General features: G+C 43.7%; 4 protein-coding genes across 7 annotated transcripts; 3 read left to right on the forward strand and 1 right to left on the reverse strand.

Annotated features, from left to right (window-relative positions):
• Window positions 1–7,509: 7,509 nt before the first annotated feature.
• Window positions 7,510–65,195, forward strand: LOC124041777 (solute carrier family 22 member 23-like). Of its 2 annotated transcripts, none has more exons than XM_046359778.1 (10): window positions 7,510–8,514; window positions 26,378–26,481; window positions 26,691–26,845; window positions 45,062–45,230; window positions 47,397–47,524; window positions 54,927–55,029; window positions 55,991–56,229; window positions 57,332–57,364; window positions 59,241–59,364; window positions 59,944–60,481. In XM_046359778.1, exons 1-10 carry the CDS (start codon window positions 8,068–8,070, stop codon window positions 59,990–59,992), a joined length of 1,551 nt encoding a protein of 516 aa, XP_046215734.1. In that variant the 5' UTR covers window positions 7,510–8,067; the 3' UTR covers window positions 59,993–60,481. The 2 variants fall into 2 exon arrangements, with proteins under 2 accessions (XP_046215734.1, XP_046215732.1); XM_046359776.1 differs by lacking the exon at window positions 59,944–60,481 and adding an exon at window positions 60,514–65,195 and having other exon boundaries at window positions 7,516–8,514.
• A 936-nt stretch (window positions 65,196–66,131) lies between these two features.
• LOC124041778 (tubulin beta-2A chain-like) lies at window positions 66,132–72,246 on the forward strand. The gene is made up of 4 exons (XM_046359779.1): window positions 66,132–66,332; window positions 66,784–66,892; window positions 68,437–68,547; window positions 70,793–72,246. Exons 1-4 carry the CDS (start codon window positions 66,276–66,278, stop codon window positions 71,884–71,886), a joined length of 1,371 nt encoding a protein of 456 aa, XP_046215735.1. The 5' UTR covers window positions 66,132–66,275; the 3' UTR covers window positions 71,887–72,246.
• A 3,903-nt stretch (window positions 72,247–76,149) lies between these two features.
• Window positions 76,150–84,687, reverse strand: LOC124041779 (desmoglein-2-like). Its single transcript, XM_046359780.1, has 14 exons — window positions 84,510–84,687; window positions 83,467–83,592; window positions 82,562–82,717; window positions 82,320–82,461; window positions 81,893–82,056; window positions 81,615–81,749; window positions 81,214–81,399; window positions 80,531–80,844; window positions 80,247–80,389; window positions 79,843–80,064; window positions 79,382–79,615; window positions 78,897–79,024; window positions 78,381–78,728; window positions 76,150–78,245 (listed from the first exon to the last, which is right to left on the reverse strand). The coding sequence occupies exons 1-14, from the start codon at window positions 84,555–84,557 to the stop codon at window positions 77,034–77,036; spliced, it is 3,558 nt and encodes a 1,185-aa protein (XP_046215736.1). The 5' UTR covers window positions 84,558–84,687; the 3' UTR covers window positions 76,150–77,033.
• A 34,445-nt stretch (window positions 84,688–119,132) lies between these two features.
• LOC124041780 (desmocollin-2-like) lies at window positions 119,133–136,028 on the forward strand. 3 transcript variants are annotated; one of them, XM_046359782.1, is made up of 17 exons: window positions 119,133–119,235; window positions 120,083–120,176; window positions 126,097–126,187; window positions 126,388–126,587; window positions 126,715–126,819; window positions 127,532–127,687; window positions 127,840–127,984; window positions 128,184–128,338; window positions 128,465–128,599; window positions 128,755–128,940; window positions 129,170–129,417; window positions 129,737–129,879; window positions 131,304–131,528; window positions 131,854–132,075; window positions 132,304–132,419; window positions 132,523–132,870; window positions 133,200–136,028. In XM_046359782.1, the coding sequence occupies exons 2-17, from the start codon at window positions 120,171–120,173 to the stop codon at window positions 133,413–133,415; spliced, it is 2,697 nt and encodes an 898-aa protein (XP_046215738.1). In that variant the 5' UTR covers window positions 119,133–119,235; window positions 120,083–120,170; the 3' UTR covers window positions 133,416–136,028. The 3 variants fall into 3 exon arrangements, with proteins under 3 accessions (XP_046215738.1, XP_046215739.1, XP_046215737.1); XM_046359783.1 differs by lacking the exon at window positions 119,133–119,235 and adding an exon at window positions 119,661–119,769; XM_046359781.1 differs by lacking the exons at window positions 119,133–119,235; window positions 120,083–120,176 and adding an exon at window positions 120,190–120,463.
• The last annotated feature ends 8,151 nt before the right edge of the window (window positions 136,029–144,179 follow it).

The raw sequence follows: 144,179 nt of genomic DNA on the forward strand, positions 1-144,179 counted from the left end.
TAAGGGTGGGGCGTGACAGTACCCCCCCCCCCCCAAAAGGTGCGAACCTATATGGGAGGGTCTGGGTGGGCATCTAACCTCTGTGGCGGCTCTGGTTCTGGACGCCGCCCCCCTTCTTTACCCTGAGTCCGCACTTGTAGCACTAATCCGTGGATCATCGTTGGAGGCTCTGGACTGTGGATCTTTGCCGTAGGCCTCGGGCTGGGGACCCTCGCTGCGTGGATCATCGCCGAATGTTCTGGACTGGGGACCTTCGCTGGAAACCCCGGACTGGGGACCGTCGCTGGAGACCCTGGACTGTGGCCCGTCGTTGGAGGCCCCGGACTGTGGCCCGTCGTTGGAGGTCCCGGACTGTGGGCCGTCGTTGGAGGCCCAGGACTGTGGCCCGTCGTTGGAGGCCCCGGACTGGGTACTGTCGCCGGACGCTCTGGACTGGGTACTGTCGCCGGACGCTCTGGACTGGGTACTGTCGCCGGACTCTCTGGACTGGGTACTGTCGCCGGACGCTCTGGACTGGGTACTGTCGCCGGACGCTCTGGACTGGGTACTGTCGCCGGACGCTCTGGACTGGGTACTGTCGCCGGACGCTCTGGACTGGGTACTGTCGCCGGACGCTCTGGACTGGGTACTGGTCAGAATTGAAGGAATGAGGCACTAAATACAGGAAAATTCTTGAGAGAAACCTGTCTTTCAGAGATTTGAGACTGGGACGGAGGTTCACTTTCCAGCAGGACAATGACCCTAAGCATACTGCTAAAGCAACACTTGAGTGGTTTAAGGGGAAAGATTTAAATGTCTTGGAATGACCTAGTCAAAGCCCAGACCTCAATTCAATTGAGAATATGTGGTATGACTTAAATATTGCTGTACACCAGCAGAACCCATTCAACTTGAAGGAGCTGGAGCAGTTTTTCCTGGAAGAATGGGCAAAAATCCCAATAGCTAGATGTGCCAAGCTTATAGAGACATACACCAAGAGACTTGCAGCTGTAATTGCTGCAAAAGGTGCCTCTACAAAGTATTGACTTTGGGGGGTTGAATAGTTATGCACACTCAAGTTTTTTGGGGGTCTTATTTCTTGTTTGTTTCACAACAAAAAATGTTTTACATGTTCAAACGGGTAGGCATGTTGTGTAAATCAAATGATACACCCCCCACAAAAAAAACAAACATTTTAATTCCAGGTTGTAAGGCAACAAAATAGGAAAAATGCCAAGGGGGGTGAATACTTTCGTAAGCCACTGTACAGTCTGCAGAGTCTTGCCTGGCACAGCTACAGTATCAAGGTGTAGCTGTGCCAGGCACTGCTAGTATACCTCAGCAGACAGCTAGGATGGGAAATCCAGTTTAACCAAAATGTCACATAAACACCTCAACTCACACTCTATGACCTAAAGGCAGACAGGGTGGAATTAAATAATTACTCATTCGTTTGAAAGGTGATTTTCTTGCAGCTTCTTCTGTGGGAAAACTATGAGTCTGGTATGAACTGTTTATCCTCTAGCAACGGACAGTTTTGGATAATTTTAGTGCTCCCCAAAGTCCACACAAGGATAGTGAAACAAGGACAATTCTCCCTCGTGGGGACATTTCCCACATTCCCATGAGGGGTTAGGTTTAGGGTTACAATTAGGGTAAGGGGTTAGTGGTTAGGTTTAGGGTTAGGGTTTGGGTTAAGGTTTGGGTTAAGGTTATGGTTTTGGTTTGGGCTAGGGCTAGGTTTAGGGTTAGTGGTTAGGGAAAACAGGATTTTGAATGGAAATGTATTTTAGGTCCCCACGAGGATATAAGATCCTTAACATGTGTGTGTGTGCGCGCGTGTCTGTGTGCGAGCAAGAGAGTGTTCTACACTGCAAAGTTACAATTGACAGCACTGTTTAAGCCTGAGGCAAACCACCAGTGCTTTCCAGCCAAGCATTTATCACCAGCCTAGTGAGTGTTAACAGTTTCCGACACACACATCTACGCACACGCACACAAACACACGCAGGTCAACCGATGCGCATACGGGTTGGCTTCCCGCCACACCTGAGATTGTTGCCATGGTGACAAAGAAGCAGGTTTGAACAATAACAAACAGTAGGGTGAGACAGGGCTTGTTTGAGTGGTAAGGCGAAAGCAACCGACTGTGGACGAAAGTCGAGGAGTGAAGTCGGGGGAGGTGCATCTGCGACAGCCGAAGTCGGACATTGTTGTGGATTTCCAACAGCAAAGCTTAGATCATCATGGCAGTGTCAACATAGATTGTATTCTTTCTAAATGTCAAAATAAATGTTTCTATACCCCCATATCACATACTCACAAACTGAAAACATAATGTGTCAAAACATGTATTGGTTAGACTGGTCTCAGATAGCACTTTTCATTTGCTATCCCTTGTAGCTTTAGAATCGCCCAAAGTTTGGTTCCTGTTTCAGTCACGTATTTGGCCACATTCACGTGGGTCAAACAAAAAACATTAGTTGACAAATTGTGCCTTGCATGATGCAGTTGGTGAGAAGCAACTGCAGCGACTTGAAGGCGACTTCATCAAAAACTGCATGACCTTTGATTAGTTCATGCAGTCGACATGTCAGGCAAGTCGTACAATTTTTATAACCATAATTTATTTTTTAAAATTGTATTTTATTAACAACAAATCAATACATAAAGCACATGAGGGAACACAAGCATACATAGATTACAAACAATGGACAATCGAGCTAGGGGGTACAATATCACATTACAATTACACAAGGACCTTAAGGGACATGCATATACTTACAATTCTAACAGCTTTTTTGTTAGTAGAGCATTTAACCGTCTTAAAATACAGTTCAATTTCTTTTTGAAGGATGCGAAAATGTGGTTTTCTGTTTGTAAATTTACATTTGTGTATATGAAATTTGGCCAAAATAATAATGAAATTAATTACATAAAAATGATTCCGCTTATTTCTATTGTATGTAAAGAATCCAAACAGTACATCTCTCCACAATAGTGTAAAATCTTCATAAATGTGTTCAATTTTATAACCATAATGCAACACGCTTTGAAAGGCGGTTGACAAAAGCGACCCATTCGAACGTGCCCACAGATAGTGTTGTGGTGTGAGGGCAGGTCAGGTTTTATTGGCAGACACTCAACAAAGTGGGCAAAAACAGTTTGAATCAATATTGTTTCCATGATGATGTTGAATGAACGTAGAAAACGAATTGGATTTCCAAGAGTCATCTATGTAAGGGAATTTTGTATTTTTTGACAACTCAACCAAATGTAAATCGAAACTAGACTTTGAACTGACGTCTGTACCCAGTGGGTTGTAAACAGGCTACATTGACAGGACTAGGTTTTGTGGGAAAGGTTTGTGAGCATATTAGTGATATTGCACAATTATAAAAAGTTTCCCTGAAACATTACTGTTAACTCTGCTCAACTAGGATGGGAATAATTGTATTTGTGTAAATCAAATCAAATATTATGTGTCACATGCTTCGTAAACAACAGGTGTAGACCAACAATGCAGAGAGAAAGATAAATGTATTTTTTATAAATAGAAATTGTGACACAAGGAATAAATACACAGTAAATAACGAATAACAATAACGAGAAACTGTAACATGTATACAGGGACTACCAGTATCGAGTCGATGTGCAGGGGTACGAGGTAATTGAGGTTGCTATGTACATACAGGTAGGGGCAAAGTTACTAGGCAACAGGATAGATAATACACAGTAGCAGCAGCGTTTCTGTGGTGTGTAAGTGTGTCTGAGTGAGTGGGTGTGTGTGCATAGAGGCAGTGCAGAAGAGTTAGTGCAAATAATTGTTTGTGTGTGTTGGGGTGTTAGTGTAAGTATGTCCAGTGTGTGTATGCATAGAGTCAGTGCAAACGAGTCCAATAAAGGGTCAATGCAGGTAGTCCAGGTAGCCATTTGCTTCGCTATTTAGCAGTCGTATGGCTTGGGGGTAGAAGCTGTTCATGGTCCAGTTGGTTCGAGACTTGGTGCAGACACAATAAAGGTAGATAAATAAATAATAATAAATCCCGCTCAGCCCAGTCAAAACTGTTCGCTGCTCTGGCCCCCCAATGGTGGAACAAACTCCCTCACGACGCCAGGACAGCGGAGTCAATCACCACCTTCCGGAGACACCTGAAACCCCACCTCTTTAAGGAATATCTAGGATAGGATAAACAATCCTTCTCACCCCCCCCCCCCTTTAAGATTTAGATGCACTATTGTAAAGTGACTGTTCTACTGGATGTCATAAGGTGAATGCACCAATTTGTAAGTCGCTCTGGATAAGAGCGTCTGCTAAATGACTTAAATGTAAATGTAATGTAATGGTAGCCTAGCGGTTAGATCGTTGGGCCAGTAACCGAAAGGGTGCGGGTTCAAATACCCAAGTTAATTAGTCAAAAGGTGAAAAATCTGTTGATGTGCCCTTGAGCAAGGCAATTTGCTATAGGGGTGCTGTACTACTATGGCTGACCCTGTAAAACAATGCATATGACAATACATGTATTTTTTTACACGATATCTTTTCATAACAACTATGCCCTAAGCCACATTGAGCGTAAGAATAGTACCTTGAACAGTCAAATGCTACATTGACAGTTACATTTGTAGATATATGTCTTTGATCTTTGCTAAGAGCTGTATAATTCCCACATCAAGGTTGACAAGAGTTGTTATTCAGGTTTAGCAGTGCAGGTCAGCAGTGTGTCAGTTAAGACAATGGTAACAAACTGGAACTGCTTCATGGTCTGTTAAGACTACAGTAGGTCTGTATTCTACAGTAGCGGAGAGTTGCATCTTTGGTTGGGGCTGACTGTTACCAAATGGAGCCTATGCTAGTGGTGCTTATTGAAATGTCAAACAAGGAAGTAAGTAACTGAGTTATGTGTCATTTGACTAATTTCCATTTACTATCTACATTCAAAATAAATACCTTGTAATTTCTGTACTGTAAAATAAAGTGGTACCAAAATAATACTTGAAAAACATCACATTTTGGGGACAGTTCCATTACCAACAAAACCTCTACCGACAATCCAAGGCCTATGTCAAGGCCTACGTCCTTTAGAATGACTGTTCACACTTTTTTGTGAAAACTAAAAATGGCAATGCTGTAGTGACACACTGTAACCAGCAGAGGGTGGCATTGCCACTAAATAGAAATAAAAGAGGAAGGGGTGAAAGGGGTGAAACGTTAAATCAAATATATACCAGTCAAAAGTTTGGACACACCTACACATTCAAAGGTTTTTCTTTATTTTTACTATTTTCTACATTGTAGAATAATAGTGTATACATCAAAACTATGAAATAACATATATAGAATCATGTAGTAACCAAAAAAGGGGGTTAAACAAATTCAAATAGATTTGATATTCTTCAAAGTAGCCACCCATTGCCTTGATGACAGCTTTGCACACTCTTGGCTGGTTTTCATTCACTCTGCAGTCCAACTCATCCCAAATACCTTGTTTTTTCCCACCCCTTTTTTGTGGTATCCAATTGGTAGTAGTTAAAGTCTCGTCTCATCGCTGCAACTACGGACTCGGGAGAGGCGAAGGTCGAGAGCAATGCATCCTCCGAAACACAACCCAACCAAGCCGGAAGCCAGCCACACCAATGTGTTGGAGGAAACACAAACGATCTGATCTGGCGATCTGGTCAGCATGCACTGCGCCCGGCCCGACACAGGAGTAGCTAGTGCACGATGAGACAAGGATACCGCTGCCGGACAAACCCTCCCCAACCCGGACAATTCTGGGCCAATTGTGTGCCGCCCCATGGGCCTCCCGGTCACGGCCGGCTACCAGAATCTCTGGTGGCACAGCTAGCACTGCGATGCAGTGTCTTAGACACCCGGGAGGCCATACGGGAGGCCATCCCAAACTATCTCAATTGGGTGGAGGTTGGATGATTTTGGAGGCCAGGCCATCTGGTGCAGCACTCCATCACTCTCCTTCTTGGTTATATAGTCCTTACACAGCCTGAAGGTGTGTTGGGTCATTGGCCTGTTGAAAAACAAATGATAGTCCCACTAAGCCCAAACCAGATGGGATGGCGTATCGCTGCAGAATGCTGTTGTAGCCAAGCTGGTTAAGCGTGCCATGAATTCTTAATAAATCACAGTGTCACCAGCAAAACACCCCCACACCATCACACCTCCTCCTCCATGCTTCACTGTGTGAACCACACATGCGGAGATCACTCATCTACTCTGCATCTCACAAAGACACAGTGGTTGGAACCAAAAATCTTACATTTGGACTCATCAGACCAAAGGACAGATTTCCACTGGTCTAATGTCCATTGCTTGTGTTTCTTGGCCCAAGCAAGTAACTTGTACTTTTTGGTGTCCTTTAGTAGTGGTTTCTTTGTAGCAATTCGACCATGAAGGCCTGAATTTCCGGATTGACTGACCTTCATGTCTTAAAGTAATAATGTACTGTTTTCTGTGCTTATTTGAGCTGTTCTTGCCTTGTCTTTTACCAAATAGGGTTATCTTCTTTATACCATGCCTACCTTGTCACAACACAACTGATTGGCTCAAACACATTAAGACGGAAAGAAATTCCACAAATTAATTTTTAACAAGGCACACCTGTTAGTTGAAATGCATTACAGGTGACTACCTCATGAAGCTGGTTGAGAAAATGCCAAGAGTGTGCAAAGCTGTTATTTCATCATTTTGATGTCTTCGCTATTATTCTACAATGTAGAAAATAGTAAAAAATAAAGAAAAACCCTGGATTGAGTAGGTGTGTCCAAACTTTTGACTGGTACTGTACTTCATAATGATTTTATTGTGTTGATTTCAATTAAGTAATTTCCTCATAGTTTACATTATTTTATCTGACCACACAAGACAGTGTAGCTGAGAGTTACAGTTAATCATTACTTAAATAATAATGTGTTAAGATCATAAAATAATGTGGTTGACTGACTGTATTGCACAGGTGATATTAATCACTCTCTCTGTATATCTGTGGTAATAATAAAATACCCCCTGTGTGTGTGTGTGTGTGTGTGTGTGTGTGTGTGTGTGTGTGTGTGTGTGTGTGTGTGTGTGTGTGTGTGTGTGTGTGTGTGTGTGTGTGTGTGTGTGTGTGTGTGAGAGAGTAGGTCTCCACCCCTACATTTTTCTTCTCAACTCTCAATTGCATTCCCTCTTCTCCTTTCCCTCCACTATGACAGTCCTATTGTCACAGAACAATAGAGGGCAGGCGTATGGCCTACTAAACGTCTCCTACACACATTACAATGGGGACGTTCAACAAAAAGAGCTGTTAAAAAAAGCGACGTTCTTCGCAAACGACCCACCACTAGTATATTATTATGCACCTTGTAGGTGTATGCGACGGACAAGGGTGGAGGGTTGCTCAAAGTCCTGCCTATCTTATTCTGCAAACAGAATCCGTAGTACTCCACCGCTGTGTAAATGATTAAAAAAACATAAACTTTCGATATAGCGGATGACTTGACAGGAAAGAGGGAATAGGCTTGTGTTTACAAGAAGTCAGAGCTCAATGAGTGTATTGTACTCCGTAATTACATCTGCAACCTTGTACATGTGACTATTTAACTCTAAACGCTATAGGCTACTCTAAAGGACTATATTCGGGCAGGTGTGTTACCTGTACGTGCAACCGTGTAAGGGACAAGGTTGTATTCCCTTCCTTGGTTTACTACTTCTTCCGGCACAGCTCACACAGATAGGTTGATCAAATTCTATGCAAATTAGATGTATCCAGCAGATGGGAAATATTGGTGATTAAAAACTTCACTCGCCGCATGTTGTCGCGCTTGTCTGTTCTAATGTAGGACATTTGCCAGCCTGCATTTAAACCTGCTTGCTGTCAGCCAAATAAGCGCTTTTCCTTCAGTGACAATAGTGCGGGGAGTCCACCTAAACAGGATCACAGGGAGTGAGCAGCTTCCTGGTCATAAAGAAGTGCGTCTTGCTTCAATTTCAGTGATTGCCTACGCACCGCAGTCACCACCAGAGCGGGGTTATTGACGCAGTGTGGAGTCTCCCGGCAGCATTGCCAACTCGGCTACACTACAGACGCATCCATGAGCGAAACCGCGATGGCCGTGGTACAGCTCGATACCGAGGACCATCAATCGGAGAACGGCTTTGTGTCCCCCGAAACCGAGTCGCCGGGATTGCTCACACGCATTGACAGTTGTGTCTTGCCTTTTCTTGGGGGATTTGGGAAATACCAGAGACAGCTAATCGTGCTGACATGGATTCCGGCGTTATTTATTGGATTCAGCCAGTACTCTGATGAATTCCTTCTTGCCCAACCGAACAACACATGTGTTCCGCCTATGGCAAACACGACCAATTTGAGTAGAAGTCCTTTATTTCATGGGGCAAATAATAGTTTTCCGCGAACAGCGGCGTACGTTTATACCAATGGCACCCACAATGATACGACTAGGCATCTGCAACATTGTATGTGCAAAGAGTGGACGTTTGAGCTGCATACCGGACTCATTCAGAATGTGGTTACCAAGGTAAGTTTCGTGGCCTGACATTGAGCAATTAGGACTGCATTTCCATAGTTTATATTATGTCATATACATTTCTCCCTCTTTTCAGACGAGGTGCATTGGGTCAATTGATTTATAATAGGCTATTAGCATATTGTGGCGGCTTACCCACAGCCATGAGTAAAGGCTGTTACCAGAGGGCTTTTATCGTTTTCACATAGGTTAATAGTCGTACAATAAAACAATTCCATGTATTGTGGTCTCATAATATAATGTTTTGTTTACAGACCAGCACCTGGTTTACCCGTCACACCTTCATATGAGTCAAAACATATGGCTGGTTCATGCATTGCAGCCTCCAATATCCTACTGGCGCAACAAGCCCAGGAATGGATCATAAAATGAGCTGCTGCACTGAGCACATTAATAACCTGTTCGTGGGGCTAAGAATAATAATGGTCAATAACTGGCAGTATGTTGGCAGTTCTGTGATCTTAATTTTAACATGCCAACAGTATTCTTAATCGAGGGATGGCATGACATTACTCTTCCGAGCAGCTGACGAGGTGTGAGCTAGAGGGGAGCGATCTCTGACCACGGCGGAATGTGCCGGTGGCCATAAAGACCCAGACCAAAGTGATACTCGAGTTTTGATTTAGACCAAAGGGCATGTACTGTCATGCTCATTTAGTGCTCCTCCGCGCGCGCCTCCCGAGAATAATGACTTCCCTGTTTTGCTATCGCCACCTGCCATATATTTAACTTAACACGCCAACACTAGTCTGCCTTTCATTCTGAATTTATATCTGAAAAGTATACACGACTACTGTATCAAGGACTGTAGTCATCAGGTAATGGGATTTTTGCCCCGTTTCCATTGCATTTTTAGTTGTTGATAGTTCAAATTAGGGCTGGGAGATATGGCCCAAATATTATCTCATGGTATTTTAAAAAACATTGAACGGTATGACGGTATTTTTCATTTTTGAATAATGAAAGGTCTACATTTGCTTTGAGTCGTTAGTGATCCTAGGGTGGCAACAAATACATTCGAAGTGATTTCAATTAGTCTTTCTCCAGTCTCATTATTTTATGGTGTTCAATTCAACTTCAACAAAACAAATGTACGCACTTTTATAATTTCTGAAGTTCCTGCACCCAATTGTCATACTTGAGTAAAGATAAGCTATAGAAAATGACTCACGTGAAAGTGAGTCACCTAGTAAAATACTACTTGAGTCAGAGTCTAAAATTATTTTGTTTAAAATATACTTAAATATCAAAAGTAAATGTCATTTATACAATGTACTTAAGTGTCAAAAGTGAAACTATAAATAATTTCAAATTCCTTATTTAGCAAACCAGATGTCATTATTTTATTTTACATACTGATAGCCAGGGGCACATTACACCACTCAGACATAATTTACAAACAAAGCGTTTGTGTTTAGTGAGTCCTCCAGATCAGAGGCAGTAGATGTCAAGAGAACATCCCTGGTCTAGGGTGTGAATTTAGCCATTTTCCTGTGCTGCTAAGCATTCCAAATTTAATGAGTACTTTTAGGTACCAGGGAAAAAGTAAAAAGTACAATCTCACACTTATTTTTAACCAAATGTTGCAATTGCGACTTGCCTTGCGAATTATAGAAACAACTGATGGAATCGTGGAAATATAATGACTATTCTATAGTTAGAATATAATAGTGAACACTTTTGAATACAGTTTTAGATGACAACTAATTAAAATGCCAGGGAGGAGTTATTGTGACAGGGTAGGAACTAAAGTTTTAAAGTGTTTCCTAGGGGACTCAGGAAGCTTTCGCTGCATTGCATGTTTTCTCTTAGCTTCATGGAGCTAACGTTTTCTTGCTTTGCATATTCCTCTTTGATTTAGAAGATACTTTTGCACAAACAGCATGCTGATTTAGGTCTACACTATCGCTGGTATTATCAGGCTGTATTAGCTAGCTACGTTTGCTCTTACTCATTACATGTATTAGCTAGCTATTAGCATATCACAAGATTTAGGGCAACTTGCTAAGAAAAGACAAACTAGCTGTTTGCTGATGTAAGAAACAAACTAATACTGTCATTATAGAATGCTAGTGGATTTATATTAAGAAGCAAAGTGAAAACAACATTGTTATCAACATTGTTGCATGTGCTGCATTGACCATGCAGACTGAACGAACGCAAGTCTCGTGGTTGAGGAACATCAAATGCGCTCCTTGAATGACAGGGGGCGTGGCTAGGTCTGTGTGGAAAGTGGTGCTAAGGGAGATGACTCAAGTAGCGAAGTAAGCTATAAAAAATGACATTACACATGGCGTATCACATTTAACAAACCAAACATTCTAATACCGGTGGAGAAGTTAAAGTAAAAACCCAAACCGGGCCCTGCATCAATAACAGTATGTCAGAAAATATGGTATACTGCTTAGTTCAGTTGCTGTTGTAGTTCAATTCCTCTTCCTCTGGTGTTTATCGATCCGCACAGGCCTAGATCTAGGCCTCCAGCACTGAAACTCTCATCCATGCCTCGAACTTCCTGTTTAGCCTATTGCAACACTCTCCTCACTGGTATCCCCAAGTCAACAAACAGGTCACTGACCATCTCGAATCCCACCGTACCTTCTCCGCTATGCAATCTGGTTTCCGAGCCGGTCACGGGTGTACCTCAGCCACACTCAAGGTACTAAACGATATCATAACCGCCATCGATAAAAGACAGTACTGTGCAGCCGTCTTCATCGACCTTGCCAAGGCTTTCGACTCTTGTCAATCGCCATATTCTTATCGGCAGACTCAGTAGCCTCGGTTTTTCTGATGACTGCCTTGCCTGGTTCACCAACTACTTTGCAGACAGAGTTCAGTGTGTCAAATCGGAGGGCATGCTGTCCGGTCCTCTGGCAGTCTCTATGGGGGTGCCACAGGGTCCAATTCTCGGGCCAACTCTTCTCTGTATATATCAACGATGTTGCTCTTGCTGCGGGCGATTCCCTGATCCACCTCTACGCAGATGACACCATTCTATATACTTCTGGCCCATCCTTGGACACTGTGCTATCTAACCTCCAAACGAGCTTCAATGCCATACAACACTCCTTCCGTGGCCTCCAACTGCTCTTAAACGCTAGTAAAACCAAATGCATGCTTTTCAACCGATCGCTGCCTGCACCCTCACGCCTGACTTGTTAATTGTTTACTCCATGTGTAACTCTGTGTTGTCTGTTCACACTGCTAAGCTTTATCTTGGCCAGGTCGCAGTTGCAAATGAGAACTTGTTCTCAACTAGCCTACCTGGTTAAATAAAGGTGAAATAAAAAACAACTTCAACTGAAATCTGCTGCCAGAATCCTCACCCGCATCAGGCCAACCGAACACATCACACCAATCCTAATCAATCTACACTGGCTCCCTGTGCAATCCCGTATTAACTTTAAGACACTCCTCACCTACAAAGCTGTACAAGCTGGCACCCACCTCCTCCCAGTCTATGCCTCCCACTACCACTGCTCCTCCTCTGCTGGTCTCCTTGCCACCCCCCTCTCCAACATGGGTGCTCGGCCTTTCAGCTGCAAGGCACCCAGGTCCTGGGAATGCACTCCCCCACACACACACAACATGCAGAGAGACAGTCATCTCATTCAACATCCTCCTAAGAACACACCTCTTCAAGGATGTCGATAACATTAAGCCCATAGCAGGGGTAGGCAACCCTGTTCATGAAGTGCCGTAGACTGCGTGAATTTGTTCCAACTAGTCACCACACCTGACCAACTGAGCTAAGGGTTGCCTACCCCTGGCCTATAGTTTAGGATTGATTCTGCCACCCCCCCTTCTGTGTCTTCTCTGTATACCTATGTGTACCCTTACCCTAGACCCGGTCTGTAACTTATTCCCAACCCCCTAAACCCTTACCCTCTAGTCTAAACTGTATCCTCTACCCAACCCCTCTTTTTATCGATCCTGTTTTGTCTGGTCCATTAATTTAAAATTGCACTTTGATGCACTTGATTTGATGATCTTATGTACCAACTGCACTTGATTTGATGTAGCCCTACCTTTTAATATAAGATGTTATTGAGTGCCCTGGAAGGTGTCCACCAAATAAAATGTATTTATTTATTATATACTAGGCTTAGATATACTTAAAAAAAAATAGTGACACAAAACAGGATTTTGCACTTTCAAAATAGACTTCACAAGGCCTATTTCACAAAAGGGTGTCTTTCTGTGAGAAGATATTGAGAAATCATTTGGCATTCTTCTCATGGACCCCTAGCGGTATAAAAGTACATCCATAGCAGAGATGCCATTTCTGGAGGGCTGCACATCAGCAACAAAACTACGACTAGGCCAATGTTGTACACCCCAAAATTGTTTGCTGGGCTTTGTCATTACACTTTGTCCCAGTGAGTCCTTTCTAATGTGTAGTAAGTTCTACATAGATAAACTAAACATCCTCTAGACTGAGTTAATGATTTTATATTTTTATCAAAAAGGTTGAAAACTGAACTTTAAGGTCACGTATTACTACATTCTAAATGCTATGTCCTGTGTCCCTGTCATTTGTGTTTTTATGTGAGTCAAAGGTGTGTTTACACCTGTCGAAAGAACTAAAAAAAAAAAGTAGCCTAGTATCTCCATCTCCGTGGGGCAGGGAAGGAAGGGGCAGTAGAGTTTGTTAGGTTTCTGTTGAAGGTACACATTCGTAATCAAACACTGTACTTCAAATACACCAGTTTACCCACAGATGCGTCATCCAGTCCAGTGTTTCTCAACTCAAGTCCATAAGTACACATTTTTGTTGTTGCCCCGGGGACAAACGGTCCTAATTCAACTCATTACATGCTTAATGATTAGTTCACATGTTGAATCAGGTGTGCTTGTTGATGCTTACAAAAAAAATATATACTGTTGGTACTTGAGGACTGGAGTTGGGAAACACTGTAGTCTGGTCTATATTGACCTAGACCTGACATTTTGCCACTCAAAGGCGTAAGAGGACCAGCTTGATAAAGAGGCTGGTTTTGAAGCCTCAGTACTATACGGTCACTGTTGTACATGACTGTTTAGTCATGGTAATAAGACTTCTCCAAGCTCTGCTGCTGCTGGTAATTAGTAGCTTACCAAACTTACCTTGTACTTGCACTCTATTGTTCCTCTAATCACTCTGACATCAATGCAATTGTATTTGAAAATCTAATTCAAACACTTAATGAGAGCCCATGAACTCATGTTGTGCAACATTTCTATAGGCTATGCAATTGCGGGAGGAAACAGAGTTGATGGCTACTATTAAAAAGAGGATCCCATCAGCTTTCTATAGGCTTACTATATTTCTCAACTTTCCTAATACTAAGCACATTGCTTATATTTACAACAAGAGAATAGCCAACCTGGCTGGCATGAGAATGAACCATGGGGAAAAGCGTCCTGCATTTGCTATTTAAGTGCATAGATGACATGTATTTTTTCCCCTGCCCATTTCAATACAGGTGCATGATAATGCTCCATTCTACATCTAAACAAATGTCACACATATATATTATTTAGTCTATGTAAAGACCAGATTAAATCAAGAATAGTCTGATCGGTGCCAACATTAGCCTTTCACTTGTGAGTTCTATATTATCACTTGAATGATACCCTGCATAAGAAACAATGCGTTTTTATTGTTATTTTTTAAAATCCGAGTCGCACACCTCATGTTGCCTAGCCCATAGGCCTGTGTTTTAATAAGGTTTGTATAACTAAAGTGTCAAAATGAATTCTTAAAATTAAGCATAATAATCTGCTTTACAAGGGGTGTAGACTCTAACTGACATATATAAGCGTGAGTTTCAAGTTTGAGGGAGATAATTTTCGCCATAAATGCACCTTTTATAATAAAATCGGTACACTTATAATTTCATTTCCGGTCGCTTTTGATAATGGAGTTTTCAACTAATGGAACATTTGAACTTAAAGCCTACCAACATGTGCGCATTGCTGCGTTATTTTAGTGTAAGAGCTGTTTGAAAAGACAGCCTGGTTTGGTGGGATGGAGTTTTGGCCTGCATGTCGACGTCATCAGAAGGTAAATTAGTTAATAGACTATTTAAGAAACCACCTGCCAATAAATAACAGCTAGTTTTCAGTTTTCCGCTCACCACTCAGAGTTCTTGTTTGGGAAATTGCTCTTTGCAAACATTTTTTTGAAAAAATCACAGTAAGTTACTTAATTTGTTGCCCATAAATAATTTGATAGAGATACAAATGTCTGCATTGGACTTTTGACATTTTTATTTATTTAAACAATATCTAACAATGTTGCATCATTCCACCTCCTCTCTTGGACTAAGAAGTATAGCTACTGATATTTGTGTTGGTGTTCCTGTTGACACTGGCACCAGGGCAAGGCAGTTCTTGACACGGCCGAGCAGTTGGTGACAAAAACTAGGTGTCCTTTTTCCCAAGCAAGCATTCCACAAACCAACAAGGTCGTCCCCAGAAGGAATTGATTCTCGGGCTAATGGACGAATCCAATCCCACTTAAAGGACCTCCATTATAAGCCCACTCCCTTTCCCTAGACTCCTGGTCTGACATGCGATAACCAGGAAGTGACACACACGATGACAAAAAGTGATGACACTGCAGTCCTTGGTGTGTTTTAGATTACGTAGGAATAACGGCACATGGTTCCGTCTGAAAATTCTGTGTCTCCGTATCCTTCAGGAGTGGATCAGAGTGCCGACACCATGTCGTTTTCCTGTCACAATGTACCGGAACACACCGAAAATGTCTCATCTCAGACTTTAACTCTTTCTAAAAGAAATCAAAGGAATCACTTTGGCAAAGTCTCTTGGAGTAGGCCTTGGCATAGCAATACAGTAAGAGGATATCTCCTTGAATTAGTTATAGTACAACATAGTAATAATGCATTGAGAGTTTGGCTATATAGTCTTTTAAATATTAATAGTAGAGCAACAGAATGGATTTCCACGGTAACATCTCCTTGAATAGTCATGGCATAGTAACTGTGCAACTCTCCCCCCCCCATAGCTTTGTTCAGAGAAGGATTTGATAACGCTAGGCTCAGAGGAGGAGCGGATAGGGGCTGATAGGGGATCCAGACTGGCTGGTGTGGATGTGGAGGCCCATCCTAATTGAGACCTTGGGCTCCTCGGGGACTCTGTTAATTGTACTGAGCTGAATAAAATAAAATGAGCCTGGATCATTACAGCGAGACAGAGGGTCTCCCACTCTCCCTGCTTAATCTCATACCGCTCATATATTCTACCTTACATTTAGATGGCAGCAGCATCACACAGCCAGTTTTATGGCTCTACTCCGATCATCACATTCTATCTAGACCAGTGGTCGCCCACCGGTCAATCACGATAGACTGGTCGATCTTCAAGACATTCCAAGTTGATCACCAGACATGCGCTCCGTCTACCGGGAGGGTCTGGGAGATCTGTGCATCTCCTGCACTGGTCAATTGGATAACTCAAATCACAGGTTCCTACAGAGCTTCCACGTCCGTGGCCACAGCAAAGTTTTTGATGGGCTACTAGCCTACGGAAGATTTAATACATTTTAAAATCATGACCAGAGAGAGACTGTCAAAGTATACAGCAAAGAGCTGCTGTTTTTTGTGTTCATGTTTACATGTTTTTATTCAGCACTGTATACACTGTTTTCATTCAACACTCTTACAAAACATAAAAGCTGCAATAAATAAGTAGCCAAGTGTATCGATAGCCCTCTGTTTTTATTATTATTTATTATCACCTCGTGAAGTGTGTTTTTAATATTGATCTAGCTAGCTAATGATAGCTAGCCAGCATACTAGCCATGCATTCAGTAGCTAGCTAGCTAGCTTACCTAACAGATATGCTAATAAAAATATGCTCTTACTCAGAGCTGCATCAATTTCTTTAAAGTAAGGGCAGTACTGGGGGTTTGAGCAATTTGTTGTTGTTGTTGTTGTTGTTCACAGTACTTCACTGCGTCGCCAAATGTTGACTTGACGGCTGGACATTCCTCACACACCTGCTTAAATATTTATTCCCAAACTTTTTATGGTTGTGAATCATTTCCTCAAAATGGCGCTGGAAGCGCAGCTCCCCCAACACAGATTTGAGGCATAATGTCTCCTCTCTTGCGCAGTGCCTGGTTTTCTTCGACTTGGGTGCCATATTTTAAATTGCCGCTGTGGTTTCCACGTGTGTTGTTGTGGTAGGCGGAAGTAGTGTGTGACAAGTAAGATCTGGGAACAGACCAAACATATTATCAAACTCCCTCAGTGATATTTTTTTATTTGGGGGGGAGAAGCCTTATCCCATGCGGATCGTTCATTAAAATCACTGATGTGCAATAGTAAAACACACATTACCCACATCCTTTAATATTAAATCCGACCGACTAGGGTTCAAGACAACTGGGAACGCTTGGGGGAAAAAAAACTGGATCCAACTTCCAAGTCAAACTATTTCTAGAGCTCTGACTTTCTAACATGAAGATCACTGACCTCATGATTTGACTTCACATTTTTTGGGGGGTGGGGGAGAGTTCCTAGTTATCTTGAAAGCACCATGACCATCAGAAGCAGTTAACATCAGTCCAGTAAAATACAATTAAAGGTAGTTATTTCAATTCATCCTCTGCAGTTCCTTGCAAATGCTACACTAACTGATTTATTTTATCAAAGCATGAGCATTTAAATATAATATGGTCTGAGAATAACAAGTTGGGCAGGCCAGGCATATAGCCAATATACTGTGATGATGAATTAAGCCTACTGCCCAAACTACATTTCTACAGAACTGTTGTATTACGTTCATGTTTTTTAAGTCATGTAAAATATAAAAATCTGAGGGTTAGACCTCAGCTTGCTTTTTGACTGTGAAAGTGATCTTGACTTAGAAAATGTTGGTGGCCACTGATCTAGACTATACTGACTAAAAACCCCAGTGTGGTCAAGGAATGTTGTGGTTGTCCATATTAATTGCAGACTTAGTGGTTGGAGAAGACAGCACTTCTTAAAATGTAGAAGTATCTAGGTGGGACTGTTGTATAGTAATTTCTCTAGCATAAGCCACCTGTGGGCGAGTGATTTGCTGATGTAAACAGAGTGCCCCATGTTGACTGTGGGGTTATGGTATAGATAGGCATTAGGCACAGACACGTAATTTTGTTTGATCAGTGGCAATTTGAATGCACAGATACTGTGATGAGATCCTGAGGCCCATTGAGCATGTTTGTGATGCTCTGTATGTCAGCCTGTTCCATTTCCCGCCAATATTTGAGGCAATTGGTGATCACACCAGATACTGACTGGGTTTCTGATCCACGCCCCTACCTTTAAAAAAAAGAAGAAAAAAAAGAAGGTATTTGTGACCAACAGAGGCATAATAATAATAATATATGCCATTTAGCAGACACTTTTATCCAAAGCGACTTACAGTCATGTGTGCATACATTCTACGTGTATTCCAAGTCGTGAAATCCATTGATTATGGCCCAATGAATTTAAGTTGACTGATTTCCTTATATGAACTGTAACTCAGTAAAGTCTTTGAAATTGTTGTTTCGTTTTTATATTTCTGTAGGGTAACAGCATGCAGTAATTCCTCAAATTTAAATAAGAAATGTTAGAATATACAGCTCCCCAAGCTTGCACCCCTATTCTCTCATACACGTTATGTGTATATGTCCAAGCAGATATCTTCTTTGTTTTTTACAAAAGTCTTTATTCTTTACCTGTAGAAAAAGATTAACTGTATGTTATGACACCTCACTTTCATACAAGTACGGCGAGATAAGGTTTGCACCCAATTCCACTTTAGTGACAGAGTAGCAGGACTGGATAATGGCCCCCACAATGCCCTGTGAGTGAATACAAGAACCCTTAGCCTTTGAGAATCTCTATCTTCCATATACTGGCCTGCCCTGTCTTATCCACAGACCCAGGATCAGGGTGGAACAGCAGGAGACCGACACATCTGTTTTGGATAGCCACAAACACACACGTCAGGTGGGAGGATAAGAGGCCTGCCTGTGGCACTGAAAGATAAAGCTTTGTACAGGCGTATGTATGTGTGTGCTGGCGGGAGTTCGATTCTGATAAGAGGTGTGTTTTTGAGCAGAGAGGCAGTAAACATGCAACTAAATATGTGACCCGGCACAGCCTTTGGCCCTGGTCACAGTGGTTTTAGGATAAATTGATGTCATGCAAGGATCAGAGGGAAGTAGCTAATCACGCCCTTTCTCTCAAGCCCTCTCTCTGTAGGATGACAAACAGTAAGATTTATATATTTTTTTAAACATTGAATTATATGGTTCTTCAGTTCTGGTAATATAGCTGGTTAGACTGGAGCACTTTGTGTAAGAGACAGAGAGAAGGAGCTATGAGAGTCAGGCAGTACAGTAATCGTTCACTGCATGCCGACAGACTACAAGGACAAAAGCCTCTCGTTTCATCCACTATCCGCCCAATAATATTGTCTAGTCTCTCTCTCTACACAGTACATGGTGACTCATACTCAGTACGCTATTACCTTAGTGTACACACACCCAAACTGAAGAATGTCTTCTGAACCTTGATGTGTTTGACTATGTCTTGTGTATACACTTTCAGGATATGGTAAGAATGTCTCGAGTGTCGTCATGCTTCCTGCAGAACTTGAAGACAAGTGTTTTTTTTGTAGTTTGATCTGATCAAGTCTCTCTCTCTCTCAGAAAGTGGTCTGACGGACACTGGTACCATTTTTCACTGTGCGCTCTGTCATGGAAACACACACACACACAGCAGGCCTTCATAAGGAGATTGTGGTGTGGTAGAAGACTGTTGTCCCTTTGCTGTCACTGAGCGTGCCACTGTTCTCCAAGGCTAAAACCATTCATTTCAGTAGAGGAATAATGGTACTTTTCTTCAGACTGTTAATTTTATTTGTGCCCCCCCGGTATTTCCATGAACGTTAACAGTAGAGACTTGACCTGAGGTTGGTTTTTGAATGGATGTCACCGTTGTCTGCTCAGCATGTAAATTGTATGTCCCAGACAGTCCCGTTGAACATTTCTGTAATTTGTTTAACCTTTGTAACTTGAGAATTGATTCTGGTATGATATTTATCTGGGATATGATATCAAAATCTTCACATAGCTCTAGAATATGGCATTTCTAACCTAGGGGATTTCAATGAGTTGCATATTAATTATCAAAATGATCTCACTGATGGTACAGTTGTGGATTATATTTTTGGATATTTGTTCTATGACAGATGTATCGGTAATGGAAGGTCTTTGACGTCTCTGTCACTCACACCTCCACCTACTCTCCTATATTCCCTGATCCCAGAGATGAAATAATCCTTCTAAACGTATACTGTTAATTAGGAAAGAACTGATAACCAAGGTGAGTCTGTTGCATAGTTAACTAGCATCAGTCTTTCTACTCCACTCTCCCTCTCTTCACAGTCCCTGTCAGGCATATAATTTCTTGCTATTTTTCCCTTAATATAGTTCCTTATTCTCTTTCTCATTCTTTCTCTTTCCAATCCTCATTCACTGTCAAGCATTTGATTACCTCCCCCACCTACCTCTTTCTACTCCCTACCGCTCTTTAGTTAGACATGTAACTGTACATGTAGCTGTAGTTGGTGCATAGCGTCCTTGTCAGGGCCAGTCCGAATCACTGATGCAGAGTGACCATTGGGGTTAAACGAATCAGAATCACTGATGCAGGGTGACTGCTGGGGTTAAACGACAGACACAGCAGCGGGGTTTATACAGGGAGGCTCCTGTCCCCCTCTGTCTCCTCCCAGAACTGGGGCTGTCACTCGGGGCCAGTGTTCAGGCCCTGATGCCCTCCACTGCTGCCACACACAGACCCAGAGCACAAATAGGCCTTTTGTCCTTCCACTTGCCTGTCAAACTAATGGATTAGTAAGGCATTGCCTTCTAACACAGAGCCTTCAATTCAGTGTGAGTGAATGAGTGCACGAAAGGAAGCATGGTTAGGCTTTTTAGCATGGTTAACATTTTAAGATTAGCTTTAAGACATACTGTTCCTCTAACTAAGATATGGTCAGGCTTCTTGCCCGGTCATCTCTTTCTTTGCTGATTTAATGGTTAAGGTTACTTTCAACCTTGCAGTCATCAATTGCTTTGAACCGCATTCATCGGTCATGCTTAGTCAGTCACCTCGACCGCGTGGTCTGATTGGTCCCCCATTCTGCACAGTCATGAGTTCTCCATATCCCATGGTCTTCTTCACAGTCCCAGCGCTGAAGCGCAAACACACACACCACACTTTCAACACGCTAGTTTGACACAGACCAAGACAGAGCAGACTTCCTTGGCTTTTTTTTAAGATGGTATTGCGCAACATTGAGTAACTTGTTCTTGGTCTTGATCCATAGTGACATAGATACTGAAGGTATGAATGACATGGCATACATGTGTCTCATGATCACTGCATGGTGGCAATGAGTAATCCTCCAGAAGTTTCCACTCTGAACACAACAGGTCACTATGCCAGAGGTTATAAGAGGTTATAAACCCTGATCGCCTAAAGACATTGAGTTTCAAAGGAGAAGTGCAAACCCAGTCCCCACTTCATATCCATTGTTATATTCCTTCCTCATATTTGTATGCACAGAGGGGGCTCAGACCAGAGTACCAGGAACCTAGTAACCATCCCCAATAGACTGCTTCTCAGTTCATTCACAGCCGCATTGGACTCAAATTGTCGGTTGATAGAGGAGTGGATAAGTCAAACAGATTTGGGGTGAAATTATCATCAGTTTTCTCAAGTGAGTTTATTCATCTACTTTATGTACTGTACACATACAGTACTTGTACAGGAGCTATGACTCCGTATACGATTAGTTGTACATGTCTAATAAATCTCCTTAATGTTGTGTGAGATTTGTTCTGTTCATATATGTATGCACCTACTATATCTATAAATAAATCAAATGCAAATCATCTAGAGTGGCAGAATATGCTTTGCATTCTGGGAATCCCACTGTTGCTGGGGTAGTGGACTACAGTATTCAGCCGGAGGGAGAGTACACAGACAGAGTGTATATGTAATTCTAGCCTACGCACAGAGTGAGATCTAGGCGCTGGAAGAGGAAATGCTGCATTATAGGCTATAGTACATTTACATGGCTGAACCATTTTTAATGTAGGCTTTAAAACAACGTTTCTGTGTTTTGCTGAGTCTCTCTGGTAAAGGCGGTGCTGGCAAAGTGGGAGTTTGGTTAGGGGAAACTGGATTGGGGAACGGGTTTTGTTGCCCGTTTCAAAGCCCTATAGCAAGGTAGCTAATGCGTTTGGTCCCCATACTGTCTTGCAAATAATGTATGTGCTTCTTTTTAGTTATTGGATGTATTGAGTAACACACACAGAAAATCCTCCTTCTAGTAATAGTCGGGGCTTGTTTATTATTTTGAGGTGCAATGCCTGCTAGAGGGGGGGGGGGGATGGGCTGTCCACTGCTCTTACACCATAACTGAAGAGTGCATACTTGACTGCAAACTCTGGACACTTCTCCTAACATGGTGTTGTGCTAGTGTGTCAATGCGAAAAATTACAATTATACTTTTACTTTGACTTCCTCCACTTCCACCATTATCAACACTAGTACTAACAATCCAATGCTGTCTGTGTCTGTGTGTGTTTGTGGCAATAAATGAGTGACTTGAGTGTCTCCTGCTGCATCATTGTCCCTGTGATCGGGGACCCGGGGCGATTGTCTCTAGTTTAAACCTGCACCTTTCTGAGTTCACCGACCAACAGGTGGCACACTTTTTTTTTTTTTTTCAATGGTCATTCGAGACGGATTAGAGACTATTAACCCTGCCTTCCTTGCTGAGGCTCAAAGGCAACACCACCACTTCAGGTGACTGCCACTCCAGGAGCTGAACCAAGTGACACCTCTGCTTCTCATCAGTGCTGATTACTCGCACCTCATCACCCCAGTCCAGCTTGTTTGATCATGTATTGCAGGCAGTCCTGTAGCTGTTAAGACTACAAAGTTGGGCTGGTTGGTCTAGGGACTCACGGTTCTGCCTTCGCGTGTTTGCTCACCGGCATCCTGATTCGAGACGGCTTAGAGACAATTAACCTGGAGAAATGACTAGTAGGGGCTAGTCACCGTCCTCTCAGCTCCCCAGCCAACTCTTGGCCTTGGATCAGGGCGGTCCTGACCAGAGTTATGCAAGCCCACACCGGTGAGAAGAGGATGGCGGGAATGACTGTGGCCTGCTCAGGAGGCTTACCTACCCGGAGAGATCTTTTGACGTGCTCATTGAAGCTTTCGACTGGCCCAATCCTTAGTCACAGGCCTCAGGCGTCCAAGATCTCCTGGAGACGCTGGAGATGGAGAAGCTTACTCTTACCACCCGGATGCAGCCGCTGTGGCTTCCACGTACCCACCTCAGCAGCTAGTACAGCCCCTGAGCCAGCAGCTGCACCAGCAGAGATGACCAGGACAAGCCCTGAGCCAGTAGCTGTATCTAGGTACTACCGCCTACACGTACCCACCTCCGCATCCAGTGTTACCCACCTGACTAGCCTCGGTCCTGGCCAAGGTTGCCACAGTACCTGCCACGGATCGGCGCCTTCTTGCACCTAGAACAACTGTCGCTCCCTGATTTCAACAAAGATGACAGGAGTTTGCTCTCTTCAAGATGGCCCTCAAACCTGTTGCTCCCTGATGAGGACACATTGGTCAAGTTTCACCACTTTCTCGACTACCTCAAGCTGCCTGATCCCCGTCTCATGGCCATCTCACTCCATGACCCAGTGCCATACACCGCTGCCATGGCAGACCTTGAGCAGCAATGGGGCCAGCTACATTACCTTGCCCTGGAGATCTGTCATCATGAAGTTGCAAGACATCCGGCCAGGGGACACAAGGCTACTGTCAGTTTCTTTTCTCATCAAGACCTTAGTGAGCATGCCCTGTTCACTTTGGCCCAGGGGTAATCGAGTCCTGTGGCTCCAAAGTTGTCTTCTGGGGAAGCTCTGCATACAGGGCCAACGTCAGTCACATGCATACATACATTCCTGCCTTCCTGCCTGCCTGCAAGCACTTGTACCTAACACAATGGCTGAAGATGGAAGCAGAGTGCCAGAGCATCCAGTGCCATTAAACAATGGAACACCCCGGTGCTGCTATACTATGGGGCTTCAAAGACACCTGCACAGGAACTACCACTTACACAGCCCACAGCAGAGGCCAACGCGTATTGTCCCTGTGCAAAAGCAAGGACAACCACCTCATCAGGTGTTAGAGATTCATCTCAATGACTGTCGAACAAAGCCTCAAGTGGCTGAAGGACAAGAGCCACTGTTGACGGTGCAGCCAAGCTTACTGTGAGTCTCCTGAAGTTACACAGAGCCTATCTGTGGTGGATAGCACCTCGTTGTACTCCATTAAGTGCACATGTAGAAGTATAGGTCCAAATATCCCGACACCTCTTCATAGCCAGCGGTTGTTCAGATGGATCAGGCAACACCACCACCTCAGGCGACTGCCACTTCAGGATCTGAACCAAGTGACACCTCTGCTTCTCATCAGTGATGATTACTCGCACCTCATCACCCCAGTCCAGTTTGTTCGATCATGTTTTGCAGGCTGTCATGTAGCTGTTAAGACGAAGCTGAGCTTGTGGGTCCAGGGACCCACGGATCTGCTGCATCCACCAGACGAGATTCCCCACAGCAAATGCAGCACCCCCTGCTGTGCTCACAGGGCAGCTATCCAGGCAATGGACACCAGCCTGCAATCACCCTGATCACACAGGGCGGCGCAGCGCTTCTAGAGACAATCAAATTGTATTTGTCACATGATCTGAATACAACTGGTGTAGACCTAACTGTGAAATGCTTACTTATAATCCCTTAACCAACAGCTGTGACTGAGCCTGGGCTCAGAACCCAGTGTCTCTGGTGGCAGAACTGGTTAGGCAGTTTTCGTGTTATCCAGAGCGTTGGTGACTGTAACTGTGCTGCTGGCAACAATTTAATTACGCTTTTTTTGCCGACGTTTACTAACTGGCCATATTAAAAGGGTGTTGAGCGCTTGTAAATGATTTCTGCACTGTGGACACTCAAACGCGAGTGCTCCGAATTCAGAGTAAATAGCCAGAGCGAATTTATGAAAGCACACGATTGTCAAATGAGAAAGCAGAACAACTATACCATTTAGCTAAGCTAAGAATGATGGGAATAATCAAATCAATAAACGTTGGGTAGGTAGTGAGCCTATAGTTAATATACTGCCAAGTATGATGTTTAAGTAGCCAACTAACATTGGGTAGCTAGCTACAACATACCAGTACATACTGCTATAGTGAGACGCTATGTGGTTCGTAAGGACAGTGGAGCTAACAAATTGTCAGCCAATATAACATATAAGGTAACTTATTTGAAAAGTCATTAGTTTATTACATTGCTCAACATTTTCATAACATTTGTCATAATTAGTTAAAGCAATGAATTTGTATCCGCTCTCATTGTACTTCGACTGCATATTTTCCGCCATTTTCTTAAAATCTGTAAACAATGTGAACCATGTCCATTTCATGAAGAATTGAATTATGGTTCTAAACTACAGAATTAGTGTCCTTTGCGTGTGTGCTTCTTATTCTGGTGAATTTAGTACGACATCCGGAAACTTGTCATACTAACTAATATCCATACTATGACCAATAAACATACTATATACTCAATCACGTCACAGATAGTGCTGTAAGTATGAGTATTTGAGCAAAGCTTATGACTTGGGTGACTGGTGTCTTTGACAATTATTTGGGGGGGGCCTTCCTCTTACACCATCTAGTATAGAGGTCCTGGATGGTAGGAAACTTGGCCCCAGTGATGTTCTGGACCGTACGCACTCTGAAAAGTCGTTAGCATTGTCATGCCCTCTTCACGACTGTCTTGGTGTGTTTGGACCATTTTGACGTTTGTTGGTGATGTGGACACCAAGGAACTTGAAGCTCTCAAACCCGCTCCACTACAGTCCTGTCTGTGGACTACAGGAAATAGAGGGTCGAACACACTTCTTTTGTCCTTTTTGCCTTCTGGTAGACAGTCATTGTAAAAAATAAGAATTTGTTCTTAACTGACTTGCCTAGTTAAATAAATAGTCAGGGATTGTTTATTTTGTGTTTTAAGGCCTGCTGGAGGGAGTATGGGCTGCTCTAAGAACATGCTAGGACATTTCTCCCAACTGTTGAACCAGCCTACCTGATCCCAGGCCAATGGGTGGGTTAGGCAGGGACAATTACAAAAACATAGTTCCACCCTAACAGGTCTTAGTTCTTCCAAGAGCGATGTGGATACCTTCATTCAAGTGGAGTACACTTTAGCAGAAGATTGCATACTGTACTGCAAACTCTGGACACTTCTCCTAACATGGGTGGGGTGCTAGTGCATCAATGAAAAACAATATTAAAAAAAAATAGCTTCCACCATTATCAACAATAGTACTAACAATTCAATGCTGTGTTTGTGGCAATAAATGAGTGACTTGAGTATGTCTCCTGCTGCGTCATTTTCCCTGTGACCGGGGACCCGAGGCGATTTGTCTGTAGTTTAAACCAGCACTTTTCTGAGTTCACCAACTACCAGGTGGTGCTTTTTTTCCACCTTGGCTGAGAATTAATTCCAGTCTGAATATGAAATGAGTGATGTTCACGTGTTCTTTCTCCCTACGCCGTATTATGGCTGCCCTCTCTCTGTGTGTGTGTGTGTGTGTGTGTGTGTGTGTGTGTGTGTGTTTCAGATGGGTCCGGATAAAGCAGAAACAACACATCTGTTGTTTACATTGGATGGCCAATAGTAACCTAACCTTCATATGTTCTTAATCTTCCTTTACAGTGGAGTCTGGTGTGTGACTCGGCATGGAAGGTCCACATCGCTAAGTTCTCTCTGCTTGTGGGCTCCATATTCGGATACCTGGTCTTTGGGGTCCTGGCAGACTGGTGAGTTTTATTTTCTAACTACCGGTACTACATAATAAAGTTACTATATTTGAATAGACATTCAGTTCAGGAGTGTTCAGTGTGTTTCTTGCTAATGCACTGAAACGATAAAATACCTTAAGGGGCCGACTCGAAGTCTTTAGCTTGTATTGTTTTAAATATGGGACATCCCCCCCCCCCTTGTCTCTCTCCTCTCCCTCCATCCTCAGGTTTGGTCGCCACCCGGTCCTGATCATCTCGGTCCTGTTCATGCTGGTGTTCGGTCTGACCGTGGCCTTCTCGGTCAACGTTCCCATGTTCAGCACCTTGCGCTTCTTCGAGGGCTTCTGCCTGGCAGGCATAATACTCTCCCTCTACATCCTCAGTAAGTCTTCAGTAAGTCCTGCAGGCCTAGTACGCTGTGCTTTTCTCCATGCCTTTGCTATGCTGTACAGTCAATTGATTTATCTGTTTTGTGAGAATTTCAATTAGTGTTGTGGTAATGGATGTGCTGCAGTGTGGGCAGTTGTTGGTTTCCATAGCCTTGTCTTTGTGGAGTGTGTTATATTAGACATACCCCCATGTCTTGAGTTGGCGTTGGGATTCTATATATCAACAGATGGTGTTATGACTATGAGTAGGGCCATATTACCTGACTAGGGGCTACATCCCAAATGGCACCCTATTCTCTAGGGCTCTTGTTAAAAGTGGTGTACTATGTACAGTAGGGCATAGAGTGCCATTTGGGACCCAGATTAGGGGAAACCCTAGTGACGAGGTGTAAATATGGTGTGAGGGGTGTGTTCTTTCCAACAGCTGCTGTTCGTTCTAGTTGCCTGTAAACTGTTAGGACAGGCCCCTGTATCACTGGAGAGGACTGCAAGCGTTTCAGAAGGAGCTGTGGAAACCTATCACCCCACAGAGAGAGAGACGCTGCCTTTCCTATGTGGGTTATGTAGATGCTGTTGCAGCAGCTTCCATAGGACCTAGCTATCGATCTGTGTTGTCACTCATCCCCATTTCCACCAGGCCTCTGCGTTGATAGCGATGACTGCAAGTATAAGTACCTGTGTGGAAACCTAAGTTGTGTCTAAAATGGCACCCTATTCTCTATATAGTACCCTACTTTGAACCAGGGCTCTGTGTCAGTAGTAGCACACTATATAGGGAACAGAGTACCACTTCAGACGCAGCCCTAGCCTTTCCAATGTGGGTCATGTTTGTGGAGGGTCAGCAGAGGGTCAGAGGCTGTTGAATATGTACTAAACACAGAGGGAGGCAAAGCAGCAATAAGGTACCTGCAGCCTGTCTGGTCTATTACACCGAACACTGTCAGAGCTGTGTCAAGCTCACCCTTTTGATGGGGTCAGTTACACTAAGTTTGTTTTGATCTGGGTTATAGTTCTAGGAAAGACGACATCATATTACTGGTAGACTGAGTGGAAAGTTATCTAAATGTTTTTAATATTTTTTTTAAAGGTCATCCCAGCTTGACTTTGCTTGTGTTCCTGTGGCGCCAAATACCCTTGATCAAAGTGCCTTTCAGTGTAAATGTAGCCTCGGATAGCATACAGCTTCTATTTTAAAGGGTGTGACTTCCTTCTGAGGAGGTATCAACTGGCAGAGAATTGCTGACTTTCCACTTTTTGGAAGTCCCTCCGAAGCACTCCCAACAAGTGCAGAACAGCTTTGAAATGAGTGCAGTTTTTCTAAATCAAGCTCACTTCCTTGGTTTGTCCTCTCATTACTGTTAACCAATAGACTGAGTGACAGATACTGAGATGGAAATAGAGGAGGTGGCAAGGTGATAACCTGTCCGCTCCACTGGCCTTGCACACTGCAGTGCTTCACTGGGACTGTGTACTGTACACTCCATAACAGTCAGAGAGATGAATCCTTGTGACCTTTTCTCTCCACAGTAAAGGTTTGATGAGTGATAATCTGCCCTAGAAAGCCGTTCCAGTCGGTCCTGGCGCTCATTTACGCTGAAATGCATTTACCCAGCTAGCGAGGAGAGGGTGGGGTGGAGGAGGAGGAGATGATAACGTCCTGATAACTAGTCTTGTGGTTGAGGTGCGGGGGGTGGAACAGAAGGGGGGCAGAGCCAGGGGGTGTAATGTTATTCGTCTGCTGTTTGAAGAGAGTCAGACCAAAATGCAGCGTGTAGGTTATTCATGACTTTTAATGAAGAAAATAGCGGTACATGAAATAACTGAAAATACGAAAACAACAAACGAGTGAAACTAATACAGCCTATCTGGTGACTAACCCAGAGACAGGTACAATCACCCACGAAATACAACGCGCACTCAGGCTGCCTAAATATGGTTCCCAATCCGAGACAACTAGAATCAGCTGACTCCAATTAGGAATCGCCTCAGGCAGCCAAGCCTAACTAGACACACCCCTAATAATACACACCCAATTAATACAAACCCCAATACGAAATACAACATATAAACCCATGTCACACCCTGGCCTACCCAAACAATAAACAAAACACAAGATACAATGACCAAGGCGTGACAGAACCCCCTCCCTAAGGTGCGGACTCCGGGACGCACCTCAAGAGCATAGGGAGGGTCCGGGTGGGCGTCTGTCCATGGTGGCGGTTCTGGCTCGGGACGTGGACCCCACTCCATCAATGTCCTAGTTCCTCCCCTTCGCGTCCTAGGATAATCCACCTTCTCCGCCGACCATGGCCTAATAGTCCTCACCCTGATCCCCACAACTGAGGGGCAGCTCGGGACAGAGGGGCAGCTCGGGACAGAGGGGCAGCTCGGGACAGAGGGGCAGCTCGGGACAGAGGGGCAGCTCGGGACAGAGGGGCAGCTCGGGACAGAGGGGCAGCTCGGGACAGAGGGGCAGCTCGGGACAGAGGGGCAGCTCGGGACAGAGGGGCAGCTCGGGACAGAGGGGCAGCTCGGGACAGAGGGGCAGCTCGGGACAGAGGGGCAGCTCGGGACAGAGGGGCAGCTCGGGACAGAGGGGCAGCTCGGGACAGAGGGGCAGCTCGGGACAGAGGGGCAGCTCGGGACAGAGGGGCAGCTCGGGACAGAGGGGCAGCTCGGGACTGAGGGGCAGCTCGGGCAGGTAGTAGGCTCCGGTAAATCCTGGCTGGCTGGTGGACCTGGATGACTCGGGTTGTCTGGCCGATCTAGAAGATCCTGGCAGACTGGCACTTCTGGCGGATCCTGGCAGACTGGTGACGCTGGGCCGACTGGCAGCGCTGGGCAGACAGGATACTCCGGCAGCGCAGGAGAGGAGAAAGGCTCTGGCTGATCTGAACAGGCGGGAGACTCCAACAGTGCAGGAGAGGAGAAAAGCTCTGGCTGCGCTGAACAGGCGAGGCGCACTGGACGCGCTGGGCCGACTGGTAGCACTGGTGGCGCTGGACAGACAGGAGACTCCGGCAGCGCAGGAGAGGAGAAAAGCTCTGGCTGCGCTGAACAGGCGAGGCGCACTGGAGGCCTGGTGCGTGGTGCTGGAACTGTTGGTACTGGCGCGAGGACACGCACAGGAAGCCTGGTGCGGGGAGCTGCTACCAGAGGACTGGTGTGTGGAGGTGGCACAGGATGGGCTAGACCGTGAAGACGTACTGGAGATCTTGAGAGCAGTGTAGGCACAGGACGTGCAAGGCTAGGGATGTGCACAGGAGGCCTGGTGCGTGAGGCTGGCACCAACTTCACCAGCTGACTAACACGCACCTCCGGTTGAGTATAGAGCGCTAACTCAGGTGCTATTAAATCCCCGACACGATCCGTCGGACGAATATTATATCTATAGCACCAAGCTAGCAACTCCCTCATTACTCTCCACTCCACTTTCCCCATTAACTCCTTCACAGTCTCTGCTTCGCTCACCTCTAACACTGGCTCAGGTCTCCTCCTTGGCTCCTCACGATGAACAAGGAGAGTTGGCTCAGGTTTATCTCCTGACTCAGCCATACTCTCCCTAAGCCCCCCCCCCAATAAATTTTTTGGGGTGACTTTCCGGTTTCCAACCGCGTCGCCGTGCTGCCTCCTCATACTTGCGCTTTCCCCCGTTACCTTCGGTTCTCGCTCTGTATAGCAATGCTTTCCTTCTCGATTCCATACGTGTATAGCCCTCTTCGCATTGCTGTAGGGAATCCCAGGCGGGCTCCTGCACTCGCTCTGGGTCGGCCGCCCACCTGTCGATTTCTTCCCACATCGTATAATCCCTGCTTCTGCCGTCCATATCGTCCTCCTTTAGCTCCTGCCAGTTCACACGCTGCTCGGTCTGTGAATGGTGGGTGATTCTGTAATGTTATTCGTCTGCTGTTTGAAGAGAGTCAGACCGAAATGCAGCGTGTAGGTTACTCATGACTTTTAATGAAGAAAATAGCGGTACATGAAATAACTGAAAATACGAAAACAACAGAGTGAAACTAATACAGCCTATCTGGTGACTAACACAGACACAGGTACAATCACCCACGAAATACAATGCACACTCAGGCTGCCTAAATACGGTTCCCAATCCGAGACAACGAGAATCAGCTGACTCCAATTAGGAATCGCCTCAGGCAGCCAAGCCTAACTAGACACACCCCTAATAATACACACTCCCAATTAATACAAACCCCAATACGAAATACAACATATAAACCCATGTCACACCCTGGCCTACCCAAACAATAAACAAAACACAAGATACAATGACCAAGGCGTGACAGGGGCCCCTTCTTGTCATTCTAATTTACTCCACACCGTCTACCTTGAAAAGCCTCGCAGTGTTCCCAAAATAGACGGCTGGGACCTTCTGTCAGGTTGTTTTGTGTTTGATAATTGCATTCACCGGTTGCTTGTTTACATAGCTTTCGCAAAGTCGTCTCACTGTATGCTGACTAGATACTGTGTATGTATGGACACAATTAAATTAAGGCCCACCCTCTTGTCTGTCTCGCCAACTCTTTTGTCCCCCTCCACCCTCTTTTTCTCTCGCTCTCTCCAGTCTCCACCTCTCCGCCCTGTCTTTCTCCATCCTGTTTTTCCACTTATTATCAACTGCCATCCCAGTGATTGCTGAGTAAATACTGTAGAGTGTACGTACACTCTAAGGAGTGCCACTGAATCACTCCGGCAACGGTGGTAAAGACTATGTACGAACCTGGAGTTCAAACCGACTGCATTTCATTCTCCGACAGTGTTGTTGAGGAACACACAGCAGAGAGGCAGAGCAAGGATATGGGGATTTTCCATGAAGGTTATGTGCTGAGAGGATTCATTATGTCGGGACTACATTGGCTGTCTACTTGTTAAAACTATCACACGGTCATCACGCAGTTAGAGTGATTGGTATAATTGATTTGTAGCATACCCATGGTTTGGCTGTGCTATATTTGCTTTACAGATTTGTCTAGATTATGTCTGAACTCGCCATTCAAGTTGTGCAAATGACAACCAATACAGTTTGGAATAATTACTCTATGGAATGGGTGGCGTTTTGTTTATTTTTTACCAGCTAGTCAAGTCATTTAAGTTTAGCTATACCGTTGCCTATATTGTTGTTTTTAATGTGGAGGCGGTATACGTCACATTCTGCATCTCCCTTCTGTATTGCCACAACTCTACTAATGCGGGTTCTCTTCAGATATTGGCACTGTTGTTATCCAAACCCTATATCACTAAATTCATAATACTGTTATGTACAGGATAGGCATATTTAGACTTTCAAAAAAAGTTATATTCACAAAACATCTACATTTTTCAGGGCAAATTGAAGAATTGTGTATGCCAGGTATCTAGACTCTCATATCAACACAGCTGAGACGTGTGGTGTGGGAACCTGGGAAGAACCATGTAGTATTTGGGTCAAGGATAGTTCAAGATGTACTGTTAAGGAGTGTAGGCTACTGCTTTATAATATCCAAGGACTTCATATGTTCTATTCAGAGGTAACTGGCTCTGGCAACCAAAACTGTCATTCTCAATCTAAACGTGAATCGATTCTCAATTGCCATACGGTTGTAGAAACATAAATCCCTCTACTTTCATATCACATCAATATAATTTCAAATTTGCTAAATTCACTGAGTGTACAAAACATTAAGGACACCTTCCTAATATGTAGTCGTCCCCACACCAGAAAAGCCTCAATTTGTCTGGGCATGGACTCTTCAAGGTGTAAACTTTTCCACAGGCATGCTGGCTTATGTTGACTCCAATGCTTCCCACAGTGGTCACATTGGCTGGCTGTCCTTTGGGTGGTGGACCATTCTTGATAAACACAGGAAACTGTTGAGCATGATACACACAGCAGCATTGCAGTTCTTGACCCAATCCGTTGTGCCTGGCACCTGCTACCAGACCCCGTTCAAAGGCACTTATCTTGTCTTGCCCATTCATCCTCTGAATTGCACACATACACAATCCACGTCTCAATTTTCTCAAGGCTTAAAAATCCTTTAAACTGTATCCTCCCCTTCATATCATTTTTCTGTGTATTTTTGGGAGGTATTTTATTAGGATCCCCATTTAGCTGTTGCAAAAGCAGCAACTACTCTTCCTGGGGTGCACACAAAACATGAAACAATACAGACCATCAATAGACAAGAACAGCTCAAAGACAGAACTATATAAAAAAATGTAAAGGCACAGGTAACCTACATATCAATGCATACACACTAACTATCTAGGTCAAATATGGGAGAGGCGTTGTGCTGCAAGGTGTTGCGTTATCTGTTTTTTGAAACCAGGGTTGCTGTTTATTTGAGCAATATAATACTGTACACATTCTTGAATTTGTTCAGGATTCGGGGATTGTGAAAAGACCCCTGGTGGCATGTCTCATGGGATAAGTGTGTATCAGAGCTGTGCGTAAATTGACGATGCAAACAATTTGGGATTTTCAACACAATGTTTCTTATAAAAAGAAGTGATGCAGTCAGTCTCTCCTAAACTCTTAGCCAAGAGAGACTGGCATGCATAGTATTTATATCAGCCCTCTGATTACAATTAAGAGCAAAATGTGTCGCTCTGTTCTGGGCCAGCTGCAGCTTAACTAGGTCTTTCCTTGCAGCACTGGACCACAAGGCTGGACAATAATCAAGATTAGACAAAACTAGAGCCTGCGGAACTTGCCTTTTTGAGTGTGGAGTCAAAAAAGCAGAGCAGATCTCTTTATTACGACCAGACCTCTCCCCATCTTTACAACCATTGAATCTATATGTTTTGATCATGACAGTTCACAATCTAAAGTAACGCCAAGTAATTTAGCCTCCTCAACTTGTTCTACAGCCACACCCTTAATTATCATATTCAGCTGAGGTGTAGAACTTAAGGAATGATTTGTACCAAATACAATGCTCTTAGTTTTAGATGTCCAGGACCGGTTTATTACTGGCCAAACATTCCAGAACAGACTGTTAACTCTTTAAGAGTTTCAGGGACTTCATTAACTGTGCTTGTGGTTACTGATGTGTATATGGTTGAATCACCAGCATACATAGACACACATGCTTTGTTCAATGCCAGTGGCAGGTCATTGGCCTAGAGAGCGGTACACCACACGTTACATGTATGACATGAGAGAAGCTTCCATTAAAGAGAACCCTTTGAGTTCTATTAGATTGCCATATCGTGTATTCAGAGCTGAGGTTGAAAAGCCATAACACCAGTTCTTTTCAACCACCGGTTATGGTCAATAATATCAAAGGCTGCACAGACATCTAACAGTACAGCTCCCACAGTCTTATTTATCAATTTATTTCAACCGATCAGTCATTTGTGTCACTGCAGGACATGTTGAGTGCCCTTCTCCATAAGCATGCTGAAAGCCTGTTGTTAATTTGTTTACAGATAAATAGCATTGTATTTGGTCAAACACCATTTTTTTCCCCCCAACAGTTTGCTAAGAGCTGGCAGCAAGCTTATAGGTCTGCTGTTAGAACCAGTAAAGGCCGCTTTACTGCTATTGGGTAGCGGAATTACTTTGGCTTGTTTCCAGGCCTGAGGACAACGACCTTCCTCTAGGCTCAGATAAAAAAAACATGACAGATAGGAGTGGTTATAGACAGCAGCCATCCTCAGTTGCTTTCCATCTAAGTTGTCAATGCCAGGAGGTTTGTCATTATTGATTGATTTTTCCACCTCTCCCACACTAACTTTACAAAATTCAAAATTGCACTGCTTTTCTTTCATTATTAGATTTTTGTTTTATGCATGAATACAATTGTTCACTGTTCGTTTGTTGGCATTTCCCGCCTAAGTTTGTCCACTTTGCCAATGAAATAATCATACAAAATAATTGCCAACATCAAATGGTTTTGACCTGATTCGATGAAAGATGGAGTTGAATTTGTCTTTCTGCCCATAATTTAATTTCAAGTACTTAACAAGTGACCTCAATAAAGGATCTTAGCTTTCATCTGGGTTCACCACCTTGTCAGTCCATGTCATGGAAAGAGCAGGTGTCCTTAATGTTTTCCACACACAGTGTACACTGGTTTTAACCAGTTGCAGCCGACAGCATTACATTATTTTTTTTCTGGGATCCTTCTTTTGTTACACACGGGTATTCGGAGATGCTAGATGGCTAATTAGAACTGGTGGTCACCTCTGTCTTCCGTAAACAAGCGCTCTAACATGGAAATATGGCCACGTGGGAACCCTAACCCTATAAAGATCTGTGGTAATTTATCATTTTAGTCTTAGCCATCACATCAGCAAGAAAGAATTGTCAAGTTCCAAAACGCTTACAAAACCGTATCGCAAGCGAGACATAGCCTATTAACGTTTGGACAGAGCTTCGGGGCAGTGTTGGCACATCTGTGTATATGGCAGAAATGTAAATGAATAGACTCTAATGCGCTAGCGTAACGTCAATGAAATGTTCTAGGTCAACGGTACATGCCTGGACCAAGGGAGTGACCATACACCAAAGGTATTTCATCGTGGTTGTGTCACCTTGCCTTGCACTCCCAAGATTTCCCACGTCAATGGAATCCTTTCTTCTTCCTTCTCCTAAAGTGTGGCTGTGAGTGCGTAGTCATAATCTTGTCGGTCTTATTTTTGCTTTGTTAATCGTACACAAACGTCAATCTAGACAGAGGGACTGTAATCCAGGTAAAACTTTGCAGGGTTCACTGTCAACAACGGTATTTCCCCATGGAAACCACCATGGAAGCTACTGTGTCTTTTTTTAGTGTGGTTTCATCTTACCTAGAGACACGACGCAGTGCTGCACTATATGGAGCTGATTGACATACTCTCTGTGTGACTTGGGTTTTACCCTGGTGACTCAAAAGGCTCTGGAGTGTGTGACAGTAATTCCCCTTTAATTACGTAGGAAAAGTGCTCCCTTCCATCTAGCTTCCATCTGTCATTCCCCGCCTGAAAGTATTGGACATGGTATGTTTGGGCACTGGCTGCTGCTTAGGGGCTTTACTGTACCTGCATGGGGAAACACTGAGGGTATGGTTAGTAAGAGAACATAACCAACCTCCTCTCTGTTTCCCCTCCCTTAATGATCTCCCCAGTGCTTGCCAGCCAGCCATTCAGTGAGCTCTTCGGCGGGTGGTAAGCCCCGGTAGGGGAGAGGTTTGTGTAAATGCCTTTGTTCGCTGCACTGGCCTGTCAGATTCGGACAGGGCTGATGTGAGGCTCCTGACACAACCCCTATCACCATCCAGACAAGGGAGAGGGAGAGTATTGGGAGAAACAGAAAGGCAGCGCGCTAGAGAGAGACTGAGGGTGGGGCAAATGGAGCAAGGGATAGGAATATAGCTCACTATTGATGTGATGACTCATTATTACTATTTTGGTGAGGATTTGATGTTCTCAATCTCTTTTTTTTTATGCTGGCACAAGTGTGAATGTTTGCTGTGCTAATGTGTGCATTTACCTGCAACGCCCAGGATGTGTGCACTCCAAAGCAGTGGGCCATATTAAGACTAGCACATCCATATCCACCCTATTTTTAAAACATAGCAGAATCACTAATGAAATGCAGTGGTATTTCTACCTCAGAGTTCCATCACTGACGAGGCCTACAGTATGTTAGCATTTTTGCGCTGTAGCGTCAGTAGAAATACGGTATGTTAGCATTTTTGCTAGGGTTATTATGCTCAGGCGCAGTGGGTAGACTTGGCTAGCTTGATTTGTTTCTTTCTGTGTTATTGTTAGCTCATTGTCTTGCCCCAACTATGTAGGTCACTTTTCTTCTCTCCCAGCCTGTGATGTGATTTTGAATTGAACTATTTAACTAGTCTTTATTTTAGCTAGGTCATTGGATAAATTTAGTTGCCAACATTGCCAATTTATTATTTTAACATAATGAATCGTAAATGTTGACGACCATACTCCTATTCATTTGGCTAATCACAATAGTATACCGTGTGTTCGGGAGATCACAGTATTTTGTATATCTACAGCACATAGAAATCATATCAACCCTGAACATAGGCCTTAGCTTGTTGCTTCATACTGTATCATTCCAGAGCACATGTGATCCTGGGATGTTGAACAGTGTCTAAGCAGACGATAATTGATGATATCACTCTCTGGCTGCAGTGTGTTCCCCAGGCTTGCCCCCGCCTGCCTCGCTCAGGACATACTCGTGTTGTCTCAGGACTCTGGCATCTTGCTGAGAGATGAGCTGGTAGAGCTGATGATGTCACCAAATAGCTAACTAGGAGTGCCCCAGCCCTGTGTACTAGTGGGAATCACAAGTTTGTGTGTGTAGAATTATCCAGATTTGACTACATGTTGTTGCCAAATGCCTAACACTTCCTTATACACTTGGGTTGTATTTCACAAAGGGTTAAGTTGTCAACTTTTACACTCATTAAGAAATAACTTCAAAATAATTGTGATGTATATGATTGACTTTAACTCGTCTATACTCTCATGTTTATAAAGATGGAATGAGTTAAGTCAGTTACTTTGAATCACTGCGTCCTCTACGTGACCATATTTGTTAATCTATTCAGACTTCCACACCTCCAGATGAAGGTCGTGTGATCTTCTCACCGGGAAATCTAGTCTTGTGACTTTTTATCAGGAGGTGACTTCATCACGGTCTTGCTCTGTTTTTTTGCTAAAGGAGCAGGGTTGCATCTTGATCACTGTGAAGTAGTGACATTAAATGAAATGTACTATTGACTATCTGATCAGTCCATTCATTCCAGTCTGACGTATTGTAGTCTTTATGCTTCTCAACACTTATTGGACTGTATCGATTATTCTGTGTAGTTACAACTTAGACACTAGAGCCTGCACTCACTTCAACTTAATTACATACACAGTCCTACTAGCTCTAATGTACAGTTAAGAATCTGCTGTACATCCACATTGCTGGACATTTAGCATTGCACAGAGAAACTGAGAAGATGCACAGGAAAACACTTATCTACTCTGACGGTGTATCCCCTGTTTGCCATGCTCTATCCTGGTCTGTTTCCCCTCTGCTGATGGGATAGTAAAGCTGGTTTATTCAGGCAGGATTTGAGCTCTGTTCCCCTTCCTGCTGCAGTATGTATGGCTGGGTTCTGCTGCTCAGACAGATTGACTGTCGGTAATTGGTGTGTGTGTGTGTGACCGTCCGTCTGTATCCACAAGCTTTAATCTCCCAGTACAGAGGGAGAGAAGAGACTGATGTGCAGACAGACATGGAGGGGGGTGGGTTTGAGTGAGTGAACGTGTCTGTGGTCATGCTGAGACTTGAGTTCATGTCGGTGAATGTAGGACGCTCCCATGGTGATGAATGTACGAGTCTGGGATCCTTGTACTGTAGCTTCCATGTCATTTGATATTTTTCATTAATTGATTGTCTATGGGTCTTAACAAGCAGTTGCTTATCAACAGATAGTATGTTGATGGTGTGACCATCTGTAGAGCATTTACAGACGGATTATCCAGACTATCCCCATTCCCCCAACAATGTAACCGGATGAGTTAAAGCTGAACGATGAAGGCAAGGATGGAGGACCCCGACTTAGCTAGTTGACTATACTAGGATGAGTTAGGGTTGCACTAGGATCAGTTGAAGCAGAATGAAGGGGCCACGGAGGACACAGGTTTAACCGTCTGACTAAACTTGGATCTTTTTCTGCTGAATGGAGGCACAAAGGAATAAAGGCTGAATAAAGGCTGAATAAAGGCTTAATGGAACATGGACCAGTTAGTGATGTATAGCTCTGGCCCACTAGACATTAATGAGCGCTGAGATCAGCCCTATTTCTCAGACGGATAAGGATGTCTAGGCAGGATAAATGGTGTTTTTTTTCTCAGCCAGAAGAGAGGAGGAAATCTGACTGGCTGAGAGATTCACTGGGAGGGCTACCACGGAACCCCCTCCGTCCTTCTCTTCACGTCTTCCCCCCCTCTCCCTTCCTCCCCTCTCTCTGCTCTAGATGAGTTATGGTGGAGACTCGGTGCTTCCTCTGAGCAGGGTAAAGTTCACTTTTGTGCTGGGTGTACATTCCCACCGGCTGCTCTGCAAACTTTTGTCCCTTTATTCTTATCTCTCACCACTAGGCCCCTTCCTCTCCCCTGGGGCTATATCCCTCCCTATCAAAGTCCCAGAGTCATGGATGGATGGGGACTTTCTATCCCATAGTTTGATACTGTAATAGGCCCATATTGCTGACTCAGTTTTATTCAATGTACAGAGACATGACTCAAACTTTCATGATGTATCCAAAGGATGGACGGGCACCCTTTGGATACGTAACATTTGCCCAGTACCGTCCAATGTTCCATACGCACAAAAAGCTTATTTCTCTCAAATGTTGTGCACATCCTCTCAAGTTGTTTACATCCCTGTTACTGAGCATTTCTCCTTTGCTAAGGTAAGCCATCCACCTGACAGGTGTGGTATATCAAGCAGCTGATTAAGCGGCAGTCATTTACTCAGGTGCACCTTGTGCTGGGGACAATAAAAGGCCACTCTAAAATGTGCTGTTGCTAGCGAATTACATTTTCAATTCTCTAGCTTAAGCCTTCTCCAACGTTGTTTTAGAAAATTTGCCTGTTTGTCCAACCGGTCTCACAACCATAAACCACATGTATGGCATTGTGTGGGCGAGCGGTTTTCTGATGTGGACAGAGTGATAATGCACAGCCCCATGTCACATAAATCTCTACACAATTTCTGGAAGCCTGAAAATATTCCAGTTCTCCCATGGCCTGCCTTCTCACCAAACATGTCACCCATGGAGTTTGTTTGTGATGCTCTGGATCGACTTGTACGACGGCGTGTTCCAGTTCCCTCCAATATTCAGCAACTTTGCACAGCCATTGAAGAGTGGGCAGCGTAGCCTAGTGGTTAGAGCGTTGGACTAGTAACCGAAAGGTTGCAAGATCGAATCCCCGAGCTGACAAGGTACAAATCTGTCGTTCTGCCCCTGAACCCACTCTGACCTAACCGCCTAGGCTGCCATTGAAAATAAGAGTTTGTTCTTAACTGGCTTGTAAAATAAATTAAAAGACCAGGATTGGGACAATATTCCACAGGCCACAATCAACAGCCTGATCAACTCGATCTCCTATGCAAAGGAGATGTATCATGCTGCATGAGACTGGTTTTCTGATCCACGCCCCTACTTAAAAAAAAGTATATCCGTATTCCCAGTCATGTGAAATCCGTAGAGTGAATTTAGTGAATTTATTTAAATCTGATTTTCTTATGAACAGTAACTCAGTAAAACCTTGTTTGTTGTTGCATTTACATTGTTAAGTATACAGTTGAAGTCGGAAGTTTACATACACTTAGGTTAGAGTCATTAAAACACAATTTTCTACCACTCCACATATTTCTTGTTAACAAAACTAGTTTTGGCAAGTCAGTTACTTTATGCATGACACGATTCATTTTTCCAGTTGTTTACAGACAGATTTATTTCACTTAATTCACTATCACAATTCAGAGTCAGAACTTTGCATACACTTAGTTGACTGTGCCTTTAACCTGCTTGAGATAGGGGGCAGCATTTTCACATTCGGATGAAAAGCATGCCCAGAGTAAACTTCCTGCTACTCAGGCCCAGAATCTAATATATGCATATTAGTAGTATTGGATGAAAAACACTCTGACGTTTCTACAACTGTTTGAATGATGTCTGTGAGTATAACAGAACTCATATGGCAGGCAAAAACCTGAGACAAATCCAACCAGGAAGTGGGAAATCTGAGGTTTGTAGTTTTTCAACTCATTGCCTATTGAATATAGAGTGTCTATGGGGTCATATTGCACTTCCTAAGGCTTCCACTAAATGTCAACAGTCTTTAGAACCTTGTTTGAGGCTTCTACTGTGAATTGGGGGAGAATGAGAGTTTATTCAACCAGGTGTCTGGCAGTGCCATGCGCTGATCATGCGCGCACACGAGAGGTAGCTGCATTCCATTGCAATTCTAAAGACAAAGGTTGGTTCTAAAGACAAAGGTTTGAAAATTCTCCGGTTGGAACATTATTGAAGATTTATGATAAAAACATCCTAAAGATTGATTCTGGTTTGACATGTTTCTACGACCTGTAATATAACTTTTTGAACTTTTCGTCTGAAGTTTTGCCTGGACTTGCCCACGTCTTGTGAGTTTGGATTTGTTTACCAAACGCGCTAACAAAATTTGTTATTTTGACATAAATGATGGACTTTAGCAAACAAAACAAACATTTATTGTGGAACTGGGATTCCTGGGAGTGCATTCTGATGATCATCAAAGGTAATTGAATATTTATAACGCTATTTCTGACTTTTATTGACTCCACAACATGGCTTGTTTTTGTGTATGATTATTGCATGGTTTGCTTTTTCCTAAAAATCTTTTTTGAAATCTGACACAGCAGTTGCATTAAGGAGACTTATATCTATATTTCTGTGCTTAATACTTGTATCTTTTTTATCAAAGTTTATTATGAGAATTTCTGTAAATTGATGTGGCTCTCTGAAAATTTGCCGGATGTTTGAGGCACAACATTACTGACCATAAAGCGCCAATGTAAACTGAGATTGTTGGATATAAATATGAACTTTATCGAACAAAACATACATGCATTGTATAACATAATGTCCTATGAGTGCCATCTAATGATCATCAAAGGTTAGTGATTAATTTGATCTCTCTGCCTTTTGTGACTCCTCTCTTTGGCTGGAAAATGGCTGTGTTTGACTAGGCTCTGACCTAACATAATCATATGGGGTGCTTTCCCTGTAAAGCCTTTTTGAAATCGGACATGATGGGTAGATTAACAAGAAGTTAAGCTTTAATTTGGTGTATTGCATATGAAAGTTACATATTTCTAAAATATTTTTGAATTTCGCGCTCTGCCTTTTCAGAGGAATGTTGTCGAGGCGGAACCCCTAGCCGTAAGAAGATTTAAACAGCTTGGACAATTCCAGAAAATTACGTCATGGCTTTAAAAGCTTCTGATTAGGCTAATTGACATCATTTGAGTCAATTGGAGGTGTATCTGTGGATGGATTCCAAGGCCTACCTTCAAATTCAGTTGCTCTTTGCTTGACTACATGGGAAAATGAAAAGTCAGCCAATCTCCTCAGAAAAAAACATTGTAGACCTCCACAAGTCTGGTTCATCATTGGGAGCAATTTCCAAATGCCTGAAGGTACCACGTTCATCTGTACAAACAATAGTACGCAAGTATAAACACCATGGGACCAGGCAGCCATCATACTGCTCAGGAAGGAGACGTATTCTGTCTCCTAGAGATGAATGTACTTTGTTGCGAAAAGTGCAAATCAATCCGAGAACAGCAGCAAAGGACCTTGTGAAGATGCTGGAGGAAACGGGTACAAAAGTATCTATATCCACAGTAAAACAAGTCCTATAATGACTCAACCTGAAAGGCCGCTCAGTAAGGAAGAAGCCACTGCTCCAATACCGCCATTAAAAAAGCCAGACTACGGTTTGCAACTACACATAGGGACAAAGATTGTACTGTTTGGAGAAATGTCCTCTGGTCTGATGAAACCAAAATAGAACTGTTTGGCCATAATGACCATCGTTATGTTTGGAGGAAAAAGGGGGAGGCTTGTAAGCCGGAGAACACCATCCCAACCGTGAAGCACAGGGGTGGCCGCATCATGTTGTGGTGGTACTTTGCTGCAGGAGGGACTGGTGCACTTCACAAAATAGATGGCATCATGAGGAGGAGAAAATATGTGGATATATCGAAGCAACATCTCAAGACATCAGTCAGGAAGTTAAAGCTTGGTCGCAAATGGGTCTTCCAAATGGACAATGACCCCAATCATACTTCCATCGTTGTGGCAAAATGGCTTAAGGACAACCAAGTCAAGGTATTGGAGTGGCCATCACAAAGTCCTGACCCCATCCTGTAGAAAATTTGTGGGCAGAACTGACAAAACATGTGCGAGCAAGGAGGCCTACAAACCTGACTCAGTTACACCAGATCTGTCAGGAGGAATGGGCCAAAATTCACCCAACTTATTGTGGGGAGCTTGTGGAAGGCTACCAAAAATGTTTGACCCAAGTGAAACAATTTAAAGACAATGCTACCAAATACTAATTGAGTGTATGTAAACTTCTGACCCACTGGGAATGTGATGAAAGAAAGAAATAAAAGCTGAAATAAATAATTCTCTATACTATTATTCGGACATTTCACGTTCTTAAATAAAGTGGTGATCCTAACTGGCGGATTTTTTTTACTAGGATTAAATGTCAGAAATTGTGAAACTGAGTTTAAATGTATTTGGCTAAGGTGAAAGTGAACTTCCGACTTCAACTGAATGTCCGTATGTACTGTATTTAGAAGGAGTGGGCCCTGGGAACACACATGTGTTACAGACACAAACCCAGTAGCCGGGGTCAGTGAGGCAAAGGGGGAGGGCATGAGGAGATCATGTGATTGCTGGGGAAAAGACAGTGGTCAGATATTGTAGTGTTCTCAGAACAATGGGCCTTCTTTGGCTCACTGGACGTTCAGTTCTTGAAGTTGCATGCTCTATTAGGATCCCACACTGTGTTTGTGTTACTCAACTACTTGTATTGGTAAAGGCAGCAAAATAAGATGATCACTTTTGTTGGTAAGTCTACCCCTAGTCAACCTTCGATGATATCACCCTGACGTTCAATGACCTTGTTGTCACCAAAGCCCTTTTAGTGTATTTGGTCACTCCTGTCGCCCTGGCTTTCTGTGAGTGTTTTGCTTGACGTCAGCTGAGCACTTGTTTGTTTCAGCAGGCAGGGAAGGGCCCGAGCTGATGGTTGGCGGTTTGGATCTGGAGCGGGGAATTGTGGGACTGCTGATTTAGGAGGGGTGGGGAAGATTAGGGGCAGCTGGAGGAAGGTGCTCAGGTGGCCCCCACCTTCACCCCTCAACCCCCATTCTGCCCCTTCAGGAGTTTGTGTGTGTCTGCATGAGTGTCTTACATGTTATCATACGTAGTCATTCTGTACAGAATGTTCTGTTAGTGCGTCTGTATGTGTGATCCTCACAACCATAACACCAAACCAATGCTATTCCCATTGCCCCATGACTTCACTCACACAACTCCCACTGAGCTACAGGACGAGGTTATTCAAAAACCCAACATTCCCTCTCTTCACTCCTTCAGTCATAGCTTGGTCGCTCCAGCTGTGTTACCCCCCCTCCTGCTCTCTCCCCTCTTCCCCCTCTTAGCTTGGTGGTTCCAGCTGTGTTACTGTTCCACGAACACAGAGCATTATTCATACGAGCTAGGAGGGGGGCAGATCCTAATTGAAATTCCAGGCTTTTCTTTGGTAGTGGAGCGGAGCTACAGCCTGCAGTCTCTGTATTATCCCTGGCCTGTCACCTTGAAAGACCCATCTGGAGCTGGACCGCGTGCTCCGGCTGCAGAATGCGGCCGCCAGAAAATAAAACACTTGTCAAAAAAGACAGGAGGAGATGTAAAGGAAGAAATGAATGGTGGACAAAAGGCTGAGGGAGAGACGGGGGAAGAAAGAGGCAAAGCAACTGTTACAATACCAGACACATTGCCTGCTTTTAATATATTTTATAAATGGTGCTGCTGCAGCATCGAGCTAGCCAGCTAAGGGGCTGAGTTGTGTGTTTCTGCCGGCTAGCGGCTAGCGAGGTGGTGGCATGCATGCTAATGACTGTATGAATGAACCAGGATCTTTCTTATCGTAGCTGGGGAGAAGTAAGTACAAGTTGGCCATCGTTAGTTCACCGCAATGGGCTCTGTTCAGGGCAGTGCCTCTTTAGTGCTCTTAAGACAAAATAAGCAAATATTTGACGTCATATTCTCTGCATGATAATTGCCGATTTATGCTGTGGCGTCAGTCATACAATGTCCCTGATCTTTCCTCTGTATTGCATCAGTTCCAGACAAGGTAATTAGACAATGTTCACGATAGTGGCATCGGTATCAGGATACCTCCTCGCTGTGTGGTGGAACTAGTGCCACCACTCTCCCCTCTGACCACTCTCTGTCAAGTTGTGAAAATGTGGGGGTGACATTGTTGACCCTTGGTTTGACTTGTAGGCTAACCTCTCTCCTCTTTCTCTCTTCGTCCGTCCGTCCCCCTCCCTGCGGTCGAGCTCTGTCTGGAACTGTGACTGTGCTTATGTCTGTATTGTAATATTACTCAAGTCTTCTCTTTCTCTTTTCCAGGGATTGAGCTGTGCCTACCAGCCTGGCGTTTCTCCATGACCATGGTTGCCAGCTTCGTGGTGCTGGTCGGGCAGCTCCTTATGCCAGGGATGGCATACCTCTGTCGAGACTGGCAGGTCCTGCAGGCCGTCATCATCTGCCCACTGATCCTCATGGTCTCTTATATCTGGTGAGGACAACACCTACTTTACTCCCCATCTCAGGCAAAGCACAAAACAGTTTTGGGACAGGCTATACCCCCACCACCTGCTTTAATTTAGCATCTTAGTATTGATATATTTAGCTGTTTATTATACGGGTGATCCCATTGAGATTGATACTACTGATTTAATTTACTTGGTTACTTGCTATAGCCTACCACTCCCAATCATCATACACTACAGTTCATGATTGGGTTATGTTGTAGGCTAATGTGGGTTCTATTTATCCAATGCTTATATTATGTACACTACCGGTCCAAAGTTTTAGGACACCTACTCATTCAAGGGTTTTTCTTTATTTTGACTATTTTCTACATTGTAGAACTATGAAATAACTATTAAGTAACACATGAAATAATGTAGTACCCAAAAAAGTGTTAAACAGAGATTTTTTAAATAGCAACCCTTTGCCTTCATGACAGCTTTGCTCACTCTTGTCATTCTCTCAACCAACTTCACCTGGAATGCTTTTCCAACAGTCTTGAAGGAGTTCCCACATGCTGAGCATTTGTTGTCTGCTTTTCCTGCACTCTGCAGTCCAACTCATCCCAAACAATCTCAATTGGGTTGAGGTTGGGGGGATTGTGGAGGCCAGGTCATGTGATGCAGCACTCATCACTCTCCTTCTTGGTCAAATAGCCCTTATACGGCCTGGAGGTGTGTTGGGTCATTGTCCTGTTGAAAAACAAATGATAGTCCCACTAAGCCCAACCCAGTTGGGATGGTGTATCGCTGCAGAATGCTGTGGTAGCCATGCTGGATAAGTGTGCCTTGAATTAGACATTTCCACCGGTCTGTCCATTTCTCGATTTTCTTGGCCCAAGCAAGTCTCTTATTATTATTGGTGTCCTTTAGTAGTGATTTCTTTGCAGCAATTCGACCATGAAGGCCTGATTCACACACTCCTCTGAACAGTTGATGTTGAGATGTGTCTGTTACTTGAACACTGCCGAGCATTTATTTGGGCTGCAATTTGAGGCTGGTAACTCTAATGAACTTTTCCTTTATAGCGGAGGTAACTCTGGTTCTTCCTTTCCTGTGGCGGTCCTCATGAGAGCCAGTTTCATAGTGCTTGATGGTTTTTGCGACTGCATTTGAAGAAACGTTTCAAAGTTCTCAATGTTCCGTATTGACTGATCATGTCTTAAAGTAATGGACTGTCGTTTCTCTTTGCTTATTTGAGCTATTCTTTCCATAATATGGACTTGTATACGCCCCTACCTTGTCACTACACAACTGATTGGCTCAAACTCATTAAGAAGGAAATAAATTCCACCAATGAACTTTTTAACAAGGTACACCTGTTGAAATGCATTCCAGGTGACTACCTCATGAAGCTGGTTGAGAGAATGCCAAGTGTGTGCAAAGCTGTTATCAAGGCAAAGGGTAGCAATTTGAAGAATCTTAAATATAACATTTTGATTTCTTTAACACTTTTTGTTGGTTACTACTTGATTACATATGTGTTGTTTCATAATTTTGTTTTACAATGTGGAAGATAGTTCAAACAAAGAAAAACCCTTGAATGAGTAGGTGTTCTAAAACTTTTGACCGGTAGTGTATGTATGAAATAGAAGTGGGAATAGCGAGGCATGGGAGAACATGTAATTGGACATTCTGTCTTATCTGTGTAGAATCAGAGGGAAGCTTCTTGGCCCCAAGGGAATTTTCCAGCGTTGCTTCCCCACTGTAGTAACAACCATAATAGCGTATGATAATTAATAGCTTAACATCCATTCCAATGACCTCTACTGTTCATGTTACTACAGCTGGTGTCTCTAAGGCGTGGGCAATAAATACTCCTTCATTAACCACCATTTACCTTGTATTCACACTGTATACCTGATGAGTGGCAGGTAGCATAGTGGTTACGAGCGAGAGTACAGTATTGCAGTTATTACTGAGTTACAATCAGCTAGAAAGAAAGCATGAATGCACACACTCTCTCACTCACAAACACACACACACACACACTTTCCAGTACCCGGGGATTCCCGCAGAGCCTGAGGAAGGAGGATAATATATTGAGGTTCCTTTCAGCTTCTCATTAAATCCCAATGGGGAAAAAAATACTAATTTAATTGATTCAACGGTTCATATTTTCTTGAGAAGATTGTTCTCTTGTTTCCATGTAGGATCTTCCCAGAGTCTCTGCGGTGGCTGCTGGCCACTCAACAGTATGGCCGCTCCAAGTGGATCATGGGACACATTGCCAAAAAGAACCAGGTTAACACCGAGCTGGACACTGATCACATCCTCACAGGTATAGTACACGGGAGAGGAAGAGGTCATCCCTTTTTTAACTGCTCTACTCACAGGTACACATCTCAGTTTTAAAACTGGCGATATTAATGCTGTGTAACTACTCAGTCTTCGGGCTTGAATATCTTTCTCTGTGTATTTGCTGTGCTTTTGATTATTTGAAAGTGGATGAGTTTGTCTTCTTCTGAAGGGAAAGGACTTTACATCTACTATTTCCCTAAGCAAGATCTGCTGGCTTGTCTCTGAGACAGAAGTGCTTGGTCAGTCTGAATGGATCTGACTTGGGAAATCCCCTTCCTTCCTCTATGCCTGGTTCCCATAGTAACAGTCCTCTCTCCTGGGGCCGAGGGAAATTGGCAGGTTAGTAAACCTACACCATGGCCTTCCGGATGGGACCCTCCGGACCCTTAATTAACATTATTAGGGCCTTTCGAGGGTGGAGAGGCATTGCTCACAGACAACAGATGGGGCCAGGTCAATCACTTTGGATAGTGACTAGACCATAGGCAGTGCCATACTGTAGGCAATGCAATATTCCTGCAGTGGACTAGAGAGAACTATGGTATTGACAGGTTATGGTATAGATGTCCCTTTGAATGTAACTGTTTTTCTGGGTGATTTTGTGTGTGTGCGCTCATTAATAGTCAAAAGTTTGGGTGTACCTACCCATTCAAGGTTTTCTTTATTTTTACTATTTTCTACATTGTAGAATAATAGTGAATACATAGCTGCATACCACTGCTGGCTTGCTTCTGAAGCTAAGCAAGGTTGGTCCTGGTCAGTTCCTGGATGGGAGACCAGATGCTGCTGGAAGTGTTGTTGGAGGGCCAAACGGTCACCTTATAATCCCCAGTTTACAATTGGCTCATTCATCCCCCTCTCCCCTGTAACTATTCCCCAGGTCATTGCTGCAAATGAGAACGTGTTCTCAGTCAACTTACCTGGTAAAACAACGGATAAAAAAAAGAGAACCGATAGACAATATAACTCACAGGGCTGAGCTTGTTTTATGCATGTTTTTTATCATGCAACTAATGAAACATTTACTCACATCTGTCATCACGACTATGTTGATAAATTCATTCCAATTAATAATTTGGGATTGAAAACATATAGCCAGCCGAGCCAGCCCGGGTTTGAATATAAACCAAATTTGTTCCCATTCACATTTTCTCCTGACACACAAATGGACTATAAATACATCACGTTACCAATTGTTTACGCTGACCAGCTGGACAGCGCACACAGCCTGTATGCAGCTGCTATTATTTGTAGCCTACAGTTGATCAGACTGAAATATAGTCTCTCTTTCATCAAATACAGCATGTCAGATCTCTTTTTAGGTAGCCTAGGCTGCTGCAACATTTATGAAATGAGTTTTTTCTCGTGTCTGTCCAGAATGATTGTGTTCTCACCTATGCTAAATAAATACAGAAAGAAAGTGGAAAGCCTACTTAAGCACGTGCGGGGGGGGGGGGAATGTGCTACCTCAGCCTCTCTCTTTAATCTCACTTTTAATGGATGATGCGACGGAAGCTATCAAGTCTTTATTGATTTCGACATCCCAGAAAAGACAGTTGTAAGTTCCATATTTTCAGCAAGTAAAGCATCGTACCGTGCAATTACCGCTGCAAGCACCTTGTAGTTGCCGTTGTTAGCAGAACTTTCCGGCTCGCCGTGTCCTCTAAAAGCCCATTCTTACATGCCAAAAATGCAGTGGTGTCGATAAGCATTTAAGAATATCCATGTTCTTCCTTTCTTGTGGCGTTGCGCAGCTTGAATACGCAGACCTTGGTCCACATGATCAAGCGGTTTGATGAAAGGCTCCTTCTTAACCAGCTATGGTTGATATAACCTGCAGGTGGTTGAAGAATGCCTTGCGTGGCTAAACGAGTTTTGTAGCTAAAGTCTATGTTCATTAAAAGTAGTTAAAACCTACACCCCGGTTTGTCATTATACAAGGAACAAATATAACATGGTGTCAGATTGGTAGTCGCTATGACGAGACAGAGAAAAGGAGTTACTCTGCGAATTTCTGCGATGAAAAATGTAACATTCTACCACAAGTCAAGTGACGTGAGTACTCGAAGATGCTAGCTTGCAAGAGCGAGGGCAGCGAGCCGCAGCAGCGAGAGTGACAGCAGTGAGAGCGAGGCTGCATTGGAATCTGTTGATGAGCAAGTTGATGAGCAACATACTGAAATAAGAGAAATTGACACTGTTCCTGTTCTCCGTCATGGATAGGCTTAGACCTCCTACCCCTATGCAGTTAACAGCCAATTTAGCTGACAATTGGAAACGTTTCAAGCAGAGATTCAATATCTACCTAGCAGCCAGTGGAGCAGGGGGAGATGATGACAAATTGTAAGCTTCCATTTTTCTGCATGTTATTGGAGAGGATGCATTGGACATTTTACAATGGCTTTCAGCAAGACGAGGCAAACTTTACATTGACTGTGCGAATGGCTAAATTTGAGGAGTACTTTGTACCCAGCCAGAACGTCACGTTTGAGAGGGAAGTTTTTCTCTGATCAGAAACAGGGAGTCAGTTTTGACCAGTATTTGGCTGAGCTGAACACACTGAGCAAAATGTGTGAATTTGAACATCTGAAAGACTCACTAGTGAAAGACCGGATAGTCTGTGGCATACTTGATAATGGACTCAAGGAGAGATTGCTGCGTGAGCAAGATTTAACTTTGGATAAAGCAGTGAATATGTGTTGAGCAGCTGAAACTACCAGATCACAAGCTAAAGAGCTGTGAAGGGATGAGACGTCAGTGTATGCAATAAAGAGAGGAGCAACACACGCCACAAAACAGAAACGAGCAAAATAGAGCAATCAAAACACTACTTGTGATCCATCCACAAGCCAAGAAATTGCAGTGCAAATGGCAAATCATGTAACAACTGGGAGAAATAGTTTCTCAAAATGTTGAAAAGTTGAGGCTACAAAGGGAAAAAGGTTCATACAGTCAAGGAGCTTGAAGAATTCTTTGTTGATTCTGTGGAAGTATGCCATGCAGTAAAATGCTGAGTGGATTGTGCCGTTGACTGTGAATCAAACTATAATACCATTCAATCTTGATACTGGAGTACAGGTAAACCCATTGTCGCTGGATGAACACAAAGTGAAGAGCAAAGTACACCGATGAAAATTAAGGTTACTGGGGAGAACGTACCAGTCAAAGGAAGCTGCAGAGTAACTTTACAGCACGAAGGAAAACCGCTCAAAGCACAGTTGCTGATCATGGAAAAGAGTGTACAGCCTATTCTAGGAATCAATGCATGTGAAAGCTCGATTTGTTAAAGTGTATGTAGTGACATCACAAACTGAAAATGACCAAGAATCACTACTGGCTGAGGATGTGTTTTTGAAGGTTTTTGATGTTTACCAGGAGAAAACAAAGGTACTGATGACAAAATCACTCGAGTTGTGCATACATGCAGAGAAGTTCCATTTGCACTGAGGAAAAGGCTCAAGGAGGAACTCTGATGCATAGAAAAGATGGACATCATCACAAAAATGGATGAACCTACAGACTGGGTAAGCTCACTGGTTATTGTGGTGAAAAAGAACGGCGATCTCAGGATATGTCTAGACCCGAGAGACCTCAACAAAGCAATCAAGGGAGAGCATTTCAAGTAGCCAACCAGAGAAGAGATAATGTTGCAGTTTGCTGGAGCAAAGTGGTTCAGTAAGCTTGATGCCTCATCAGGATTCTGGCAAATGAAGCTAGACGATGCAAGCTCAAGGCTATGCACATTCAACACACCTGAGGGCAGGTACAGATTTCTTCATCTACCATGTGGGAAACCTCTGCCGCTGAGAGATTCCCATAAGACAATCCACATGATCTTTGAGCACATTCCAGGAGTTGAACACCATCATCATCATCATCGTCGGGCCCACAAAAGAACACGACACGAGAGTGAGACAAGTGCTGGACCTGACACGGAAAGCCAACCTAAAACTAAACAGAGACAAATGTGAGTTTGGTGTGAAAACACTTACTTGCCTTCGTGGGAGACGTACTTTCACAGGATGGAGTCAAACCAGACCGAAGGAAAACATTAGCCATCCATTAGCCAACCTAAAGACCATCACAGAAGAGCCATTGCTCAGGTTCTATGATCCAGAGAAAAGCACAAGGATCCTATGATCCACAAGGATCCACAAATCCTATGAGATCCAAATGGAGCATGTATCACAACTGAGACAAAACAGAGTGGATCTAAGGCTTCAGCCATTCACTCAAGGGACTGAGGATCACCAGGAGGATACTGTTGAAGCGTCAAATGCCTTTAGAAATGGACAATTCAGTCAGAACACCCTGACTGACAATGAACGCTGTCCAACTGTTTCAAGAAGCTCTTCAACAGAACGACCAAAAAGGACTGTCAGAGTCCCTGAAAGGCTTATTGAGAATTGCTTTTAAAAAATGTAAAAAGGGGCACCTGGACTGAATGTTTTGTTTATGTGAAAAGAAATAGAGCCACAATAGAGTATTGTTGGACAGACTATTTAGTTGGGGGAAAAATACATCAGAATATGTTCATTGCTTTTTAAGTGATGAGAGCAATGTAAAATAAGAAAATATTGGGGGAAAGAAATGTGTGTTCTTGAAAAGTGCGTGTTATGCAGGTTGAGTAAACAAATGTGACGTGTAGTTACAGAGAAATGTAGTTTTCTTTTTAAAGGAAGGAAGATGTGTTATGTGTTAATAACATTTAGACTACGTCACCCAGCAAGCTATGCGGGTGGTGGGGGGGTGGTATATGTTCATTAAAAGAAGTTAAACCTATTTATACAAGGAACAAACATAACATCCCCAGCTCCCTAAGCTTCTCAACACATAGAACCCCCATCCCATAATGCTCTGCAGCACAAGCCCAATTAAACGGACTAGATTAATTCACTGATCCTAATCCTATGATTGGATGGACAACATATCACTTCATACTGCAAAAGCTTTGATTGGTTGGAGTTCGTCCTAATTACCATGTAGGTCTATGCCAGGGGGTGAGGCCTACGAGCCTCCTTGGTTTTATATTTAAGTCAATGTAGCCAGATGAGAATGTAAGCTAGCTGTCCTCTGGCTACACCATGGTGCTACCCCAGTGATTGCTGTTGAAGTTACCATAGACCTTCATTGATAAAACAGTGTGTTTTAATCAATTATTTGGTGATATTAGTATAGTTTTATCTAAAAAGGCTAACTTTGTTTCATTATTTTTATTGATATTACATATCAATGAGGATGGTCCTCTCCTTCCTCCTCTGAGGAGCCTGCACTGATTATGTATTTGTTTACTTATTTATATGTACTATATATATATTTATTTATTTATTTATTTACAGGACCAGTCAAAATTTTGGACACCTACTCATTATTTTATTTTTACGATTGTCTACATGGTAGAATAATAGTGAAGACATATGAAAACTATGAAATAACACATGGAATCATGTAATAATGAAAATATATTTGATTCTTCAAAGTAGCCAGCCTTTGCCTTGGTGAAAGCTTTGCACACACTTGGCATTCTCTCAACCAGTTTAATCTGAAATGCTTTTCCAACAGACTTGAAGGAGTTCCCACATATGCTGAGCACTTGTTGGCTGCTTTTCCTTGACTCTGCAGTCCAACTTATCCCAAACCATCTCAATTGGTTTGAGGTCGGGTGATTGTGGAGGCCAGGTGATCTGATGCAGCACTCATCACTCTCCTTCTTGGTCAAATAGCCCTTATACAGCCTGGAGGTGTGTCAGATCATTGTCTTGTTGAAAAACAAATGATAGTCCCACTAAGCCCAAACCAGATGGAATGGTGTATCGCTGCAGAATGTTGTGGTAGCCACCATCTCACCACCTCCTCCACGCTTCACGGTGGGAACCACATGCGGAGATAATCCGTTGACCTACTGTGAGTCTCACAAATACATGGTGGTGGTTAGAACCAAAAATCTCAAATTTGGACTCATCAGACCAAAGGACAGATTTCCAACAGTCTAATGTCCATTGCTTGTGGTTCTTGGCTCAAGCAAGTCTCTTCTTCTTATTGGTGTCCTTTAGTAGTTGTTTCTTTGCAGCAATTTGACCATTAAGGCCCGATTCACGCAGTATCCTCTGAACAGTTGATGTTGAGATGTGTCTGTTACTTGAACTCTGAAGCATTTATTTGGGCTGCAATTTCTGAGGCTGGTAACTTTAATTAACGTATCCTCTGCAGCAGAGGTAACTCTGGGTCTTCCATTCCTGTGGTGGTCCTCATGAGAGCCAGTTTCATCATAGCGCTTGAGGGTTTTTGCAACTGCACTCGAAGAAACGTTCAAAGTTCTTAAACATTTTTACAGGATGACTGACCTCCATGTCTTAAGTTATTGATACTGTTTCTCTTCACTTTTATTTGAGCTGTTCTTGCCATAATATGGACTTGGTCTTTTACCAAATAGGGCTTTCTTCTGTATACCAACCGTACCTTGTCACAACACAACTGATTGGCTCAAATGCATTTGGAAGGAAAGAATTCCACAAATGTACTTTTAACAAGGAACTTCTGTTAATTGAAATGCATTCCAGGTGACTACCTCATGAAGCTGGTTAAGAGAAAGTCAAGAGTGTGCAAAGCTGTCACCAAGGTGAAGGGTGGCTACTTTGGAATAATCTTAAATATAAAATATATTTTGATTGAACACTTTTGTTGGTTACTACATGATTCCATGTGTTATTTCTTTCTATGATGTAGAAAATAGTTAAAGAAAAACCTTGAATGAGTACGGTATGTTTTATATTCTATTATACAGGGCGCATTTCGAAAGGAGACCTAGGTGTCATATCTTTCCTGTCCAAATAAAGATTAGATAACACACCCATTATGTAGCCTACTGAATGTAACATAACTAACCCCTGAAAAGGGCCTGCCATTTGTGGGCCGATTTTATGCAAGGGATTATGGCTATGCCGCTAGGCCAGAGGATGACTTCAGAGCTCCATGATTGCATAGAGAGCAACTTTGAGTAAAAACCTGTAATGTTGCCCGTCACAAAGCAGAGGTTTGTTTTCATAGCAACACCTCGTACTTCCAAACATCCATGCCCCATGCTATGATCTGCGCTGTCCTGGGGCATTGTCTTCTGAAAACATTCCTCTTTCAATTGTTCATTCATTCACTCACTTGTTCCTCCCCCTCCCCACTCAGTCTTTTCCCCCTGTCATTCCTGTTTTCTAACAGAGATAAGTGATGAAATGTCTTGGTATGAATCACAGTTTGCAGCTGATGGTGTCCTTTGTCTCTTAGTCCTTAGTCTCGTATCCTCAGATGAAGCCCTTTCGTTGGCTGTGTGCATCCTGTAGATGAGTGCATTGTGGTCATATTTACCTGATTTCTCTACGTTGTTTCAGAGTTGCAGAAAGCTCTTCAGAAGAAGCCCAAAAAGACGTGTATTGTGAAGATGGTGGGGACAAGGAACCTGTGGAAAAACATTGTGGTCCTCTGCGTGAACTCGTAAGAATCTTTGTTTGTGTGTGTTTGTGTTCCTGTGTGAGTTTATGTAGTATTGTGTGCGTGTGTCCATGATGCAGCTGCCAGTCAGACGACGACTGGGTGTTTAAGCGATACTTCTGGATTTTGGCAATGAGGCCCTTTGTCTACTTCCCCAGAGTCAGATGAACTTGTGGATAACATGTTTGTCTCTGTGTTCAGTTTGAAGGAAGTTTCTCACTTCCATTTGCTCAATTGCTATAGCGCAATGACTGGAAGTCTATGGGAACAGCTAGCATAACAGCTAGCATGCTGGCTGTTCCTGTAGACTTCCAGTCATTGTGGTAACACTCGTTAGCATTGGCTCCTGAAACTACCTATAAACCAGTGTGCCGTGATTATGGGACTATTGACCTGTCAGCTCGATGCAGTGGCCGTCTGCTTTTAGCAGGCCTGTCTGTCTGTCTATCCATCAGTCTGTCCATCCCTCGGTCTTCCTGTCTCTGTGCTGTTTGCAGTCCTGCCTCTGTCCATTTGTCTGTCCGCCGGTTTTCTGTCCGTTGGCCTTCAGAATGAGCTTCACCTCTCCTCACTCACGTAACCCTGTCATTTGTAGACAGCAGACTTAGACACACCCCAGGCTATTTCAGTGCACATTGTCCCTGTCTGTAGTCTGACCATACATTTTTCATGAGCTGTGTTCTTGTGAGAGAACTGGAGACGAGCAAGAGGGTTTGTGTGCTTTTAGTTTTGTTTCATAGAAATACACTTTCCTCTTTTTTTTTCCCTTCATCTTCTGAACTCTCCGTCTGAACTCATATGGTCTTTCTTTGTCCTCTATCCCAATATCCCTCTTTCTCTCTGTCCTCTGTACACTCATCTCCTTACTTCTTTCTCCCTCTCTTGCACTACCACACACCCATTATCCCTGTTTTCGTTATTTCTCTTTCTTGATACCCTTTTCTCTCGCTCTCCCTATATCCAGACTGACGGGCTATGGGATCCACCATTGCTTTGCCCGCAGTATGATGGACCACCACGAGACCCACGAGTCCACCATGTTCCACAACTTCTACGCTGACTACTACACCATGGCGGGCATCGCAGTGGCATCATGCATTGCACTGTGCCCGGCAGTGTCCCTGATGGGGAGGAGGGGTGGCCTGCTCATGTTCATGATAATCACTGCACTGGCATCACTGCTGCAGCTAGGCCTGCTCAACTGTGAGTAGCCTACAGTATAATACGCAATGGTATAGTGCACACACACACACAGCTGCCTCTTCCTATACGCCAACTAAGCACTGCGTGTAGGGCCCCGTGGCCACTAGGGGGCCCCTGACCAAAAATACATTTTTTTTTTTTCTGTTGAGAGTTGAAAAGTAGAACCCACATTTTGAAACTTTGGTAGTGCATCAGTAGTTTTCCTCTTATGTCAGGCAATCAATTAGCCAGTGTCAGCTAACATTGCTAGGTAAGGTAGTCTAGCCAGCTGGTAGGCCTAATCTGTAATGATCCTCGTCTGTTTGTAGAAAGTCAGACCGAAATGCAGCGTGTAGGTTACTCATGACTTTTAATGAAGCTAATACGGTACATGAAATAATGGAAGAAGAAAACAACAAACGAATGAAACTCATACAGCCTATCTGGTGACTAACACAAAGACAGGTACAATCACCCACGAAATACAACGCGCACACAGGCTACCTAAATACGGTTCCCAATCCGAGACAACTAGAATCAGCTGACTCCAATTAGGAATCGCCTCAGGCAGCCAAGCCTAACTAGACACACCCCTACTAATACACACTCCTAATTAATACAAACCCCAATACGAAATACAACATATAAACCCATGTCACACCCTGGCCTACCCAAACATATAACAAAAACACAAGATACAATGACCAAGGCGTGACATAATCATCACCAAATTACCGACGGCCGAGCACGCAGGTCATGTGCTCAGGGGGCCCTGACCTCCTGGGGGTGGAGGTGAAATAGTCTTTATAGTTAGCTACTGTATAGTTGTTTTGATGATGATGTTTGAATGTAGGTCTGTGGGAGGTGGCCTCTTTGCTGTGTAACAAGGACTGATGTTGTCCGAAATCTGACAGTACCTAGTCCTTTTTTTTTTAAAGAGTCACAAATGTTAAGGGAACATATATTTAACCTAGACCTACAAAATACACCTTGAGATCGTTCAAACAGAAAACATATTGTCTTGTTATTGCTATGGTGTAACCTGTGTGTGTGTGTGTGTGTGATAATTTGACTACATATTAACCTGTTTCTGTTTTCCTCTCTCTCCCTGTGGCCCCTATAGTACTGGGGAAATACAGTGTACATCTGAATATAGGTACAGTACAACCATCGATTTCTCTCCTTCATTCTTGTGGGAACTCAGCCCATATTTCCCTGGTTGCAGTTGCTCTACCCTAGACTCTTAACTAATCAATAGCCCATCATTCTGGATCTTAACTGTTTACTCCATTTTATAATCCGCTTACTGGAAATACTGCAACTGCTCGATTTAAAAACAACAAGGTCCTAGGCAGATGAGAGAGTTCCACAATAAATGGATAACCAATCTACTGTCTTAAATGTGGTTCAAGCTGTTAGAAACACATTATGATCAGTGGCTGGCTGCAGATGACTTAACGTGATTTCTTTGATGTGATTAGACAATGACTGGAGGAACTCTGACAATTGTGTAAGATTGGAGGACACTAAGAAAATGTCAGAGTTCCAACATAGTAGCAGAAAGACGAGGGTGCTTTGCAGTGTGTTTTTTTGTGCAATGGAGGGGGTTTAAAGCAAAGGTTGGTATTTCACCATCACTGCGACCTAAATACTGTGACTTCTATCTCTCCCCTTCTCCCAATCACTCCCACTCTCCCACCCACTCCCTAAGAACAACAAACTCAAACTCATTGCAGAGTTCAGTCAGATCCCGTTAGCGCAAACCATGGCGTGTCGTTTCTGTTTGCCGACTGAGTGACAGTTCAAACACAGGCACCATGGGGCTCAGAACGCCCGTAGGCATCGAGGAATGAATACATCTCTCAAGGACAAGCTATCTGCATTCTATTTACTGCATAAACACACGTTCAGATCCAGCCTGTTTGTCCTTCACAGTAAAACATTACAGCTAACACATGGAACCAGCAGTAGGCTAGTCGTGCAACTCTGTAGTACTACAGTCCATTATAACAAAATAAACTGTGTAATAACCACACTACTGCATGGTATTATAGTACGTTATATGGTTTTATCGCCATCGTTCATAACTTTTTTTAAAAATCTTGCCTGTTCATCTAACTTCTTACAACTATTAGAAGTCTTCCTGTCTGTTTCACTTCCCGATCCTTGCTTTGTTCTGATGATCCTCTCTGTTTGGCTCGGTCTCATTAACCTAAGTAGCCTCTAGCCCTCTTCTTCCCCTGTGTGTTTATCTAGCTCCTCTCTTTCCGTTCTCTCCATCCCTAGTCCTCCACCTGGCAGCAGAATTAGCTTGGCCTGTTGTCTGACAGCCAGAGGATTAGAGAGGAGCAGCAAACTGATCTGAGTTCTGCCTCAGATTATCCGCTTAGGGCAACTTAAACATGTCTCATTCAGCAACAAACTCATCCGAGACCAGTTTCAGATGCTCTTCTGGCAACTTCAAACATGTCTCGTTCAGCAACAAACTGATACTGAGACCACTTTCAGATGATTGTCCGTCAATTTTGAACAGGTCTCGTTCAGCAGCACCGTGTGAGTTAGTTCTAGGATTGTTTTTCTGCTGTTTAGCTGAGGATCAGACAGATCAACGTCAGGGTAATCCTTCATGGCTAGTTTAGTTAAATGGATAACATGGTCAGGGTGATGGACAACATACAGGATGCTCAACAACACAGACTGATGGGAATTATTTAACAGTCTAAGTACATTTTAATAGGATCATCTTACTACTTTAATAACAACCTGCTCTTTGAGAATGTATTAGATACTGTTCATCAGTGCACTGAGCCTTCTAATATGAGAATCATTCATTCAGGGTTAGATATAGTATTTTTATTTTTGAGTTAATCTCCCCTTTTCTACAGTACATTAGAATGTATTATCTCTGTATGCTGGCTGGGTAATTGTTATGTTTGCTTTCTTGCTATGCAGAGTACTCGGATACACAAATCTCAACTTAATACGGAGTCGTGTTTAATGGCTGACTCGTATGTTGCCGTCTGTCTGTACAGAGCGCTCGGATATGCTGAATAAGAACTTCTCCATCGCCTTCTCCATCATCGGCATGTTCTCCTCCCACGCTGTCAGCAACTTGAGCATCTTCTTCTGCGCTGAGATCACGCCCACCGTCATCAGGTAAGCCCACCCACGCGCTGGGAACGGACCACTGGAGCGTACCACAGAGAGGGGCCGAGGGAGAAGGGAGGGATAGGTTTCAGAGGGGGCTGTCAGTCAGGATATGTGCAGGCCAGGGATGAGAAAGCTTCATGGAAATCAAAAACGGGGTTCCATTTTCTTCCCCTTTTTATTCAGAGATGGGTCGGGTCAAGTGTCTGGTTAATTTTATAACATTTTACAGAACATTCACTCTGTCAAGCTATGAAAAACATACCGTATGCACATCTGGAATTGGAGAAAGATAAAGAGGTGTGGAGTTTGACGGTTGCTGTCGTCATGTAGTGTGAAGGGAAAATACCCTGTTTTATGATGCGCACTATCATAATGGAATGTAGTCGCAGTCTTTGATCTCAATAGAGAGGTTCATGATTCAGTGTCTCTCACCTGCCAGGATATCACCACCCTGCTATAAGCACTTAAACTGAGTGTGTGATCATGGATCTCTTGTTATATGCACAACCATAATAAAGGTGTTGTTCAATATCCATATTTTTTAAAATATTATTATTCATTTATTTAACCTTTTTATTTTGACAGGGAGTCATGCCGAGACCGAGGTCTCTTTCACAGATCAGCCTGGTTTTGAATTGGCCTTTCCCTCACTTGACAAACTGACACAGCTTTGGCTCATCATCATCATGATGCTGTGTTGTGTTATGTAAGGTATGGTGCACTGTGCTGCCTGAAGAGTGACTGTGGATCGCCACCTGGTGGCCAGTCACAGAGCAGACGGGAGAGAAATGAGTGTATTGCCTTTGCAGGATGCTGTTACATGGTATTGCAGCAGTCTCTGCTGCTGTGGGTGTAAAATGGCAAGGACATGTCAATAACACAGACCACGTGTGTCTGCATAAGGAAATGAGAATAGTAGGGGCTGGAGTGTGCTATTGAATGTGAATATAAAATAAAGCATTGAAATGGAATGGACTTGGAATGTAACAAAGTAGATCATTGCACTGGAAATGGCAGAGGTTTCAGGGCACACCTTTTCTACAGGATGGATATGGTTTAAAGACGGTGGGGCTTGGAGGTTGGTTTGGGATCGGGTGTAGTCATGTTCTTCAGAGATGGTGACTTCCTAACTGATGCTCTTGTCTCTCTCCGTAGGGGTGGGGGTTTGGGCCTGGTGCTCGCCAGCGCTGGCTTCGGCATGCTGACCGCCCCCATCATGGAACTCCACAACCAGAAGGGCTACTTCCTTCACCACATCATCTTCGCCTGTTGCACCCTCATCTGCATCATCTGCATTCTCCTCCTCCCGGAGACGCGCTACCAGCCCCTGCCCGAGACCCTGGCCGACGGGGAGTGTTACACCCGCCAGCCCCTGCTGCCCCCCAGGAGGCCTGGCGAACAGCGCCTCCTCCTGGCCCAGGTGGAGAGCAACAGGGACTACACCCGGGTCCATGACACGCCGCTGCACGAGGCGGCCGCCACCGCCGTCTCCACAATGGACTTCACAGCGTCCTCCGCTGTTGACCGTGCAGCACCATCGGTTATTGATATTTCGGCGCCCTCCGCTAGGACGTTAATGTCACACCAGCATGAGTCTGATGGAAAATCCACTGAAGACTCCACTGATATACTCCTCATTAATTCTGTTGCCCCTTCATCCACTTTCAATGTTGATGATGAGACAGCTCCCTCCCCTACTAAAGACATTACCAATGACCCCCTCACAGAAGATACCCATACATCCATCTTGGTCAACACCATTTCCCCTGTCACTGAAACTCTTCCCATCTCTTTATTGGAATCAACCATTCCGCCAGTACTTGATTTAACCCCTACCTCCGCATTGTACCCTTCCACTCCTAGTTCCATAGTGGATCCTTCCACTCCACCTGTTATAGAATCCACCCCCACTTCATTGGATGCTCCAGAAGTAATTGAAACTCCCCCTACCTCCACATTGGACTCTCCCCCTGTCATAGAAACCACCTCTACATTGGACTCTCCCCCTGTCATAGAAACCACCTCTACATTGGACTCTACCATTCCCCCTGTCATAGAAACCACCCCTACATTGGACTCTACCACTCCCCCTGTCAAAGTAACCACCCCTACATTGGACTCTGCCACTCCCCCTGTACTTGACCTTCTACCCCCTCTCCAACACCCTCCCCTGGTCCTGTCATCAGTGACATTTTTCTCCCTCCCCCATTGCGGACTGTACGACTCCTATTGATTCTGCTGACCACATAACCACAGACCCGATCATATACTCTCTAGATGACAAACTCCCCGCTCCTCCTCCCCCTACATCAGACTGTACCATTCCCCTTCTCATAGACTCTGTCCATACTCCGGAGTTGGACTCTTCATCCCCATGTGTTAATAATGTTATTGTTTCTCCCACATACCCTGTCGTAGCTCATTCCCCTGTTCATCCCCCCATCTGCCCACTACCACCACCACCCAATGACTCAGGTCATATCCCCACAACAGTGGACTCTGCCATTCCCCCTGTCATGGACACTGTTCACAGCCCCACTGTGAACTCTACCTCTCACCCCATCACAGAAATTGTTCAACCCCTTTCATTGGACTCTACCATTCCGCCTGTCATAGACTCTCAGCACCCCAACGTAACAGACTCTGAGACCACAGAGGCGGCCACCGCTTCCACAATAATGGACTGTACCATCTCCTCCCCCATAGACTCGGGAATCGTCCCTATAATGGACTGTACTATCTCAGAAAACCGCGTCATCAACGGGGTGGCGTCGTCATGATCCAAGGCTCTACCTCTGGAACAAGGAGGTGTGCCACTCCCTCGTGGAGGAAGAAGTCCTGGACATCCAGGTCACATGTATGGAGTCACTAACTGGCTGATCAGGCCTCAGACATTTTGGCTGCTCTGTAGGGAGAATGCCAGTGTCCGACAGGAGAAGGAACAGCTTGATATGGGGACGAGTGTATCTCTGGCACCTTTTACTGAGAACAGCCAGAAAACAGGACAGGGGGACTGTGCTGCGGTGATAGTAATGAGTGGTTACTCTGCCACAGTGCGGAACTGTAAATAACTGACATCATCAGCGTTTTACATAGTTGTTGTTGGAGGAATCTGTATGTGTCATTTTAGACTGAGATACTGCCAGCCAAAACTCCCTTTGACTTCCTCTGACACTTTATCCCAATGCTTAGTTGGAGATGCTATACATACCACTAAAAACCATTTGACTGTACATTTGCCTCAATTGCAGACTTAGATGTACGCCCACTGTGTTTGATGTACATTTGCCTTATGTAGAAAAAAAAGTACTTTAAGAATACAATGCAGAATTTTGAATGTCAACAGTGCCAGATATCTAAACTGAGTTTAGTCACCCAATTGTTTTTGTTGTCAGAAACGGAATGGAATCTGTGTAGGGGAAAGAGCAATTTGCCAAATATGAGAACCAAAAGAAGGGCAATAAAAGTTTTGCCCCAAGTATTGGAGGTGTTCTAATGTATGATGCAATGAGTTAAAAAATGACAAGCGAAACATCTGAAGACTTCAGTCCTTTGAGAAGGTACTAGAGAAAGAGAATGTTGCGAACTGAAGAGACATGTGCATACGTTTATTAGGACTATGGACTGTTTATGTCGAGAGAAGGAGAGCTGTACCGGTGACGTGGTAGAAGTGAGAGGTCTGTTGGTCCTTTAGGACTATGTTGTGCTTGTTGACGTTGTGGTCCTGTAAGTGAAACATTTGAGAATTTACAGACTATATCAAATGTTTCATGGGACATTTGTTTCCACTCGTAAAAAAACGTTAATGCATTGTACTGTAGGCAATTGGATCTTGTTAATGTGATACTCTAGGTCAAATTGCGTAGTTTGTTGTGCTACTGATGTTGCGCTTGATCACAAAAAAAAAAAATATTGCCATTATTTCACGGGGGGGGGGGTGTCCTTAGTGTATAAAGATAGGCGGCACTGTTAACATTATTTGTGTGAATGTAAGTGGCACTTTAATCTTCGCTACGGGGACTGAGCATGTAAACAAAAATGTGAACTTTTCCATGAAACAAAGAGGTGATGTTCAAATGTTACCTAAAAAATCACAAGAGCTATCTCTGAAATGGACACATGAATGACAAAAGGATTTTGTCTTCATTACAAATACATCTGTCATTGCCACCATCTTGTGTGTGTTTTCTACATGTAATTAGCATATTTGGTGACGTAAAAATATTTGAAGTATATTTCCCAAATAATATACCAGAAATATTTCAACTTCACCAAAGTATGCAAAATTTATATTTGTGATATTGACTCAAATTTTGTTGCGTTTTGAAATGTAGGCTTATCCCTCTTTTTTTCTCTTTTTTTTTTACTTCAAAACTTTACCATTTACTTGAATTACTTTCATTGTAATCAATACAGACATGATAGCGAAATGTCATCATTATTGGAAAAGCTACAACAATTGTCTCTGATTATTTTAATTAAAACAAAAATATATGAAGAGCTTTCTTTTTCTTTGAAAAACCCAAATGTCTAGTGTCAACGTCATGTTTTACCAACGTCTGTGAATGACTGACTATTGACAATAGTACATACCGGGCAAACAAAATGGTGGCTGTCAGTTCACTGGTTAGGCAATTGCATCAGATTGTTAGGCCACTGTTTTACAAATACAACATCACTTGTTGTGATGTAGAGCTTATTTCTTTTCAAAAATCTTTGACATATTGTTCTTTTCAAATGCCATGGAGTCCTGTCTTTTACAGTGTGTTTAATATCTATTTAAAATGGAAAATACAATGGCTTTGGAGGTGACCAAAATATCATGCAATAGCAGCCACTGATCACTCAACTGTACACTAATCATAAATTGGTCATCACAACACACACTGTCATGTAGTTCTGTGGATATAAAAATGACTATGTAAATACTAAAAGTGTAACGACCTACTTTCCGTATATTCTCTGGTTATTTCCTGGTAAATAAGCACACTGTTAAAGAAGATCTACTTGTTGCTGTGGTCTTCATTCCTAATACTACATACACCTTGTTCGGAAAATTCAAGCATGGTACACCCCTAACATCTAATAGACTTCACGGCTCAAACCATAATGTCTCCTGTACTCCCGTCGAGTCAGATTAGTACATTTGGTTAGCTGTGATGTGAGGACGGTGTTACTAACGCACGAAAGTCTATTGACACTGGAACAACCGAGGTCAATCGTACAAATGTTAAAAGAGTATATTGTCTGCAGCTGTAGCAATACTTCTCACCCCACATTTCTTGAACTGCAACCGCTCTCGTCTTAAAATGTCACAATACAACACATTACAACCTTACATTACAGTCTCCGATGTCATATGTGACAGCATCGTCCTCACCAGCGATGTCTGCTTGGTCAGAAGTATGACACATTCTATGTCTATGGGTAGAGTGGGGTGATGGCTGGGAAAGTGGCTACACTAAAACGGTACAAGTAGATGGACATTATAATACATTGAGTATACAGTGGTAAAGAAAATGCAGACTGATATGTAAACTAACTTTGATTTGCTGTGCATTGATAGGTTGTGCTGTGATCCAGTGGTCTGGAAATGGTTCTCAACTGATCAAATGGCTCCCCTCATCCTAAATTGTCCCCACTGTAGCCACACTATGCTGCGGAAATGAGAAATAATCCTGATATAACAGTTTCTGTTTTTACATGATTTGAATGAATTAATGAATGTAAAAACATGGATTTTTACCAGTTTAATTTTCCCTTTTGTTTTTAACTTGAATAATGCATTTGTATATAAGCCATACGTGTCGTAATAAACTTCACTATTTATTGATCAATGATGCATTCTGGGTCTTGGTTGAGTTAATTGGTCTGCAGACAATTTTCAAGCCACCTCTTGAGTCTTGAGGTGTTTTTGTGCAAGGTTCTTGGTTTTTTTTTCACTTAATGTCCTCTAACCCAAGATAATGACAAGGGCATAAAGGGTGTCAATTCTGTATGTAATGAATCAGTTGTCAATATTCACATTCTTAATGAATTGTGGATTCATGTTGGTGTACTGCTGTGCTGGAAAGTCATCCCCTAAATATGATTCAGTAATTTAGTTATATTGATTAGCACTTCACTACACCCACAACATCTGATACACATTTTTTTACGTCAGCAGTCAAATTTGATTTGATCTTCATATTTTAAGGCCATATACTAGCTAAACAAAATAACTCACTCATGCTGCCAATATAATTTTCAGCTTGGAATACTCTGATTTTAACCACTTCCTGTTGTATGATGTCATACAATAAAGCAATACATGGCGAACGTGTTCCCAGGTGAAGGCTTTTCCTGTCTCTGATAAACAAGTGATTAATAAGAACAAATAAGTAACCTGTCTTTGATGGGAACATTGTGGACGGTAGAGTTGCAAAGCTCCAAACTGACCTCTATTGGACAAAATATAGGCTACACCTGAAGCAGATTCAGGACTGCGAGGTACATGGCCGATGCCTTGGTTATATTGAAAGGGGGCGTATTTATCGACAATTAGGCTGTATTTCCTTAACTTGTAAACTAACAGCTAGGCCTATGCGCCACGTATTAGATTAAAAGTGCTTGGCAACAACCCGCATTTTGGCCCGGGACAGGGTGACGTCATGGAGAGTGATGCAGCAGGATCCTCATCCCGTCCACTGCATCAAACCGGTGCCCGCTGATAGGCTGGTGCACACATTTGGGATGAAGCACAGGTGTGACGTCACCCAATCAGCATCAACATGATGAGTCTCCCTTGGTTTACCGATCGCCATAAGAATGTAACAACTGCTGAGAGGCGAGAAACACAGTGGTCGCAACCAGGTTGAGGGCACTGTTGTTAGTTGAGACAAAAGGCTGCTATCTGCGTGCACCCAAAAGGCATCATCATGAGGGAGATTGTTCATATCCAGGCCGGGCAATGTGGAAACCAGATTGGTGCGAAGGTAGGTGTTATGTGTATATTTGTCTAGACGCAGAGGTTATTATAGAACAATCCTTTTTTTTGTTAGATGTTTACAATTTTGTCCCAGCATGAATCGCACTACATTTTTCAAGAGAACAAAATCAGCCATCCAGTATTTTGGGGTCATGTTTTTGGACGAATGTCTCGTGGAAATTAGTGTTTCATTTATTCACAACTATAAGATGACATTAGGTTGATTATGGGTGTGTTGCTTTTGGACTTGGGCTAGGAGCCAAAGGGTCTGCAGTAGTGTCGCGCACCTGCGGGGCTGGCGCGTCATGCTGTCGCCAAAAGGAGCTGCGCCATAGCGATAGACTACGCACAACGGCCGTCCAGTACTTTTCCATGTCTTGATCAGGTTATAGCCAGATCTCTTAGGTCAAACTATGAAGCATCACGTTTGCATGACCTATTCTCTGTCCCATTGTTAGTTCTGGGAGGTGATAAGTGACGAACATGGCATCGACCCCACCGGCAGTTACCAAGGTGACAGTGACCTGCAGCTGGAGAGGATTAACGTGTACTACAATGAAGCATCAGGTAAATACATCTCAATTTACTATCTAGATTGGTCTTTAAGTTATCTCTGCATGCATCTAAACAACAGGTCTATGAAAATAATCAACCATAAACTGAGTGTACAAAACATTACAAGCACCAGCTCTTTCCATGACTGACAAGGTGAAAGCTGTGATCCCTTATTTAAGTCACTTGTTAAATCCACGTCAATCAGTGTAGATGAACAGGAGGAGACAAGTTAAAGAAGGATTTTTAAGTCTTGAGACAGTTGAGACATTGATTGTGTGTGTGTGTGCCTTTCAAAGGGTGAATGAGCAAGACAACATATTTAAGTGCCTTTGAATATTGAAGTGCTTTTTGATATGGTAGTAGGTGCCAGGCGCACTCATTTGAGTGTGTCAAAAACGGCAGCGCTGCTGGGTTTTTCACGTTCAACAGTTTCCTATGTGTGTATCGAGAATGGTCCACCACCCAAAGGACATCCAGACAACTTGACACAACTATGGGAAGCATTAGAGTCAACATGGGCCTGCAATCCCTGTGGAATGTTTTTGACACCTTGTAAAGTCCATGCCCTAACAAATTGTGTACGTTCTTAAGGCAAAGTGTGTGCTTTGGCCTTGCCCTAAATAAACTCAGAATGAAAACTATATTCCCTGGTGATGAAAATTGCTGACCTTTTTTGACTTGCAAACTCATGCACTGCAGGCCAAATTTTAAATTGAGAATGTGACATTGTGACCATAATATCTGTCTGGGTGCAGTGGGCCCTGTGGCAGGGCAGGGGAAATGAGGACAGCAGCAGGGACCTGTCAATCTCTCTCCCTCCCAGTCTCTCTCTCCCTCCCGGTCTCTCTCTCCCTCCCGGTCTCTCTCTCCCTCCCGGTCTCTCTCTTTCTCTCCCTGTATCACCTCTTTCTCTGCAGCATCATCTCTCTCTCCCTCTCTTTCTCTTTCTGGCTCTCTCTCCGTCTCTTAAGAGCCCGTCGCGGAGGGGTGGCTTGTATATATCTGCAGTGAGTGCAGTCTCTGTAAAACCAACCCAACCCTAACGCTTGCCTTCTGTCTGCGTTGGTCTGATTTTTTTATTTTTATTGCCCAGGCATTTGAAGGTCATGGCCATGCAGAATCCCAACCTTTGTCTCTGTCTCTCTCTCATACGGAACAGTCAGTCTCCTATGGCAAACCAGCCAGACTGCAGATTCTGGGGCCTATAGTAGCCTACATGTCCTGTAGTTAGCACCGATCCTATTTCCTGTGCGTGCAATGCTAAGCACTATTGACCTCTTGTTAACGTGGCTCTGATTGAATATCTACTCATAGAGAAATGCGCATAGCAGCATGATAAGATGATATGACGATAAGAGAGAAAATGTGTCATGTCTACTGGGAGATGCCATCTTGGTCTGAATGAGCTTAGCTCAGCCTCCTTGGACTGGAGCTAGCAGTTTTTCTGTGCTGCAGTCTGCAAGGGAGGCTGAGTGAGTGAGTGAGAGAAAGCGAGCGGGAGAGCCCATCCTCCTTCCCTCCCTAAACCTGATGTCCCTGCCTCTCCTCCCCCACAGGTAACAAGTTTGTCCCCCGGGCCATCCTGGTGGATCTGGAGCCAGGCACCATGGACTCTGTACGCTCAGGGCCCTTCGGCCAGCTCTTCAGACCAGACAACTTTGTCTTTGGTGAGTAGTGGTTATCCAACCGGGTTCCAGATTGTTTTATGCTATCTTGCCCAGCCTGGTCCCAGATCTGTCTATGCTGTCTTGCCCAATGGGTCATCATCATGTCCTGTCAGCACTTCCATCCTCAACCCATAGCATGTCTGTGTCAGCATCCACTGTCATCTCCTCTGAAGCCAAGCTTAGTTTAACTTTGACATAGATAGACGGTGTGTTCAGTGTGCAACTTTTCTGCAACAGCTCAGCAATGTACCAGGAAGGGAATGCAATGGTCGGTCGAGCGGTTGTGTCAGGCGCAGACAGCGAGCATGGCGCTGCAGAAAACAGGGCATAGACTGCTACTGTTGCAGTGCCACCCACGACACCTTGCCAATTCTACTGCATAAAGGATAATAAGGCTACATTCCACATCCTATTGTATATGCAGACTTCTACACTATAATATTTTAGATCGTGGTAATGATACTCTTGATCATGCTCAATTAAGCTGTTATTGTCCACAGTTAACAAACTGGAATTGTCTCTCTCAATGGAAACTGACAAATAATATGCCCGGTGCATTTGCTTGTTAACTGGTTAACTGACTTTTCATGCTAACTGATGTGTATTGCTACAGTTGAAGTCGGAAGATTACATACACTTAGGTTGGAGTCATTAAAACGTGTTTTTCAACCACTCCACAAATTGTTAACAAACTATAGTTTTGGCAAGTCGGTTAGGACATCTACTTTGTGCATGACATAAGTAATTTTTGTTTACAGACAGATTATTTCATTTATAATTCACTGTATCACAATTCCAGTGGGTTAGAAGTTTACATACATCAAGGATGTCATAGCTTCAGAAGCTTCTGATTGGCTAATTGACATCATTTGATTCAGTTGGAGGTGTACCTGTGGATGTATTTCAAGACCTACCTTCAAACTCAGTGCCTCTTTGCTTGACATCATGGGAAAATCCAAAGAAATCAGCCAAGACTTCAGAAAAACAATTGTAGACCTCCACAAGTTTGGTTCATCCATGAGAGCAATTTCCAAACACCTGAAGGTACCATGTTCATCTGTATAAACAATAGTACGCAAGCATAAACCCCATAGGACCACGCAGCCGTCATACCGCTCAAGAAGGAGACGCGTTCTCTCTCCTAGAGATGAACGTACTTTGGTGCGAAAAGTGCAAATCAATTCCAGAACAACAGCAAAGGACCTTGTGAAGATGCTGGAGGAAACTGGTACAAAAGTATCTATATCCACAGTAAAACGAGTCCTATATAGACATAACCTGAAAGGCCGCTCAGCAAGAAGAAGTGACTGCTCCAAAACCGCCATAAAAAGCCAGACTACAGTTTGCAACTGCACATGGGGACAAAGATCTTACTTTTTGGAGAAATGTCCTCTGGTCTGATGAAACCAAAATAGAACTGTTAGGCCATAATGACCATTGTTATGTTTGGAGGAAAAGGGGGGGATGCTTGCAAGCCGAAGAAGACCATCCCAACCGTGAAGCACGGGGGTGGCAGCATCATGTTGTGTGTGTGTGTGTGCTTTGCTGCAGGAGGGACTGGTGCGCTTCACAAAATAGATAGTTTTCCTTTCTCATGATGCCATGTGGATATATCGAAGCAACATCTCAAGACATCAGTCAGGAAGTTAAAGCTTGGTTGCAAATGGTTCTTCCAAATGGACAATATACCCCAAGGATACTTCTAAAGTTGTGGCAAAATGGCTTAAGGACAACAAAGTCAAGGTATTGGAGTGGCCATCACAAAGCCCTGACCTCAATCCTATAGAAAATTTGTGGGCAGAACTGAAAAAGTGTGTGAGCAAGGAGGCCTACAACCTGCCTCAGTTACACCAGTTCTGTCAGGAGGAATGGGCAAAAATTGTGGAAGCTTGTGGAAGGCTACCTGAAACGTTTGACCAAAGTTAAGCAATTTAAGGGCAATGCTACAGAATACTAATTGAGTGTATGTAAACTTTTGACCAACTTGGAATGTGATGAAAGAAATAAAATCTGAAATTAATCATTCTCTTTACTATTATTCTGACATATCACATTCTAAAAATAAACTAACTGACCTAAGACGGGGAATTTTTTAAAGGATTAAATGTCAGGAATTGTGGACAAACTGAGTTTAAAAAAAATGTATTTGGCTAAGGTGTAAGTAAACTTCTGACTTCAACTGTAGATGTGTATTAGCACACAAAGGTGTGATGTCTCTAACACAGGTTCACCATGGGTCTTTCAGGTCAGAGTGGAGCTGGTAACAACTGGGCTAAAGGCCACTACACAGAGGGAGCCGAGCTGGTCGACTCTGTCCTGGACGTAGTCAGGAAGGAGTCTGAGAACTGTGACTGCCTCCAGGGCTTCCAGCTTACCCACTCCCTGGGAGGGGGCACCGGCTCTGGCATGGGCACCCTGCTCATCAGCAAGATCCGCGAGGAGTACCCCGACCGCATCATGAACACCTTCAGCGTCATGCCCTCACCCAAGGTGTCAGACACTGTGGTGGAGCCCTACAATGCCACCCTGTCAGTCCACCAGCTGGTGGAGAACACAGATGAGACCTTCAGCATCGACAACGAGGCTCTCTACGACATCTGCTTCCGTACCCTCAAACTCACCACGCCCACCTATGGAGATCTCAACCACCTGGTGTCGGCCACCATGAGTGGGGTTACCACCTGCCTGCGCTTCCCTGGTCAGCTTAACGCTGACCTCCGCAAGCTGGCTGTTAACATGGTGCCCTTCCCCCGCCTGCATTTCTTCATGCCCGGCTTCGCCCCTCTAACCAGCAGGGGGAGCCAGCAGTACCGTGCCCTCTCCGTGCCCGAGCTCACACAGCAGATGTTTGACGCAAAGAACATGATGGCCGCCTGCGACCCTCGCCACGGCCGCTACCTCACCGTGGCCGCCATCTTCCGCGGGCGCATGTCCATGAAGGAGGTGGACGAGCAGATGCTGAGTGTGCAGAACAAGAACAGCAGCTACTTCGTAGAATGGATCCCCAACAACGTGAAGACGGCCGTCTGCGACATCCCGCCCCGCGGCCTCAAGATGTCGGCCACCTTCATCGGCAACAGCACGGCCATCCAGGAGCTGTTCAGGAGGATCTCTGAGCAGTTCACCGCCATGTTCCGCCGTAAGGCCTTCCTTCACTGGTACACCGGAGAGGGTATGGACGAGATGGAGTTTACAGAAGCTGAGAGCAACATGAACGACCTGGTGTCTGAGTACCAGCAGTACCAGGACGCCACCGCTGACGAGATTGGCGAGTACGAAGAAGACGAGCTGGAGGATGAGGAGCAGGATGTCCAGCAGCACCATGATGTCCGCCACTGAGGGATGCCGGGTAGAAGCAGCACAGCAGTCTGTATGTTATATCCACCAGTCATTTTAAATTATCAATAGTTATGGAAGGATAGAGGCGCAGATGAGTTATAATCGCGTCAAGATATATTATAGCTGTTTAGCCTAAACTACTACTAGTGCATTTTCATTGTTTCGATTGTCTTGAAGACCATAAGTGATATTAGAAACATAACAATTATGTGAGTATTTTAAATGACGTCATTGGTTTTCCAATTCATGCTGTATCAATGTCAATAAAACAACAATACAGTATTGTCAAAAACCGAGTTTTGTAACATTTACCTCAGAATACATTATTTGTCGTGAAATAAAATGGTGCTGTCCTATGAATATCTGTAGGCTTTTTTTCATGGGAGTGCTAATCGTATTCAGCAGGTGATATACAATGAACACTCCAGACTTGAAGTAGGTGTAACCAAAATTGAGTAACTCAGTTCTCCATGCTGTAATGATGATACTGGATGAAAGAGATGTTTTCTGGTTTTAAAATGCAAGGTCAATGTTATTACCATACCCCAAGAAGCTTACTACTTTTATAGTCTTGTGAGTGTCCTGGGTCATCATGACTGTGTGTCTGGGACAGGAAACACTTCCTCAAAGACTCAGAGAGAGAAAAGGAATGTCTGTTTATTCCTCTTTATCATGTTTTGATCTGAGAGCTAGTAAATCCGATGAAGGGCTGGCCAGACTTGGCAGCTGTTAGAGTATAGAGTTAAATGTGTGGAGAAGTAGAGCACTCTCCATATACAAACTTATATGACCAACAACTTACAGACTCGCACAAACAATGACGACATCATTAGGGAGCTCTTTCAATGCCTCAATATTTTGGCTAATAATTAAGAAAATCAAAGTACCAAGGTTTGAACATATAAGCCTAATCAGATCTTCACATTGGTTCAGCACAATATCACACCTTTATTCAACCTGTTTAATTCGCTTGATATCATTTACAATGTCCTTGGTAGAATATGAATTGCAAGGCTAGAAAGACTCACTGCCAAGAGTTTCGACTTACGTAGTTTCGACTTACGTTAGAGGTACAGTAAATAACGGTTACATTTTTCATTGCGCTGTGAGGTCCATAAATACTTGAAGACTGAAGTATTCTGCAACTGAAGTTCTATTTTGACAGAAAACGTCTAAAAAGTCTGACCAGGAGGAATGCTGCCAGTGTTCAAGTTGCCAATGTGTTAAAATGAGGTCTTATGTTTTCACATTCAGACAACTGAGCGGAAGATGCTCTTGTCAAATACATCATACATCGAATGAATGTGTGGCTACCAAGGAGGACCTATCAGAAACGTATTCATTAGAAACCAATAAGATCACCCAGAACGACAGGTTAGGCCAGGGTGAAGTTATGGTTAGAATTAGAATTGAGCCGGGGTGTGGACTTGAAGTTAAGGTTAGAGTCACGGCTAATGTTTGATATGCCAATGATGACACCTAGTGGAGTGTTACTGCAATTGAATATCTGCTCTGGACTCAGGCTTTGAAGCCAAACAAGTAATAAGACTCCAAGGAAGAGAATATTCCCTGAGATAAACCGACTTGTTCTTGTATATTTTTCACAACATTTCCATGGAGATATTTCGTTATGTTCTCAGTGCCTTTTGAGATGCAGTGATTAAAAACCACTCAAAGTCAAATCAAAGTTCACGGTCGTGTACGCAGATTTGAAGATGTTACCGTGGGTTCAGCGAAATGCTTGAGTTTCACCTGTATTGTCTTCTGCGCCTGTGCGTTGTCTCCTTCATCTGAAGCTATTCTGTGAAAAACTATTGCCGTTGTTCTTTTTGTTACGGAAGTGTATGTTATTAATAATAAGAGTCACCTGGAGAAAGTCGGACCTCTCTGAAATAAAAATGGATGGCCCTCCCTTCAGCAAAATATATTACAACCAAACCCTCCCCTATAACTGAAATAATAATTAACACATATAGTGAATAGCAGAGAACATGCCTACCGTTTAACCTCACTTCTAGGACAAACCAGAAACCTAGATAGGCCTATGCACTTTTAGACATTGTTCTTCGCCCTGTAAGTATTTGCAGGAATTTTGATAGCTCACAGGGCTGCGGGCCAGAAGGTTGTGGGTTCTCAGACCACCATGCACCATGCACAAGAGTAGTGGTGGAAATATCTGCTTTACAATAAAAGCATTGCATGAATCTATCATTGTATTTGCGGGTCTGTAAAAAATGAATGCATTTCTATGTCATTTTACGTGGCTAGAGACCTTAGCAGAATATTTTTTTATACCACACAAATGACCAAAATGACAGGCTAAGAATGGACAGAGAGATAGGCCTATGCATTCATCTCATCATCTTTTTCCAATGCCAAATCAGTGTGTCTTGTTTGCAAATAAACCACTTTCAAATCATTATGCATGGTACTATCAAAAGTTAGGCCTTCCTTTCCACCCCAGATAGAGTAGGCCTACCGACGCAGTTAAAAAAAAAATAGTTGGAACTGCTAGCTACTCTTTATTCTGTGGCATAAACCCAACGGGAGATGGTCACAAGTGTTTCCTCAAAACCTGTGTGTTAAAACATCTTATATTTTACAGAAAGGGAATAATTGATAGCGACAGAATAAGATTACTTTACAAGCAAAGCACGTTTTTTGTCTCCTCGGCTGTAGAAGGTTGTGGCTCAGCCAATGATTGTCATAGAATCTTAACGAAGATATCCACATATATGCATTCAGAGTCATGTCTTTCCCAGATATTTAACAGTTTGTTGCTAGAATTAAGCATCATGGACCAGAGTGCTGTTATAGATCACATTATATAATCAGATCTATTTTATTTTATTCCAAATCTTAAGCTAACAAGGTCAGGCGTATGCTTTTTGCTATGGCATGATACCCATAACCTCTCATACCCCCGCCCCTCTCTTCCTGGTTTTACTTCACTGACATATATAGCATAATAACCAATTCAATCTAAAACACTGAGGAAAATAGAAATGTCATCAATTGCAAATTACATGACCCTCCCCTAGACTAGACTTAAACAACACTAATAATATATAATAATAATATATGCCATTTCAATTACAGTCATGTGTGCATACATTCTACGTATGGGTGGTCCCTCGAACCCACTAGTTACAAGCGCCATGCTCTACCAACTGAGCTACAGAAGGACCACTAAACCCTCCACCTGAATGAAATTGAAAAACAATGAGCCTCCCCCATTTTCCTCCAGGGTCCCATTCTGTCCCTGCCCTAAAGTAACCTGGCAACGGTACTTGCATTACTCCTTTGTTGCCCATTGCGTACAGCAACAGTTGAGATTGCCCCTTCCCCCCCTTCTCATTATATTGTTCTGTATTGTGAGTCCAGCACTATATCATGCACTTCGGGTCCATGAACAGTAGCAAGTCAGAACTGGTTTCAAACATCCTTAATCGAATCAAATAGAACTATAGACCTAACATTCTCCTGGTAATTCACCTGTGATAATATTGTTCCTGTCAAACTTCCGTAGGAAACAACTCTGAAAGATCAAAAGATAGTCCCATTGCATTCTTGGAGGGGGCGGGTGGAAGGTGAGTCAATATTTCACTGAAGACTGGTAAAGACTTGTAGAGTCCCCTTTTGTTTTTGTGGATCAGCCGTGACAACGTCTGAGATTACATAAGGTATGTAAACATGTCGAGGTGTGATACAGGAGTGACACTATAAAATGGGACTTTCCACTCTCTCTCCCCAGAAGGACCACTTTCTGTCACGCCCTGGTCAAAGTATTTTGTGTTTTTCTTTATGTATTTGGTCAGGCCAGGGTGTGACATGGGTTTTTGTATGTGGTGTGTAGCTTAGTGGGGTGTTCTAGGAGAGTCTATGGCTGTCTGAAGTGGTTCTCAATCAGAGGCAGGTGTTTATCGTTGTCTCTGATTGGGAACCATATTTAGGCAGCCATATTCTTTGGTTGTATTGTGGGTGATTGTCCTGAGTGTCTTGATGTCCTTGTGCTGTGTTAGTTGACACAAGTATAGGCTGTTTTCGGTTCGTTTATTGTTTTGTAGTGTTTGTGTTTATTCGTGTTTACGTTGTGTGATTAAACATGGATCGCAATATACACGCTGCAGTTTGGTCCGACTCTCCTTCACCATATGAAAACCGTGACACTTACGGTACCAGGGTAGAAAGGATCTCTTTCCAGTCACACGACTATAACATATGGGTCAATATTAAACCTTTACACATGACTAACAGAGCGTGTCTGTTATCACTCAAGTTTTATTGTTACTCTCAAAACATTTGATCAAACTTTTTGATGCAGAATGAGACACACAGCAGGAAAATCCCTTATATTGCCACAAAGCATTATCTGTGAAATAACTGCCAACAAAATATCAGTAGCATTAAAAGCAACATCTGTGTCATACTTTAATGCACATCAGTGCATAATAAGCCAACCTCATGGTAAATATCCTACGTAATCTCTATTTTTATATTGCATGAACGCAAAAAAATATATGCAACAATTTAACATCCATTTTCTGTAAATGATATTAACTTGGCATCAATAACACACTTTTTTTCTATCATGGGATAAGTTAATGCATATGAGGCCAAAAGCCAAAAACAAGGCACTATTTGGCTTAAAATATAGTAAACTATTTACAATAGAAAAATAGGATCTGTTTGAGGGGTCCCACACTTCTATGTCACAATATTTTTGTATGTACCGTTTGTACAACTGTAACATTGGAAACATTGGCCTACTCAACTATGAATTAGATCAAGAATTGACCATCCCAGAAAGAAAAGCTAAATCAAAGATACAGAAAGATTTTGTTACCTGAACAATTAATACATCATCCACCACAGCCACAGATTTATCAATTCATCATATCAAGGATGAAATACCCGCTGGTAATCGCAATAAAGCCCATCGCTCCAGTAAAAACTAAAATCATTATAAAACAGTAGTGTTAACAGTCGGTAGACTTATTCATGAATCATTTCAGACCAGCAGAGAGCACCAATCCCTCTGTCACTCCCTTGACTGTTGTATCATTTACTAAAAAGAAAACATATCTTTTAAACCCACAGTGACTTGGCTGTACTGTATGTTTTCAAGCAAATGTGAGGTTGTTTTTCTACGCTATAGTACTGGTCTCAGTGTATTTCTCAGTGACAGAGGATTTCTTCTCTTGCACAACAGCGGTGTGGCTCCTGCTACGTGGTGCAGCCGTGGGCATGGGTGTGGTGGTGACTGTGACAGCAGCAGCAGAGGCCTGATTTGACCCCATCGAGCCACACAGGGAGCTGGAGGTCAAGGTGGAAGCACCCCTCTGACCTATCACCTCTACACTATGACCACCTGAGGAAAAGGTGGAAGATGACTCCTGGCCTCTCTGCAGGGTGACCTGGGGTGCCCATAAGCCTGCACTGCCCCCTACTGCCGAGGCTGGCCCAGACCCGCTCTCAACAACCAGCACTTTCCTAGAACCATGTGAGAAGCTTCCTCCTGGCGAGAGATGGCCTCCTCCAATCATGGTCTGCCCTGCCCCCTGTAGAATCTGGCCTCCCTGCGTAATGGTTTGGCTCGTCTCTGTAATAACGTGACCTCCCCCAGTAATAGTTTGGCCGTCTCCCTGTAAGTACTGGCCTCCGCCCATAACGACATGACCATGGCCTCCCCCACCACCACCACCACCCACCCCCATCTGCTTCTCTACTAGCAGCATACCCTGAGAACCATGGAGCCCTCCTGTCTGCACCATCCCCTGACCGGTCCCTACCCCCACATGGCCTACTGCCTGCTGGGCATGGACATAACCACCTCTTCCTCTCTGCTCCACCAGCAACAACTGGGGCTGAGGCTCCACCATGTACATGGTGGGGGCAGCGGCATAGTACATGGTGGGCTGCTGGATGAGGACGGTCTGCCTGGGGATCACCACGTTCTCCTGGATATGAGACCTGGGGATGGTGACTGATCCCTGGTCCCGAGTAATCAGGCTCTCCTGTAGGGGGACGGAGGTGGTGGAGGTGGTGACGGAGGTGTTCAGGGTATTGACATTGAGAGCAGTATTTCTGCTGACCTCTGTGTGAATGGATGTGGTAGGTCTAGGATGAGTGGGTGACACAGACACATTGACAGTCTCCGCCTCCATAGCTATCGACCCCTGGCAGATCTGGGCCAGGGTCTTGAACTTGTGCCCCAGGTCGTTGAGGAAGTCCAAGTCATCATCAGCCCCCAGTAGACTGCAGCATCCCACAGACCCTACCGGTGACCCCTGACCTTCATAGTCGTAAATCAGCAGGGCATCTCTCTGTTGGTCGATCTGCGCAGTGTGATTGGCTTTCTGCAAAGGTCATTTGATAGGGAAAGATTTATTAAGACAATGACTGAATTGAATCAAAATGGCTACAATAACACTGCCCCTCAACTCCTATGTCAAAGGAGTAGTCCAAGAAGTTGGATGATGTAAGATACTCACTGCAGAGTAGTACTCCTCTAGGACTTCCTCAGAGAGTGCCATCCCGTCGTAAGCACCAGCAGGTAATCTGGAGAACATTGAGTGTTCATGATGTTCTGTCATGATTCCTCCGCCCATGCCATAGTCCACCTCTAATCTGCCACTGGGCTGGTGGAAGCCATGGTACTGTTGGTGCACTCCTGTGAACATTGAGGATGAGGTGAAGCCGTCCCCTGACACGCCTCCTGCTGCTGCTCCTATCTCCCCTACTCTTTCTATGAATCCCGCATTTCCCCCGTAATTCCCTACATTCACAGTTTTGATGGGGCCATGCTCCACCTCCACAGGAACGTTCAGGAGAGGAACTTCCTGTGAGGGGGAATGCGTGGGTCAATCAGAGGAGGGAATTTCAGAGCAATACACATTTCAACTTGAGCCATAATGGAACATAACATGTATTTCCAAAGATCATTCTTATTCACTAATTCTAGAATATTTTAATGTCATCCATTGGCAGTGCCATTATGTATAAAATACCTTGTCTTCTCCTTGTCCTTCAGTGTGATATGCAATCAGGTGTTCTTTAGTGTCAAACGGGATGGGCTTAAAGTCTCCAATGGCCGCTGCTCCTCCACATAGACAGAACAGCAGCAGGAAAGGAACCACTGTGAACCCACATTCCACATTTCAACTCAATGACACAAGACAAAAGCACAAGACATGTTGCTAGGTGAGAGGCCTGGATGTCTTCCCACTGGGCACAGATTCAACGTCTATTCTACGTTGGTTCCATGGTAAACAATGTTGATTCAACCAGTGCGTGCCCTGTGGGTTGGCTTAAAGGCCTGTTGTGGACATGACTCATCAATGACTTGTCTTGACCATCTTAATAATCACTCAAAGCATGCTGAAACAGGTGTAGTTTTACGAGCATGATGAAGCAGTCTCTCCTTCCTAGATTCTTATCAGGTAAGCAGTCTGAGGAAGCCAATGAGTATGAAGATAACAGGGGGCCTACTCACGCAGCAACAGCAGGAGGCCCAGGAGGAGCAGCAGGATGGCAGGCGCTCCTAACGTGATGTCAGTGCCCGTCCGCCGCTCGATGCAGACCTTATTGACCTGATCACAGGTACACACAACCACGTTCAGAACCTGGATGTCAGCACAGGCCTTCCCCTGCTGGTCACTGATCTCCACAGCAACCTTGTAGTGACCTGGCCACATATGGGCATGGTCTCGTAAAATGGCAGCGGTGGCTAAAAGAAACATGAAAGAGGAAATAAAAATGAATTATACAAATTGGCAAATTAAATCTATCAATCAAATCCATTAAAACATACAACAAGATATCATTTCAATTCAGTTAAAGACTGCACTTTTAAAAACAGGCTCAACAAAATAACTCCAAAACAGTCCCTTCGTGAGAAGCTTGTCTATCTGCTTCCTACATGCCAAACCTAAATGTCCTCGACTAGGCTGTTACCATTGAGGTGCTCCACCATCCACTTCTGTTTGCTGTCGTCCTGAATCACTCTGAACTTGAAGGGAGCTCCGTTGGGGAAGGCATCCCCATCCACAGCTGTGACGTACACAGCGGTATCCCCCAGACACATGGTCGTAGTCGTAGCTGTCAGCGTGGGACAGTGGTCGTTAAAGTCTTCCACCTGGATGGCTATTGTCCCTGTGGCCGTTTTGGATGGCAGATCTGGACACCAAAAGAAAATACAGAATTAGATACAGACCTGACTTGTTCTCTTTTAGCTTCTTGTGGAGCAAAGGTCCTAGAGTGCATCTCCAACTACAACGGTTCTGGGTAGATTTCTTGACTTAATTCCATATCTTACAGAATTGCATTAGGACCAATTGATTATTACTATGGGTACTTACCTGTTGTGATGGCTATTATCTTGGCGTAGTATGTTCCATTGACCAGGTATTTGGACTCCCGATCAGGGAGTTTGTTTAGCTTGATCTCCGCTGTCTTTTCATCTATGATCAGCCAGTGGTCTTCGTCATATATTTTGGCATACCTGAGAAGATGATCATGACAACGGCACGGGATCGGGGTGAACTTAAGGATTCTTTAGTACTGTATGATGGAGATTAACACAACATCACACCACATAATCTTCAACCCCAATAAAACAATATGAAAACATCTGGGACCTCACCTGACATTGGTAGCGATCTGTAATGTGTCGCTGTCGATAGCTGTGTAGGTAGTGATAACCTTGTTAATGGTGACCAAGCTGGAGTCCTCAGAGATGGTCACCACTTTAACCGTTGGCTTGAATTTGGGGCCCTCTTTCTGGTTGATCACGTTGATCTTGATGGGGTAAGTCTTACCACCGCCCGTGATAGCTTCTCCCATAACCCCTCCTCCTCCTATGGATCCACTCGTAGAGGAGGAGCCAAAGTAGTACTCTGCTTTGTTGGAAACACGTATGGCAAGGTTGAGCACTTTCAGCTCCTCATAGTCCAGTGCCTTTAGATTCAAACAAAAGGGAACAAACAGTAGAATCAGTCAAGTGATACAAACAATGTTGGAAGAAGATGAGAACACTAGTAGTTTTACAACCCGCTGTGCACAGACGTCATCTAGTTTTGATATATAGTACATTTGGTTGAGCTGTCAACTAACGTGAAATCAACAATAAATGTCTCCATGCCATTGGATTTAGGTTAAAAGTTATATATATATTTTTTTAATGGAAATCCAATCAGTTTTCCATGTTGATTCAACGTCATGACATTGCATTTTTTGTTGTTGAAATTAAGTGGAAACAATTTTGATTCAACTAGTTTTTGCCCAATGGGGACACTGAGGCTGGGACACTGAGGCTCACTCTCTTACCTTGGTTATCCATATAATGCCTTCGTTGGTCTTAGCGTCTGTGGTGATGTTGAAGTAGCCGGCCTCATTGCCTGTGATGATGGTGAACACAGACAGCCAGTTCTCAGTGTACATCAGATCCAGATCAATGGCTTTGATCCTCAGTACTTCCACACCGACCGTGTTCTCCTCCACACTGCCCTCGTACTGCAAACACACATACACACATCATAAAGGTCATACAGCCCAGGAACATATTGCAGTGAATTCGGGGAGTCCAGCAACTGTCAACCCAACACCTTAGCCAAGGGATCTGAACCTATTGACGTTAGGTGTTAGGTTAAGGTTGCTACAATATAATAAATATAATTCCCTATTATGCTGAATATAAAATAGAAATGTAGTGGAGGTTTTGTCCTTACAGATTCTTTCTCCAGGGTGGGGATGTTGTCATTGATGTCCAGGATTTTAATGACAACTTCTGCTGTTCCCGTGTTTCCTCCGAATGCTCCGTTCATGTCTGAACCTTTTACAGTCAGGGTGTAGGTGTCTTGAGTCTAGACAACCAGGAAATACAATGGAGCTTACAGTCACTTACAGTTACTCAAATATTGACAAAATGGCCACTGAAAGTGTCATATAGATGCTCACATAGATGCACTGTGTACTGTATAATAGTAGACCAAGGCATCTCTCTCACCTCTCTGTCCAGTGTAGTCCTGCGAACCAGTATCTCTCCAGTCTGGTAGTTGATGGCGAACATCTTATCTGAAGCACTCTTCTCCACTATGCTGTAGTAAATCTGAGAGTGTAGAGTGTTCACTTCATCCGCATCTGTGGCAGTCACTTTCATGACAACGGTCTCTGGAATTGACCAAGGGGAAGGTTTACTTGTGCAGCACAGCAGTACTATACTGTGGTATTATTACTATTCATTTTACTACTACTACTACTACTACTACTACTATTACTACTACTACTATTGTATCACTACTGTCACTATTCTACTGATTACACTGGTACCAGCAATACTAGTACAACAGCTGCTACAACTTCAACCATTACCACTACTCTGACTACCAACTCTGATAGAAACATATACAATAGTTGGAAACTACTGTACATGCCTGCAGCACTGGACTCATTGACGGATCCAGATTGGCCAAAAACGAACACTGGTGGGCAGTCATTCTGGTCCGCAACTAAAATATTGAGGTCAATGTCCTTCTCTGCACGGCTTCCATTGTTGTACCTCGCTACTCCAAGTAACTAAAAGAGACCATGATAGAACAACATATTTTGTATTGATTTCTTACATTTTGAGCACAAGCATTCCACACCTTGGATTAGATTTTAGTGGGTAGCTTACATGGTAGGACGCGATCTCCTCTCTGTCCAGAATGCCGTTGATTCTGACAAGGCCTTTATCTGGGTTGACGGTGAATAAGTTCGCTGGGTTTTGGTCTGCACCGATCCCGGTCAGTGAGTACGTCACTCTTGAATTGTACTGCTCATCAGAACGAATCTGGCACAGACACACATTCCAAACAGCCAAGATAGTAAAACACCATTGTTATTGTAATAGTATTCATATAGCAGCCTCATTTGTCCAAAGAAAAATGCAGTAACATGAGGCCCCTCTCGAACACTTTACACGTCTATATTTATACAGCTGGATTATGGTCACCAAGAATGACCCTAAATGCAGATACAATGTGTTATAAGCATCGGGGGAATAGCTAGGTTGGTACACTACAATGCTATAATGTTATTTTATTGCCAAAATGTTTTTAGTTTTTTTCAATAAAGCTTTCATGTCAAGGTATAGGTATGAAACTATAGATCAATGAATTGTATGTCTGAGTTCTAGAAAAGCAGGCATACAACAATATTTGTTGAGAGACTTCATTTTTTGTTTTTAGCCTGAACCATTCCTCAGCTAGAATGACTGTATGTGCCCACACATTAGGCTTGTATCTCTGAGCAGCTTGTTCACAACACATACATCTTTATTTTTTATTACTTGTTAAACGAAACCACATTCTCTGAGCAACTGTATTAGTATAAACATAATAAACAATATATATATTTTTTAGCATACAATGTAGCTCAGTATTTGTATTATTCATTTTACAGTATCTTTTTGCTCGTCTTTATCAAGGGTGCCGATCATTAGACCTGACTGTATGTCATGCTCCAGACAAAGGCATGGTTGTATGGTAGTCGGAAACATCTGAACCACTCCACGAGTTTGACTAAGAGACAAGCTCATACCTTTGCGATGTACGCCCAGTTCCTGTAATCTACATTCTCCTTCAACGTTTTAGGAGGAATGATCCATTCTCTCTTCTGTCTTCTCAGGTTCAGCCCGCCGCTTTCTACTGCCACCACACATATAAACTACAGAGAAAAACACAACAAATAACGTTGACTCCTCATTTAACATTACGGTAATAACACTGTAATACCAATGTATCTCTTCTAAATCACGCAACACTGTACAAGTTGTACAAAAACGTATATTTTCTAGCACAGTAGTTATAGCTTAATGTAACTAAGTGTGCTGTGCACAGATCCATGTCATGATTGTTTCCTCGGTGTCTGTTCCACTTTGTACAGATTAATGTGTGTGGTTTCTTGACAGGCCAAATTATAATTGCATGTTTTGGCCTGTTCATAATGAAAACCATATGACATGCATACTTACAATTATATAGCTTTAGGCAATTAGGCCAATTAGTTTTCGTTCACTATCACAAGGCCTACAAAAGGAAGCTGGATCTAATTCAGTTTATGAAAGAAGAAAACATATTACGTATGCTGAGGACCAATGAAAATATCTCACAAATTAATTTCACAACGTTTAAAGGAGAACGTTGTAATAGTGATATCACTGTCGATAGTGGGTGTCGGTATCATTTTTTGTTTAAAAAAAAATTGAGCTAAAACTGACATTGACCAGATGTGGTCTGACATTCTGTAGGCTATGACTCCCTGGAGAACCACTACGCAGCTAAACACTTTTCTTCTCATGTTGTCGGTAGTCGTTGTCACTTGCACGCAAACAATGACAGAGAAATTGCAATCAAATGACGGGATATAGAGTAAGCACTCTCTTCTTGTCGGTTTAAGGGATGGCTACAATGCTAAAAAAAAGAAAACGGTAAATTAATTCGAGATATAAACTGTATTGTCGAGATTGACGCTTAAATCTACTTGAGCAGTGCCACACCCCAAAAAGAGAGAATTGTTAGAAATGGTAGGGTATATCATTATCAACACCTGTTACGATATGAAACGTATTATTCTTTACTCACCGTTAGTATGAACGGCAACAATATAACAACAGTTTCTACACGGGCCATTGCAATTCAGTAAAACGTTCCCCTCTTGAAGAACAATGCTTTAAATCCGCGGTTAGTATTTTCTATTCTACACTGGACTTTGGCCTCTTCGAAGGTGTAGGCACAACTTTTCTGAGATTATACCAACTGCAATAGGCGGCGCCTCGACGAGTTTCACCACAGCACATATGCTGATTACAAGAAACGCCAATCGAGGCGAAACTAGGGAGGGAATATTTGTGCACAGTCCCGACAGGGAAAGCTATTATTATTGTGTTGAAAATGAAAAATAAACTATTGCAATCTCATGTACAACACACATCACAATATATTGGCCAACATTGTTTTGATTTCTTTAGTAGTCCAAAACTGCAGCTAATGCATCCACAATCATTAATATTCTATAAAATGTTAGGACACCATCTTGTGTCCAGTGCTTTGTCATTCAGAGGTGTAAAACCTCATTCAGGGATGTGAGATTCCCAAATCTCTGTTTCTGCTAGGAAGGACTACACTCAGAACTTGAAAGACACTCCTGATGTTTACATTTTCAACAGCCTTTAGCCTGGTAATAAATTGATTAACCAAGTTAAATATTATTGCAGTGTGCCTGTCTGTGAGAGAGAGACAGACAGACAGACAGACAGGGACAGATTAAGAAAGTGTACTGATAAAAGAAAACAATTCCACTTTTGCATATGTTGCCAAATTACAAGGAACTACTTAATAGTCTTTGGGCAGGTGATTTCATCTTTCATCTGGACTGATACAACCATGGTTTTATTATGGGTGCAGTCTGTCTTCATACAGTAAAAGTCCATCAGGTCCCTTTATGAAAAAAATGCATCCAGAGTGCAGTATAACTGCAGTACACTGTAGTATAACTGTAGTTAGAGGGCAGTATAACTACAATTCAACTATCAAACACTCCAGTTGTTCTGTAATTACTGCGTCCAAAATAATACAGTCAACTGCAGTTATTGCACTTTTACTGCAATTTCAAAACTGCATTTTTTTTTAAGGGGTGGATTGCACAGTGTGGATTGGGGGTGGATTGCACAGTGAGACACGGTGTCACGCCCTGACCTTAGTTATCTTTGTTTTCTTAATTATTTTGGTTAGGTCATGGTGTGACGAGGGTGGTATGTGTGTTTTTTGCTTCTCTAGGGTTTTTTGTATATCTATGGGGTTTTGGTTTGTCTAGGTAAATGCAGGTCGATGGTGGCCTGAATTGGTTCCCAATCAGAGGCAGCTGTTTAGCGTTGTCTCTGATTGGGAATCCTATTTAGGTTGCCATTTCCATTTTGGTTTTGTGGGATATTGTCTATGTGTAGTTGCCTGTCAGCACTCGTGTCTTATAGCGTCACGGTTGTTTGGTCTCCTCGTTATGACGAACGTGACACACGGATGCTAGGGATGTTGCAATCACAACCAAGTGAGAATCTAAGGGAAGGGTGAGGGAGGCAGGATGACAAGATAGAAGAGCAGGACTTCTACAGAAATAGTTATTCAATGGTTTTTCTTAATGTGCACCCTGGCCGTCCTAGGCTAGACCAAAAAATATAGAAAAGTCCCAGTAAGCAAAATTATGTCGACAAGAGGTCTAAAATACGTATTTTCCAGACGTTGAATTTTGGTTTATTTCATGTTCTGAATGAAAGGTGAAAATACTTATTTTGTGACATTGGAAAGATGTCTTTTAAGGATGTTGAAATCAGGTTCATTTTCGGTTCTGAATGAAAGTTTAAAAGATGTCCTTTATAGATGTCTATTTTTTTCCAAATCAAGGTCGGTCCAGACCGGACCAAACATAGATATCTAAATTGCTACAGGGAGACAGGATGGACAGCTGATCGTCCTCGCAGTGGCAGACATTTACATTTAAGTCATTTAGCAGACGCTCTTATCCAGAGCGACTTACAAATTGGTGCATTCACCTTATGACATCCAGTGGGACAGTCACTTAACAATAGTGCATCTAAAACTTAGGGGGGGGTGGGGTGAGAGGGATTACTTAACCTATCCTAGGTATTCCTTAAAGAGGTGGGGTTTCAGGTGTCTCCGGAAGGTGGTGATTGACTCCGCTGTCCTGGCGTCGTGAGGGAGTTTGTTCCACCATTGGGGGGGCCAGGGCAGCGAACAGTTTTGACTGGGCTGAGCGGGAGCTGTACTTCCTCAGTGGTAGGGAGGCGAGCAGGCCAGAGGTGGATGAACGCAGTGCCCTTGTTTGGGTGTAGGGCCTGATCAGAGCCTGGAGGTACTGAGGTGCCGTTCCCCTCACAGACCACATGTAACAACACCTGCACAGGATCGGTACATCCGAACATCACACCTGCGGGACAGGTATAGGATGGCAACAACAACTGCCCGAGTTACACCAGGAACGCACAATCCCTCCATCAGTGCTCAGACTGTCCACAATAGGCTGAGAGAGGTTGAACTGAGGGCTTGTAGGCCTGTTGTAAGGCAGGTCCTCACCAGACATCACCGGCAACAACGTCGCTTATGGGCACAAACCCACCGTCGCTGGACTAGACAGGACTGGCAAAAAGTGCTCTTCACTGACAAATCACTGTTTTGTCTCACCAGGGGTGACGTTCGGATTCGCGTTTATCGTCGAAGGAATGAGCGTTACACCGAGGCCTGTACTCTGGAGTGGTATCAATTTGGAGGTGGAGGGTCTGTCATGGTCTGGGACGGTGTGTCACAGCATCATCGGACTGAGCTTGTTGTCATTGCAGGCAATCATAACGCTGTGCATTACAGGGAAGACATCCTCCTCCCTAATGTAGTACCCTTCCTGCAGGCTCATCCTAACATGACCCTCCAGCATGACAATGCCACCAGCCATACTGCTCGTTATGTGCGTGATTTCTTGCAAGACATGATTGTCAGTGTTCTGCCATGGCCAGCGAAGAGCCTGGATCTCAATCCCATTGAGCACGTCTGGGACCTGTTGGATCGGAGGGTGAGGGCTAGGGCCATTCCCCCCAGAAATATCAGAGAACTTGCAGGTGCCTTGGTAGAAGAGTTGGGTAACATCTCACAGCAAGAACTGGCAAATCTGGTGCAGTCAATGAGGAGGAGATGCACTGCAGTACTTAATGCAGCTGGTGGCCACACCAGATACTGACTGTTACTTTTGATCCCCCCCTTGTTCAGGGACACATTATTCCATTTCTGTTAGGCACATGTCTGTGGAACTTGTTCGGTTTATGTCTCAATTGTTGAATCTTGTTATGTTCATACAAATATTTACACATGTTAAGTTTGCTGAAAATAAACACCGTAGACAGTGAGAGGACGTAACTTTTTGGGCTGAGTTTATATCCAGTATTTCTGAAAACTACAAACTCTCTTGAATACAAATCTGTTTTATTAACACAGCTATCTTTAACAGAACCAAAGTAAGAACCTTTTAATGTTGTCTACATCTCCAAATTAAAAAGAGAAAAACATTAATTAAAAGATTCAAAGACAGTCAACTGGGTTGTTTTCAAAAAGAATGTTAAAGTATTTATATCTTTTGAAACAACACTTATTCATATTATTTGCAATAAAATATCACACAGAACAGATTATTTTGACAACAATAGTGTTGAATTATTGGTACCACTTGAATGAACACATTTCAGAGTCAATATTATTTATTTATTTTTTACTTCTGTTTACATTTAAAAGTTGATTAACAGATTGGATACAGTGTAAAAGATCACAAGCAAATAACTATAATAATTATATTAAAGGCCATATGTAATTATACAACCATTACACTATGATGATTATATAATTAAGCAATACGGCACGAGGAGGTGTGGTATATGGCCAATATACCATGGCTAAGGGCTGTTCTTTGGCACAACGCAAGTTACGCAACCCTGAGGTGCCTTATTGCTATTATAAACTGGTTACCAGCATAATTAGAACAGTTAAATACATGTTTTGTCATACCTGTGGTATATCAAACAGTATACAACAGGTATGACAAAACATTTCCTTCAGCCAATCAGCATTCAGGGTTTGAACCACCCAGTTATAGTACTATATATACAAATTATAATAATTATATTTATATTCTTATATAAAATTATGTACTGTAACTTTTAAACATTACCGTAGGCTAGATATGCATTACAGTAGGCTAGTTATTGATTAAGTTGTTATTTTGTGTGTGTGTGTGTGTGTGTGTGTGTGTGTGTGTGTGTGCGTGCGTGCGTGCGTGCATACGTGCATGCGTGTTGGTGTGTGCTGTGCGAAACTGATGAGTTCTTCAGTTCCCAGTAAGTCCTCCTCCCAGGCTTAGGGACTGATGGGAAAGGGGTGGTGATGTCCCTACACTCTTCAGCGGTGAAAGGCCTTATCTCATCATAGCGATACCATGGTCATTTTGTATCCAGTCCTTTTGGAATAATCACTTTTGTTTTCTCTAGCATAGACTCTTCATCTTTAAGCAGACTTTGTTGTGTGACTTCACTGTCTGCAAACTCTTTGTTCTCCACAGACCCTGACCCCTGTGTGAAATAAAATGTTGGTTATTTTTTACCCCCATCACTTTCCTGAAGAAACTGCCAAGGAATGCTGTCCAGTCATATGTTGGAACAATCACTTACCTCACAGTATGTTAACATTGTTCATCATCATCATCCGTCTGATTGTTTTCCTCATCTGAATTGGTCAAACAACGTTTCACTGCTGTCACTTTGACTTCCTCTCTCATCATCATCATCATCTTCAGCAGCAGCAGGGCCCTCGTAAAATAATCATTTATCAATTCTGGCAAATCAGAACCACTATCAACAATTCTCATATTAATTAGATCTAATTAGCTTAAACAATGAGCAACTTCACTACCTGAAAAGGGTGCCATCCTGATGATTGACAGCTGTCCATTTTTGAAGTTGCCATCTTCATTTCGGACACAGCGGGAATCGCGGGGGAGGGGGTGACGTGCAGTGGGATGTGCACCTGAATACTTTAACCATCTTCACAAGGTGCAGATGTGGGCAGTTTCTCCGCGATTGCTTTTCATTTCAAAGATTTATAGATTATAGTTTAACAGACATAAAGGACTTCATATAATCCACTGCCTTTGCTTGAATCATTGGGAGGGTGCAGTTGTAACAGTATAATTTTAAACCGTCCCCTCGCCCATACCCGGGCGCGAACCAGGGACCTTCTGCACACATCAACAACAGTCACCCATGAAGCATCGTTACCCATCGCTCCACAAAAGCCGCGGGGAACTACTACTTCAAGGTCTCAGAGCAAGTGACGTAACCGATTGAAACGCTATTTAGCGCGCACCGCTAACTAAGCTAGCCGTTTCACATCCGTTACACAGTCAAATGCAGGATCATTTCATGTGAATTAGGACAGGGTGACTGACCTGTCTCTCACTTCTAATGTTTTAACAATAGGGTAGGCTATTGTTTAACATGAAGTAGGGTACAAAATATTCATCACTGTTTGTCTTTTGATCACTGTCAGCTCCATTTTATTTGAGCCATCTGAATGGATTTAGCTTTCAGTTAGGCTAGGAAAGCAATCTCGGATAAACTGCCCGCAAGGAACTGACTACAAGCCTAAGCCAACACGGGAGCTGTCAGTTGGCTAGCCAGGCACCGAACGTGAACAGTGTAATCAACTAAATTGACTAATTTAAGACTTGTTAGCACATACTAAGTAAATGTGTCATGTATTGTATTGTCATGTCTTGTCCCTGTGCTTTCTCTTCTCTTCGTTTCCCCCTGCTGGTCTTATTAGGTTTCTTTCTCTCTCTCTATTCCTCTCTCTCTCTATCGTTCCGTTCCTGCTCCCAGCTGTTCCTCATTCTCCTAACGACCTCGTTTACTCTTTCACACCTGTCCCCTATTTTGCCCTCTGATTAAGTCTCTATTTCTCTCTCTGTTTCTGCTACTGTCCTTGTCGGATTCTTGTTTGCTGTTTGCTTTGCTTTTGTTCCGTCCAGTTGTATTCTGCCTCATCATCAGATACTACGTGTGAGCAGGTGTCTCTATCCTCTACGGCCCGCGCCTACCCGAAGGGACCTGCAGTCTGTTGCCGCTAGCCCTGCAACTCTCCTCAACAACTAGAAGGGGGACTCTCCTGTTAAACTAGAGGATTTGTGTTTTTCCCTGTTTGGACTTCCCCTGTAATGATTGAGGATTTATGTTTTCCCTGTTTGGACATTAAAAGACTCTGTTTCCGTTATATCGCTTTTGGGTCCTCACTCACCTGCATAACAGAAGAATCCGACCAATAATGGACCCAGCGATTTCGGATTCTCTCTACTCTGCCGTCGAGTTCCAGGGAGCGATGCTAGGCAGACACGAACAGGAATTGTCTGCTGCTCGACATGCCGTTGAGACCCTGGCCGCCCAAGTCTCCGACCTCTCGGAGGATATTCACAATCTCCGCCTCGATCCACCGGTTACCTCCTGGGCTTCCGGGTCTCCGGAGCCCAGAATTAATAACCCGTGTTACTCTGGGGAGCCTACTGAATGTCGCTCGTTCCTTACCCAGTGTGATATTGTGTTCTCTCTCCAGCCCAACACGTACTCCAGGGGTACTGCTCGTATCGCCTACGTCATATCTCTCCTTACTGGACGGGCTCGTGAATGGGGCACGGCTATCTGGGAGGCAAGGGCTGAGTGTACTAACCAGTATCAGAACTTTAAGGAGGAGATGATACGGGTTTTTGATCGTTCTGTTTTTGGGAAAGAAGCTTCCTGGGCCCTGTCTTCCCTATGTCAAGGTAATCGATCCATAACGGATTACTCTATAGAGTTTCGCACTCTTGCTGCCTCCAGTGACTGGAACGAGCCGGCGTTGCTCGCTCGTTTTCTGGAGGGTCTCCACGCTGAGGTTAAGGATGAGATTCTCTCCCGGGAGGTTCCTTCCAGCGTAGATTCTTTGATTGAACTCGCCATTCGCATAGAACGACGGGTAGATCTTCGTCACCGAGCTCATGGAAGAGAGCTCGCGTTAACAGTGTCCCCCCCTCTCCGCATCTCTACCATCTCCCCCCACTGGCTCAGGTGTTGAGCCCATGCAGCTGGGGGGTATTCGCATCTCGACTAAGGAGAGGGAACGGAGAATCACCAACCGCCTCTGTCTCTATTGCGGTTCCACTGGTCATTTTGTCATTTCATGTCCAGTAAAAGGCCAGAGCTCATCAGTAAGCGGAGGGCTACTGGCGAGCGCTACTACTCCGTCAAGTTCCTGTACTACCTTGTCGGTCCATCTACGCTGGACCGGTTCGGCAGCTTCCTGCAGTGCATTAATAGACTCTGGGGCGGAGGGCAGTTTTATGGACGAAGCCTGGGCTCGGGAACATGACATTCCTCTCAGGCAGTTAGGGGGAGCCCACGGCTATGTTCGCCTTGGATGGTAGTCCTCTCCCCAGGATTCAGCGTGAAACGCTACCTTTAACCCTCACTGTCTCTGGTAATCATAGTGAAACCATTTCTTTTTTGATTTTTTGTTCACCTTTTACACCTGTTGTTTTGGGCCATCCCTGGCTAGTGTGTCATAATCCTTCTATTAATTGGTCTAGTAATTCTATCCTCTCCTGGAACGTCTCTTGTCATGTTAAGTGTTTAGTGTCTGCTATTCCTCCTGTTTCTTCTGCCCCCTCTTCACAGGAGGAGCCTGGTGATTTGACAGGGGTGCCGGAGGAATATCATGATCTGCGCACGGTCTTCAGTCGGTCCAGGGCCACCTCCCTTCCTCCTCACCGGTCGTATGATTGTTGTATTGATCTCCTTCCGGGTACTACTCCCCACGGGGTAGACTAGACTCTCTGTCGGCTACCGAACGTAAGGCTCTCGAAGATTATTTGTCTGTAGCTCTCGACACCGGTACCGTGGTCCCTTCCTCCTCTCCCGCCGAAGCGGGGTTCTTTTTTGTTAAGGAAGAGGACGGGACCCTGCGCCCTGCGTGGATTATCGAGGGCTGAATGACATAACGGTTAAGAATCGTTATCCGCTTCCCCTTATGTCTTCAGTTTTCGAGATTCCGCAGGGAGCCAGGTTCTTTACTAAGTTGGACCTTCGTAACGCTTACCATCTCGTGCGCATCAGGGAGGGGGACGAGTGGAAAACGGCGTTTAACACTCCGTTAGGGCATTTTGAATACCGGGTTCTGCCGTTCGGTCTCGCTAATGCTCCAGCTGTCTTTCAGGCATTAGTGAATGATGTACTGAGTGACATACTGAACATCTTTGTTTTTGTTTACCTTGACAAGATCCTGATTTTTTCACCGTCACTCCAGATTCATGTTCAGCACGTTCGACGTGTCCTCCAGCGCCTTTTAGAGAATTGTCTTTATGTGAAGGCTGAGAAGTGCGCTTTTCATGTCTCCTCCGTCACTTTTCTCGGTTCTGTTATTTCCGCTGAAGGCATTCAGATGGATCCCACTGGGGTCCATGCTGTCAGCGATTGGCCCGTCCCTAAGTCACGTGTCGAACTGCAGCGCTTTCTCGGTTTCGCAAATTTCTATCGGCGTTTCATTCGTAATTTCGGTCGAGTGGCAGCTCCTCTCACAGCCCTTACTTCTGTCAAGACGTGCTTTAAGTGGTCCGTTTCCGCCCAGGGAGCTTTTGATCTCCTCAAGAAGCGTTTTACATCCGCTCCTATCCTTGTTACACCTGACGTCACTAAACAGTTCATTGTCGAGGTAGACGCGTCAGAGGTGGGCGTGGGAGCCATTCTGTCCCAGCGCTCCCATTCTGACGATAAGGTCCACCCTTGCGCGTATTTTTCTCATCGCCTGTCGCCGTCGGAACGTAACTATGATGTGGCTAACCGTGAACTGCTCGCCATCCGCTTAGCCCTAGGCGAATGGCGACAGTGGTTGGAGGGGGCGACCGTTCCTTTTGTCGTTTGGACTGACCATAAGAACCTTGAGTACATCCGTTTTGCCAAACGACTTAATGCGCGTCAGGCTCGTTGGGCGCTGTATTTCGCTCATTTCGAGTTCGTTATTTCTTATCGTCCGGGCTCAAGGAACACCAAGCCTGATGCTTTATCCCGTCTCTTCAGTTCTTCAGTAGCCTCCACCGACCCCGAGGGGAGATTCCCTGAGGGGCGTGTTGTCGGGTTGACTGTCTGGGGAATTGAGAGGCAGGTTAAGCAAGCACTCACTCACACTCCTTCTCCGCTCGCTTGTCCTAGGAACCTTCTTTTTGTTCCCGTTCCTACTCGTCTGGCCGTTCTTCAGTGGGCTCACTCTGCCAAGTCAGCCGGCCACCTCGGCGTTCGGGGTACGCTTGCTTCTTTTCGCCAGCGTTTTTGGTGGCCCACTCAGGAGCGTGATTTGCGTCGTTTCGTGGCTGCTTGTTCGGACTGCGCGCAGACTAAGTCCGGTAACTCTCTTCCTGCTTCTGCTCCTGGCCTTGCTGTGTCTAAGTCTGTCCCCAGACACCGCATCTCTCCTGGTCCTGCTCCTGGCCTTGCTGTGTCTCAGTCTGTCCCCAGCCACCGCATCTCTCCTGGTCCTGCTCCTGCACTTGCTGTGTCTCAGTCTGTCCACAGCCACCGCCTCTCTCCTGTTCCTGGTCTTAGCCTTGCTGTGTCTCAGTCTGTCCCTAGTTGTTACTCTCCTGGCCTGTTTGGCCCTGATTGCTCAAACTCTTACAGTTCTCTACCCGTGTCTCATTTTTATAATAGTAATTGCACTAGATTCCCTCTTCATCGTTTCCCGTTACGGTCCTGAGGAGAGGAGTTGGGTTCCATCTCGGGACGTGCTGGACCGTTCGCTGATCGATGATTTCCTCCGTTGCCGCCAGGTTTCCTCCTCGAGTGCGCCAGGAGGCGCTCGGTGAGTGGGGGGGTACTGTCATGTATTGTATTGTCATGTCTTGTCCCTGTGCTTTCTCTTCTCTTCGTTTCCCCCTGCTGGTCTTATTAGGTTTCTTTCTCTCTCTCTATTCCTCTCTCTCTCTATCGTTCCGTTCCTGCTCCCAGCTGTTCCTCATTCTCATAACGACCTTGTTTACTCTTTCACACCTGTCCCCTATTTTGCCATCTGATTAAGTCTCTATTTCTCTCTCTGTTTCTGCTTCTGTCCTTGTTGGATTCTTGTTTGCTGTTTGCTTTGCTTTTGTTCCGTCCAGTTGTATTCTGCCTCGTCATCAGATACTACGTGTGAGCAGGTGTCTCTATCCTCTATGGCCCGCGCCTACCCGAAGGGACCTGCAGTCTGTTGCCGCTAGCCCTGCAACTCTCCTCAACAACTAGAAGGGGGACTCTCCTGTTAAACTAGAGGATTTGTGTTTTTCCCTGTTTGGACTTCCCCTGTAATGATTGAGGATTTATGTTTTCCCTGTTTGGACATTAAAAGACTCTGTTTCCGTTATATCGCTTTTGGGTCCTCACTCACCTGCATAACAAATTGGTTCAAAGTATCTGATTCATTACAAATTTCAATTTCCATGAAAATGTCCTTTTTACTCTATGGACATTTTATGGGAATTTTGCCAACTATCGTTGGCAGCGACATCTGATGGGTTCTTCTGGGCCACCGCACATATGCCACTTGTTGAGAGAAACTGTAATTGTTTTTGGGAATAATTCTGTGAGGTTGTTGGAGGTGCGTCTTGGTCAGTTTCGCTTGGAAAATGTCACCCTTGTCAATCTGCTGCCATGGGCAGCCACCTAATCATGTCTAATGGGCAGGCCGGCCCTGTCCCTGCCCCTGATAGTTCTAGTCTGTGGACCAGCACAGACAGAACAAAGAGCCAGTTTTTTTTCCGGATGTGTAAATGTGAAGCATTCAGTTGTCGTTTCCAAATGGTGATGAGAGGAAGCCCAGTGGCTGGCAGTGGGAGTCTGGGAGAAAATGGAGCGAGATGGATTTTGGCCGACCTTTTGCACATCAATGAAACATTTTGTAGCGGTATTTATTGAGAGAGGGGTAAAGAAAGATTTTGTTCGGGCGCCAGGCAGGTATTAACCCTGCCGAAAGGAAAAGAGTAGAATAGAGAGAGTAAGTCGCTTTGGATAAAAGCGTCTGCTAAATGGCATATATTATTATTATATATTACCACTACCAGACCCACACACATCAGCAGAAGAGACTGCCTAGAGTGTAGCCTGTTTACCAGATAGCCAGTGGAGAGAAAAGAGAATACACACCATATAAAACCCACATCACAGCACAGGGGTAACCCCAACAAGAATACCTCATACAATAATACTAATAATGGCAGAGCAATTCAACAGCAACTTCATACAAGAACGAACCCAGTCATCAACATAGGATTTGCAATAATTTGTATTATTTTCTAGTGGATGAGTGCAGAGGGTATGAATGTGGGGGGTGTTCACCGACACAACAAAGGCCTTAAAAATGTCCACAGTCTTCTCGGCCACATGTCATTAGTACACCCACCTCAATACAGTTCACATAATATACAACTTGCAAATAACCTACTAAAATGTCCATCCAAATACTTCTGGCAGGGAAATAATAGTCCAGCTCTAATGAACTTCAATGGGCAGTGCATTTAACAAATAGAGAGTCTGTTGCAGGGTAAAGCACTGGAATGAGAGCGAAGAGAAAGAGAGAGAAAAAGATAAATCTTCTGTGGTCTTCAGGCCTGCCGATGGTTTGTTGGTTTGTTTGTTAAAGCTTCGCAACAATGTTGCTACTAATCCATGCAATCCATAACGGGCGCGGTCCCAAACTAAAACAACCACGATCTAAAGCGATCACACCGATGATTGAGTTAAATACTTTATAAACTACAAACGCTGAAAACAAACAAAACTTCTGCAGCACACACAATCAAACTGTCGCGCCACCCAAGAGCTCCTCCCCAAAGAGCTGAACGAGCTCTCTTTATTTCCTCATTCCTTACTGCTCATGCCCTCTTAAAGTGGCAGCGCACGGTGGCAGCGCACGGTGGCAGATTTCGCCACAATTTGATCTCCATAGATTTTTCTGTTTTCAAAACTATAATCTGAAACAAACAGAAAGGACTGTATTTTGTAGACTTTACTCCTTGCCAAAGAGTTTTTTTATTTTTAAATTGCATTGTTTAGAAGGAGTGCAAGGGCAAATTGAGTTATTGCACATGCTCTTCACAGACTATGCGTTCCCTTTTGGGAAAACTTTCCCTTTAGGCAATTTCAATGTTCAATATGTGCTGGATTTATGGTGGAGTTGCTCATTGGTTGTTTTCCATGACAACATGTGGAGCCTTGAAAATATAATTAGAATTTATAAAGTAAAAAACAAACATGTAGTTGTTAGCTGGGCAAGATGTTTTGAAGCTTAAAATCAAAATCAAAACTACATTTTCTATGACCAAAAAGCGCTTTTTGACATCAGAACAGCTATCAATTACCTTCATTACGTCAATTAGCAGGAGTCTAAAGACATATTGATTATCACGTACCAGGTGTCATGTTTGTCATTTATTATCATGTCTTGTCCCTGTGCTCCCCATTCTGTTCGTTTCCCTCTGCTGGTCTTATTGGGTTCTTTCCCTCTTTCTATCCCTCTCTCTCCCCCCTCCCCCTCTCACTCTCTCGCTCTCTTCTCTCTATCGTTCCGTTCCTGCTCCCAGCTGTTCCTATTCCCCTAATCATCATTTAGTCTTCCCACACCTGTTCCCGATCCTTTCCCCTGATTAGAGTCCCTATTTATTCCTTTGTGTTCCGTTCCTGTCCCGTCGGTTCCTTGTTTAGTATTCACCGTGCTGTGATTGTGTTTCGCCCTGTCCTGTCGTGTTTTTTGCCTTCATCAGATGCTGCGTGTGAGCAGGTGTCTCTGTCAACTACGGCCTGCGCCTACCCGAAGCGACCTGCAGTCTGTGGCCGCTTCTCTTGTTATTCCCCTCTACAGACTAGAGGATTTCTGTTATTCCCTGTTTGGACTTGAATAAACTCTGTTTCTGTTAAGTCGCTTTTGGGTCCTCTATCACCAGCATGACAGAAGGAACCGACCAAGGAATGGACCCAGCGACTTCAGACGCTCGTTACACTGCCGTCAAGATCCAAGGAGCCATGCTCGGCAGACACGAGCAGGAATTGTCTGCTGCTCGCCATGCCGTGGAGAACCTGGCCGCTCAGGTTTCCGACCTCTCTGGACAGTTCCAGAGTCTACGTCTCGTGCCACCTGTTACTTCCTGGCCTGCCGAGCCTCCAGAACCTAGGGTTAATAACCCACCTTGCTACTCCGGGCAGCCCACTGAGTGCCGCTCCTTTCTCACGCAGTGTGAGATTGTGTTCTCTCTCCAACCCAACACATACTCTAGAGAGAGAGCTCGTGTTGCTTACGTCATTTCACTCCTTACTGGCCGGGCTCGAGAATGGGGCACAGCTATCTGGGAGGCAAGGGCTGATTGCTCTAACAAGTTCCAGAACTTTAAAGAGGAGATGATTCGGGTTTTTGACCGTTCAGTTTTTGGTAGGGAGGCTTCTAGGGCCCTGGCTTCCTTATGCCAAGGTGAACGGTCCATAACGGATTATTCTATTGAGTTTCGCACTCTTGCTGCCTCTAGTGAGTGGAACGAGCCGGCGCTGCTCGCTCGTTTTCTGGAGGGACTCCACGCAGTGGTTAAGGATGAGATTCTCTCCCGGGAGGTTCCTTCAGATGTGGACTCTTTGATTGCTCTCGCCATCCGCATAGAACGACGGGTAGATCTTCGTCACCGGGCTCGTGGAAGAGAGCTCGCATCAACGGTGTTTCCCTGCTCCGCATCGCAACCATCTCCCTCCTCTGGCTTTGAGACTGAGCCCATGCAGCTGGGAGGGATTCGCATCTCGACTAAGGAGAGGGAACGGAGGATCACCAACCGCCTGTGCCTCTATTGCGGAGTTGCTGGACATTTTGTTAATTCATGTCCAGTAAGAGGCCAGAGCCCATCAGTAAGCGGAGGGCTACTGGTGAGCGCTACTACTCAGGTCTCTTCATCTAGATCTTGTACTACTATGTCGGTCCATCTACGCTGGACCGGTTCGGGTGCTACATGCAGTGCCTTGATTGACTCTGGGGCTGAGGGTTGTTTCATGGACGAAGCATGGGTTCGGAAACATAACATTCCTTTCAGACCGTTAGACAAGCCTACGCCCATGTTTGCCTTAGATGGTAGTCATCTTCCCAGTATCAAATTTGAGACACTACCTTTAACTCTCACAGTATCTGGTAACCACAGTGAGACTATTTCTTTTTTGATTTTCCGTTCACCGTTTACACCTGTTGTTTTGGGTCATCCCTGGCTAGTATGTCATAATCCTTCTATTAATTGGTCTAGTAATTCTATCCTATCCTGGAACGTTTCTTGTCATGTGAAGTGTTTAATGTCTGCCATCCCTCCCGTTTCTTCTGTCCCTACTTCTCAGGAGGAACCTGGCGATTTGACAGGAGTGCCGGAGGAATATCATGATCTGCGCACGGTCTTCAGTCGGTCCCGAGCCAACTCCCTTCCTCCTCACCGGTCGTATGATTGTAGTATTGATCTCCTTCCGGGGACCACTCCTCCTCGAGGTAGACTATACTCTCTGTCGGCTCCCGAACGTAAGGCTCTCGAGGATTATTTGTCTGTGTCTCTTGACGCCGGTACCATAGTGCCTTCTTCTTCTCCGGCCGGGGCGGGGTTCTTTTTGTTAAGAAGAAGGACGGTACTCTGCGCCCCTGCGTGGATTATCGAGGGCTGAATGACATAACGGTTAAGAATCGTTATCCGCTTCCCCTTATGTCATCAGCCTTCGAGATTCTGCAGGGAGCCAGGTGCTTTACTAAGTTGGACCTTCGTAACGCTTACCATCTCGTGCGCATCAGAGAGGGGGACGAGTGGAAAACGGCGTTTAACACTCCGTTAGGGCATTTTGAGTACCGGGTTCTGCCGTTCGGTCTCGCCAATGCGCCAGCTGTTTTTCAGGCATTAGTTAATGATGTTCTGAGAGACATGCTGAACATCTTTGTTTTTGTCTATCTTGACGATATCCTGATTTTTTCTCCGTCACTCGAGATTCATGTTCAGCACGTTCGACGTGTTCTACAGCGCCTTTTAGAGAATTGTCTCTACGTAAAGGCTGAGAAGTGCTCTTTTCATGTCTCCTCCGTTACTTTTCTCGGTTCCGTTATTTCCGCTGAAGGCATTCAGATGGATTCCGCTAAGGTCCAAGCTGTCAGTGATTGGCCCGTTCCAAGGTCACGTGTCGAGTTGCAGCGCTTTTTAGGTTTCGCTAATTTCTATCGGCGTTTCATTCGTAATTTCGGTCAAGTTGCTGCTCCTCTCACAGCTCTTACTTCTGTCAAGACGTGTTTTAAGTGGTCCGGTTCCGCCCAGGGAGCTTTTGATCTTCTAAAAGAACGTTTTACATCCGCTCCTATCCTCGTTACTCCTGACGTCACTAGACAATTCATTGTCGAGGTTGACGCTTCAGAGGTAGGCGTGGGAGCCATTCTATCCCAGCGCTTCCAGTCTGACGATAAGGTTCATCCTTGCGCTTATTTTTCTCATCGCCTGTCGCCATCTGAGCGCAACTATGATGTGGGTAACCGTGAACTGCTCGCCATCCGCTTAGCCCTAGGCGAATGGCGACAGTGGTTGGAGGGGGCGACCGTTCCTTTTGTCGTTTGGACAGACCATAAGAACCTTGAGTACATCCGTTCTGCCAAACGACTTAATGCCCGTCAAGCTCGTTGGGCGTTGTTTTTCGCTCGTTTCGAGTTTGTGATTTCTTACCGTCCGGGTAGCAAGAACACCAAGCCTGATGCCTTATCCCGTCTGTTTAGTTCTTCTGTGGCTTCTACTGATCCCGAGGGGATTCTTCCTTATGGGCGTGTTGTCGGGTTAACAGTCTGGGGAATTGAAAGACAGGTTAAGCAAGCACTCACGCACACTGCGTCGCCGCGCGCTTGTCCTAGTAACCTCCTTTTCGTTCCTGTTTCCACTCGTCTGGCTGTTCTTCAGTGGGCTCACTCTGCCAAGTTAGCTGGTCATCCCGGTGTTCGAGGCACTCTTGCGTCTATTCGCCAGCGCTTTTGGTGGCCGACTCAGGAGCGTGACACGCGCCGTTTCGTGGCTGCTTGTTCGGACTGCGCGCAGACTAAGTCGGGTAACTCTCCTCCTGCCGGTCGTCTCAGACCGCTCCCCATTCCTTCTCGACCATGGTCTCACATCGCCTTAGGCTTCACTACCGGTCTGCCTTTGTCTGCGGGGAAGACTGTGAGAGCCGCCAATAAACGCAGGATTAAGAGTCCAAGGTATTGTTGCGGCCAGAGAGTGTGGCTTTCCACTCGCAACCTTCCTCTTACGACAGCTTCTCGTAAGTTGACTCCGCGGTTCATTGGTCCGTTCCGTGTCTCCCAGGTCGTCAATCCTGTCGCTGTGCGACTGCTTCTTCCGCGACATCTTCGTCGCGTCCATCCTGTCTTCCATGTCTCCTGTGTTAAGCCCTTTCTTCGCACCCCCGTTCGTCTTCCCTCCCCCTCCCGTCCTTGTCGAGAGCGCACCTATTTACAAGGTACATAAGATCATGGACATGCGTTCTCGGGGACGGGGTCACCAATACTTAGTGGATTGGGAGGGTTACGGTCCTGAGGAGAGGAGTTGGGTTCCGTCTCGGGACGTGCTGGACCGTTCACTCATCGATGATTTCCTCCGTTGCCGCCAGGATTCCTCCTCGAGTGCGCCAGGAGGCGCTCGGTGAGTGGGGGGTACTGTCATGTTTGTCATTTATTATCATGTCTTGTCCCTGTGCTCCCCATTCTGTTCGTTTCCCTCTGCTGGTCTTATTGGGTTCTTTCCTCTTTCTATCCCTCTCTCTCCCCCCCCCTCTCACTCTCTCGCTCTCTTCTCTCTATCGTTCCGTTCCTGCTCCCAGCTGTTCCTATTCCCCTAATCATCATTTAGTCTTCCCACACCTGTTCCCGATCCTTTCCCCTGATTAGAGTCCCTATTTATTCCTTTGTGTTCCGTTCCTGTCCCGTCGGTTCCTTGTTTAGTATTCACCGTGCTGTGATTGTGTTTCGCCCTGTCCTGTCGTGTTTTTTGCCTTCATCAGATGCTGCGTGTGAGCAGGTGTCTCTGTCAACTACGGCCTGCGCCTACCCAGCGACCTGCAGTCTGTGGCCGCTTCTCTTGTTATTCCCCTCTACAGACTAGAGGATTTCTGTTATTCCCTGTTTGGACTTGAATAAACTCTGTTTCTGTTAAGTCGCTTTTGGGTCCTCTATCACCAGCATGACACCAGGTCCAAATCCCCAACACTAAAGTAGGAGACAGTGCTATAGAGGCCGGCGTGCGGGAAACTTGACGAGACTAAGTCGCCTCTACCCTCCGTTCTATTGGCAGAGGTGCAATCACTGGAAAATAAACTGTATGAGCTCCGTTCGAGCTATACTATCAATGTGATCTGAAACTGTAATATCCTATGTTTCTCCGAGTCGTGGCTGAATAAGGACATGGACAATATAAATCTAGCTGTTTTTCTATACATCAGCAGGACAGAATGGCTGCGTCGGGTAAGCTAATAGGTAGGGATGTCTTTATTAACAACAAATCTGGTTTACCTCATTTCTACCAGCATGTCACATGTGCAAAAAATAACTCCACACACAGAGACACATACAAAGCTCTTCCTTGCCCTCCATTTGGCAAATCTAACAATAAATATATCTTCCTGATCCCTTCTTACAAGTAAAAACTCGAACAGGAAGTACCAGTGACACACTCAATACGGAAGTGGTCCAATGAAATAATATAATAATAAGTGGATGCTACAGGACTGTTTTTCTAGCATAGACTGGAAGATGTCCGGGATTTATCCAACGGCATTGAGGAGTTTACCACTAATAAGTACATCGACGACGTTGTCACCACAGTGACTGTACGTACATATCCCAACCAGAAACCGTGGATTACAGGGAGCATCCACACTGAGCTAAAAGGCTAAAGCTGTCGTTTTCAATAAGCGGGACACTAATCTGGACCCTTGCCAGTCCCTCTGACGAACCATGAAACAGGGAAAGTGTCAATATAGGACCAAGATGGAATCCTACTACACCGGCTCTGACGCTTGTCAGATGTGGCAGGGCTTGCAAACTATCAAGGATTACAAAGGGAAACCCAGCCGCTAGCTGTCCAGCCGATCAGAATCGCTAAATACCTTCTATGCGCACTTCGAGGTGATGTGAGCTGATGTGAGCAAGACTTTTATACAGGTTAACGTTCACAGGTCCGCATGGTCAGATGGACTACCAGGACGTGTACTCAGAGCATGAACTGACTGGCTGGAAAGTATCTTCACTGACATTTTCAAACTCTCCCTGACTCAATCTGTAATACCTGTACATGTTTTAAGCAGACCAACATAGTCCCTGCACCCAAGAACATTAAGGTAACCTGTCTAAATGACTAAGCCCCATAGCACTCACATCTGTAGCCATGAAATGCTTTGAAAGGCTGGTCATGGCTCACATGAACACCATCATCCCATTCACCCTGCACTCACTACAATTCACATACCGCCCCAACAGATCCACAGATAATGCAATCCCTATTACACTCCACACTGCCCTTTCCCACCTGGACAAAATGAACACCTATGCGAGAATGCTGTTCATTGACTACAGCTCAGCGTTCAACACAGTTGTGCTTTTCAAGCTCATCACTAAACTAAGGACACTGGGACACCTCCCTCTTCATCTGGATCCTAGACTTCCTGATGGGCCAGGTGGTGCGGGTAGACAACAACATATCAGCCACGCTGACCCTCAACACGGGGGCCCCTCAGGGGTGTGTGCTTAGTCCCATCCAGTACTCCCTGGTCACCCATGACTGCGTAGCTGCCCACAACTCCAACACCATCAGTAAGTTTGCAGACGACCCAACAGTGGTAGGCCCGGCAGTGGTAGGCCTGGCAGATGACACAACCACACTGTCCTGACAGTGTGGGCCGAATCTAGTTAGCATATTACAAAGATCCCCATCAAAATCTGTCTGTTTAAGATAGATATCGGTATAACACAGCTTGTGTTAAAATACACAGAAGACAGACACAAACTACTGGGCACAAACTTCTTGAATCACTGTTGTTTTAAGGTACTGTCATTTGTCAGTGTATTGTGTTGCGGAATATATGTGGAAAATACATTGGATTTGCAAAAAGTCATCAAAGTAAACTGTTGAAATTTAAACCACAGGATGATGTCATCATGGTAACCAATTTTCAAGATAGACATATCTTGTATACATTTTTTTGAATTTGTAACTTTGAAACAAAGTCAGATCTTCAACTATCAGAAAAAAATGCTCTGTGTAACTGACAGTTAGACTTACAGGTTATGTCGTTGTCTTTTGTTTGAATTGTTTATGTGTCCGCTGTGCGGGGGAAATGATAATACAAGCGGAACTACGTAGCTAATACTGTTGTAATGGGGATCCTTATTGTAGCAACACACTTTTGGGGGGAAGGCAATCCTGCGCTGCGTTAGCAGTTTTCATGTCATCGGGTGTAGTTCATAAAGGTTGAAGAGTGTATGTTAGGATGAAGTGTGAATTCATGCCAGGAATAATAAGTGTGAAGGTTGATTTCCTCCCTTCTGTAATAAGCAGCCAATGAGGTATTTTTTCCTTTATTCATGTGTTTAATCTGAACCCGTTATAACGCCGGTTAAACTGTTATGTATGTAAGCACTTCAGAGTTATACCAAGCTAATAAGTCACTCGTACGATAAGGTTGTAAGAGTGTGCTTAACTGTATTTTTCATTGACTTTATAGTTCTCACGGAAGGTGATAATTCTGACTAAAACTACAGAATAAAGCCGCCAGTTAAAATCAAGGAACGGTTGTGCTCGGGGTTACTGAAGGGAGCTACACTCTGTAGTACTTCCTACTTGAGAGTTGATCTCAATTAATATATAATTAATATATAATCAATGATGCTATTTAGTATATAGCATTTGCAAAGTCATCAACAGCTATTGTTTCAATTTAACCGAGGGTTCAACCAAAAATATAATATATATATAGGCGTACTGTACGATTTCAAGCTTTAGTTGCTTTCTAAATAATCTTACAGTGAATAATTGATATGTTGGATTCATGTCTCCATCTCAACCAAAAATCTAAGTTAAAGAATAGGAATAAATCAAATAAAAGTTTATTTAAAGTTTGATTGAATTCCATTTAGTCGTATTCTTTAACTTTGAAAAGAATACGACTAAAATCTAAGTTAAAGAATAAGATGACATCAAATTTTTGACCTTTTGCAATCCAGGCTGTATCATAACTGGACGGGATTGGAAGTCCCATAGGGTGGTGCACAATTGGCCCAGCGTCGTCCGGGTTTGGCCGGTGTAGGTTGTCATTGTAAATAACAATTTGTTCTTAACTGACTTGCCTAGTTAAAAGTTCAATAAAAAAATAAAATAAAAAAACACTTTCAAGAATAAATAGAATAGGAAGCAGGATAAGATCTTCAGTGTGTGTGTGTGTGTGTATGTGTGTGATGCCACCTGAGGGCAGGACACAGGATGTGTCCAGTGATATGGCTCTCTCTCTAACCTGAGTAGAACCCTGGACGCCTCACCACACCGTGTTTGGCAGGGAACAGGTTTCAGCGGCATTCCTCTCTGAAGAGAGAAGGGCAGATAACACCGCTATGGAAACCCCATAAATGAGACACATAACGACTGCAGTCAGCCAATCAGATAAGGCACTCCAGAAATGTGTGTTATATTTGGTGATGTGAATATGAATATGTGTTTATGTGACAACTATCTAGTGATATTGTGCATTCATAACCTGTGCATTCATAACCTGGGTCTTGGTCAAAAGTAAAGTATGATTGATTGTACACCAATAAAGACTGAGATGACTTGTAGGTAGGCCTCAGACCAGTCCTTTGACTGAAAAATTACAATGTTCCTTCTGACTTTTTGTCATCTGAAATCTAAAATCAGAAGGGCCATTAACGATGCAGTAGTTTGTTATCTCTTTGTAGTAAAGATAGTGTCTAGATTTCTTAAAGCCTATAATGCAACTTCTCTCACGCAGACAATGATTCCTCTTCACACACAACGTTGGTGCCCCTCCCTCTCACTCACTGGATTCAGGGGAAGGGAAGAGGGTGTGTTGGTGAGGCTAATGTTTGGGTAAGGGGGGGGGGGGTGCCTGAGGTATACACAGAGCCACACCCTCGTCTGTCACTGACCTTTCTACTGTAGAAAGTTCCATTGAGCAACCTCCTTTATAGACTTTCCCTTGTACTGGAACAGTACTGACTAAGGTATTGTTTTGTGTGTACGTTGAACTAAGAGCGTTAACTGAGAGTTGAGGGGAGAGTTGCACAAGCCTCTTTTTTTTCTCCCTTTTTCCTTCTAGGTCTCAATAGTTTGATAAGATTTACAGGTGAAGGGGGTTGAAATTATGTGGTTTGTTGAAAGACCAATAACAATCATCAATCCTTGCCTGGTTATCCTGGTTAGGGGAAATAAAACTAGGACTCGTTGTCATGCATAGGTGTAATAGGTGGCAGGGAAGTCAGGCGCAGGAGAGTCAAATGGAGTGTAAATATGGAGTCTTTTAATAAAGTTCCACGAGTATGCTCCATAACAATAAATGTACAAACAAAAAAAACATGGGTACGAAGACCCAACGCGCACATATACAAAAAAAATCACACTACACTGACAACAAATCAATCTCTGACAAAGACATGAGGGGAAACAGAGGGTTAAATACACAACAGGTAATGAATGGGATTGAAAACAGGAGTGTGGGAAGACAAGACAAAACCAATGGAAAATGAAAAAAGGATCAATGATGGCTAGAAGACCAGTGACGTCGAACGCCGAGCACCGCCCGAACAAGGAGAGGCAACGACTTCGGTAGAAGTCGTGACAGTTTCCCCCCCCCCCCCGACACCGGCCTCGGGGACGACCCGGAGGGCGAGGTGCAGGGCGATCCGGATGGAGATGGTGGAATTCTGATAACATGGAAGGATCTAACACGTCCTCCACCGGAACCCAGCATCTCTCCTCCGGCCCGTACCCGCCCGACATCGCGAATCCAAAATGGATCGAACAGAGTACGCCGGAACCCCCCTCGATGTCTAGAGGAGGCGGAGGAACATCACGCACTTCAGCCTCCTGTAGCGGGCCAGCCACCATCGGCGTGAGGAGAGACACATGGAACGAGGGATTAATACGGTAATGAGTGGGTAGTTGTAACCTATAACATACCTCGTTCACTCTCCTCAGGACTTTAAACGGCCCCACAAACCGCGGACCCAGCTTCCGGCAGAGCAGGCGAAGGGGCAGGTTTCGGGTCGAGAGCCAGACCCTGTCCCCTGGTGCGAACACTGGGGCCTCACTACGGCGACGGTCTGCGCCAATTTTCTGCCGCCTTATGGCACGAAACCAATTGTCCACCGCAGGGGCCTCGGTCTGGCTCTGATGCCAAGGAGCCAGAACCGGCTGATACTCCCTTTCAATGTGTATTAGGGTAAGGTTAGTGGAGGAGTGACGTAGCAAGTTCTGAGCCATCTCTGCCCAGGGCACGAACTTCACCCACTCCCCCGGCCGATCCTGGCAATAAGACCGCAGAAGCCTACCCACATCCTGGTTAACTCTCTCCACCTGCCCATTACTCTCGGGGTGAAAACCTGAGGTAAGACTAACCGAGATCCCCAGACGCTCCATGAACGCCTTCCAGACCCTTGATGTGAACTGGGGACCCCGATCAGACACTATATCCTCAGGCACACCATAGTGCCGGAAAACGTGTGTAAACAGGGCCTCTGCAGTTTGTAAGGCCGTAGGGAGACCGGGCAAAGGGAGGAGACGACAGGACTTTGAAAACCGATCCACAACGACCAGGATCGTGGTGTAACCCTGTGAAGGTGAAAGATCAGTCAAAAAAAATCCACCGACAGGTGCGACCATGGCCGTTGAAGAACGGGTAGAGGTTGTAGCTTACCTCTGGGCAGGTGTCTAGGAGCCTTGCACTGGGCGCACACCGAACAGGAAGAAACATAAATCCTCACATCCTTAGCTAAAGTGGGCCACCAGTACCTTCCTTCAAGACAGCGCATCGTCCGACCTATCCCAGGATGACCAGAGGAGGGTGACGTGTGAGCCCAATATATCAATCGGTCGCGGACAGCAGACGGAACGTACAGACGACCAGCTGGACACTCAGGGGGAGAAGGCTCTGCACGTGATGCCCGCTCAATGTCCGCGTCCAGCTCCCACACTACCGGCGCCACCAGACACGAAGCTGGGAGTATGGGAGTGGGATCCATGGACCGCTCCTCTGTGTCATACAGCCAAGACAATGCGTCTGCCTTAACGTTCTGGGAGCCTGGTCTGTAAGAAAGAGTAAACACAAAACGAGTGAAAAACATGGCCCACCTTGCCTGGCGAGGATTCAATCTCTTCGCCTGCCGGATGTACTCCAGATTGCGGTGGTCAGTCCAGATGAGAAAAGGGTGTTTAGCCCCCTCAAGCCAATGCCTCCACACCTTCAAGGCTTCTACGACAGCTAACAGCTCTCGGTTCCCCACATCATAGTTTCGCTCCGCTGGGCTGAGCTTCTTCGAAAAGAAAGCACAGGGGCGAGGCTTCAGTGGCGTACCCGAACGCTGAGAGAGCACTGCTCCTATCCCAGCTTCGGATGCGTCCACCTCCACTATGAATGGCAAAGAGGGATCCGGATGAGCCAGCACAGGCACCGAGGTAAACAGAGTCTTAGGGTGCTTAAAAGCCCTGTTCGCCTCAGCCGACCACTGCAAGCGCACCGGGCCCCCCTTTAGCAGTGAGGTAATGGGAGCTGCCACCTGACCAAAACCCCAGATAAACCTCCGGTAGTAATTGGAAAACCCCCCAAAAACGCTGCAACTCCTTTACCGTGGTTGGAGTCGGCCAATTACGCACGGCTGTAATGTGGTCGCTCTCCATCTCCACTCCTGAAGTGGAAATCCGATGCCCTAGGAAGGAGATGGATTGTTGGAAAAACAAGCATTTCTCAGCCTTGACATATAGATCATGCTCCAACAGGCGACCAAGCACCCTGCGCACCAGGGACACATGCTCGGCGCGTGTAGCAGAGTATATCAGAATATCATCGATATACACCACTATACCCTGCCCGTGCAGGTCCCTGAAGATCTCATCTACAAATGATTGGAAAACTGATGGAGCATTCATCAACCCATATGGCATGACCAGGTACTCATAATGACCTGAGGTAGTGCTAAATGCCGTCTTCCACTCATCACCCTTCCTAATACGCACCAGATTGTACGCACTCCTGAGATCCAATTTTGTGAAAAAAACGTGCCCCGTGCCTTAACTCAATAACCGTATTGATCAGAGGTAGCGGGTAGCTATATTTCACTGTGATTTTATTAAGACCTCGATAATCAATGCACGGGCGTAAACCGCCATCCTTTTTCTTCACAAAAGAGAAACTCGAGGAGACGGGTGAAATGGATGGCTGAATGAACCCCTGATGCAGGGATTCAGAGACATATGTCTCCATAGCCTCCGTCTCCGCTTGCTACAGGGGATACACGTGACTCTTGGGATATGCAGCGTCTACCAGCAGATCTATTGCACAATCCCCCCCGTCGAGCCAAATCGGCATATTCGGGGGAATGCGCACGGTGGAGACCTGGTCTGGACTTTCCACCATAGTAGCACCAACGGAAACCCCTAAACACCTACCTGAGCATTCTCGCGACCACCCCGTGAGAGCCCTCTGTGACCAAGAAACAGTGGGGTTATGACAAACTAACCAGGGTAGGCCTAGCACCACAGAATATGCAGGAGAATCAATAAGGAAAAGACTAATCTTCTCCTTGTGACCCTCCTGCGTTATCATGCACAAAGGTGAGGTAACAGGGATCCCTAAACTACGAGCTAGACTTTTATTAATGAAATTCCCAGCCGCACCTGAATCAACTAGTGCCTTATACTGGGAATGCAGTGAAAAATCAGGAAAAGAGACAGCGACAAACATTAGTGCAGCAGAGGGCTCTGGATGAGAATGGTGCCTACTCACCAGAATGCCCTGCCTGCCCTCTCTATTCCCAGAAGAACCAACCCGGCACCGACTAGCAGTGTGCCCTCTGCGACCATGAATGGTGCTGGTCTCCCTGCGCACCATCCCTCCCAATTCCATAGGTTCGGGAGAGAGGGTGCGGGAGGATGGAACAACCAGACCCCGATCTAGACGTCCACGAGTAGCCAGCATGTTGTCCAGCTTGATGGACATGTCCACCAGCTGGTCGAAGGTGAGGGTGGTGTCTCTACAGGCCAGCTCCCGACGGACGTCCTCGCGTAGACTACAACGGTAATGGTCGATCAGGGCCCTGTCGCTCCATCCAGCGCCGGCAGCCAAGGTCCTAAATTCCAAAGCAAAATCCTGTGCACTCCTCATCTCCTGCCTCAGATGATAGAGGAGCTCATCGAATACTATCCGGAATTGGCGGGTGAACTCTTCAAAATGGTCCAACGCCACATCCTCCCTTCTACACACAGCGCTGGCCCATTCCAGGGCTTTCCCGGTGAGGCATGAGACGAGGGCGTAACTCTTTTCACGGTCAGATGGTACTGGGGAGGCCGTGGCTAGATATACGTTTAGCTTGAGGAGGAAACCCTGGCATCCGGCAGTATCTTCGTTGTATCCCGTGGGTAGGGATAAATGGATTCTCGATTCCGGAGAGGAAAAAACGTTCACGGGAGATTCCGGTTGTGGTGGTGGTGGCGCTAGAGAAACTCCCTGTCTCTCCCAGCGATCCATTTTCTGGACAATGTGCTCCATGACGGAGCTGATACAGTCAAGCTCCCTCGCTTGTTCCTGAACGCGTTCCTCCAGGTCCATGGCTATAGTGTCTTCTCCTGCTGACTTCATATATATAGGTCAGAGATTCTGTCATGCATAGGTGTAATAGGTGGCAGTCAGGCGCAGGAGAGTCAAATGGAGTGTAAATATGGAGTCTTTTAATAAAGTTCCACGAGTATGCTCCATAACAATAAATGTACAAACAAAACATGGGCACGAAGACCCAACGCGCACCTATACAAACACTCACACTACACTGACAACAAATCAATCTCTGACAAAGACATGAGGGGAAACAGAGGGTTAAATACACAACAGGTAATGAATGGGATTGAAAACAGGTGTGTGGGAAGACAAGACAAAACCAATGGAAAATGAAAAAAGGATCAATGATGGCTAGAAGACCGGTGACGTCGAACGCCGAGCACCGCCCGAACAAGGAGAGGCAACGACTTCGGCAGAAGTCGTGACACTCGTAAATCACAGAGAATATGAAACCCAATCTGTCATTTGTATATGCCCATACATTTAACTGATTTAAATTACGGGATATTTTCTTCTGTTGGATCATGTGTGTAAAACTGACAGCGCACATGTGAAGGCGAGGGTTAGAAACGGTAACATCAGAGCATCTCATCAAACTCTTCCAGAAAGTCTCCAGAACTGTCCAGCATGAGGATAACTTTACCTTAACTTTCTCACACTATGTTTTAATGCACAGGTTTTAATGCAATATATGGTCAGGGATGGATTTCTACTTAAAACAACACTCTCACATGAAATTGCTATCACAGGTAAGGTACTTTTGTTTGGAGTTTTGGCTGGGCCTTGGTTGACAATAACAGACATTACTACCTCAAATGAACTTCCCAGTGAAATGATTCTAACACTAACAGACCTGTGCAGAGGGTATCCTGGGGTTGTGTTCACACCTGCAGTTGTCTACTAGCCTGTAGTAGACACACCTATTCACACTAAGCTCTAAATGACTAAGTATTTATCAGTTAATGGATGACTCACGTGGAAGAAAGATTATGCCTCACCACAGGCACGACGACAGAAACTCAGGATGAGGTGGTTTGTTTCCTGTCTATATTATTATCAACGTCTGCACACGGTGAATAATCCTTTATGCTTCGCACCACAACTTTGTTGGTCCAGACCCTACAGTACTGTTTGTGCTGTTGTCTGTGACCAATGATGTTTTTACCATGTTTTGTGCGGCTGCCATTTTGTGTTGCTAACGTGTTGTTGTCATGTGTTGCTGCCATGCTGTGCTGTCTTTGGTCTCTCTTTATGTAGTGTTGTGGTGTCTGTCTTGTCGTGATGTGTTTTGTCCTTCATTATTTATTTTTAATCCCAACCCCTATTCCCGCAGGAGGCCTTTTGGTAGGCCGTCATTGCAAATAAAATGTGTTCTTAACTGACATACCTAGTTAAATAAAGGTTAAATAAAATAAATAAATAGAATAAACAGTATAAAAGTTGTTCACTTGGAGACTGACATAGGAGAAAGAGGAGAGAGACAGAGGAGAGGGACATCGTTGTAGGGGCATTTGTAGTGTGTTTTTGTGTGTCTGCCTGTGAGCGTGTGTATCTGCTTTGCATTATGGTGTTACATTCCTTCTCAAGGCCTGTCAAAATGTCCACAACCATGACCCAGACCCACGCGTGAAGGATTTTTCCAAAATGTAATAATAGCAGCAATTAGGATTAACATAATGTCTCTCTCTCTCTCTCAGCAGAGATCTACATGTACTGAGCTGACTGAATGCTCCAGTCTTATCGGCAGTTTATTGTGATAGCATGAGCTCAACGGTCTAAACACAAATCCCAGCCTCCTCCACTTCAGCTCCCATCCAAGACACATTTACCACATGCAGCAAGAGGGGCAGAGGGAGGTCATGTACTTTCAAGTACAGACCATGGAAGGCTTTACATGGGTTAACAGGCCTTGGTTGTGTCCGTTGGAGTGTATGGTGCACTTGGCTCACTGAAATCTCATACTAATTTTAATAATGACAAAGCATATTCCCAGAACAAGTACACAAATAATTAAATGTTAGAAAAGCACAATAAAAAAACAAGAAATTAAGATTGTTGGGACGAGTTCAATTAACCACCCAAATAGCACTGTAACGGTAATCAAAATGCAATCTATACATATATACACCAGAAGAATTTACACCACATTTCTTTATGTCCTGGCACAAGCACAATCATATGCCTTTCTTGCAAGTTCCAAACCCAATGCAGTAATCAATATCAATGTAGCACTAAAAATAACATGGAGGTAGAACAAAAAAAACACATAAGAACTAGAAATAAGAAGAACAGGGGAAAGTAAGAAGCTATATACAGGGTCAATTCCAATAACATATGTACAATGTACAGGGATAGTGGAGTGACATAGGTAGATATGTATAGGGGTTAGCTACAGTAGGTGAATAGGCATCAGGATACAGTGTATCATAAACAGACTAGCAGCAGTTATGATTGTATGTAAGAGTGTGTGTGTGTGGAGTCAGTACACATGTGTGTGCAGTTTATGTGAGTGTCAGTGTGTGTGAGAGTGTAGAGTATAGAGTCCTGTGAATGTGCATAGATGTGTATAGAGACAGTGCAAATTGTTTTATAAAATACAAGGGTCACCTCAGGTAGTCCATTTATTCATTCTCTTAGCTATTTAGCCTGTTGGTGTCAGACTTGATGCACAGGTACCACTTGCCGTGCGGAAGCAGAGAGAATGATGTGTACAGCAGTAGATATATTAGAGTGAGCTATGTCAAGAATCAATAAGGCAATAAGGCATGAGGGGCATGAGGGGGTGTGGTATATGGTCAATATACCACGGCTAAGGGCTGTTCTTAAGCACGATGCATTGCGGAGTGCCTGGACACAGCCCTTGGCCTTGGTATATTGGCCATACACAATAAACCCCCAAGGTGCTAGGATTAACGTAATGTCTCTCTCTCTCTCTGCCTCTGTCTGTCTCTCTCTCTCGCTCTCTGATTGTGATTATAAACTGGTTACCAACGTAATTAGAGCAGTAAAATAATAATGTTTTGTCATACCCGTGGTATCCGGTCTGATATACCACGACTGTCAAGCCTGTCACGCCCTGGCCATAAAGAGGCTTTTATCTCTATTTTGGTTAGGCCAGGGTGTGACTAGGGTGGGCATTCTAGTTTCTTTATTTATATGTTTTGGATTTCTTTGTTGTTTGGCCAGGTGTGGTTCTCAATCAGAGGCAGCTGTCTATCGTTGTCTCTGATTGAGAATCATACTTAGGTAGCCTTTTTCCCACCTGGGTTTGTGGGTAGTTTTGTGTCTGCACCAGACAGAACTGTTTAGTTTTGTTCCACTTTATTTTGTGTCAGTGTTCAGTTTGAATAAATTATCATGACCAAGTACCACGCAGTGCTTTGGTCCTCTTCTTCAGAAGAGCGTTACACAGCCAATCAGCATTCAGGCCTCGAACCACCCAGTTTAAAAAATAAATATGGGGTGTGTATAAACCAATGATGTGTCTAAACACTGGATGACCGACAGGGGGAGCAGTATTGAAGCCACTGCACAGCCATGTTGGTACTCCTCAATTTTACAAAAGATTTGGAAGCTATAGAAATGCATTTATTATTGTCTACATTTGTTTATTCTATTACAGACACCGTAATGCATATTTTAAAATTGTTATGTGAGCTAAACATAAAAAATATTCAGAGTACTAATGTTACTGCACCTACTACAATAACATACATTTAGGATGAACAATTCCAAAATAGCCTTTGTGCAAAAACAAACTTCTAGAGGTTATCAAGGCACTAATGTGAAGTGAAGAAATAAGGAACAATTAACGACATGAGCCTTGATTACTTCTGGAAGTTTGTTCTTGCACAAAGGCTATATCGGCATTGTTCATTATCCAGCACTAACTTTTTATTTTATAGTATTTCATCCCATGATCAAAGAGCACCAACTGGATTAACTACATCCCAAAGAGGCACACTTCTCCTGTGTCACTTAATTACGTTTAATTGAACTACTGCAAAACGTTACTCATTCCTATGGAGGGCTGCTCCTACTGGGGAGTACCTTTTTGTTATTGACCAAATACTTATTTTTCCACCATAATTTGCTAATTTAATTAATTAAAAATCCTACAATGTGATTTCTGGAGTTTTTTTCTTCTCATTTTGTCTGTCATAGTTTAAGTGTACCTATGATGAAAATGACAGGCCTCTCATCTTTTTAAGTGGGAGAACATGCACAATTGGTGGCTGACTAAATACTGTTTTGCCCCACTGTATGTGTGAGTGACTAACAAAATCAATGAGGGCCCCTGGGCACCTTCAGCCATGATTACTACAATTTTAGACTAACTAGACTATCCAGCTAATTTACCAAACGAAATGTTTTAAGTGACATGGGCTAATTGAGTGACTGTCAGTGAGTGACATATAATAAAGAGGAAAACTGCTAATGCACAACCAAGTTTCGAAATTGCACCTTGTGTATTCTACTATTCCGGACCTCGGTATCCTCATGTGTAGCTACGGACCTGCCTGTTTCTGTCGCAGAATGCTTTTTGACAGTACTCGTGATTTAATCGACCACATGATCGCAGATCCATAGGCTATTTACTTCCTGCATGGGGCTAGGTTGAAAATATACTGTCATTTTCAACCTAGGAATGGGTACACTCAAAATGGCTGTCAGTCCACACATTATGCCACCTTTGACTTGAAATGAGATGCCCTTTCTATTCATTCTATTTCTACAGTTTGTCATTGGCAATTTAGCACTAGGTTCATTAGGTTGTAGCAGCAGAATTCAGCAGCAATTTTGTTAGGGTGACATTTGTCTTACTGTATTATGAACATTATTTTGTCAGAGTGTAAACTCAAATGTGCAAATGAATCTTGTGGGGAGACAAAACATTGACAGATAATTTGGTTTGGGTGTTCATTTATTTGGTCTTTCACAATAGCTGATGAAAGTCATTCTCATCCCATACAATGGGCTAAAATATAGACTAATTAGTGTGCTTATCTCAGCAGGAACACTACTGTTATTCCCATAATTTTATCATTTAACCTTTTACCAATTTTGTTGGTGTAATTAGGCTATTTGAAATATCATATGCCAACTCATGTCTTAAGAAAAATATATACAGAAATGCAACGAGGCTTATGCATTTTTATTAGCATTTATGGACATTGTTGAATAATAAGATACATAAAATGAGAATAGGCCATATGGAAATGCCCCTTGCCTCAAATATACTGTTTTGTCATTTTAGTATTGTGCACAAGCTGCTAGGCAGAACTGGCAGGCAGAAACGCAACAGATCTTGCCTATAAAGCGAAAGATGATGTCAAGGTTTTGCAAATCAGCCTCAACCACCTGTCAGGTAATTTGTATAAATCTAATGTAACATGAACATATTCAAACCCACAGGACTTGGGAAACATAGATCAGCGGTGGCCAACGCTCTTGGAGAGCTATACATGCACCTCTAGGCAGGATTTTCTATGGTCCTATTTTAAAGCGATAGTTCATCAAAATGAATGACATATTTACATTTGTTTCTTATGGACAAGGAGAAACTGAAATCCATCCTATGGTTAGCCACTGCTACCAACTGTTAATATGAGCCATTTCTAACCAAAAACCAATGTAATTCAATGTCCCCCAGTTAGCATAATTTTCATGGCAAAATGATTTAAAAGTACCTTCAAACCATGTGGTCAAATGGTTTGTGTGCATTCAACTTTAAATGAATCATGTATTTGTATGTTTTATTCCACCCTGTTCATGGGCCTAAGCCATGTGAAAATATGTTGAATAGCAGGAAATTAGCTTTAAAACTAGTGGAGCCAATGGCATTCACGTTAGGAAATCTCACTCCAAGCTCTATTCAAACGTTGGCATGCCTGTATTATGAGAGAAAGAAATAGGAACATGTCATGTATGTCATCTTCATTTCCCTGGAACCGTCACAGCAGCTGTTGAAAATGCTGATCATAGGTTTGTTGAATGGAAAGACACTTTACATGATAGCTGCGTTAAGGATTACATTAACAATACAACATATTTTAATCTCTCCTCTTCTCTTCAGAACAAATCAAAATGGTAGGGGCTTGGATGTGAATGTGATTAAATGTATCTGACCCTATTTCCAAGGAATTACAAAAGAGTTACAAAAGCTCTAGTGATTAGAAAACCACTATCGCAATATACAATAAACATATTTCTCATACAAAAGAGGCCAAACACTGAGTGACATTTCAAATGTTTACTCTGGGAAGATGTACCAGTTGAATGCATACATTCGATGCCTACCCTTAGTACTCAAACCGTCCCTACTACAAATGTGTACTTCAGTACTTTTCCATCATCCAGGATTTCTCCATGCTCCTCTGTGCAGATCACAGGACTTCTTCTCAGTCACGAGAAGCCTTGAGTTATTGGGAGTACACATTCCTACAGTTCACTGCAGTCCACTAAATACACTGAACAAAAATATAAACGCAACATGTAAAGTGTTGGTCCCATGTTTCATGAGCTGAAATAAAAGATCAACATTTTTGATATGCACAAAAAGCTTATTTCTATCAAATTTTGTTCATAAATTTGTTGACATCCCTGTTATGCTAATATAAATTAAATTAAATCTGATTTTATTTGTCACATACGCATGGTTAGCAGATGTTAATGCGAGTGTAGCGAAATGCTTGTGCTTCTAGTTCCGACAATGCAGTAATAACCAACGAGTAATCTAACCTAACAATTTCACAACAACTACCTTATACACACAAGTGTAAATGAATAATTCATCCACCTGACAGGTGTGGCATATCAAGAAGCTGATTAAAAGCATGATGGGTGCTGAGGGTTATTTCTGTCTATAATGAAGCCCTTTTGTTTGGAAAAACTCATTCTGATTGGCTGGGCAACACTCGCCAATGGGTGGGCCTATAACCTCCCAGGCCCATGTGGCATTCATATTTTGGTTCAGTATAATTACACTTCTATACACAAAGAGCTTGAACCTAACACTACGTTCAATATCTAAGGATACATAAAAACTAGATATTAATACTAGGAGGATATAATTATATAAAAGAGTAAAGACATAAAATATAGGGATGTTATCATGAGGCAATTGGTGATTTTAAACAGCTACACATATTGCACAATCCAGATGTGCAAAGCTCTTAGGGACTTACCGAAGAACACTCACAGCTGTAATTGATGCCAATGGTGTTCCTAACATGTACTGACCCAGAGAGCTGAATAATTATGCAACAACTATATTTTTTGTTATTACATTTATATTAAAAACTGTTGTACTTTTTTGTGTAGATTGCTGACAATTAATTCCATTTCAATCCCACTTTGTGTAACAATAAAATGTTAAGAAATCCAAGGTGATTGAATACTTTTGCAATGCACTGTAAATCCATTGCATGGTGGGACAGTTGATAGGTGGGAACAAGCGCTAAGGGGCATTCCATTTCAGACAATGACCCTTTGCCAATACGTTTCCCCCTGTCGGTAACATTTCTTCACAGTGCTTTCTCATGTTACAATGTAACACAATTTACTTAGCATGTTTTGAGCAGCTTATGATCATATGTGAATAGAGCATCAATCACACTTGTATATTTTATTTTTTACAGACCAGGGGGGTGGACTACAGTAGGGTAACTTGGGGTAAAGCGAACCCCGGTGAAAGGCGCCTCTGCCTGTAATTCTCACAAAAAAATTAACTTTTTGTCATCCATTTTATTTCCCAACACCTTCCCTGGCTGCCACTACTCTTCCTTAACTAAAAATGTAATCTGTATCATCTCATCTATGTTAAACCAACAAAATGATTTGGAAATCAAATCATTAAAAAAATAGTAATCTAGAAAAAGTTACATATGAAGTTAGATCTATAAACGTTTTATATATACCAGTAGCGCAGACTAAAGATAAGTAATTCACCTGTTAAGAAAGAAAAATTGAAATCAGTTTTTAATAAAGTTGTAATATTTTAAGTGATGTTTGGGCCCCCTCCCCCCTCCAGCGGGGAAAGATGCCCTCAGGGCAATCCAGTGCAAGTCAATGGTACCTCCTGTATAATACCATTTTCCAAATCATGTCCAATCATTTCCAAATCATGTATAAGCAACTTAATTTAGTTTCACAATCAATTTGCAGATACAATTTGATTTGTACCTGAAGCTTGAAAATTAAAAACTTCATCATAGTGACAATATTTTTAGTGAGAGGTGCAATAACATTTTCTTTCGATATTTGATTTAATAAATAAAAATAAGATACGTAGAATTTTGTTTTTGAGAGTCAATTACTTAACATTTTTTCAATAAAATGTATAAAATGGATTTTAACACGCTAGTCTTCATGAGGCATCTTGCCCCATGCTCCATGGGGACTAGCGCTGTGACATCGATTTGTGGTATGACGGTAATTGGCCAGCCAAATGACCGTGGTCACTGTAACAACCATTCGAATAGCAAACTTTTTATAAATATGTATTTATACAGTTTGTCAAGACGTAGTCTCATACCCCTGCACATCGACTCGGTTCTTGTACTTCCTGTACATAGCGGTCATTTTCTACTCCCTATATGTAGCCATTACATTTACATTTAAGTCATTTAGCAAACGCTCTTATCCAGAGCGACTTACAAATTGGTGCATTCACCTTATGACATCCAGTAGAACAGTCACTTTACAATAGTGCATCTAAATCTTAAAGGGGGGGGGGGGGTGAGAAGGATGTTATTGTTATTCTTTATTTTCATTTGTTATTCACTGTGTCACTATTTCAATTTATTTATCTTATCCTTAAATCCTCATTGTTGGAAAAGGACCCGTAGGTAAGTACTTCAGTGTTGGTCTACACCTGTTGTCTACGAAGCATGTGACAATAAATTGGGATTGTATTTAATTTGAACCCAACTCAACTTCAATCTACCGAAAAAAAGTATAATCTGCTATGGTCAAATATACAGTATATAATAAATTAGTGCCAGTATATTTTCCCATTGGTCACAATTGTTACCGCTAAGATATGTTCATATACCACGTGCATCATGGTTTCAATGTATTGAAAATGAAGGTACATATGTAAACTACAATGAAAATCTTTAACAAATGTAACAATATATTTGTTTTTAAACTTTTAAATACAGACTATTGGTTTCAAATTCGTCTGTGCACGCTGACTGCAATCTGTTTTAGTAAGGGGAGTGGGATAGTCTTGAACAGCATTGTTGGTTAAGGGCTTGAAAGCATTTCACGGTACGGTCTATACTTGTTGTATTTGGCGCATGTGTCAAATACTATTTTATTTGACCCGGTGTCCAAGTAGGCTACATGTAGCTATGTGTGTAGAAAACATTTCACCACAGGTAAGACATTTAACTTGTTTAGTATAGTCAGTTTATAACTCCACTCACTACTTGTAGCTGTTTGTTTGTGTTGTTGGTCTTGGCTAGCTTAATGTTCTGGTCGGCAGCTAGCACGAACTCACTCACCTGGCTGCTAGCACCGTCATGAAAAAGGGCATGAGGGTTTTTCTAAGTAGTGAGAACGCTAGGGAGCAGGCAATGTTGCCCTTTTCTTAGATGTAGTTGTGTAATTGACTAAAACAAACGGACAAGAAAATTGCGTTTGAAAGGGGTGAAGTTTTTGCTGTGAGCCAACAGGTTGTTTTCCCAACAGGAAGGCTGGGCATGACTTCGATCTCATTCCTACTGACGAATGCTAGAGGGGGAGTATCTCATCCCTAGACTACGAATGCGTCATCGACATGCAGGTTAGTGAGTAATCGCGGGTGTGGTAGCATGCCCTCATTTCTACAGTCATATTAGAACAAACGAAATCGTCATTCCGCTACCGGCAATGCCAGTCGCCATAAGGACAAAATGAGGGTACTGTAATTGATTGACGTAAAGAATATCCACCATCTCAATCCCGCCATTTGACTGAACAACTTTTAGTTATTGTTATTGCGTGTGTAATCGTGTCTAGTCGGATACAGTGTTTCGAATTGCGACAACAAAAATGGCACCGAATTTACCTGTACATGTATGCATCTTTTTGGTAAGTAAGTCAATTCTATTAAATTAGTGTTTCTGTATTTTTCACATTTGATTTTGATATATCACCTGCTGAAGTTTCTATTAATGTAAGTGAATTTGCAAACTTTGTAGCCAAACTTTGACTTTACAGTGTTGCATAGCCTGGGAATGTTTTTTTTTGGTGGGGGGCTTCATAGGTCAGTTAATACAGGACTATGAAAGGCCCAGTGCAGTACGTTTGTGATTAAAAAATAAATATATATATACAGTACCAGTCAAAAGTTTGGACACACCTACTCATTCAAGGTTTATTTTTTACTATTTCATACATTGTAGAATAATAGTGAAGACATCAAAACTATGAAATAATGGATATGGAAACATGTAGTAACTAAAAAAGTGTTAAACAAATCTAAATATATTAGATTTGAGATTCTTGAAAGTGGCCACCTTTTGCTTTGATGACAGCTTTACACACTTTTGGCATTCTCTCAACCAGCTTCATGAGGTAGTCACCTGGAATGTGTTTCAATTAACAGGTGTGCCTTGTTAATTTGTGGCATTTCTTTCCTTAATGCTTTTAATGCATTTTAGCCAATCAAATGTGTTGTGACAATGTAGGGGTTTTATACAGAAGAAAGCCCTATTTGGTAAAAGAACAAGTCCATATTATGGAAAGAACAGCTAAATTAATCAAAGAGAAATGACAGTCCATCATTACTTTTAAGACGTGAAGGTCCGTCAATACGGAACATTTCAATAACTTTGAAAGTTTCTTCAAGTGCAGTCACAAAAACCATCAAGCACTATGATGAAACTGGCTCTCATGAGGACCGCAACAGGAAAGGAAGACCCAGAGTTACCTCTGCTGCAGAGGATACGTTCATTAGAGTTACCAGCCTCAGAAATTGCAGCCCAAATAAATGCTTCACAGAGTTCAAATTACAGACACATCTTAAAAATCAACTGTTCAGAGGAGAATGTGTTAATCAGGCCTTCATGGTTGAATTGCTGCAAAGAAACCTCTACTGAAGGACACCAATGAGAAGAAGAGACTTGCTTGGGCCAAGAAACATGAGCAATGGACATTAGACCGTTGGAAATCTGTCCTTTGTTCTGATGAGTCCAAATTTGAGATTTTTGGTCCCAACCACTGTCTTTGTGAGACGCAGAGTAGGTGAACGGATGATCTTTGCATGTGTGGTTCCCACCGTGAAGCATTGAGGAGGAAGTTTGATGGTGTGTGGGTGCTTTGCTGGTGACACTGTCAGTGATTTATTTAGAATTCAAATCACACTTAATCAGCATGGCTACCACAGCATTCTGCAGCGATACGCCATCTCATCTGCTTTTAGCTTAGTGGGACTATCATTTGTTTTTCAACAGGACAATGACCCAACACACGAGTGTAGGTTAGGAACTAGCTCCCGCTGTGGGGATCAAATCAGTGGAAATTTCAAGTGCGCCACGTATAGTTTTTGGTAAAACTCAAACTTTCATTAAAATACACATACAAGGTACTGAATTAAACCTACACTCGTTGTGAATCTAGCTACCGAGTCAGATTTGTAAAATGCTTTTCGGCGAAAGCATGAGAAGCTATTATCTGATAGCATGCACTCCCAAAGTACTGGAACTTCATCTAAAACGACAGATTTTGCGGTAGAAGGCGCTACCCAAAACGCAGAAATAAAATATAAAACATTCATTACCTTTGATGCGCTTCTTTCTTGGCACTCCTATATATCCCATAAACATCACAATTGGGTCTTTTTCCCGAATAAATCCGTCATCGTATAGCCAAAATGTCATTTTCTGAAGACCGGTCTGATCCAGGAATATTCCCTTTTACAAGACGCAACGTCACTTTTTAAAATGACAAAAGGTGCCTATATACTTTTACAAAACACGTCAAGCTACTTTTCTAAACCAACTTTAGGTATTAATAAACGTTAATTAGCTATACAATTCATTACGGGGTGATCTGTATTCGATAGCAGCTAGTCTGGAAATCAACGGCCATCTTTTCCATTTTAATAACATCCTGTTGAGAGACTGAAACCGGAAAGGGTAAAACGTAATAGAACCAAGGATTAAGTCTCCTCAAAATGCCAGCACTGGCGGCATCGTGTGGAAGCTGTAGGCGTTTACATTACGGCTTCATGTATTTGCAGTCGCCTTGAACAATACATTGACTGGTGGATTAATATATTTTTTGTGTTTTTGGAGAACAGTTTTTCGAGGGATTTTTACTGATAAACACGTTGTGTTATAGCCACAGACACAATTTTACCAGTTGTAGAGACTTCAGAGTGTTTTCTATACACACATACTTATCATTTGCATATACTATATTCCTGGCATGAGTAGCAGGACTTTGAAATGTTGTGTGATTTTTAACAAAAAGCTGCGAAAATGCGCATGATCCATAAGAGGTAGCTGTGTACGGGCTATTTGACCAAGAAGGAGAGTGATGGAGTGCTGCATCAGTTGACCTGGCCTCCACAATCACACAACCTCATCCCAATTGAGATGGTTTGGGATGAGTTGGACAGCAGAGTGAAGGAAAATCGGCCAACAAGTGCTCAGCATATGTGGGAACTCCTTCAAGACGGTTGGAAAAGCATTCCAGGTGAAGCTGGTTGAGAGAATGCCACGTGTGTGCAAAGCTGTCATCAAGGCAAAGGGTGGCCACTTTGAAGAATATCAAATTTAAATTATATTTTGAGTTGTTAAACTTTTTTTGGTTACTACATGATTCCATTTGTGTTATTTCATAGTTTTGATGTCTTCACTATTATTCCACCATGTAGAAAATAGTAAAAATAAAGAAAAAAACCTTGAATGAATCGGTGTGTCCAAACTTTTGACAGGTACTGTATATATACACTCGTTGAACATCTCATTCCAAAATAATGGGCATTAATATGGAATTGATCCACATGTGTTTGTATATATAGTGTATATAGGCCTATTTCCGCTTACAGTTTTTTTTAATTAAGATTATTCAGGGGGTGTGCAGAACTCTCAGCACCCCTACTTCTAACATTCAGCTAAAAAGATCACTGGCAAGGTGCAGCTTGGTGATACATCGACAGTTCCTTCAGGAGGTATTCATACCCCATGACTTATTCCACATGTTGTTGTGTTACAGCCTGAATTCAAAATGGATTACATATATTTATTTTTCTCACCCATTTACACACAATACCCCATAATGTCAATGTGAAAGCATGTTGTTAGAAATGTAGTATTCACATTCCTGAGTCAATACATATTAGAATCACCTTTGGTAGTGATTACAGCTGTGAGTCTTTCTGGGTAAGTCTCTAAGAGCTTTGCACACCTGGATTGTACGATTTCTGCCCATTATTCTTTAAAAAAAAATATTCAAGCACTGTCATATTGCTAGTGTCGTCGAAACTCTAATCAATAAGGAGACACTTGTCATTTCTTCAATACAATCAACCTTTATTTGATAAGATTTGCAATAATGTAGCTGGTCAACCCTACACTCTGAGGTGTAAGGCCGAGAGCTCAAATGAAACAAGGAGTACAGAAACCTTATATAGGCCCACCGTCTTACGCAAGAGTGTACGAAACGCATGATCTTGTTATGTGTACGTGTGGAGAACAGGACGAAACTGAAGTTAAAGTTACAGACTAACTGTGAATTTGGTCATTTCGTTCTGGAGCAACTGCTGGTTATTCTAATCTTCTAGTGAGGACAATGGGTGTCAAAGCAACAGGAAATCACTCCAGACATAGTTCCTCATAAAGTAGCCAGCAAGAGCCTTTTACTGTCTGCCCGGATGATGTATGGTTTCACTTACACACGCACACACACACATTCACAAGCATGAACCTGTCGCCCAGCAACAGGCTCTATGACTGGTGTGCGGGATACAACACTTTGCTCTGTTTTAATATACTGAAAAGGAACCAGATCATTCCCTTTTGACTAACAGGAAACCATAGGTTGCCCGAGTCAGCTCCTGACTGTGTGCCCAGAACATCACAGGGACCTAATTTCCTAGTTAGGTTTCTATGCTACACATTCACAAGACAAGTTAAAACAGGCCTATACTAATGAACGTACATATCTTCTATCTTATATGATCTCATTTCTTTAGCAATCTCAACCTTAATGCCTAAGCAACTAAGCTTCTGGAAAGATCTTCTAGTACACAAGGATCAGCAAGGTTTAACAAAAATGTCCCTTACTCCAGACAGACATTCTCAAGTCTTGCCATAGATCTTCAAGCCGATTTCACTCAAATCTGTAGCTATGCCACTTAGGAACATTCACTGTCGTCTTGATAAGCAATTCCAGTGTATATTTGGCCGTGATGTTAGGTTATTGTCCTGCTGAAGGTGAATTTGTCTTCTAGTGTCTGTTGGAAAGCAGACTGAACCAGGTTATCCTCTAAGATTTTGCCTGTGCTTAGCTCTATTCAGTTAATTTGTATCAAAAAAACTCCCTAGTCCTTGCCAATGACAAGCATACTCATAACATGATAAAGCCACCACCATGTGTGAAAAATATTAAGTGGTACTCAGTGATGTTGTGTTGGATTTGCTCCAAACATAATGCTTTGTATTCAAGGTAAAGTTCATTTCTTTGCCACATTTTTTTGCAGTTTTACTTTATTGCCTTATTGCAAACAGGATGCATCTTTTGGAATATTATTTTTCTGTACAGGTTTCCTTCTTTTGACTGTGTCGTTTAGGTTAGTATTGTTGAGCAACTACAGTACGATGTTGTTGGTCGGTCCTCAGTTTTCTCCTATTACATCCATTAAACTCTGTAACTGTTTTAAAGACACAATTGGCCTCATGGTGAAATCCCTGAGCGGTTTCCTTCCTCTCCGTCAACTAAGTTCGGCAGGACGCCGGTGTCTTTGTAGTGACTGGGTGTATTGATACACCATCCAAAGTGTAATTAATAACTTTACCATGCTCTACGGGATATTTAATATCTGCTTTTTTTTATACTCATCTACCAATAGGTGCCCTTCTTTGCAAGGCATTGGAAAACCACCCATGTCTCTGTGGTTGAATCTGTGTTTGAAATTCACTGTTCGACTGAGAGACCTTACAATTATCTGTATGTGTGGGGTACAGAGATGAGGTAGTCATTCGAAAATAATGTTAAACACTATTATTGCACACAGTGAGTCCATGCAACTTATTATGTGACTTGATAAGCACATTTTTACTCGTGAACTAATTTAGGCTTGCCATAACAATGAAGTTGAATAGTTATTGACTCAAGATATCTTAGCTTTTAATTAAATTAATTAATTTGTAAACATTTTGAAAAACATAGTTCCACTTTGACATTATGGAGTGTTGTGTGTAGGTCAGTGACACATCTCAATTGAATCAAAATTAAATCCATGCTGTAACACAACCAAATGTTGAACAAGTTAAAGGGTGTCAACACTTTTTGAAGGCACTGTACCTGTGCAGCCTATGCACTCCTTGAAAACGTCCATGTACACATTTAAATGTATATTCTTTTGTTTCATCTAGTACAAAGAACTGACAAGACAGAATATCCATGAATGCAGTACCATATTTGTAACACAGCTTTTGTATGATATGCCACCTGTTAGAATGTATGAACAATATATCTCTCTCATGCAATTCCAGACCCTCTCATGTGTGGACTCCTGCTTCATCCCTGCCTCCATACAAGCAACAGTACCTCAGACAGTACAAGTTGGACATGTTATTGCAAAAGGTTCTGCCATTCACAAATGTTTCCGTCCTGTCTTAACTTTGAATGTACTGAATACTGAATTAAACAATCAATATAGTCATGAACTGTTTATAACCAGTTGACATTGTTAATCAAAATCAAGTTATTGTGTTGTGGATGATCCATGTTTGTTTTTTAGTCCTTGTATAGTTGACAACGTTTCTTTCTCTCTCGTCGTTCAGTTGATGTGGACCAATGTGACACCATCACATTGCACTTTACAACTAGTGACCCCGACTTCACATTACGACCTGATGGCACTATAGTAACAGTCGCCATCACCATGGTACCAGCCAATGGCAGAACATTCTCAGTGCAGTTTCAGGACCCCAATGGTCAGAAGAGAGAAATTAATGTTTACCTTGTCCAGAACTCTAGAAAGGTAAGGTGGATTCTGCATGGGCTTATAGTACAAAGTCTCATTTTTCAAAGAAGTATTGTTTTTGTGAAATTATCTATATCACATTGTTGACTTGTGACTTTGTGTGGTCTTTTTCCTGCTTTTTCAGGTATTGAAAGATGGCCTACTAAAGCGCTCCAAAAGACGTTGGAGTCCTCTGCCCTTCAACATCATAGAAAACGACGTTCCGCCATTTCCAAAGGACGTTGATCTGGTAATGTCCTTAAAATAAGTCACAACTTGCATCACATTTCAGCACATTTTGTGTTTGAATATTGATATTAAACCTAAGCCATGTACATATTTTGTGTCATGTAACAAACTTCAATTTATCCTCTACATGTCCTTGCCTTTCTCCCACCCCCATGTTCCACTCTATTTCTCATTCGTTCTCACTTGGAGCTAATGCACATTCTGTACCTGTATGGTCCACGCCCTCACCTGGTGGTTCACACACCCACACACCCAGACACAAACAGAGGGATCATTTACTTAGTTGTTTTTTCTCCTTTTTATCCCTTCCCCTTCCTTTCTAACTACTGGGCTGGGTGTGCACTGTAATTGGATCTGTGGTAACCTGCCTAGGGGAATACATATAGGGCTCTACCTGAGCAGAGCACATGCCCCTTTGTCCCTCTAGTCACTAAAGTGCCCTTTTGGGTGGTGGTATAATTTTGTATTCATTTTTTTGTCATTGTTGTTCGTAACCCACTGCCCGCAAGTCATTGTCAAGTTCACAATTTGTGATAATGAGTGAGAGTGTTGCTGCACAAATAAATAGGCTTATGCTCAAATATGTTAAAATTGTCATTTTGAGCACCTGCCCCATGAAAGGTCTGTGCACGGCCTTGAACCAGGGTGATGTTATTATCCCACTGCTTGTTGAAGCTTGACCGCAAATAATACTTGATTGTTTCCTGGCCCAGATTGCATCTGATTCGTCGGCCACTCGCAGTGTGTACTACACCATCAGTGGGCCTGGAGTGACAGAGGAGCCTGTGGGTGTGTTCAGTGTGGTGATGGAGACTGGGATGTTGAAGGTCAACAAAGTTGTCGACCGCGAGAGAACTCCTCAGTTTGTAGTGAGTAGTAAACAACAATTATTGATTGCTTGCTTGAATAATTGACTGATTCTTTATCTGTGATGTTAACATGACAATTGTACTCTTGATACCGTAGCACAGACTACACAAACAGTGTAAGCCATTTCTAAACTGAGTCCATCTTCCTCCAGTTTCAAGCCAGAGTGTTTGACAGATACACCAACCAGGAGACAGATCTACCATTACCCATCACAGTGAATGTAGACGATGTGAACGACAATGCACCAACTTTCGCTGGCCTACTGCAGTTTACTGTGCTGGAGCAAAGCAAAGCAGGTGAGAAACACACAGCTGAAATAAGAAATACCAGAGTGCCTGTAGCCTCTGCAATATAGTACATGGAAAAAGTGACATACGTTTCACAAGTTAGTCAATTGTCTGAGCAATTTGTGCACACATCCAGACATTGACCTTTGTAACGGGAACTTGTGGATGTGAACTAATAGCCGGTGTGTTGTGATACGTTCTATTGCAGGGACGATGGTGGGGATGGTGAATGCCACAGACATAGACGAGCGTGGTACAGACCACACTAAGATCAGGTACTCCCTCCTCTCTGGGACTAACCTGTTCTACATTAACCCAGAGACTGGAGTCATCAGCACCAAAACAGACACCCTCGACAGAGAGGTCAGTCCCATCGCTGTACCTTTAAAAAAATATCTCACTTATAATTTTCCAGGGTTCCACGTTGTTGATCACGGCTATCATTGCTTAAATTATTGATCTAAATGTATGTTTGTATTTGTTTTTCAGGTGAATGATAATTATTTGGTGACAGTTGAAATCAGAGACATGAATGGAGCTCTGAATGGTCTATTCAACACAGCCACAGCCACCATTGTGTTGGGTGATATCAACGACAACCCTCCCACATTCACAAAGACATCTGTACGTTTTCTTTGACAACTTTTTACAGTAGTGGAGTTTATGTATTGCAGTTTATTCCGCAATGTAACAAAAATGGATGGCATGGATGTCCCAGTTTGTTTTATGAATACTCAGTTTGCTTTGGCCAAATAACTATATGTTACTTCCTTTTGCAGTACGATGTAAAAGTTAAAGAGAACCAAGGACAGGGACTCATCCTCAGAATCCCCATTGAAGATAAGGACTTGGTGAAGACACCAAACTGGAACACTGAGTTTGTCATCCAAAAGGGGAACGAAAACGGGAACTTCAGGATCGAAAGAGACCCCAAAACGAATGAAGGACTAATTTACCTAATAAAGGTGAGCTGGTACTCACAATGAACCTCTATTTTTTTATCTGATCATGACTTTCCATAGATAGATGTCTTGCTAGTTATTTATAAAATGAGGCTAATCTATACATTTGGTGAACTATCCCATAACAACATATAAAGACAGTCAAAATATTGAGCCAAAAGACTTCTTTGCGCATTGTCATTGACGGATGATAATACAGTAAAATAACACTATGTCCTTGCTGTGTCTCCAGCCTCTAGACTACGAGAAGACCAAGAACCTAAAGCTGGAGGTGTTGGCTCGTAACCAGGCTGAGCTGAGTGGGACCACGGCCCAGTGGATGTCCATCCCTGTAGACGTCTCTGTAGTGGATGAGGACGAGGGACCAGAGTTCACCGCCCCCACCGTACTCTTCACAGTCAAGGAGAACACTCCTAACGACACCCTGATTGGGACCTACATAGCCATAGACCCAGAGACCAAGAGCAGCGCCGGCATCAAGTAAGACCCTAGTTTACCTTCTTGATCTCACCAATAATTGACCTAGCCAGGTCCCAGATCTGTTTGTGCAGTCTTGCCATAATTACAGGAGATGGAAAGACTGCACAAACAGATCTGGAACAAGGGTAGTATTGGCCTATTGTGTGACTATGTTGATAATAATCATAATAATAACAATAATATGATGTTATAACAAGTAAGGTCAGATTGTGTTTCAAAAGAAGATGGAGGAATGACATGTTTTTTCTCACTCCAGCAGAATTGTACCGTTATACAAGAGAATGCTGTAAAAGTTCCTTCTCTCTCTGTTCCCTCTCAGGTATTACAAGGTCTCAGACCCTGCTTCATGGATCAAGGTAGATGAAAGCACCGGGCAGCTGAAGATCGCCAATAATATCGACAGGGAGTCCCACTTTGTAACGAATGGCGTGTACAACGTCACTATGAAAGCTGTTGATGCCAGTAAGTAGATATTGTTTACAGTGGCTTAGTTAAATACACAATATATACAAAAGTATGTGGAAACCCCTTCAAAATGGTGGATTTGGCTATTTCAGTCACAGCTGTTGCTGACAGGTGTATAACATTGAGCACACAGCCATGCAATCTCCATAGACAAACATTGACAGTGTCGTGGCCTTACTAAAGAGCTCAGTGACTTTCAACGTGGTATTGTCATAGGATGCCACCTTTCTAACAAGTCAGTTCATCAAATTTCTGCCCTGCTAGAGCTTCTTCGGTCAACTGTAAGTGCTGTTATTTTGAAGTGGAAATATCTAGGAGCAACAATGGCTCGGCCGCGAAGTGGTAGGCCACACAAGCGGGACCACCGAGTGCTAAAGAGCCTAGCACTTAACAATCGTCTGTCCTCTGTTACAACACTCACTACTGTGTTCCAAACTGCCTTTGGAAGCAACGTCAGTACAATAACTGTTGGTCGGGAGCTTCAGGAAATGGGTCTCCATGGCTGAGTAGCTGCACACAAGCCTAAGATCGCTAGGCATAATGCCAAGAGTTGGCTGGAGTGGTGTAAAGCTCGCCGCCATTGGACTCTGGAGCAGTGGGAACCAGTTTTTCTGGATTGATGAATCACGCTGCCCCATCTGGCAGTCCGACTGATGAATCTGGGTTTGGCGGATGCCAGGAGAATGCTACCTGCCCCAATGCATATAGCCAACTATTAAAGTTCGGTGTAGGAGGAATAATGGTCTGGGGCTGTTTTCCATGGTTCAGGCTAGGCCCCTTAGTTCCAGTGAAGGGAAAAGGCTACAGCATACAATGACATTCTAGATGATTTTGTGAAATAGTTTGGGGAAGGCCCTTTGCTTTTTCAGCATGGTAATGCACACAGCAGTCCATACAGAAATGGTTTGTCGAGATCGGCGTGGAAGAACTTGACTGGTCTGCACAGAGCCCTGACCTAAACCCCATCGAACACCTTTGGGATGAATTGGAACAATAAGTCTGTGTTGTTTAAGTGACAAGATGAGGAGTATAGTAGTCACTCTATAACACCTGGTGAGACTTTGGTATTTTATTAGGATCCCCAATAGCTATTGCGAAAGCGGCAGCTACTCTTCCTGGGGTCCACACAATACATGACATAATACAGCACATTAACAGACAAGAACAGCTCAAGGACAGAACCACATCTACCCTAGCTACTGGCCCTTATTTCTGTTTTGCATTTATAACAGGGAGGGACTACTAGGGAGATACCAGTACTGTATAGCATCTGTATTTCACTGAACTTTAAAGTTTATTGCTGAGTGTGATTATTGAATACATTGGAAATCTTACTCAGTCAAGCTCTCACAATAAAACCACAAAAAAAACAGCAAAAATTGTTCATTGACATGTTATCGTGTTTCTTACTCTATTTTTAGGTCTCAAGACAGGTACAGGGACAGTGATTATTCAAGTGGAGGATGTGAACGACCACGTCCCAGTCATCCCCTCTAAAGACCTGGTGGTGTGTGAGAAGGATGGGGGAGAGATGGGCTCTGTGCTGGTGGTAGCAGAGGACAAAGACCGAGCTCCATTCGCCGCTCCCTACAGCTTCGAACTGGGAGAGGAGCATGATGGGAGATGGGCTGTGAAGCGACTTAACGGTATGAAAATGATTCCTACCTCCGGACTCCGTTCCATCTCTATATAAATTGATATCTTGCATATGTGATTTAAAAAGTGAAGCAATTATTTAAATCTAAACAGAAAATGTGCATTTTATAGTGAGTATTCAGTCTCATACATTCTTCAATACAACATTAGAGCCAAAATACTCTAGAATGCAACCTCACCAGAGCCACCTTACACAGCACCTAACTGACAATGAGTATTGTTTAGAGCCAGGAGTTTTTGTCCTTACAATGTAATCTCACCAGGAAAACTATTGCCCAAACTCCTGTTCTTTACAACAGTGTATTTCCTCCTCAGACACTGCAGGGATGTTGGAGCACACCAAGGAGCTCCCTAATGGTCTGTATACTGTCCCCCTGATGGTCAAGGACCTACAGGGATTTGGAAAGACCCAGACGGTAACGGTCCGGATCTGCCGCTGCAGGAACGGAGCGTGTTTGGCCTACCAGAACTCTACGTCGCTGGGGGTGTGGGCCATCCTGGCCATGCTGCTGGCGCTGTGCCTGCTACTTCTTCTCTGTGAGTCTCTAATGTTTTATTATGTTCATTCATCTTATTTATGTAGGCCTGACAGGTTGGTGTCAGAGGCGTTAGACATAAGGTGAAGTCTTAAGCAGCTGATGACAGCTAGTATAACTTTGTTCCTTAGCAAATGGCTTGTGCTTCTTGTTCGTCAGACGAACCTGTGACCACTTTCGGACCATACATTTTGATTGAGCTACTTTTTTTTTTTGTTCTTTATTGCAGGTATCTTCTTTGCATTCATCTGTGTTACAAAGAATGAGAAAATGGAGCTGGAAGATATGGGAGACAGTGGCGGTATCCTCCTGAAGTCTAACATTGAGGCCCCAGGAGATGCAGTGGTAAGTCTGTCATAATGACAGCATTACAAAACACATTTCTCATGTTCATGGAATCTTAGCTAATTTCACTGTTATATCCTAATTTGTTTATATGGCTCCTCAGGATTCAAATCTCATCATCGTTCCTGCATCTGGGATCGACTCATCAGTGAAGGGATCCATGATTGACGTGGGGTGGGTGGGAGCTAAGAACTCTGGTATGATTGGAGGAGGCCTGGGCGCTCAACAGAATCTGCTACAGGAGTCCGGCGGTGTCATAGTGACCGATATGGAGACCGGCTTCTCAGGCCAATACGAAAGCAACCAATACGTTGGACAATATGGCAGTGGACAATATGGTGGAGGTCAATATGGCGGTGGAAACATGACTTTTGACAACACACGTTTCATGAAATTCAACAACTCTGCAGCCTGGCACACCTGGCAAACGAACGGGCTGTTTTTACAACAGGTAAAGTGGTTGTAGAGAACTTGAGAAACAGCTCAAACAATGTCAATCATTCTTCCTATTGGTAAAAGCCTAGACTATTCCCATCTGAAATTCTTTCTTACTTGCTAAATCCTGTGTTAGCTTTCATATATCTTGTCTGGTTGGTGAAATGTTGGTCTGTTCTCAGTGTAATACCTGTCAGTAATATCCTATGCAAAGATGTAATATCACCTACTGTAATATTTTCCCTACCATCGGACTAGTCCTTGGCTGCTCTCTATGGACTAATAACAAAATGCATTCTCCTTTCTTAAGCCTCATCTCTTACATTGTCTACCTGGTCTTTGCAGAAGTTGGCTTACCTAGGGACGAGGGAGGAGGGGCGATATGCCGATGACATCAGCCACGCGTACGGCTTCGAGGGGGTGGGGTCTCCAGCTGGCTCGGTGGGCTGCTGCAGTGACCAAGGCAACCAGGAAGACCTGGACTTCCTAAACACATTGGGGCCAAAGTTCAAGACATTAGCTGAGGTCTGTAACAACAAGAAATTAACAAAGAGAATATAATGCAATATGTTTTGTTACTGTAAGTGTACTCTTTTTCTGCCAATACCATGAATTTTAGGAATCTGTTAAGAGGGTTGCTATGCTATCATTCAGAGTAAACACACTGAATTGCTCTAACTGTTTGTTAGTACTTTCCAGTGCAAAATGTCGAACTATGTATTTACTTGTACAGCAAATTCCCCAGTGTTGAATCAACTCTGCGATTGTTAAATGTAACACTTTTTCAGAGTCTATACGGGTCCACACTTTTTTTTCAGTGATATTAACATTTTAATGAATACCTGTAGTGTTAAGGTAACTCGTATTTGGGGTATGGTGTAAAGCCATATTTGCATATTTCCCAGTGTGCCTTACCTTTTCGAGTGAATTGTAGAGTTGTTAGTGACAAAGACATGGTCATTGCATTCATTCATTTTCAGTCCTGTGGCTTTCATCAAATAAAATGATTAACAGTGGCCCGAAACTCATAGTTTACAGGCCACATCAGGCGTGCATTCACATTATGCTGGCTTGCAAGGTGATGTCATTCCTATTGGAATCTAGCCAGAGTGTGGATATCCAAGAGTTTACATTTTTCATCACCCGTAGCCTGCATTCAGAATGACTGTCAGAGTTTGGAAAACTTGATAGATGAGACTACCTAAACCATCTAAACTGAAACAACCATTGCAATAAATCTAACTAACAGATTGAATTAGTTTAGAAAAAAATATGTTATTTATCTTTGTGTAGCATAATATTCATTGATCAGTCAATGTACAGTACATGCAAACACACAGATATTGAAACAAACAATAATAAAAATAAAAACTAATAGAGCATGCTGGGAAATATGATAATGATGGCTGTGTTTTTAAGTGTTTTAATCACATTCAAATCTGGTTATTAACACCAACACTGGAGTTATTTTGCACCACTGAGTGTTCATTTAAATCCTGAACTAGAAATGTACATTAAATAAGGTACATTATGTGATTTTTAGCGCTAAAGATTTTTTTGGGGGGCATTGGTCATGTTATTTTATTTGTGTATATTATGGTAAAGCCCCATGAAGTTTAGTATCGTAGAATCAAATGTTTGTTCATGTGACTCTAAAAACAGGTGCCTTGAAGAATACATGAATATTTGACGAGATTATTCTATTTTTAAAATAACTTGTGAATTTAGGTGGATGGGGTACAAACATTACACACTATTCTATATGAGTGTTGATTAGACTGCATTGGGGTTTCTATGTTTAATTGGTCACATTACGATCGCCCCTTTAAGCCATTCGATTCCTATGATTGATTGGCTGCAGAGAGTCTTGTGTTTAGACTAGAACAGAAGGTTATAGGTGCTTCTGTTTAAAATAAATGGTTCTTGGTGCTTCTTTTCAGAATATAATGTTCTGCCTGCTTCTGTTTAGAATAGAAGGTTCTAGGTGATTATTTTTAGAATAGAAGGTTCTGAAGAGACAGGTGCTGATACGGCCCATGGGGTTGATGAGACAGTGTCTGACAGTGAGTCAGTTCACACACTCAGCATGAGGCTGAGTGTGTGAACAGGGGGGGGGGGGTTTGAACCAGACAGACAGCCTGTGAGTATTCATAGCGACATGTTGTTCTATTGATTGATCCATAGAAAGGGAGATACCTAGTCAGTTGTACAACTGAATGAATTCAACTGAAATGTGTCAGAGAGGTGTGGGAGGCTTCCTTTATCAACATCCACAGGGAATAGTGGGTTAACTTTCTCAGGGGCAGAATGACCTATTTTTACCTTGTCAGCTCGGTTGCTGGCCCAACATTCTAACCACTAGTCTACCTGCCGCCCCCTATGACATTACTAGAGGTGCTATGTCATAAACCCTCAAAATTCGTTCCATAATGGGGTGAAAATGGCAGCTGTCTTGGTCAGGGAGAAATCCATAACTAGTCTAATTGGAATGAATGGCAGTAGAGGCATAGGTGATCTATTTCCTGATTTTACTTATGCAGAAAATTAAAAGTGAGGCATGTGATGTATCAGAAATTGTGTAATGTAATTATAGTCAACCTCAAATATTGTCATATAATTATAAATGCAATGTATATGGGTTTTATACAAATGTTATGTGTAAATAGCCCCTAAATGTCTCAGATGTAGTTTTATTGGAAAGCAGTGAGTGCTAATATATGATACAATTTCAGTACTTGTTGCATTTACAACATGTCTATGTCCCCTCATCAACTGATTTAGTATATGGCTGTGAATTGACCACATTGTTTGAATGGAATGTTGGCATATTGGTAGTTAATTTAGAATCATTCATCTAAAACTGTTTGGCTAGCTAGCTAACACACATACAGTGCAGATAAATTCTCTACATTCATTGTTTTACACTATCTTATCGGAGCACTGGCATACTCCCTGACCAACATGGCTGACCTTTGGCCAATTTTTAGAAGGTTCATTTCCATTCTAGTATTCTAATTCCTAATTCTATGGATTCATCAGCATTGTCATATGTTCATATTATTAATTTGGAATTCAATTACCAAACTGACCCATTTTGTAAATTAATCGTATTGCCTATTTCGTATGTGTCAAATTTTGCTAATATGTTTTTTTAAGTAAATAATATAAAATACACTTGTTGTGTTATTCACTTTGGTCATGCTGTTTTACTGTAAATACTTCATTTTAAGTAGAGAGAGAGAGTGAGGATGTGAGTGAGAGCGAGAGTGGATTAGCTTTGAAATATTGTTACTCAACCATTCACCAGGCTTATCTAGGCATAAGAGGGTGTGGTTCATTGTTCAGTACAGTACATATAGCCTTGCACAATAACTGTAACATCACAAGGTACTGTAACTAAGGACACTTTATTCACCCTTGAACCATAGACTTAGACGACACACTGTATCTGTCCTATTGTGGCATCTGTGAGGGAATGGGCAGTGCCATTGAGGCCATCTACATTTTGAAGTAATGAATTTTCTTCTACTACTATGACTTGGTAAACAAACTGAATGGTTGCATACTTCCATCTGGAGTGTGTTTGAACAGGTTTGAACACCTGCAGTTATGAAATGTTTGCTCACTAGTGTAATTCATTTGATGACCTGGATGTGATCCTTCCTTAATCTATAGGAAGTCTCACCCAGTTGGCTACTTTAAAATGGTGGTCCTCAATGGCAATGTCCATGCAAAAACATATTATTTCCAAGTAGTAATCTGTACAGTGCCTTCAGAAAGTATTCACACCCCTTGACTTTGTTGTGTTACAGCTTGATTTAGAATGGATTACATTTAGATTTTTTTGGTCACTAACCTACATACAATACCTCATTTCAAAGTGGAATTATGTTTTCAAAATGTTTACTAATTCGTTAAAAATTAAAAGCTAAAATGTCTCGAGTCAATAATTATTCAACCCCTTTGTTATGGCAAGCCTAAATAAGTTCTGGTGTAAAAATGTGCTTAACATAATAAATTGTATGGACTCACTCTGTAATAATAGTGTTTAACTAGGTTTTTGAATGACTAACTCATCTCTGTACCCCACACATACAATGCAGAAGAGGGACCTTACACAGTTTTAACCACAAAGACCAGGAAGATTTTCCAATGTCTCGCAAAGAAGGGCACCTAGCGTTACATGGGTAAAAATGAAGAAAAAAACAGACAGTGGATATTCCTTTTGAGCATGGTAAAGTTATTAATTACACTTTGGATGGTTTATCAATACACCCATTTACTACAAAGACACAGGCTTCCTTCCTGACTCAGTTGCCGGAAAGTAAGGAAACTGTCACGACTTCCACCGAAGTTGGTCCCTCTCCTTGTTCGTTCGGCGGTCGACGTCACCGACCTTCTAGCCATCGCTGATCCTATTTTCATTTTCCTTTGGTTTTGTCTTCCATCACACCTGGTTCCAATTGAATCAATTACATGTGTATTCAACCTTCTGTTCCCCCTCATGTCCTTGTCGGTGATTATTTATTGTAAGTGCTTGTGCACGTCTGTCCTGGTGTGCGTCAGGTTATGTACCCATTATTTATTGATCTGTTTTCTGGTGGGTTTTTATTATTAAACTGAACCGTTGGAAACACCGTTTTTGCTCTCCTGCGTCTGACTTCTCTGCCGCCAGTACGCACCCCTTACAGAATCACAGACCCAACTATGGAGTCAGCAGGAGCAGGTACCCCGGGTATAGGGGTGGAGGAGCGCATCCGGGAGGACGCAGCAATGCTCCACCATCTTGGCACCGCCATGGACCGCGCTGTCCAGACTATGGACCACTTGGAGAGACGGGGAGTTCTTCCAGCGCCTCCACCAGCACCGGGGTCTCCTCTGAGCGCCCCTTTTCCTCCTGGTCCCAGTGGGATTCGTCTCCCTGCCCCAGGAATACGATGGAAAGGCCGCGAACTGCCAGGGGTTCCTTGTTCAACTGGATCTATAACTGGCCACCGTCCACCCGGCTCCATCGGGCCGTGAGAGGGTGTCCGCCCTCGTCTTGTGCCTCACCGGGAAAGCACTGGAGTGGGCCAACGCCGTGTGGAGAGAGGGAGATGCAACATTGGACCAGTTTGAGGAGTACACCTGCCGTTTCCGGGCAGTCTTCAACCACCCGCCCGTGGGAAGAGCGGCGGGTGAGCGCATCTTCCATCTGAGGCAGGAGACGAGGAGTGCCCAGGAGTTCGCCCTGGAGTTTAGGACCCTGGCTGCCGGCGAGGGATGGAACGACAGGGCCCTGATCGAACATTACCGCTGAAGTCTGTGTGAGGACGTCTGTCGGGAGTTGGCCTGCAGAGACACCACCCTCACGTTCGACCAGCTGGTGGACCTGTCCATCCGGCTGGACAACCTGCTGGCTACCCACGGACATTCTGATCAGGGTGTGATGGTTCCATCCTCCTGCACCCCCTCTCCGATACCCATGGAGCTGGGAGGGGCGGTGCGCAGGGAGACCGGAGGGGGTTCCAGCTTGTGCACCATCAGTGGCCACAGAGGTCACACTGCTGGTCGGTGCCAGGTTGGTTCCTATGGGGATCGAGGCAGCAGGCAGGGCGCTCTGGAGTCACCCAAGGTGAGCCGGCACCATTCTCACCCAGATCCCTCTTTTGCACATCTGTTTATGTATGTCACTTTCCCTGAGTTTTCCCTGCATTCCCAGCACAAGGAGCTCATCGATTCAGGCGCGCCTGGGAATTTTGTTGATAGAGCGTTAGCCTATAGTTTAGGGATCCCCATTGTTCCCGTGGCTGTGCCCTTTCCCGTTCATGCCTTAGATAGTCGACCATTAGGGTCAGGGTTGATTAGGGAGGTCACCGCTCCTTTGGGCATGGTGACGCAGGGGGGTCACAAGGAGGTGTGTATTGATATACTCCGCTATACGTGCCGAGCATGTGTCCCTGGTGCGCAGTGTGCTTGGTCGCCTGTTGGAGCATGACCTGTATGTCAAGGCTGAGAAGTGCCTGTTCTTCCAACAGTCCGTCTCCTTCCTAGGGTATCGCATTTCCACCTCAGGGGTGGAGATGGAGAGTGACCGCATTTCAGCCGTGCGTAATTGACAGACTCCCACCACGGTAAAGGAGGTGCAGCAGTTCTTAGGGTTTGCCAACTACTACTGGAGGTTTATCCGGGGTTTTGGTCAGGTAGCGTCTCCCATTACCTTACTGCTGAAGGGGAACCGGTACGCTTGCAGTGGTCAGCTTAGGCGAACAGGCCTTTAGTCACCTGAGGGCTCTGTTTACCTCGGCTCCCGTGCTGACCCATCCAGATCTCTCTTTGATGTTCATAGTGGAGGTGGACGTGTCCGAGGCTGGGATACGAGCTGTGCTCTGTCAGCGCTCGGTACGCCACCGAAGCTCCGCCCCTGTGCCTTCTTCTCGAAGAAGCTCAGCCCGACAGAGCGAAACTATGATGTGGGGGACCGGGAGCTGTTGGCTGTCGTCAAGGCCTTGAAGGCGTGGAGACATTGGCTTGAGGTGGCTAGACACCCTTTTCTCAACTGGACTGACCCCTGCAATCTGGAGTACATCCGGGCAGCGAGGAGACTGAATCCTCGCCAGGCAAGGTGGGCCATGTTTTTCACCCGTTTTGTGTTTACCCTTTCCTACAGACCAGGCTCCCAGAACGTGAAGGCAGACTCATTGTCCTGGCTGTATGACACAGAGGAGCGGCCCATGGATCCCACACCCATTCTTCCCGGTAGTGTGGGAGCTGGACATGGACATTGAGCAGGCGTTACGTGCAGAGCCCTCTCCCGTCCAGTGTCCCGCTGGGCGTCTGTTTGTCCCATCTGCTGTTCGGGACCGGTTGATCTATTGGGCCCACACGTCACCCTCCTCGGGTCATCCTGGGATCGGTCAGACAGTGCGCTGTTTGAGTGGGAGGTACTGGTGGCCCACCTTGGCTAAGGATGTGAGGGTTTATGTTTCCTCCTGCTTGGTGTGCGCCCAGTGTAAGGCTCTGAGGCACCTTACCCGTTCCACAGCGGCCTTGGTCGCACCTGTCAGTGGATTTTCTGACTGATCTTCCACCCTCACAGGGTAACACCTGGTCGTTGTGGATCGTTTCTCTAAGTCCTGTCGTATCATCCCTCTGCCCTGTCTCCTTACGGCCCTACAGACTGCGGAGGCCTTGTTTACACACGTCTTCCGGCACTACGGGGTACCTGAGGATATCGTGTCTGATCTGGGTCCCCAGTTCACGTCTAGCGTCTGGAAGGTGTTCATGGAACGTCTGGAGTTCTCGATCAGCCTTACTTCGGGGTTTCACCCCAAGAGTAATGGGCCGGTGGAGAGAGTAAACCAGGATGTGGGCAGGTTTCTGCGGTCCTATTGTCAGGACCGGTCTGGGGAGTGGGTGGCATTCGTGCCCTGGGCCAAGATGGCACAGAACTCGCTTCGCCACTCCTCCACTAACCTCTCTTCCTTCCAGTGCATACTGGGGTAGAAATCTGTCATCAAGGCAAAGGGTGGCCACTTTGAAGAATGTAAAGTATTAAATATATTTTGATTTGTTTTTTTGGTTACTACTTGATTCCCTATGTGTTATTTCATAGTTTTGATGTCTTCACTAGTATTCTACAATGTAGAAAATAAAAAACCCTTGCATGAGTAGGTGTGTCCAAACTTTTGACTCGTAATGTGTAATCTAAATTCCAAGCTTCTGCCTCTAACCCTAGGAAGCTCTTTGCCACCTTCTCCTCCCTCCTGAATCCCCCCCCCCCCCTCCTCCCTCTCTGCAGATGACTTCGTCAACCATTTTGGAAAGAAGGTCGACGACATCCGAGCCTCGTTTGCTAAGTCAAACGACACCGCTGGTTCTGCTCACACTGCCCTACCCTGTGCTCTGACCTCTTTCTCCCCTCTCTCTCAAGATGAAATCTCGCGTCTTGTGACGGCCGGCCGCCCAACAACCTGCCCGCTTGACCCTATCCCCTCTTCTCTTCTCCAGACCATTTCCGGAGACCTTCTCCCTTACCTCACCTCGCTCATCAACTCATCCCTGACCGCTGGCTACGTCCCTTCTGTCTTCAAGAGAGCGAGAGTTGCACCCCTTCTGAAAAAACCTACACTCGATCCCTCCGATGTCAACAACTACAGACCAGTATCCCTTCTCTTTTTTCTCTCCAAAACTCTTGAACGTGCCGTCCTTGGCCAGCTCTCCCGCTATCTCTCTCAGAATGACCTTCTTGATCCAAATCAGTCAGGTTTCAAGACTAGTCATTCAACTGAGACTGCTCTTCTCTATATCACGGAGGCGCTCCGCACCGCTAAAGCTAACTCTCTCTCCTCTGCTCTCATCCTTCTAGACCTATCGGCTGCCTTCGATACTGTGAACCATCAGATCCTCCTCTCCACCCTCTCCGAGTTGGGCATCTCCGGCGCGGCCCACGCTTGGATTGCGTCCTACCTGACAGGTCGCTCCTACCGGTGGCGTGGCGAGAATCTGTCTCCTCACCACGCGCTCTCACCACTGGTGTCCCCAGGGCTCTGTTCTAGGCCCTCTCCTATTCTCGCTATACACCAAGTCACTTGGCTCTGTCATAACCTCACATGGTCTCTCCTATCATTGCTATGCAGACGACACACAATTAATCTTCTCCTTTCCCCCTTCTGATGACCAGGTGGCGAATCGCATCTCTGCATGTCTGGCAGACATATCAGTGTGGATGACGGATCACCACCTCAAGCTGAACCTCGGCAAGACGGAGCTGCTCTTCCTCCCGGGGAAGGACTGCCCGTTCCATGATCTCGCCATCACGGTTGATAACTCCATTGTGTCCTCCCAGAGCGCTAAGAACCTTGGTGTGATCCTGGACAACACCCTGTCGTTCTCAACTAACATCAAGGCGGTGGCCCGTTCCTGTAGGTTCATGCTCTACAACATCCGCAGAGTACGACCCTGCCTCACACAGGAAGCGGCGCAGGTCCTAATCCAGGCACTTGTCATCTCCCGTCTGGATTACTGCAACTCGCTGTTGGCTGGGCTCCCTGCCTGTGCCATTAAACCCCTACAACTCATCCAGAACGCCGCAGCCCGTCTGGTGTTCAACCTTCCCAAGTTCTCTCACGTCACCCCGCTCCTCCGCTCTCTCCACTGGCTTCCAGTTGAAGCTCGAATCCGCTCAAAGACCATGGTGCTTGCCTACGGAGCTGCGAGGGGAACGGCACCTCAGTACCTCCAGGCTCTGATCAGGCCCTACACCCAAACAAGGGCACTGCGTTCATCCACCTCTGGCCTGCTCGCCTCCCTACCACTGAGGAAGTACAGTTCCCGCTCAGCCCAGTCAAAACTGTTCGCTGCTCTGGCCCCCCCAATGGTGGAACAAACTCCCTCACGACGCCAGGACAGCGGAGTCAATCACCACCTTCCGGAGACACCTGAAACCCCACCTCTTTAAGGAATACCTAGGATAGGATAAGTAATCCTTCTCACCCCCCCCCCCCCTTTAAGATTTAGATGCACTATTGTAAAGTGACTGTTCCACTGGATGTCATAAGGTGAATGCACCAATTTGTAAGTCGCTCTGGATAAGAGCGTCTGCTAAATGACCTAAATGTAATGTAAATGTGTATATATAACAAGAAATAAATAGCCTTTGACTCAGTGGTACTTTGCGCTTAGCAATATAATTTCGCCCAACATTACATACCATAGAAACACAGCTTAGTAACACAGGGAGCACACCCAAACCAGATACATATGCTGATCTCAGTGTTAGGCTGCATTCACACAGGCAGCCCAATTTTGATATTGTTTTCCCCCCCAATTAATTGGTCTATTGACCAGATGCATCAGATCTTTTCACATCAGATCTTTTTCAGAGCTAATCTGATTGGTGAAAAAAAGGATCTGAATTGTGTTGCCTGTCTAAACACAGCTGAATAAAAATAGTGTAAACCCTACTAATAAAAAAGTGGTTATCGTACCATAACCCTTGACAGAGGGTGGTGTCAATCTAACAGTGATTAAAATTGTTATATAGAGTAGGCCTATAGGCATAATGAAAGAAAATTGTGCTACATTCCAATGGTGGAATTGTACCGTGTTTCAGCTTAGGAGATTTGCAGTTATCATTTCTCAATTTAATTAAAATTACTCTGAAGATGTCTTTGAAACATATAACACAGAAGGTCCAGATTGGAACATCTGTCAATCAATTGTGGGTGATGAATATTAAAGATGAGAGTGGACAGTAAAATGGGAATGGAAATGAATGTACAAAGTCTGAAATTCCTCACAATGATCAAACACTGAAGTGCTTTACAAAATACAATGTTATCTGGTAAGATTACAATTACTGTCATAATTATGAGAGGATTACACAATAACATATAGTTTTTATTTCATGTAAAGGAGCCTTGCTAGAGAGTTGGGAGCAGAGCAGCCACATCAAAGATTTATGCACAAATTCCCACAGGAGCCAATTAGTTTTATCTTAAAAGACTCTTTTTGTTTTTTAATCCACAAAAATTACTTCAGCAGTTCTGCATTTAAAAAATAATAGAAAAGAACAGTTGACCCAAATATAATAAGAAGGCATTCTAAGAACAGACTTACAAATAACCTCAAACCAAATATATGTATTTTTCAAATGTTCCCCTGTGACATTAAAACTGTGCTTGGATAAGGCAATGAATGATGTAGTGCTTTTTATCGGTAAATAATATTTTTTAATTCTTATTTTTCTTTGAATTACTAGTATTTTACAGGAGCCAAAGCCTGGCCGGCATGATCCAAATAAGCATTCCCCTTTGTACACAGAGTTACTTAATATTCAAAATGTGTCATGCTTATTGCTCATGCTGTAAAGAGGTTACTGGAACGCAGACCGTGCGGTATAGAAGACCAGGTCGAAGATGGGATATATGTTGAATCTAGTTAAGAAAGAAGGATGCCGGATTGGAGTATATTCAACAAATCTAACAAAGTGGATACTCTGGCAATCTCAACCTGTCTCTCTCACAGGGCACTTCGGATCCTCAGCTGCATCTGCGCCCCCACAGTTGACACCCAATGATTTCTCTATCCTGACTTTACACTCCCTCTGACTATACCCTCCTGCACATTTCTCACATTATGGGATATCCCTTCTACACAATGCTTCAACATGTCTGAATCCTTGGCACCTATACATAGCTGCGGGATGCAGGGATGTTGAGGGTGCTGCAGCACCCCTGATAATATATGTGTATATATACAGTGTGTATATATATTTATATTAAATAAAAAGTTTGGGGTCACTTAGAAATGTCCTTGTTTTTGAAAGAAAAGCACATTTGTTGT

This window comes from Oncorhynchus gorbuscha, linkage group LG08 (genome assembly GCF_021184085.1).
Source record: "Oncorhynchus gorbuscha isolate QuinsamMale2020 ecotype Even-year linkage group LG08, OgorEven_v1.0, whole genome shotgun sequence".
Taxonomy (NCBI): domain Eukaryota; kingdom Metazoa; phylum Chordata; class Actinopteri; order Salmoniformes; family Salmonidae; genus Oncorhynchus; species Oncorhynchus gorbuscha.

Coding starts and splice junctions, on each gene's coding strand:
- LOC124041777 (XM_046359776.1), top strand. CDS start 8,068: ATGAGCGAAACCGCGATGGCCGTGGTACAGCTCGATACCGAGGACCAT. Junction 45,231..47,396: donor CTCATGGTCTCTTATATCTG/GTGAGGACAACA, acceptor GTTTCCATGTAG/GATCTTCCCAGAGTCTCTGC. Junction 55,030..55,990: donor GTGGTCCTCTGCGTGAACTC/GTAAGAATCTTT, acceptor CCCTATATCCAG/ACTGACGGGCTATGGGATCC.
- LOC124041778 (XM_046359779.1), top strand. CDS start 66,276: ATGAGGGAGATTGTTCATATCCAGGCCGGGCAATGTGGAAACCAGATT. Junction 66,333..66,783: donor GAAACCAGATTGGTGCGAAG/GTAGGTGTTATG, acceptor TCCCATTGTTAG/TTCTGGGAGGTGATAAGTGA. Junction 68,548..70,792: donor ACCAGACAACTTTGTCTTTG/GTGAGTAGTGGT, acceptor TGGGTCTTTCAG/GTCAGAGTGGAGCTGGTAAC.
- LOC124041779 (XM_046359780.1), bottom strand. CDS start 84,557: ATGGCCCGTGTAGAAACTGTTGTTATATTGTTGCCGTTCATACTAACG. Junction 83,593..84,509: donor TGTTGCCGTTCATACTAACG/GTGAGTAAAGAA, acceptor TTTTCTCTGTAG/TTTATATGTGTGGTGGCAGT. Junction 80,390..80,530: donor CAGATCGCTACCAATGTCAG/GTGAGGTCCCAG, acceptor TCATCTTCTCAG/GTATGCCAAAATATATGACG.
- LOC124041780 (XM_046359781.1), top strand. CDS start 120,425: ATGGCACCGAATTTACCTGTACATGTATGCATCTTTTTG. Junction 127,688..127,839: donor AGAGAACTCCTCAGTTTGTA/GTGAGTAGTAAA, acceptor ATCTTCCTCCAG/TTTCAAGCCAGAGTGTTTGA. Junction 128,600..128,754: donor CCACATTCACAAAGACATCT/GTACGTTTTCTT, acceptor TTCCTTTTGCAG/TACGATGTAAAAGTTAAAGA.